General features: G+C 39.8%; 1 protein-coding gene and 1 long non-coding RNA gene across 5 annotated transcripts; one reads left to right on the forward strand and one right to left on the reverse strand.

Moving 5' to 3' along the window:
• Positions 1-23,202: 23,202 nt before the first annotated feature.
• Positions 23,203-25,422, reverse strand: Mid1ip1 (MID1 interacting protein 1). Of its 2 annotated transcripts, none has more exons than XM_087600501.1 (2): positions 25,388-25,422; positions 23,203-24,902 (listed from the first exon to the last, which is right to left on the reverse strand). In XM_087600501.1, the coding sequence occupies exon 2, from the start codon at positions 24,665-24,667 to the stop codon at positions 24,116-24,118; it is 552 nt and encodes a 183-aa protein (XP_087456627.1). In that variant the 5' UTR covers positions 24,668-24,902; positions 25,388-25,422; the 3' UTR covers positions 23,203-24,115.
• Positions 25,423-25,680: 258 nt separating this feature from the next.
• LOC120099251 (uncharacterized) lies at positions 25,681-110,952 on the forward strand. Of its 3 annotated transcripts, XR_015646474.1 has the most exons (6): positions 25,681-26,007; positions 36,763-36,828; positions 49,657-49,744; positions 90,801-90,904; positions 108,601-108,723; positions 110,041-110,952. It is a non-coding gene; the product is annotated as an uncharacterized LOC120099251 (long non-coding RNA). The 3 variants fall into 3 exon arrangements; XR_015646473.1 differs by lacking the exon at positions 49,657-49,744; XR_015646475.1 differs by lacking the exons at positions 36,763-36,828; positions 49,657-49,744.
• The last annotated feature ends 33,227 nt before the right edge of the window (positions 110,953-144,179 follow it).

Consider the following 144,179-nt stretch of genomic DNA (forward strand, 5'->3'; position numbering starts at 1 on the left):
TGAATGAATGAATGAATGAATGAATGAATGAGTAAATAGAGTCAAATTTAAAGAAATTATTTGTCACATCAAACTTCTAGGAAGGTCACAATTCCCTTTTCTTCATCTTCAAGCCATTCTTCAAATAATGTGGAAGGCGTTTAGGCTCACTGCACACCCATCCGCAGCAATTAGGCTTCAACTATTTTTCCCAAACTTCCTCTTGTTCCTCCTCGCCAGCAAGAAGCTAAGACAAAAGCGTGATTAATAGCATAGAAAAAAGAGCTCTCAGGGGAGGAGGGTCAAGATAGTAAAAACCCCAGCACTGATCCTTAATCACAGACTTGACCTGTGAAAGCCAGGAAGCCTTCCTGATCTTCTCATTTCAGAACTGGATTTGGGAGCCAAATTTCTCTACCCTGTGGTAGACTGGCTACTGAGGCTAGAGCCTCCACCTTTCCAGAGCCATCACATCCAAACAAATGGTTTGATTGTTTATTATGGACTAGAGATGAAAAAGCTCACTCCAGTGGAAATACCACCCATGTCAAAATCTTCTTGCTTTTTTCAACCTATCCCAGTTGATTCCTAATAAACTCCACTCTGTCAGGGCAATCTTCACCAAATTTCTGATTCTCAATAATTCTTTATCTTTCCTTCTCCTCTTTAAGATATGATCAAAGTAAGAAGCTCAGCTTTTTCTCATCAGGGCATATTTTGAGTACCAGGTTTTATAAATCCCAGAATCATGGTAATGATGTGTGGGGGAAAAAAGTGTGAAACACCATGGTTGTCAATGACATATCAAATGGCTGCAAATGTAGCTCTGTGGGCAGAACATACTTAGAACACACTGGACTTTGGATTCAAACCTATGCAGTACAAAATATACATGTGAAAGGATCGAATAATTATGAGCCAGCCACTGCTTCCTCCTGTAAGACATCTTTGTAAAGAGTATCAATTAATAGCCTGCTGTTTGTATTATCTTCCCTCCCTTTCTTCCTCTCTCCTCTCCTCCCCCTCTTCTTTCCTCTTGTTTTTGGTGTATTTTTTTTTAATTTTTTTTTCCAGAGCTGGGGACCAAACCCAGGGCCTTGTGCTTCCTCGGCAAGCGCTCTACCACTGAGCTAAATCCCCAACCTCTCTTCTTTCCTCTTGTATACTGAAGAACTGAGTTTTGTTAGTTCATTTGCACCCACCTGGCTTGTCTGCCCTATTTTATTTAATTTGCATTTCTTTCCTGTGTGAGGGTAGGGTGGAGTGCAGGTGAGGCACATGAGTGGGGAAGGCAAGGCAAAGGAAGACTTGCTAAAGTTGGTTCTCTCCTTATATCTAGGAATCGGAGTGATCTTGGTAGGCTTGGAAGCAAATGGCAGCTTTTACCTGACAGACCATTTGTAGGGCCTTTTTTTGCCTTCTTAATCCCCATTTCTACCCATCACCTCTTCTTTCAGTTTATCTTATGAAGGTAAAATAGCTCCAGAGCAAAAGAACCCTAAAGAGAAATTTGGTCCAAAGCCACCATTATGTTAAACAACTCAATGAAATTACTGTAAGCTGTTGGGCCATCCTACACATACCATTAAACCTAAGAAGACACTTGTCACCTACACCACCCACTGCACTCTTCCATGTCACTCAACTCCACAGATGCCACAGCTACCACATCCTCGTGCTAAATTAAGGTGATTTGTAATCTGGGCTTCATCTGTAGAGTGGGTGTGGAGACAGGTGGCTACCACAAGATGCCTACAGTTAGGTTGCCAAATTTAGGGCAGAGTTATCCATCTAAGAATTCAAAGAAGAACTCTAGGTTTACATCAACCCTATCGCCTTACAGTTACTAAAACAATTTAGTGTGCTTTATTTTCTTCAGAGACACCTGGGTACTCCAATATTATTAGTCAGTTTTCATCTCTGCTTTGTTCCTTTTGCAGCAATTCCATCCACTCATCTTTGTTTCAGTTATGAATATGACATTTAAATTCATCCCATGAAGTCGGGTGTGGTGGCACATCCCTGTAAAGCCATAATTTGGGAGATAGCTGCAGATAGATCTCTGAGGTCTAGGTCAGCCTGATCAACAAAGTTCCAAAACAGTCAGGGCTACACAGAGAGAATCTGTCTCCAAAATACAAAACAGAACCATTTATACTATGGTGGTTCATTGACCCAGGATGTGTTACATATCATCCCCAACACTGAAGCATATATCCTAAATGAAGATGTTGCCAAAGGGGCCTTCAGATTAGCCACTTTCATGAGCAGAATATTCAAAATGATTAATATTATGCCAAGATAACTCCTTGGTGCCTAGTAAGAGAAGCACTGTCAATAAACTGATGTGTTAACGGATCTTGAGTCATATTTATCATCACCTGTATGTGTTCCCAAAATATCTTAGTACAGATGTAACATCTACTGATGGTGTATGTTGGCTGATGGGCAGACAGTTCACAAAAGTAGACAAGCATATGAAAAACACCAAAAGTTACTAGATAATCGCATAAATTCATATTTCAATAGGACATCAATATTTACTTATAACATTAGCCAAAGTACTGAAATTAAGACAATGTGTCCAGGGGCTGAAGAGACGGCTCAGAGCTTTACAGCACATGCTGTTCTTGAGAAGATCTGAGTTCAATTCCCATTACCTAAATGAGGCGGTTGACAAGCACCTGTAAATCTAGCTTTTGGGGATCGGACTCCTCTGGTGTCCAGGAGAACCTCTACTATTGTACACAGGTATATACACATGATTCAAAATAATTAAAATGAAAATGAAAAAAATTGGCTTTCAAACGTAGAGCTAGTTGACCACAGTCACAAACCATTGATGCCTGTTAAGATTCAAAAGTCCAGGGGTTGGGGATGTAGCTCAGTGGTAGAGCGCTTGCCTAGCAAGCACAAGGCCCTGGGTTCGGTCCCCAGCTCTGAAAAAAAGAAAAAAAAAGATTCAAAAGTCCAGAAAGACGTTTGAGCCAAGCCTTAAAAATTGGTCATGCCTTATGTTTCACTGTGAGGAATTTCTCCTAAGAAAACAATTCTAAATATATGTAAACCTACATTGCAATGGGAATCTTAGGAACAAACTCCACTTCCAAGAGTTGGCCGATGATGATGGATCAGCTAACCTATGTTCTTTCACATCTGCCACCTACAGAAACTACACAAGAGAACTTTAGATCTCATTTAATTCTTCCACACACTATAGGATACAGCCAATAATACAGCCATTTTGTAGAAAATGAAATTGACATCTCTTGCCCTTTCACAGACATGGAAACTGGAGGAATAAGGTCAGCATTGCAATCATTTTGACTCCAAGGTACTTAGCCCACGCAGTACCTCTATTCTAGAGAACATTTCACTTCAAAATTAACTTTCAACAACAGTGTAAAATTTTAATGAATCAAGATAGCTTAGAAAATTGTACATAATTGATCAAAATTGTGTAATGCCCACATATTAGGGGGAAAAGAGTTTCCATGAAATATACCAAATACTAAAAGTGTTTGTTTTGGAGCCATTGCTTATGGAAACCATTATCTCCTACTTTATAAATTAGACATTTTTACTAAAGAGAAAGCCAGAAATTTTGAGAGGGAGAAAAGATAATAGAGAAAAGATAATTAGGGTTCCTTTGCTCTAGAAATAGATAGTATAAAATAGATAATATAAAAGGACTAAAGGAAAGGACCTTTGAGAGGTCCTTTAGGACCTGTTCCTAAAGAGACAGCCATGCATGGAGACATTTGGAATTGGGCTTTGCTTGCTGTTGGACCCACCCTCAGAGTGCCACTGGACTTCATTTGCTAAATTCCAAAGCCAAGTATGTTTGTTTTCATTTCTGTAGCAACATCTACAAGCCCAGCATCACCCAGATGAATCAGGGTGGTTTTGTTGTTTCGTTGTTGTTTAATGTATAAATAACCCTACCTCTGCTGCACAAATCACAAGGGGAAGCTGAAAGCCTCCTTCGTTCGTTCTAATAAGTGTTACACACCTTCCGGTACACATAGCTTATAAAGTGCTGCTTGGTCTTCTATTGTCTCACGTTAGAGATCCGTGATGCTGACCTTGACAAGAGGGTCAAATCAAGCTCAGCCTGAATCACAGCAGGCGTGTCACGTGGGAAGTACTGTGACCTGCTCCCTGATACATCCTAAGCTAAAGAAATGTGGCCGAGTGTCAAAGCCAAGTTCACACTAATACATACAGATCATTTTTTTGTGATCGGTATTTTCTTGGTTGCTTCAGAGGCTTGACCTGATCGAGCCAGTGAAGGATAATTGTTAGGTAGAGGTGTGTGGCTTGGTTGTTACCCGCATTGTTATAGAAGCTTCTCCAGTTGAGTCATAAAGATAAGGCTTTAATTAAGCCATGACAGAGAAAACAGTCTCCACCAGTTGGAGACTGGGCAACACAAACAGAGGATTGAATGTATTTATTTATTCTTTTGCCATCTCTTCCGTGACTTGATCACACAGACACACTGAGCACTGTACCTAAACCATTCATTCAGATTTACACAGGATTTCTCTACAGATGTTAAAGCCATCAATTAAAGGTCTGTGACTGTGGCCTTAACAATTCACTACCCTTCCAGCTGCCAGTTGGCTACAATGGTATCACTTCTCATCCCTTCCCTAACACATGAATTGGGGTTACTTTTAATCTCTATTGCTACCCCCGCTCAGCCTTATTGTACTTATTTGATGCAAATGGAGTTAACTACATTTTTTACATATTTATGAGATATTCAAGTTGGATCAGCTTTGTGAAATTGTACGAAGAGAGAAGGAAACCAGAATGGGCTTCTATTACTGTAATATTATAATCCAAAGGAGTCAGCAAAAACAAGATGGCAGTGACTAAAACCCTCATGTTCTCATAAAAACAGGAGAGACAGTTGGATGAAGTCCATCAGGAATTACGCAGTTCAATTTTTTACCTATAGGACAAGAAACAAAATTCCTTCAGAGGAGACCATTATAAATACACCTCTCCATATTCTTCTGAAATTGTGACACACTCAATGTTCAGAAAGCCATCCTTGGGCTCTCTGGACTGAGCAGACTAAGAAGTCTTTATATCTATGAGGTTATGCTTTGCATCATCAAAGTCTTTTCTTTCCTGTCTCCCCACAAGCACAGAGCAACACTTTTCAAGTGGTCCACCACCTCTTGCTGTTTTGCTTTTGCTTGTTTTTAATTCTGCTGACTGCAAACATGGCAAAGACATTTATTGTCATTGTCATTCACCCCTATTATTTTGAGCTCATAAACGACCTTAAGATCAGATCTGAATGAATTGACTCCGAGTCATTAAAAGGAACGATCTTAGATTTGCAGCTAAATTGAAAAGATGGTGGAGAAACGACAGTGCATTGTCATATCCAACGTACAGATTCTGTCACCTTACTAACTGCTTTTGCCTATGTGGCATGTGTGTCACAGTTTATGAACAGAAGTGCTTTATTAATATTTTCTATTTCTTTGGCTTTTAACCTAATGTTCCTTTTCTGCTCGAGGATCGATCCCATCCAGGATACCTCATTATAAATAGTCATCACGTCTGCTTAAGCTCTTCTTGACTTTGACAGTTTCTCTCATATTGGCCCTGTCTTCAATGACCTTGACCATCTGGAAGAACATTGGTCCTGCATTTTGCAAACCAACTCTCTATTGCATGCTATCTGCTTTATTCAAGATGAGACTCAGACTGTGTGCTTTGGGGAGGAAGATCCCAGAGGTAAGGTATCACCGCATCACTTCAAGAGCATATACAGTACTTTAATAGGACTCTTGTTGATATAGGCCTTGGTAACCTGGCAGATGTAGGACTTGTTCATTTTTTCCTTTGTAAAGTTAGTCTTTTGTTTACCTTATAGGACTCAGGGTTTTTTTTTATTTGATTCATTTAAATATCATTTGCATACAGTAAAATGAGGGTTCCCAATTTAAGTGTACACTTTGGCAAGGGTCAATGCCCAGCAGTTCTTAACTAGAGCTGATTCTCACCAAGCATTCCAAGGACATTTGACTCTTTTTTGGGTAGAAAGAAGAGGGAATATACAAGTCTCATCTATCTAATAAGTAAATATAGTAGATAAATATATAGCATGTAAGTAAATATAGTAATTAAATCCCGTATGCAATACTTAGGACCAGAAAGAGCTATCTAAGCTATCACGCTAACTGAGCCAAGTTTGAACAACTCCAACATGCCAACGGCATCTCAAACATCTATTTCCTGAAATCCATTTTATCAGCATTTATCCCCTAAGCAACACTATTCTGAAATTTTGTTTTGTCTTGTTTTTTAACTAGAGGGTCGTTTTTCCACTTCTTAAATGTTATAAAAAATGGAGTAATACTTGAGTCTTTCGCTGGTTCGTTTTAGTCAGCAAAGTGCTGAGATTCATTCATGTTATCCTACTTAACAATAATGTGTGTTTCCTTTTGCTAACTCCTAGTCTATTCTTTATTCCTGACCGGTTTAGGTTGGTTCCAGCTTCAGACATTTAGATATAAAATAAAAACCATGTAGAAGTGTTTAGGTAGGTATGGGTTTTTAATTTTCTCCAATGACTATTTAGAAATGGAATTGCTGAGTCAAACAGTAAATAAACATCTAATTCAATGCATTTATAATTTTAAAATGAGAAAGACAAAATAATGGTAATTCATTTTATTTCGAGGTTATGTTGATTCTCTTACTATTTCTACTTCTCAGCTGGGAGATGAGTTTTGAATTAAATGAGAAAGCGATGTTGGAGACATCTCCTTCCATTCTTTCCATCCCCAGGCAGAACTCCTTGCAGTCGGTGATCAGACTTCATCAATTCCTCCCTGACTTACACTTTGCCAAGAAAAAGTTGATGTCTCTGAAGATCAGAATCAGAAACTGCTGTATCTTTGGGTTCTTTGGGTAATGTGTGTTTGATTTTTTTTTTTTTTTGAGAAGATGTTTCTAGAAAATGGCCTGCAGTATTGGCAGTTGTGAGAACAGATCTAACTTCTGCTTGAAACTGCTATAAATTTTTAAAACAAACCAAACCCTAGCATCACAATATGGCTATGTAAGGTACCTCCAAGCCAAATCCATTAGATGGGGAATGAAATATTTATTATGATCTGAATGAGACAACAACAAACCAAGGACTTTGCATTTTCTTTAAAGTTGTCTTACTCAGACTTTGAATGTTGACATTCTTACAATGAGCTTGGTAGTATAAGCTTGCATTAGATAAAGGCCCACAATGGCCATCAAGGTAGAAAAAGATAAATCCTCCTAAGAGAAAAACTAAACTCTTCTTTTAAGATAAAGAGAATCAGTCTATTCTGAGAGAAAACTTAACAATTATTTATTTGTATTGTCAAATTATCCTTTACCGTACAAAGTAGTAATGTTGCAAATGTCTACGGATTCGTTGCCAAGGATAAAAGCCTGCGAGAAGCATGGGGGATAGTGCTCATGGGAAGGTAACATTAAACCATCTAAATAGGGAGATCAAGGAACTGAGAGCAATGAAAGGAACAAAGATCCAGAAGCTGAAAAAATAAATAGATGAATAGACAAATAAATAAATAAGCCCTAAACTCTAGTCTTGTTTCTGTCACAAACAAGTTGATAAAAAAAAGCTAGGGTTGGGGATTTAGTTCAGTGGTAGAGTGCTTGCCTAGGAAGCGCAAGGCCCTGGGTTCGGTCCCCAGCTCCGAAAAAAAAAAAAAAGAACCAAAAAACAAAAAAAAAAAATTTAAAAAAAAGCTATTCTGTCCAAGCATGGAGGCTCCCACCCTTCCTCCTAGCACCCAGGACCAGAGGTGGGCCTATCAGGTCAGGTTGAAGCCAACCTGGTCAACAGAGTTCTGGCCTAGTCTAAGTTACATACTTAGACCCTGTCCCCAAACCAAAATAATAAACAAAGTACATTATAGCATCAACAAAAAGTATATGTACCCCCCCACACATACACCATTGAATCCTTTGAGTCCATTTCAGCTCAAACCTTTTTTCAAATTATCTGCTTTTTCAAGCATAAGCACAAATAATAATACACTACATTCATAGAAGCAGCCACTTTATCAGAATTATTTTTAATTAGCTTTAAAGTGATTCTGGAAAGGAAAAGCATTAGATTAGACAGAAATATTCAATTACATTTTTCTGTACAGTTCATGCCTCAACTTATAAGAATTTTAATACTAGTTTGTTGCTGCTCCTGCTGCTGCTGCTACGACTACTACTACTACTACTACTTAAGCTACAGCCTGGTGAGGACTTAGCAGACTCCTAACATTTTCTTTCCAGGCAGATTTATCTTGCACTATTGTAAGGTTAGACACTCATATGACACTTCCACGTTTACTGAGTGTTGAAGCATCATATGCAAGCTATGTCTCACAGGAGACTTTTAAAAGTCAGCCTAGGTTATTTAAATGGCTAGAAATTGCTTTGGGGAAAATTGTGTACAAATGGAGTTAGCTTTGTAAGAAATAATTTCCACCTTAATCTGAAGCCCTTGGAGAAACTAAAGAAAGGTACAACTATTGTCAGCTTCCAGCAGGTCACCTTGATTCTTTTTCTAAGGCTAAATAAGGACGTCTCTTGGGTCACTCTGTTTCATAGTCAAGAGTCCCTATTTTTGCCTCATCTCATATCACGTTTCTCTTTTTGCATCTGGGTCTTCAGTATTTGGAACATCTCTTCCCACACAATATCCATTATCCAAATAACAATTTTAAAGTCATAAACTCATCTGCTTTGTAGTTGGAGAAAACCCACCACTGGAAATAACATGGCTGATGTGAACCTAGTAGTACAGGTCTCAGCATCTCCTTTAGTTGGAAGAACTTTATTCAAGCTCTCATTCACCCAAGGAACAGATGGAAATAAACAAGGCCATCTAAAAAATCAATGTGCCTAAAAAACTGGAAGCTTGACTTGCTTGATTTACGTAGTTGAAGTTTTCACTTTGTAGAACCCAGTGGCTTATTTTTTCTCCATTTTAACGTCCATGACCTCAAAATGGAAGACACTGTTCTTTCCTATGAAGTAGAATGTAGATGTAATAGCTACAAATACATGGGCATGAGTTATATAACCATGGTTTCCAGAATAAAGAAACAATTATGTTAATAAAATAACCAAAATAAATGAATTGCCTTGTTACTGACATAAAGGTCTTACTTAGCATTACTACATTGACTCAGATCAAAGGGCTTCTTTATGATATGACAAATATCTATGCTATGGCCCATTTCTTTATGGTGTCACAACTCATTCATAAAATGCATGCTATCATAGGCTCATTTGGAAAAAGACACTTCAAGAATAAATAAGAATTTAACCGGATCTGGTGGCACATGCCTCTGAGCCCCAGAGTTCAGGAGGTTGAGGAAAGATAATCAGAACTTCAAGACAAGCCTCATATAAATAGTGAGACCCTTCTCGGAAAGAAATACAAATTTATAAACTTTAGACCAAAAAAAATTTTTTCTCTATAACAAGAATAAATGCATTCCTTAGACAAGATGCTTTGACTTAACAACTGTGAAAGTTCTTTTTCCTTGAAATAATCACCAGAGCCCTATCTCCAGCAGAAAGGTATTGTTATAAAATTGACGTTTATCAAGAGAAAGCTACAACTCCTATCAAGCATCAGGTCATAGGATTAGGCTGTGACTAGAAAATTGGAAGCATATATTTACCAAAAATTAAAAAAAAAACTGTTTGCTGAGGTAAGGATGTGCATGATCTAAAAAAACCAGAACAGCCTTATGCCTTCTTTTGAAAGTAGTCTCTTCCTGAGAGATATGTAAGCTAACTCTCCTCCCCTCCCCTGCCCTCCTTTGCTCTCCCCTCCCCTCCCTTCCCGTCCCCTCCCATCCCCTCTCCTCTCTTCTCCACTCCTCTCCTCACTTCTCAAAGACTTTGAATCTGACTTCATTATCAGCTACCCATCCTCTGCTTTTCTCCTTTGCTAACTACTTGACATAATTTACAGATTTAGGAAAGTGTCCACATAACTCTGGGCTTAAACATTTAGAACAGACTTCATCTCCTAGAAATCCACAATTAAAAGATCCCTATCTTCCCCCCCCCCAGTCTTCCTCCAAATGGGAACCCGCAAGACAAATCTTGATAAGAGTCAGAAATGGTAGAATAAATCGTTTGTGTTGGCTGAGGACTGACTCTTGTACCCTGGGGTTCTTAAAGGAGCAAACACAATGGCCTCCTGCTAAGTCATTATCCCTGCAGCAGAATGGGAAAGTATTCAACTACACTCCTCCTCCCCCAAAGGAATTTTGGATTATGCCAAGTCAGAAGAGTTTCTTGGTAACTCAGGAGTTGGCCTAAGCAGAAAGTCCGCACCTCCAACACATGTGTCACAGTGCCAAAGGCCAGAAATGATTCCCAACGTCGTCCTCTGAAAATGAAGCAAGAATGTGAAATAGGAGAAAGTACTAACAAGGATATAGCTCACACCCAGGCTCTACAGGGCCACTAAGTCTTGTCCTGCCAATTCACACAGAGACCACCCTAGGTGTTTACGATCCCCAGGAAGAAATGGAAATATCAACAGCTCATCAAAATTCTCATTACTTTTGCAGTCATCAAAGACAGAGCTTTGACCCCTGTATGAATTTTCTTTCCCTATCCTACAATTCCGAGAGTGCCACACCATCTGTCCTAGCTGGCCCTTCCTTTCTTCTGCCTTATCAGTGCTGCTCAAGAAAAAATATCTAAGTGCTGCACTATCCATCTCCCACACAAATGCGAGCCATGTGGGACCAGACCAGCCTCTGATTTTGCTGGCAGAGAATAAGGGGAATGCTTAGATCAGAAGCATTAGAAACAAGAGGATGTCAGCAAAGTCAGAGAGCTATAGATGGCTGGTATCCATGCCTCTGTTTCCCTTAGTAACAGAACTCAATTGTAGCCAAGCGTGTTGCCACTGGAAAGAAACAGCTGCATTTTCCAACCTTTCTACCTACTAAATGTGGTCTGCTAATGTCAAAGGTAAAGTCTTTCCAAGGGCCTTCAAGTTGTAGGTTGTGAATAATTTGTAACTGAATCATACACACAGACTTGTTTCTAGAAGGGATGTGATTACTGAGCACAATAAAAATGACTCCGTTGAAGGCAAGTATTTAATACTCCTGGGTTCCTTTCTATTCACCTGCATATTGGAAACTTTAAAAAGGTGATTTCTTTATTTCTATTTTATGTTAATTTGTGTTTTGCCTGCTTGTATGTCATGTGTGAGGTTGTCAGACCGCTGGAACTGGCGATGCAGTGGTGATCTGTGGAAGTGGAGTTACAGATATGAGCTGCTATGTGAGTGCTGGGAATTGAACCATTGAAGAATTGGCCCTGCGGAAGAGCAGTCAGTGCTCTTAACCTCTGAACCATCTGTCCAGACGCTACATGCTGGAAATGTAAACATAAACTTGATATCTGAAATTCTGGCATTCAGCTTATACCATGGATAAGGTATTCATAAGGAGCTATGGTGAGGCTATGACCGCAAACTATCTAAGTCCAGGGCATGATGGGACCATAGTATTTTTTGGACATCTTTCACACTTCCTTTTTCCAAAAGGAAGTAATGATTCTATTTTGTTTAAGCTTTTTGCTAAGGTGGGACTTCAACAGAGTCCTTTAATACCAGTACTCGAGAGGCAGAGGCAAGAGGATCTCTGTGAGTTTGAGGCCAGCCTAGTCTACAGTTCCAGGACAGCCAAGGTTACATAGAGAAACCATGTCTCAATAATAATGATAATAATAATAATAATAATGTGTTTTATAGCAGAAGAGATATATACATATGTATGCATAATATGAGAGCAAAACAGGAACAAGAGCAATATACCTTGCAATACAGACAGACAGACAGAATAATTTCTGTTCTAGGATCTCACTTTGTATTCCGTTTTTTGTTTCTAAGTCTGTGCTTAAAGCAGTTCACTTGTCATTATCATTCATGACCTTAACTAACCTTGGTAAAGCACAGACCAAGCAGTGGGTAGAATTTCCTACAATTTGTATCTGTTTTTCCTCACAATTAAATCTGGGTTTTACGCCGGGACAGGAATATCACAGAAGTGGTGTATCCTCAACACCTCCTACACATACTTCACAATGTTCACCTGCTTCACCATCACCTCTTCCTATTTTTTTCTTTTTTTCCCTTTTATTGGATATTTTTTAATTTACATTTTAAATGTTATCTCCTTTCATTTCCCCTCCAGAAACCCACTATCTCATCCCCTTGCGTCTATGAGGGTGATTCCCCCACCCACATACCCACTCCCTGCCCTGACATTCCCCTACACTTGGACATTTATCCTTGAGAGGACCAAGGACTTCCCCTCCCATTGATGCCTGACAAGGCCAAGGCCATCCTCTGCTACATATGGGACTGGAACCATAGATCCCTCCCTGTGTACTCTTGGCAGATGTTAGCATTTTCTCTGAGCTCTGCCGCACAGTTATCTGGCCAGAGCCAGGTGTGCCTAACACTGTAAAAGAGACTGCTTGCCCCTCCTCTCTCTCGCTTACTCTCTTGCTTTTGCTCTTGCCTTCCTGCCCCTGCCCCCCCTCCCCTTCCCTTCCCCCTCTCTCTCCACATGCAACTCCCCTCGCCACGCTCTGAACAAAATCCATTCTATACTATACCTTGTGGCTGTCCCTCAGGGGGAAGGGATGCCTCAGCATGAGCCCACCGAGGCACCCCCTTCCCCCATACCTGACTACACCTCCATAAAACACATTCACACCTCTTTATCTTTTTATAAACACATCAATGTCAACGTGCCCTTCATAGTGTTGTTACTTGTTGAGGCTGAACCCCGACCTTAGTAGCCCTAGAGAACTAGGTTTGACCTTCCCGTTCTCAATATGTCAATAAATGTGACAAGAAAATGAGAAGTTGAGAAACAGGACTTATTCAGTGTGGCTGTATTAGAAAGAGGAACAAATAGAGTTTTAGTGATCTCCCCATCCCCATCCCCATCCCCATCCAAGTCCACATTCAGCATCTAACTTGAGGTGTAGTTCTTGTCAAGGTAGCCTGTCCATCACTGACTCGTTGTCTGCCTCCCATCTCCAGTCTCTCCTGCAAGTATTCTGGCAAATTGTTACAGCTGTGTGAAAGCTTTTCTTGGGAGACTAGCTCATCCTCCTGTGGGGGCCAGCATTCAGCATTTTCCTTTTCCCAGAATGAGAGTCCTCTAAAAATTCCAGTTTCTAGGGAGTCTGTTGTCTCAAGAGTCTGATGGGGGGGGGGAGTACGAGTTCCTCTCTTCAGAACAGATTCACTCCTGCCTGCATCATTGCTGCTATCTTAGCTTGCCCTTATTTCTCCCCCTCTATGCCTTTATTGTAAGTTTGGTTTTCTTTTGTTTTGAGATAGGGTCTCTCAATGTCTCTCTCTCTCTGTGTCTCTCTCTGTGTCTCTCTCTCTCTGTCTCTCTCTCTCTGTCTCTCTCTCTCTCTCTCTCTCTTTCTCTCTGTCTGTCTGTCTGTCCAATTCTGGATGCCCTACAACTCCCTGAGTAGACAACAATGGCCTTAAAATCCACCTGTTCCTGCCTCTTGAGTGCTGGGATTAAAGGTGTGTGCTACCATGCCCTGTCCCTCTTATTCCTCCGCGCATTCTTGTCCAAAAACTTTCAGACATGGTCCCAGAACAGTCATCCCAGCCCACAGTTACCTGGCTAATTCAACTCCCTAAAATGTCACGGTGGTCATCTAGTCTACTAGAGAATTCTTTAATTGCTAGGCCGGATTTAGGTCTCCTCAGCCATCATTGTGCTTCTTGGTATTAGAGCAGTAGCCTTTTCTCACTCCTTTCTCTGGACTTTTGGGGATAGGAATTATTCCACAGTCACATTTAGCATTATCACAGAGCACAGTGCTTGCTGTACTGTAGGTGCCAATAAATACTTGTTGGACGAAACCATTCCCAGTTGACCTCTATACATTTTCTGCTTGCCCCTTGGGCCACGTCTGTCTGACTACATAGTCTTTTCAGATGCTTTGTCTACACTTGGGCTCTGCTGGGTTCGGAATGTTGCTAGGTTCATATATGATACCAATGTTAACACAATTGCAGGGAGGGAAGGAGGAAGGGAGGGAAGGAAAAGAGAAGCCAGGAGGTGACTAGGCCTTAGTGTTAGAACTTAGTGACTTGGGAGTCTGTGTTCAGCAGGTGAGAGACTGATTTGGAATGTGTACTCCTCCCCCTCATACTCCATTTCCTGTTTATTCTGCTTCCAAAACCACAATAGGGAGAGGTGGAGGGGACGGGAAACAATCCAGTCAGTTCTTTCTGGAGCCTTCCTGCTCTCTGCAGGCCTGTAGGAATTGGAGTTTCAGCCCTTTAGAAGTCTTTACTTTGCAAAAGAGAAAAGCGGTGCTAAGAATGTGATTAACTCTCTCAGGAAGCAAAAAGAAGAGGGGAATCTGTCTGGCCTCCATTCCTCTCTCTGGGAACGCCTGGATTCTCTCACTGCTGAGTGCCACCTTTCCTTCTACTTCCTTGTGCCACAGCCACCTCCTTTATTGTGACCTTTGTATTCCTGATAACCTCATCATGAGCTTTTAGTTATGCTCCATGGAAAGCTTTTATTTGTGCTGCATGCAAGTACTAAGCATTGATAGGTTATTTCTCCACCGGTGAAATGAGCCAATTCAAGCCAGATTAGATTATATTAAAGGTAGGTTAATTGAGAAATTGCCCTCCAGCAGGAGAGTTCACTGGCCCCAAAGAAGGAGACCAAGGAAGTTGCCAAGGGAATCGAGGAGAGTGAGAAAAAGGGCGAGCACACTTGGGAGAGAGGTGGGGGAGGGAGGGGTGGGGGAGGGCAGGCCAGTCTCTGGTCTGGAAAATTTGGGGTTGGGAGCAGGGTAGCCTTGTAGGGACTGAGGAATGTTGGGAGAACCTGGAGGCCAGGTCTGCTTTGGTATGTAAAATATGCACCTCAGTCCCTTGTCCTGGGGTCCAAAACCAAACAACCATTGCCATTCAGTGAGAGCAAATCAAAAGAGGGCTAGAGAATGGGGATCTCTCATTCCCTGCTGGTGAGAGGGTTAACCGTATAACCACTGTGGAAAACACTTTGGCAACTTTTGGTGAATAAGTATCCACTCCATGTACTGGCAATTCCATTCCCCTGTATTTATTATTTTTAAAAAGATTTGAACTAGATTGTCTTTTTATTCATATATAATTTAAAATCAAGAAATCATCAAGTAACTTCAGTGCTCATCAGAAAGAGACTAGATAGACAAATCATGGACATTTATACAGTGGCTTACCAGTGATCGACTAAAAGGAACAATGGGGCCCACAAGACTACTCAGTGGGTAAAACTGTTTGGCGAGCCTGAGTTCCATTCCTAGGACCCACGGGGTAATGGGAAGAACTAACTTTGGAAAGTTTCACAGATACATACATACATACATACATACATACATACATACATACATACGTACAGAGAGAGAGAGAGAGAGAGAGAGAGAGAGAGAGAGAGAGAGAGAGAGAGAAGCACATTTTCTATGATTCGTTTTCTACAAAGGTCAAGAATGGGTAAAACTAATTGGTTAGGGATAGAGATTAAAATTTGGATGCCTGCGGGAGAGGTCTCAGAGAAAGTCAGAGACTGAGAGAGGTAAGGTGTGATGACTTTCTAAGGTGATGGTTATGCTCTGTAACTTGCTGGAGATGTTGTGCTTATTAAAACTTTTTAGCTGAATGCTTAATGTCTGTGCATTTCATTACATGAAATTATACGGCAGTGAAAGTAGTGAAACTAAGTGGAACCCCTCTCCCAAAATATCACAAGATGTTTTGGAAAAGGAAAACTTGGAAATGGAGCAAAAGAAAAGACAGGTTGAATTTAAGTTTTTAACCACAAATGCAAACAAATAATGCTGCTACATTTAATGCAAGCCTCGTGTAAGTAATGCAAAGGCGTTGTGGTAAACAAGGAATGTTCCAAGCAAGTCCATTCACAGCTTTCTGACCAAATGCTAGAAGTCCAATATTTTCAGTTCCTAGTGCTTCCAGACAAAATCCCCACAAATTCAGTGGTTTTAAATAATACAGAGGGGCTAAAGAGATGGCTCAGTAATTAAGAGCTCTTTCAGAGATCATGGGTTCAATTCCCAGCACCCACACAGCAGCTCATAACTGCCTGTAACTCCTGTTCCAGGGGATCTGACACCGTCACACAGATATACATGCTGACAAAACATGAATGCATATCAAATTAAAAACAAACAAACAAACAAACAAACCACCGAACTATCCTCTTAAAGTTGTAGCGATCAGAGGTCCAAAATTGGTCTTGGTGGGCTAAGGCCAAGGTATTATCAGAGCTTTCTGAAAGCTCTTGGAGCATTCTGTTTCCATGCTTTCCCCAGATTAGAAAAGAGCCCTGACTTTTTTGTCTGGTAAAATGTAACAGTCTCAGGAGTCTTGGTGGGGTTCATTTTCTATGCCAGTTAAAGATACGTCTAACTTCTAGACAGCCCCCCCGTACCCCCTTCATCTTTATAGCTTTGTGATGGCGTTAAGTCCACCTGTATAATCCAAGTCGACTAACCAATCTGAATATCAGGTGATTCTTAATTCATCTCCAGCCTTATTAGCCTTGCTTCCCCAAATCTCCCCATCCCTCACTATACAAATATATATTTTATGGGGTTTAGTAAATTTGGCAGAGGAATCTGTGGGGCAAGGATATTAGTACGTGTGCCCACCTAAGAGTTCATAGAACTACAGTCAATGTGAGGCAGATATTTCAAATGTTTCTGGTCTATTCTAAGCTGTTTCTCAGGTATATGTGGTAAAAACCAATTCTGTCCCAAGAATTCTATTCTAATTCTCAATTGTTTTCATTAGTTTAAATTTGAAAAAAAAAAGAGGCCTCTGTTCCATTTATCCATTATTGTATAACAAACCACTTAATGTCATGAAAAAAACATAAAATATTTTGCGCACAATTCTGAAATGTGGGCAAGGCTCAATGAGGACAGCTTGTCTGCACCCTACTTGGCATCAGTTGGCAGATGTAAAGACTGGGTGGAAGATGGTTGGAATCATCTTGATGATGCCTCGCTTATGTGTCTGGTGATTGATCCTGCTGGGTGGAATGTCAGAAGTACTAAGGGCTGGGACCTATTGGGCGGCTCTCTGTGTGGCTTGGGCTTCCTATGAGCATGGCAGTTGCATTGCAAACATCTGCGGAAATGGCCGTGTATGTCATGCTAAAAGATCTTCTTTCTATGTCCTGGTCTTGAGAGTAAAAGTACCGTGCACTTAATGTCGTAACAATGCCCTGCCTGCATTCAAGGGGAGGAGCCAGAGATCCTCCCTCTTGATAGGAGATGGAAAGATTGTAGCACAGGATATATGACCAGAAAGAATTTCATAGGCATTTGTAGTGCCACACCTGTAATACTAGTGCTCGGGGTGCGAATGTTGGAGAATCCCTGGAACTCTCTGGCTAGCTGCTCTGGCCAAATTGCTGAGCTCTGGGTTCAGCGAGAGACCTTGTCTCAAAACAAAACAAAGCACACACAAAAAAAAAAAACACAAAAAACAAAACAAACAAACGGAAAAGTGCAGAGTGATAAAGGAAGATACTGAATATTGAGTTCAGGCCTCCGGGTGTGTGTGTGTGTGTGTGTGCGTGTGTGTGTGTGTGTGTGTGTGTGTGTGTGTGTGTGTGTGTGCGCGTGTGTGTGTGTGTGTATGCGTGTGTGTGTGTGTATGTGTGTGTGTGTGTGTGCGCGCGCGCGCGCGCACCTGTACACCCACAAGCTTGTCCCCCTATACTCTCATCTACACATTCATACACACACTATCAACAAATGAGTAAGACAACAACAACAAAAAGAAATTAGGTATTCTTTTCTTGATGCCTCCTATATTCCACATGGGACCAACTTGAGAGCAGACATTTCTTGTGCTCTTAAATTCACTAGCAAAAGAGCTGCTGGGTCTAAGAATTCCTCCTAGACCTCAGCACTGGAGTAAACCATTTAAATGTTTGGCACTTGTCTTTCAGCCATTTAAGACATGAAGAAATTATCAACTACTTAACACACACACACACACACACACACACACACACTCCCAAAGCATCTATAAATTGCAGTTTGCAATTCTAATTAGATACCATGAAGAACTACACCTTCTTTTGAATGATTAATCTATACTAACTTCACTTCTTACATTCTATTCATACTTTGACTCCTCTGAAAAACACACGTGTTCTTTCACAATGTATTTCTGATTTTTAAAAAACAAGAGTTAAACTAGTAATTCATGTGAACACTTGGAAAGCACTTAAATATCTTGGTTAGAACCAGTACTGTAGCTCTTTCATTTGCTCCTTTCCTTAACTACCAACCAGGAAATCTCCTCAATTAGATGTCTGCTAAGGAAAAGAAAAAAGGCCATTATCCAAGGACATAGCAAGTTCTGTGAGGATTTCAACATGGTGGAAGTGTAGTCAGGGTTTAATTGGCCCTATTGAGCTCGCCCACAAACTACCACATTCTTTACCTCAGCACTGTGGTATTCAAAGGGGTGGGGGAGGGACTACGAAGTTATTTTTGCTTTTGAAAATTTCAAATGAACCACATCCAGTTCATACTGCTAGCCGAGGGCTCCTTGATAGATGTGCTCATACCGACACTAGAAAAATGAATATTGAAAAGTAAGCTACAATACAGAAAATGTCCCACCCTCAACATTGTTTAGCTTGTGAGAATGAAGAAGCGAGCTGGGCCTTATGATTCAAGCCTACAGTTCTAGCTATTCTAGTGACTGGAGGTAGAGCAATCGCATGCTTACAGTCTGCCTCGGCTACAGACCTAGTTTAAGGTCAACCTGGACTAAGTGAGACCCTACTTCAAAGCAAAATGTACAAAAAGGCCTTGGGTTCAACCTTCAATACTAAACAAACAAACAAAACTGGCCTTTTCGTTTTGCTAGTATTTTCTCAGCTTTTCCTATCTACAGTGTTAGAAAAAAAAAAAACACTTTTCCTTGACAATTCAAGACCAGAAAGTTACCATGTACTAAGATGTTTATAACAACAACAAAAGATGTTTATAAGGCAATAGTGGTGGTGCAAGCCTTTAGTCCCAGCACTAAGGCCAGCCTGGATTACAGAGTGAGTTCTGGAGCAGCCAGCGCTGTTAAACAGAGAAACCTTGTCTCGAAAAACAAAACAGACAAACAAAAAGATGTTCATAAGTGGTAGGATGATTTTCTAATATTATTTTTTTCACCAGTTTCAAGTTAGACACTGTGATAGATATGTTGAAATTGCTAGGCAAGGCATGCAAAAGAAAAAAGGAAGCAATAAAATGTTAAAACCAAAACAAAGCACGAAAACATACAAAAGAATGAATGAATGCTCTTTAAAAATAGAGAATACCAAGCCAGGAGAGGCTGAAGAGATAGTTGTGACTTTAGTGAACCTCATTTAGACCTATGCACAACTTTTCTGCTTTAACAGGAGGGAGATCTTTGACATCGAAATGAAAACATCTAGTTCAATATAAAAGGATAGAAGACCTAGAGAAGTGAAATCTTCAGTTTCATGGAAGAAATGTCTGAGTCATAAGAAAATTGCTTTGCTGTATTGACCAGCATCGGAGCTGTGTATTCTGTGTACACAGGTGAGTTTTCTTTGCCTTATCTGTTTTTCTCTAAACTTAGCATCTTTCTTCAATGGAGCAAGGAGATTACTAAGTAATGGGGGAAATAGGGAGAAAAGTCGTGAACTCTTCATTTGTTGAAACTGCAGAAGCCTGGAAGCTCACTCTGCTTCCGTCTCCTTTCCTTTCTGGTGCTTTCACTCCTTTTCCTGAAGGTCAGGAGGAAGGCAGATCAAGGGACCAGATGGGACCTCTAATTTTCTATCTCTTTATCTTCCTATTCAAGAACTGCCTTGAAATGAAGGGAACCTTAGATAGAAAGCTATGGAAAGCCCTGTATATGCATCCAAGTCCTTTCTACATAGCCCTGCCAAGTCTCAGCCCTGGGTGCAAATACATACAGCCCAAGCACACTGGGAAGGAAAACCCAAGTTTGGTGTTTAGGAAGACCCTGCAATGAGCTTAGGGTCATATCCACAGAGAATGCTGGTAGTCTAAGCATCCAGATTGTGGTCCAGAAGTAAGGTCATAAATTCTGAGCATTCCATTGATCCTAAGGACTCCATGCTCCACAGAGAGTGGCAAGAGATAGTGTCAAGTCCCTCTACAGTGGTGGCTCAAGGGCAGGAGAAATGATTGTATGAGGCAAGGGGAGGTCTTGGCTTCCAGTTAAAGAAGCAGTTGTTGGTGAACTGAGCAAAGATAACAACAACAAACATGCCAAAGTGGTCAGGAAAGAGCCCAGGAGGCCTCAAGCCAGCATATAGAACTTGAGAAAACAGGAAGTTGGGGCAGGAGAGGTGACACTCTTCCCTAAAGTGCACATCAATTGGTTGTCCAGTACTAGTCAGCTCTGAAATCATAATACAAGTACTATTATATGGACTCAACAGGTTATATTTAGGGATATATATGGATATAAAAATACATATATATATATATCCAATAATAGTTAATTTAAAAAGAGGCCATGAATTTTAAAGAAAGCAGGGGTATATGGGAGGGTTTGGAGGGAGAAAAGGGAGAAAAATTAAAATTAAATTACAGTCTCAAAAAAATTATCATGAAACCCAGGATAAGAGGAACAGTAGTTGGCAATAAACTATCTGCCTCTCTCAGTGTGTCCTACATAACTCCACATGACCTAGAGGCCCAGGTCATTCATTTGGACTAATAAAGAACAACCTTTGAGCTATTTTTACAGTGGACATGATCTTTAAAAAATAAATTTTAGCACAAATAATCTCAGTAAATACAGCATTTTATTCTTGATTGAAAACTAAACTTTACAACAGAAAGAAACCCCTTGCATTTTATTTGAAAAGACCAACCCATCAGGCTATGCATTGACTAGTTGAGAGCAAAAATCTTCACCTCCAAAATTTTAAAGTGCTCTTTTCATTATTTTATTTAAAATGTTTTCAAAACAAATCATTCAAGGGTATTCCGGTGGGTAAAATTTACTAAATAACCCATAAAAATTGTTTATAAAGGCTTATGGTACAAGATTTGAGCCCTCAATGAACTGGAGCTGTGTATAAACATTTAAGAAAATGTTGGGGATATTAAAATAAAACAGGGAGAGACGGAGATGTGAAAGGGAGAAAGGACAAAACAAAAAGCTCACTAGTTAAGAGTGATTTTTGTTCAAAACTAAAAGGAAAACAATGAGACATATGCGAATTGGCCAAACTTTCACTTTTTTAAAACCTGCCAACTGCAGATGTTTCCAGATTGGTCAGAGAAGGCTGATTCCAATTGCTGTGACATGTTCTCTGACACTAGGAATAGGAACACGTTAGGTAGATTGTGAAGGAAGAGATACATGTAAAATGGGAAAGTCCACAGGAGCAACGCTGGAAACTGGGGGGCAAAGGGACTTTCTCAAAAGATGTAGTGTGACATCTTATGTAGAAAATTGTTTTCAAATGTTTTTAAACTCATTAGCATATGCACACACACATCTATGAAAATATTTAAAAATTAAAAAAAAAGTTAGTACTTTTTGCTAGTTGCACGCACTTTACTGTGCTCTACTATTATGCCAGACTTTTCTGAACACACATTTCAGTTAGCATCTCATAAAGGTCTTGCCTTCGCTTTCTCACTTGATTGTAATCAGACTCTCCCTTATGAGTTTGGGGAAAATGGATGAATCAGTTTTGTACGTTACTTAAAATAATACTTTCCTTCCAGCAGTAGACATCTGTCCAAAGCCTTGTATTTTCACAAAGAATACAGAGCAGGAAAGGAAATGGAGGCACAAAATGTTTATAGAGTAAGAGAGAAACCTAAAAGCGATTTTTAAAAGTGCCTAAGGAATCTTCCAAGTAACAAGCATTCTAGCTATCGTCTCGTCCAATCCCCACTGCAAGCATTTTAAGTCTTATGCTGGACTTCAAGTGTGGTACCGGAATTAAATTTATCTACAATACGGAGAGACAGGAAATTTATACACACAGTTTTCTAGCGTCACAGTCTGTTTTCTACCCTCATTGCTTCTGGAGTTGCCTTTAAATTTGTTTGCACTTTGATATTTCAAAGGGAAGAGAAAACAAGTGTGGGTATAGCTGGCATTTGGTGCTGGCTAGCTTATCTTCATATATTAACGATTAACTTTTGCTGGCAACAGGCAGGCATCCCAGTCTGGAGACCTCCCCACCCCCACCCCCGCGCCACATTTTTTTTCCCCTCTGCTGCGAAATACTGATAATGGGCTTGAACTGACCTGGCCTGTAATGTGTATGCACATGAGTGCATGCATACACAATTATTAGTTTTTTTAAAAACTGCAAAGTTATGTGTATTTTAAAAGCAGGTCCTATGAGCTTAGTGAATGCCCCCATGACTTGTGGTGAAAACTGAGGTTGACCTGGCATGGATCCAACCCAATGAAATAAAGAAAATGAAAACTGTTGTTTCCCCTGTTCCACCATCTCGGGGGAGGGGGGGATGCTATCTTAAAAAGCATTCCTAAGAGACTTAAGGAAGCCTTGATCAGATTTGCTATCCAGAAGTGCTGAATGGGTCACTGAAAGGCTGGACAGTGCTTGGGGACTACTGACTAAGGGCACTGCTTCCGCTATAATCTTTTAAAATGTCACCCACGATTTTCATACATTTTTAAATAAAGACCTGCAAGATGAGTGCATTGCTATTAGCTGGGATTTTTTTTTTTTGATGTTGCTAATTTTTCACTTCAAGTAAAATTTAAAGTCTTTTGGCTTCAGAACACTTTCACTAAGTACTGCGATAATCTAGCCAAATTGGCTGAAAGACACTATACGTAATTTCACAGATACTTTGAATATTTATGAACTTCTCGGGATATTTGGTCCCATCTTGGAACTGACTTGGAGCAAAGCTTCTCCAGGAGCTACTTGTCAAAACTAAATCGTTGTAGAGATGACTAGACACCACCTGGAAATATCAGAGAAAATAATACTTAATGTCAGGGAAATAAAGGAAGTTTCTTTTTAATGATTTGCCACTCATTGGTGGATTAAAGAGCGACACACACTTGTCCGGTTTGGTTAACACATCTGAGCTTTTATTTTTTAGAATATAGTCTACATCTGGATTAAAAAAAAGTTTTAAATAAACAAGACATATAACAACAGTGGAGCCCTTCATCATTCTACGTACAACACAGATAGAATGTCAGTTGGTTCCACTTTAGATAAATCCACTTTCTCACAATAATGTTATTATTTTCGCTGGCCGAGTGGCAAGCTTCATCCTAGCTGGCACGTCACCAGTTTACACACACGGGGTGGGGGAGGGGTGGCGTGAAAGGGATGGGGTGCCATAGGACTACTGTACAGTGTAACAGAAAATCATTAATAAAGTAGTACCGGTTACCAACAGTGCTGCTTGTGCGCTTATCACAATGGAATCGACGAAGTTTCAAAGCAAAAAGATCTGAAATACTTAAGACAGGGTCACTGTTACAAAAAGAAATAGTGCAAACAGGAAAACTGACGCAATCCTAGCAACGCCAAGGCCTCCTCTTGCAGCTCAAAGCAGGGCGGGCAGGAGGCTGTGCCCCGCCTCCCCCGAGCACCCAGCTAGAAGCTGCCCTCCCAAGTGTGGCAACCCAGCGCTGTGCCCTGGCATGGCCCTTTCTCAGGCCCTTCTCTTCCGGAAAGAAAAAGAGAAAAGAAACCCCAAGAAAGGCACAGGCTGAATGAAGGACATCGGCCCAGTTCCATTCCCACCAACAGAGTAGGCCCCCTCCGGGGGTCTTTGAACCCCCCTCTCTGGCGACTACTTTCCTCTGCTCTCTGCTCTGTTTTCTCCACACAAACCCCACCAAGTACACAGCCCAACTTTACAGCGTGCCCTTCGCGCCCCACAACCAGGAAGAAAATAGTTTGGAGGAAAGAGAGGGGGGTGGTAGAGCCGACCCGAGAGGGTGCTGGGCAGCGGGGACAACCCCGCCTCAGTGGCCCCAATTACTGAAGCCGATCTCCTGCTTGTATCTGTTGGTAAGGATGTTGGCTTTGCGGGTGAGTTTGGAGAGCACGGTGTGCAGCCCGCGCAGGTGGTAGTGGAACTGCTGCTCCAGATCTTCCTCGCCCGCATCCGTGCTCTCCAAGTGGCTCAGGCCCACCAGGATGTCCTTGGGCTTCCAGGTGCCCTCCTCACTCCCAGCCGGCGGGGACGAAGGCTGGTGCAGGACTCCCCACTCAATATCGTTGCGGATGGACTTGAGCAGCACGTAGTGGCTGTACATGTCCCGGGAGGGCGCGAAAAAGCTTCCATTGGCGCTGCCCGGGCTTGGGGCCGGGGTCGTGCGCTCCTCCAGGCAGCTGCCACTGCCGCCTACCTCCACGCTGACCTCGTTGTCTAGATCCGGCTCGGACAGGGGTACATCGCGCAGCAGACTGGGCACCATCACCGTCTGGTCCATGTTGTTCACCGCGCCAATGAAGCGATTCATGGCGTTAAAGAGCGAGTGCTTCTGGTTGTATGTGTCGCAGATTTGCATCATGGTGGCCGAGCGGGCGCGGAAACACAGGGACACTGGTACACCGAGATAGACCTCTGGCGATGCCCGCCTTCAAACGCTAATGCCGGGAGCCTGCTTGAAGCCGGTGTGACTGGATTCCCAGATCCTTCTCCGCCCTCTCTAACTCTTCCTTCTGTCTCAGTTCAGCCCTTCCTGATGCGCGGCTGCTCTAAGCTTTGGCTCACGAGGATGGTAGGTGGTTGGGTCTAGCCTTGATCTGCTCGGGAGACAGAGACGAAAAGAACAAATTACCCACCCGGTTCGTGTGTCCAGCACCCCTTTCCTCGCGATGCTCCCACCCTGACCACTGCTGGTCGGAGAGGACACCAGGGTGGCTCCCCGGGACCAGCCGGTATCACCTCCTCCAATGCTAGCAGAAGACCTTTGAGAGAAAAGGAGAAAGAATCCCCCCTAGCCCAGACTCTGGTTTCTCCCTTCTAAAACCTAAGCGAAAGCAACCATATTAGCCCGGGCTGCCAAAGGGCGGGGACACCCACCTCTTGCACTGCGAAATCCCCTGGTTCTCAGTGCTCGAGTTGCGGACGGTGGCTGCCCAAGGGCGCTGCTGCGGTCACTGATCGGACTGTGAGTATGGGTGATGGTGGCTGCTTCGGCCCCCTGCCCATCCCAGGTGCTCAATTTATAGTCCAGGATAGGTGTCCCAGGCGCCCCAGGACCACCCCTGATGTCTCCTCCTCCTACCTCCTCCAGCAGCACAGATAAAAGGTCCCAGCCCTGACCGCGAGTAACACTCGCCCAGCCCTTTCTACCGCGGGGGCGGGGCACGCCGGGTGGCTCCGCCTCTCGCCTGATACCCGGGCCAAGGCTGGGCGGCCCAACCGGGCAAGGCAGGGTAGGGCTGGGAGGATGGAGCGGCCGCGCCCCAGCACCAAACCCAGAGCAAACTGGCTGGGGGAGGGAGGGTGAGGCACTGAGCCCAAGGAGCCGCCGTCCAAACCGGAGGGCGGACTGGCGCGCGCGGGCTGGGCTGGCTTGGCGCGCACTCCCCGGGTGGGATGACCGGAATGCATGTGTGTCCGGGTTGCAAAAGAGCCCCTCAATCCCGAACCTAGAGTGGCTGCCGTCCGGAAATTTAGCCTCGATTTATTATTAGACGTCGGGTAAGAGGGATTCACAGCTGCCCTGACTCCATACTGGGAATCTTATGTAAGAAGAGTTAGCCGGACATGCCGGATGCACGTGGACACGCGGTGCTCCCTCCACGGTCCAGGTCGTGGTCAGCTGCTGGGGGATGGGAACACTGAGGCATTTGCTCCCCTCCTGGCAGGGTCTTTCCCAGTCTTTCCTACTACTGCTGCCAGGTATGAAGAGCACCCTGGTCATCTGATCTACAGATTTGTTCCCCCACCCAGAGATCAGAGCATGGCGTTGGAGTGTGAACTTGGGCCTTGTGGCTTTTTGACTATCAAAGACTAGGAGAAGGTGCCAGAAGTTGGGACTGGTGCTGGGTATATCTTATCATTCAAAGAAAAAAATTGGGAGTGTACCCAATAACTTTCTGGAGCGTGTGTTGGGTGCTCCTTTCAAAAGATAGTTCTTAAGCAAGGGTTACTTAATAAGGCCTAAGCTGTGCACCATAGCCCTGGATGTACCTTTCAAGTTTTACACTTTACACTTCTCTTTAGAATTCCCACCCCTGAGCCCAGACTCTTTTTTTCCCCCATCTCATTTCCTTTGCCTCATCCCTCAACCTCCAGTCAACTCTTACATTCCTCCAGATAATGACTCAGGCTTCTAATTTTAAGTGTCTTTCCACTAAAGTGTTTGGGGGAAGTTTGAGTATGGCATTCCCTTGCAAGACAAAATGTGCCCCAAACAAGGAGAAACACTTATGCATGTGTTACTTGAAGGACAGGTCTCTACCAAAAACCATGTCTATTGCCAATATTGAAGAAACGGCTGAATCTGGGTAAAAAGGTCTAATAACAGACAGAAAAGCCATTGGTAACCCTAGAACCTAGTCTGGCAAATCCCCTTCTGGTTTACTAGTTCTAGATCATAACCCATGCTTTCTTTTTAATTGATTTATTTTTGTTTTGAGACATGGTCCCCTCCAGCCAGCCTGATTTGGAACGGCAGCTACTCGTCCTTCTGATTCAGTGTCCCATGTTCTTTTAGACATGAAATAATGTTCTATGCCCAGCGGAGTTAAGGAGACCAGTGGGAAGAATGCAGATGGGAAAGATGCATTGTGTAAACCTAACACAACGAGAATCTCACCCTTTCTCTTCTTGTGCACAGGCTTGAAAACTTTCCCACCCTTTGTCAACCAAATGGAGTGTCTCCCATGGGAGAAAACTTTCCAGTGTTTCTTTAGCAATAAAAAGGAGCTTCTTCTTGGGCCATGACACAGGGTTCTATTAGGGTTCAATGAGATAACAGCGGTAAAACTCTTCACCATGTACATTGTAAAGTACTTAGGGCTTTCTCATAGTCTAGAGGCATTTTATGTGAAGAGTTTGGAAATAGAGGGTTGGGGATTTATCTCAGTGGTAGAGAGCTTGTTTAGCAAGCCAAGGCCCTTGGGTTCGGTCCTCAGCTCCAGAAAACAAAAAGGAGGGGAGGGGGTAAAAATAGGGAAATAGGCTAAGATGAACCAAGAGGACCCCACCCCCACCTTTACCACTTCTTCTGCACAGGGAAGTATAAAACAGTCCAGACTTGTTTTAATTCTTATGCCAGATGAGATCCAAGGAGGAGAGCTTTGGAAAAACCTATTACCTGGTTTCCAGTAGTTGATGTTTCTCATAACTTAAATGTAGTTTGATCCCTTCTCAGACCCAGACCCTCTGAATATTTCAAGTATGCACCCTAATGAAAACTTGGAATTGCTTTGCGCTATTAATGCTGGAATCCTGCCTTCTTTTCTATAACGGCTCACAGAAAACGAAACTCCTAACTGCCTAGCAAAGGCATCCCACTTTGAAAATTAGCCCAGCCTGGGAGAAAGCCCCTAGCTCCTTCCTTTTGGCCTTCATCCTTCATCTGGATCAGTTTCCTTCCTTCTGTTTGGATCTTCTAGTGTCTTGACTCTCACTTGCTGTTCTTACACATTTCTTAAACTCTGTCTTACACATTTCTTAAAACTAATGCACCTGCCGGCGAAACTTCCCAAACCGGGCCTCCCAGCTCCCCCTTGCCCACACAATAACTCACACCCATCGGGTAACTCCAGAACGAAAAGGTCCTCAGGCCAGAGCTCCGGGCCCTTGGAATCACCCCACCGCCACCCCTCTTGTCCCAGCCAATCGGAAAGCTTCTGAGAGAGTTATGCAAATGAACTTTTGGCCCTAGCCAGTCAGAAGCCACAAAACCCTCCCCCCAAGTGTCCTCTTTCACCCCAGCCCCGAAGAGCTAATGGCAGGCGTCCCTGGCAACCGGCCTGCAGCCAGTTTTCTCTTAATGCAAGGCTGTAAAAAAAAAAAAAAGATTCCCGGGGGGTCACATGGGTACTAAACGGGTTGGGCCAGGCCCAGTAAAAAACCAGCAACTTCTCTGGTTGCTTCAGGCACCTTGCACCTTCCCTATCTCTATCTGGAAATGACCGAAAGCTCCCAGCAACCTTGTCCAGGACTCATTTTGCCTAATGAGAACCCTAGTAATCATCAGTTGAGTAAATGGCTTGAGTACTGGCTTAAGGCAAGGCGCCTTGGTCTCTATTTTTCTAACCAGTGTGCTAGATTCCTGTAAGAAGCCTGATCTGAGATTCTGCACCCCCTCTACTTTTTTCTAAGCTCTAACTGAGAAGCTCTTAAATGCTGAATGTTAGAATTCCTTCTTTAATCAGTAACCAGGAAATGATGCTTGGCTGGCTCGTCATCCTCCTGTAGCCCTCCCCCAGTCAATTCACAAATTACCCTTCCCGTTGCGTATCTTGGCGGCTTAGGAGAACAAGGCATCTTAAAGGCGAACAGAAATTGCTAAGCAAAGTTGTGAGCAAAAGTGAACTGGTGGAAGAAAGAGGAATGGAGAAATAAAAAGGTCTGGCTTGGGGCTGGACGGAAAGTGAGAATTTAAGGCTAGAAATCACTCCCAAGCCAAGACAAAGGAGAGTCTTGATAACACTGATACAGAACTTAGAAGCAATAGCTTCATGTAAACCGTTCTGGAAATATGACAATTGCACTCTCCCTTTAAAGGCCATGTAGTCCAACCTTGTGATTGTACTGAAATTGCTCACAACATCTCCACCAAGTGGTCACCCTTGCCTACGTTTTGTGCTTTCCATCCTCCAGTATCAGGCCAATGGTTTTAGAGCCCTTCAGAAAGCCTTGAAGCACACAGAGGCTGGCAGTTTGAGTATCGCAGTGGTCTCCCGAGTCCACTATATCACAAGTCAGTTATCTTCAGTTCTTGTAGCCATTCATGCTTTTGCTTGAGTTGCTCACTCATACCGGTCACTGTCTTTGGAAATTGTTTGGGTGTGTCTACAAGTTTCACACCTGGACTTCATTCCAAGCACCACTTTTCCTGGGACAAAAAGGGGTGGTGAAGCCACCTATTTTATTGTGAATGGTAACCTTTCCAGATCTAATTCTCCAGGCCAGATCCAATGCTCTCTTACTACCCAACAAATATAAACTTCTTAGAATGCTGCTGGACATTTAACAGGCTTATTTTAATGGTTACATTCATATGTTGCTATATATGCAACAAAACTTATGTATCCTATTACTAAGCAGAAGATATCTTTGTGGACCAAAATCTAAAACTTTCTATTACTTTTACCTAAGTAGATTTTGGATCATTACTTCAGCATGTTTCAGTAGTTTGGACCCTGAGTTTGTGCTCTAATGCACTTGGATATTTTCTACACCTTTGATAACTATTCACTGGATTCATCTAAGCCACTGGTAATGGGGACCAGTGAGTACTGCACAAATGGCAAAGTGGTATTAAACATCTGGAGAGCTCAAGCGATATCAATTCATTAATTGGTACTTTTGGCATATGATTTTTTTTAGCAAGCTACGAATCATATTAGTTGTATCAACATCCAGAAGACAGAATAAAATGAGTGAACTTGTTAAGTGTTTTACTGAGCACTCAAGGTGATGACCATCTTCCTTCCTATAGAGTAAGAGAATGTTTTTGTAGTGTTCTATACTACAAAATGCCTTGTTCTCTTAAGCGACCAAAGAGACACAACAGGAAGGGTAATTTGTGACTTGAGTGGGGGAGGGGTACAGGGGGGATGATGAACCAGTCAATGACTGTTCCACAATATATGAAGTAGAAATAGGGGCTGGAGAGATGGCTCTGTGATTAAGAACATTTACTACTTTTCCAAAACACCCAAGTTCTGATCCTAGCATCCATATCAGGTGATTCACAATTACCTGTGACTTCTGCTCAAGAGGGATCCAATACACTCGTCTGTCCTAGGTGGACATAAAATAAAGCAGAAATAGTATCATGGTTGAAATTCTGAGTTTAGGGAGAATTCTTCTTAGAAAATGATGCATTCAATTTGAATATAACAAGTGAAAAGAAGGGCAAAACCCGTTGTAAGTTTTTTGAAAATACCAAATAGGAACTTGTACACACACACACACACACACACACACACACACACACACACACACACATATGCACACACTAGCAATAACTTATGAAAAAAGAGCCCATGAATTCAAAAGGGAACAAAGATATGAGTGGGCTTTGAGAGAGGAAGGAAGGACAGAAATAAAGAAATATTATACCTCTCAAAAATAAAAGAAATAAAAATTATAAAACAAAATAAAATTAATTATTGGGTTTCTTCAAATGCCAAAATCCACTAAAAAAAACAAAAACAAAACAAAACAAAACAAAACAAAAAACAGGACAAAGGATGGACCAGAATGGGGCAGCATTTGGGGTTTAAATAAATAAATAAATAAAATGAGAATGTACATCTCTGAAATCAAATTCATAGCTTAAAAGTATGTAACATGAACTTAACATAGGAAGAAAAAAAAAGAAATTATCCGCATGTTATGTTCAAACTCTAGCATATATATTTTTTGCATTTTATTGAGATTATATTGTCATAAATGTATTGCCCAATGGACACATTCAAATGTCCTGTCAGTAAGTATCTTATAAATAATTTATTTTTCTGACTCAAATAATGAAAGAAACCAAACCTAGATACTGTAGTCTAGAGACTTCACCCATATTTTATTAGACTGTCCAGATAAAATGTATAAGCTAATCTCATAATCATGTGTAAGAAGCAGAAGTAGTATACAAAATTAAGAGGCTGAAACTGATAGTGAGTAAATTATGTAATTCTTACAGAAGTGTGACTCAAAGGACGAAATAACTATAGAAGATTTTTATAAGAATAGGAAAATAAGAAATCCTTAGGAAGACTAATAAAATGAAATTGTCAAGTTAAAGAAGCAAACTTGAATCAAAATATTCCTAGAAAGCTAAAACTAAGTAGAATCAACAAAGAACAAAGCAGGTATGGCAGGCCATTTGTTATGGTAGCGTGAAGGGTATAGACACCATAGAAGACAGAGGAGTTCATGGAAATGCATGGGTGAGTAAACAAGAAGAGGCAAAGAAAACAGTAAGGGAAGATGGAAGGCAAAGAGCATAATTTAAAGAGAAGGGGTGTCCCTGGAGAAGGGCCTCAGCAAGTGAAGTAGAAAATATAAATGGGGGGCTTGGGAGATGACTTAGCAGTTATGAGTAAGTACTATTCTTGCAGAGTCCCAGCACCCACATTGAGGGACTCACAATTGTCTGTAACTCTAGCTTCAGGCCGTCCACTGCCCTTTTCTGGACTCTGCAGGTGTCTGTATTCACAACCAATCACACACACACACACACACACACACACACACACACACACACACACAGAGAGAGAGAGAGAGAGGGAGGGAGAGAGACAGAGACAGAGACAGAGACAGAGAGACAGAGAGAGAATAAATCTAAAAAGAAAAAAGTGAATGTAACAATTCTTACCTTGGAAAATGCCATTCATGTGCATGTTTAATAGACATATTGAGTATTAAATAAAAGCATTCAGAACAGTTGAAAAATGAGTTGTCTTTTTCAACTTTAAAAGAAAATAAAAACTTTGTTGTTGTTGTTTGAGTCAGAAAAATAAATTATTTATAAGATACTTACTGACAGGACATTTGAATGTGTCCATTGGGCAATACATTTATGACAATATAATCTCAATAAAATGCAAAAAATATATATGCTAGAGTTTGAACATAACATGCGGATAATTTCTTTTTTTTCTTCCTATGTTAAGTTCATGTTACATACTTTTAAGCTATGAATTTGATTTCAGAGATGTACAAATATCCAGGCAGTAAACTAAGTCAACAGAAAGGTGGTAGGGTGGGGAGACTCATTCTGTGCACAAGACACACAATAGAGCTGTAAGAAAGAATATGATTTGAGACTACATGTCACTCCAGTACAATTGATATAGTCCAAATGAACTCAGAACTCTTTACTGATAAACTCTTGCTAGCACAGCAACACCAACAGCTGAAGGAATAGAGAAGAGTTCTCATGAACACGATCATTGTAGATAGCAACCACTTGATATAAGAATAAGATTCATCATTATGGCTACTGCGGTTACAGACCAAAAGGAAATGTTATAAACCTTAACAAAATCGAGTAATACAAACAACAGAGTTGGAAGATGGAGGAATAGCAGCAGAACTAATTGAATTTTACTGTCGTCAGCCATGTCTAAAACCCAATTGAGCCAGTTTCACAAGGAAGATACTAAGATCTCAAAATTTTGAATTTTTTTTTCTCAGCTTACAAGGACCTATGGGGCTTGATGTTTTCTATAGGGAAGAATTTCTTTTCTTGAGTTCATGATTCCTTTTAGTACCACTTCACTTACTACCAAAAAAAATCAACTAAATTGCTTTTAACATTTTAAAAAATAGTATGAATGAGCCAAGCTTGGTGATACATTTCTTTAACCCCAGAACTCAAGAAGCAGAGGCAGGAGGCAGGAGAGGCAGGTGGATGTCTCTGAGTTCAAGCCCATCCTTGTTCACATTGAGAGCTTCAGGCCACTCCATTTACATGGTGGGATCTTATCTCACAATGAAAGCAACAATAACAAAACAACAACAACAAAAACACAATGGTGTTTCTTCAGCAGGGTGTTAGGTGCTTGTCAAATGAATATGTTCAATTTGTGAAAATGTGTCAAGCTGACACATTTGATTGATTATTTTCTGCATATATGTTATGCACGATGGTGGAAAGCCCTTCATGCCACTTCAAGGAATTTGGCAAGAATTTGACATTGGCTGGGGAGAAGAAAGTAGGCACAATTAAATAAAGCCAAGGAATGTATGATATTCCTTTTATCTTGGTCATCCTGATAAACCCCTAGATATGTAGAAGTAAAAAAATACTAAGCTTTTTGAACTGTGGAACCTTAGGGTGAGCCATCCTTCCTTTTGGGGTGGAGGTTCAAGACAGGGTTTCTCTGTGTATCCCTGGCTGTCCCGGAACTCACTCTGAAGACTAGACTGGCCTAGAACTCAGAGATCTATCTGCCTCTGACTTCCCAGTGTTGGGAGTAAAGGCTGGGCTACTGTGCTAGCATGAAGTTCAGTGGTAGAGCACCTAACTGATTTGTATAAGATTGTATGTTCAATCTTCATTACCATAGAGAGAAAATGCTGATTTTTTATTGGCTTTTGGACCTTACTGTTAAAGAGATGATATCCTTGGAGGTGATCCTCTTAAAGGAATGCTTTTCTATAACTCCCTGAAAGCTATTCTAAGTATTCATTTGGATAGCACATTTATGTACGGACCTTCATTCACCTTTGTCATTCTGTTGATTGCTTGTGATTGGAAATACTTATAAGTATCTGATATTGGGTATCCTTCCTGTGATTTCTCCCCTTCTGAACCAAAAACTAAAAAAGAGTATATTGGTGGAGTTGTGACTCTTCCTGTGCCTTCATATCTCCCTTAAGTCTGATCAGAGGCCTATGTTGTCTATGTAAGTTTTTAGTTAGGTTGTACTGCCCAGATTTTCTTAGCCAATTTAGCTTACAAACATTGCACTTTATGTTAGCATTAGTCTTGAGCAGTCCACAATCCAACTGGAACACACGATCAATTTCTTTGTCACCTAAATGATTCCACAATTACTAGAAATTTGGAAATGTATGAGTATGCCATTAATGGGTACCTTTACTTTGCTCTAATTATCATTTTGTTCCTGGAAAATATTAAACAAGGAGACACATTTTCCATTTTAAAAACTCTGAGTGCCTTGTGTAATTTAATTTGGTGCAAAGTGAGCGATTATCTTGGCCAGAATTATAAAAACGCTTATGTGTGGCATAATTTGTTCACCATTATTTGTTGTAAATATTTATCTAGTAATACATGGTACCCATAGAAATGACCCCTTGATTTCTCCTGAATGGACTCAAATGTCTTCCCAATTCTGATTTAAACTAGGTGCAAATCTAAGCGGATTGCCGAAATGATTTATGTAGTAATTGGATCTAAGTTTTAGAAAGAGCAACCTTGATTAGCTTAGCAAAAATAACTGTTAACTAAGAGGGGAAAAAATAGAATACTGTGGCCACATATTAAAGCACATCACTCTTATTTAGTCTCCTCTTTTACCAGAAGGAGGTTATCTGAATCATAGCATTTAGGACGAGGAATCTAGAATATTCCAAATTGAAGATTCTTGGGACTCTGTGATATGTTTTAAATTAAGAAATTCGAAGCCAAGGTTTAGTGTTCGTTCATTCCATTCTCAGGGTTTTTTTTTTTTTTTCATTTAATTCCAGGCAACGCATTCTGCTTCATTATATCAAAGTTGAAGCAAATTTGCTGCCGTTCTAACAGCCAGTTCAGCTGCTTTTATAATGTTGTTCTTGACCTACTGCTGGGACCATAACTTCCATACATTCAACCAATTGGTTCAAGTGTTTCACATTTCTTTGGACCATTTGTGCAATGCTTCCCTGGCTAGAAAATAGAGTGTTTGAATCATTACTGCTTAAAGCCATGTTTAGTCAAAATTTTATTTTTTGTTTGTTTAAGTATAGGGCATTTACTTGACTCTCTTCTAAAACACCTCTATGAGTTGTATCTTCCAGACCATGAACAGTGCATTTCCCCTCCCCTTCTCTCTCCCATCCTCCATTGCTCCCTTTCTATCTTCTCTTCTCCCTTTTCTTTTTTAAAATGATTTTTTTTTCGGAGCTGAGAACTGAACCCAGGGCCTTGCACTTGCTAGGCAAACCCTCTACCACTGAGTTAAATCCCCAACCCCCTCTTCTCCCTTTTCTTTACTTCCCTTTTCTTATTATCTATTTTCTTTCCTTGTGGGGCCAGAAATTAAAATGGAGCAAATCCTTATTTTAAAAGTGTTCTCTCTTTTTAAAAAAAATATTTATTTGTTTTATATATAAGTACACTGTCACAGCCTTCAGACACACCAGAAGAGGGCGTCAGATCCCATTACAGATGGTTGTGAGCCACCATGTGGTTGCTGGTAATTGAACTCAGGATCTCTGGAAGAGCAGTCAGTGCTCTTAACCACTGAGCCACCTCTCCAGCCCAATGGAGTAATACCTAGTGGAAATATAATGTACTTTTGAGTTTCTAGTTATTTTGGAATGCTCCTCAATAGACTAAAAAAAAAACCCAAGAAGTACAAGGAAGTCATGTTCACCTATGATATAATAAATTAAGAGAACTAAAAAAGGAGCCACTATACAAAAGATCAATTCTACATTCTTTTTAAAAAAAAGATTTTATTTATCTATATGAGTGCTCTATTTGCATGTATGCCTGCATGACAGAGAGGTTATTAGATCCCATTGTAGATGGTTGTGAACTGCCACATAGGTGCTGGGAATTGAAGTAAGGACTTCTGGGAGAGTAGCCACCAAGCAACCTCTCCAGCCCCAATCATGCATTCTTTTAAAGACCACTGTTGTATTTATTGTGCTTATCCATTTATTGGTTTCAAAATCATTTTAATAAAGTTTCGTTATGATACTCCCACAAAAAAGACCATAGAAACATCTGAGTAATTTTATGTATCAAAGTTAAGTAGAAATCCACTTCTCTAATGAATTTTCTATTTGCTTGAGGGGATGGAAGTTTCACACCCAATGTAATAAAAAAGGGTAACAAGTCTGGAGTCATAACTGTCATCCTGCCCTAGACCTCTGCAAACTATCTTTTTTGTTTGTTTGATTTTGCTTGTGTTCTCAGAAGCCAGATGTACCATTTGTAAGTGTTAATTCCCTCACCTGATAGGGTTAATGAAAGTGTGCTGGTTTGAGTAAGAATGGCCCCCATAGGCTCATGTATGTGAATGCTTAGTTCTCAGGGACTGGGACTACATAGAAGGATTAGGAGGTATGGCCTTACTGGAAGAAGTGTGTGGGCCCTGGGGTTTCAGAAGCTCAAAGCAGGCCCAGTGGCTCTGTGGCCTTGGATGCCAGATGGCAGAACTCTCAGCTACTTCTCTAGTACCGTGTCAGTCTGCACACTGTCATGTCCCAAACCCACTGCCATGGTGATAATGGACTAAACTTCTGAAACTGTAAGCAAGTCCCAATTAAATGCTTTCTTTTATATAAGAGTTGCCGGGGTTGGGGATTTAGCTCAGTGGTAGAGCGCTTGCCTAGGAAGCACAAGGCCCTGGGTTCGGTCCCCAGCTCCGAAAAAGAGAAAAGAAAAAAAAAAGAGTTGCCATGGTTGTGTCCCTTCACTGCATTAGAACCCTGACTAAGACAGTGAGACATATTTCCTATAGAATACAAAGATAATGGTAGGTAGTAAATATAAGGGGGTTGCTGGCTGTGATTGTGTGTTGTGCTAATATATACTATGATATACTGTATATAGGAACTGTAACAGAAAAGAAATACTTTTATTTTTGTAGCTTATTTATGTTTTGTAGTGTAAGACATTCCTTGGGACTTTGCATTTTTTCTAACTTGGAACTTTTGGGTGTGTGTGTGTGTCTAAATTAAATTACTTAACTTTCCTAATCTTTTTCTGATAAACCACCTTTTTCTATCCAGGCTCTGCCTTCTACAGAACCTCCAAAAACAGTGCTACCAGCTGGGACAAGAGTTCAAATTAGATCAGTGAGTGTTAACACTATACTCCTTCTTTCCTTTTCTTTCACTTTCTTTTTTATTGTTTTTTCTTCTTTTTTGATTTTTTTGTTTATTGGATATTTTTTATTTATATTTCAAATGTTGTTCCCTTTCCTGGTTTCCCATCCATAACCCCACTATGAATGGCTTTCCCATTCTTCAGTGAGGGTGTTTACCCACCCAACCACCCACCCCTTCTGGCTTCCCTGCCATGATATTCTCCTACATTGGGGGATCAAGACTTGGCAGGACCAAGGGCTTTTCCTCCCATTAGTGACAGCAAGGCCATCCTCTGCTACATATGCAGCTGGAGCCATAGGTCTGTCCATGTATACTCTTTGGGTGATGGTTTAGTGCCTGGGAGCTCTGGTTGGTTGGTATTGTTGTTCTTTGTGGGGTTGCAAGCCCCTTCAGCAATTTCAATCCTTTCTCTAACTCCTCCAATGGGGGACCCCATTCTCAGTTCAGTGGTTTGCTGCTAGCATTCACCTCTGTATTTGTCATGCTCTGGCAGAGCCTCTTTCCCCTTTCATTCCTTCCTTCCTTTCTTACTTTCTATCTTTCTTACTCTCATTAAGTCTTTTTACTGGGCCTTCAATGCAAACCCATATTCTTTATTATTGTTGTTGTTATATTTTTATTATTTTAAACAATTTTTAAATTTAAATATATTTGATTGTATTCTTCCCTTTCCCCAAGTCCTCCTCTCTCCTTCCCAAACCACCTTTAACTTTCTTCTGAATAAACAAATTAAAATCCCAATACAACAACAAAATTTCCTGTAATCAAGAAAATATATTATGATTCTCCCCCCCCCAAAACAAACCCAAAACATCAAACTGTAACCAAATAAAAACGATGAGTGTGGGATCCATATGTTGGCCAACTACTCTTGAACATGAGGCCTACCCTGGAGTGGTTGATATGCCCAGTGCCACTTCATTAGAGAAAACTCTCAATATTCTTAATTCATAAATCCTAAGTATACATAATATGAATGTCTATAGCAGTAAATTTTAAATCCCTCAAACTATGTTGGCTGCAGGAAAGTGGAATTTGCAGAACAAGTAATTTAGGACTTAGAAAAGGAAGTAGGGGAAGTATGTTATGCAGACATAGCGGAATAGGGCAGGGGACAGGAAAGGCACAGGAAGTGGCCAGTGCAAGGCCCCTGAAGCAAAAGTAAGCTTGGGGGAGCAAAGCAACTCAAACGGCTGGAACAGAGACTGGAGGTAGCGTTTAGGAGATGAGTTCAGATAGGCCGCTCGATAATTCCCATTGGAATTTTTAAGCTGTCTTAAAAGATTGTCATCTCACTGGGGAAAGGAAGTAGCATGTATGGAGGAAAGGCAGAGTGAAGGGAAAAGTTAGGCCAACAGTTAGGATGCAATTGCAAAAAGAACGAATCAAGTGGCTTAAAGTTGCAAGTGGCGGCCACTAGCCTTGTTCTGTGTATGTTCTGAAAGTGGGGACAATATAATTGATGGCATTTTATTTCGATGCAAGAATGCATAAAGTCAAATTTTCAAAAGAAGACAGAGTTAACGCTCAGGTGTTTTAGAGAGGTGAGGATTTTCTTTGGACCAAGTTTATTTTGAGATTTTTATTACACATCAAGAAGGGACACTATGGAGGTAATAAGATATGGCAGTCTGAACCACAGTAAAATAGTAAAGTTTGTAGGAAAATCGTTGTTTTAAAGAATTGCCCCAAACTCTAGTTTTTGTAAGATAGAATTAATTAAAAGGGTCTTGAGTATAAAAAGTGTACTGCATCATTAACAATAAATTGCCTTGGTTACCTCCCCAGGTACCAAATCTCTGTCTGTTCCTTTGAAGTCCCACAGTTTTTTCTACTTTCTGATCATCTCTCAGTTGTCTACATCAGGCTTAACACCGTCACCTGCAAAAACTGGTCTTCCTAACGTTATTGGCCACTTTCTGTTGCAAATCCACTTTTCAGTTCTCATAATGATTCACGTGGTTAGCATTTAACACTGTTTAACCAGAAATGGACTCTTTCCTTAGTTTTCGTTTCCCCATTTTTCTATTTCTTATTTGTGCTTGATGCAAAAATATGTGTCTTGCTAAACTTCACAGTGGATACCTGCAATCCCATCACTCGGGAAACTGAGGCAAAAGAATCACAAGTCCAAAGCTAGCCTGGACTACATTTAAAAAAAATACAACTGAAAGAGACAGGGCTCAGTTTTATTTCCAGTACTCAAGAGGAAGAGGCTGATGGAATTCTCTGAGTTCAAAGCCAGCTTCCTCTACACAGAGAGTTCTGAGACAGCCAGGGCTATGGAGTGAGACTGTCTCAAAACTAAAACTGAAACTAAACTAATATAAAATAAATAAGGAAGGCAGCAGGCAGGCAGGCAGGCCAGAAGAAGGGAAGGAAGGAAGGAAGGGAGGAAGGAAGGAAGGGAGGAAGGAAGGGAGGGAGGAAGGAAGGGAGGGAGGGAGGAAGGAAGGAAGGAAGGAAGGAGGGAAGGAGGGAAGGAGGGAAGGAGGGAAGGAGGGAAGGAAGGAAGGAAGGCAGAGACATAGAAATCATCTGACATGACTTTCTTCTTCATGCTTCATATCTAGGACTTGTCTCAATCTATCACCTTCAACTCCTGTGTCATTGTCTGGTATTCTGTTAATGTTATATGTAAGGCTGCTTCATTCCTTATCTTTAGATTACAGTCTTTTTTATTATTTCTTTCTTTGTCTCCTCTTTGTTTGTTTGTTTGTTTGTTTGTTTCTTTCTTTCTTTCTTCCTGGTTTTGTTTGTTTGTTTGTTTGTTTGTTTGTTTGCTCTTGGCAGGGTTTCTCTGTAACCTTGGCTGTCGTGGATGCTCACCTGCCTCTGCCTCCCTGGTGCTGGGATTCAATGCTTATACTACCACCATGCAGAGGACTTTTTAAACCATCCTATCTAAACCAAATCTCCATTAACATATTGAGGATCCCATTATCCTCTTGATAGTCCTTGCAGTATTAATCACAGTGTGTATTATCTTCACCAGTCTGTGAAATTGTTGGTTGTCCTTCCTCAAGTAGAATGTTGAAAAACAGGCACCTTGTCTTTTCTATTAATTATTCCCTACCCAATACCTTCTATATGGTCTAATACATGAGGGACTTAATAAATATCAACTAGATCAGTAGTTGCCAACCTTGCTAATGCTGAGATCCTTTAATAAGCTCCTCACGTTGTAGTGACCCCCAAGCATAAAATTTATTTTTGTTGCTACTTCATAACTGTAATTTTGCTACTGTTATGAATTTCAATGTAAATGTCTGATATATAGAATATGAGATATATGATCCCTGAACTAGATGCATGAGCTATTTCTGTATCAAGTATAGCTTGATGCTGATAAACAAATATATCATATATCAAGAATTATTTCACTCCGATGTCTCCATAGCAACTATGAGATGATTTTGTAGTTTTTTCTCTTGTAATCAGTTGGAATGGAAAATTATATTAATAGGCTTTGTAGTATTCAACTACTCCTAATATGTAGAGGAAAAATTGTTTGTTAGGGATTGTGCCTTTAATACATTGGCAGACTCTCTTTTTCGAACATGTGATATGGATGCAAAAGCCTCATAGAAAGGCTCTAAGACACACTGCACACTGATGAATATTGATTTGAACATCATATATATATTTCCACCAACACATTAAAACTTCAACTCTTTGACCATAAAAAAAAAACCAACAACATAGGAATTCTGGGAATTTGCAAATTTTGGTTTGCAGCCTCATTTTAGGGTGGGCTTCTAACCACATGTTGTTAATAGTAAGAGAAACTGGAGGAAAATTGACCTGAGAGTTCAGGCAAGATAGGCATCTTTTACATTTTCTTCTGTTCCTGTCCTATTTCTATAGCAGCAACAGGTCACTCTAGCAGCAGACTGTGAGACCAGTCTACACTTTTTTTTTTCTTACTCTCAGAACCAGCGTCATGGTGTCTACTAAGATGTAGCAGCTAGGACTGGAGAGATGGCTCAGCGGTTAAGAGCACCGACTGCTCTTCCAGAGGTCCTGAGTTCAAATCCCAGCAACCACATGGTGGCTCACACCCATCTGTAATGGGATCCGATGCCCTCTTCTGGTGTGTCTGAAGACAGCTACAGTGTACTCATATATAATAAATAAATAAATCTTTTTAAAAAAAAAGATGTAGCAGCTACAGTAGTGACTTTCTGCGGAAGTCTGAGAGTTGGAAAAGGCATGCCTGTGACTAAAATGTGAGCATTAGGTTTGTGAGGCCTCTGGTGTAGGCTCTTAGGTTTTGCTAACACCAACCTCTTCCTTTTTGCTTCCCTGATGGGGAGTGCTGTCTGCTTCATATACCTATTATGCCCACATTATTCCCAACAGCCCCCTCTTTATTAATTCAGCACCTCAGTTCTAGACATTAAATTTTTCTGTGAGAAGTTTTTCTCTCTGAGACGGACGCTTAGTGATACACTAATCTTCGTTATTACGCTAATAATTGGTTTTAAAAAACGTTTTCTTCCAAAAGAGAAAATTCATTTTGTCCATAGAGCTAGGTCATTTTTTAAAATGTTCTAATATTTACTTCTAATTCTTTAAAGTTCTCTGTATGTTGAGCATTCTTAATCTCATATAGATATTGGTTCTTGTTAACCCCTTTTCTTGCTTTCTACACTGTACTTTGGTCTGTTTTTCTAAGGAAGAAACTAAATTGATTTCCATGAATTCTGTATTACTATGATTTTATCTATATAATAAATTGATTCTTCCTTTCTGTTTTCTTTGCTGATTTTTGACTCCATGGGCAAGTTATCTATTTGTTCCCATCTTCATATTTAGCCAAGAAGGATGTTTAAAGATATACCATTTTCTCTGATGATTGCTTTAGCTGTTTTAATAATTCTTCACTACACAGATTGTATTCATTACTTTTTATATATTCTTTGGGTTAACAGTTCCTTTGGTGTTTTAGAAGTCTTATAGTCTTCTGTTGGCCACAGTTTTGTTCTCCAAACGTTCAGTCAACTGCTTTAGTCAGCTATGGATGGAAAACATGCTAATTGAAAACATTTCCACCATATTAATGTATGCCATTCTGATCAGCTTCATGAAACCTTATGCCTTCCTGTCCATTCCTCCTGGGCTGGGATGCATCCGTTATCCATACTGTGACTAACCTCTCTTTTATTCACTAATTAATCAGCTATCTTAGTTATCAGATGAAAGGGTGTTTCAGTTCCTGTATTTAGCAATGAGCCAGTCTGCAAGTTAGTGAGTACTCATGCTTGCGGCAACTTGATTGCAGTATGCTGTTCTATTTTATTATTTCTTGTTGCAGTTAATCTTATTGCACTAATTTATAAATTAAAGTTTATCCTAGTTGCATATGCATAGAAAAATGCAGTATATAGAGAGTTCAGAAAAATGAAGTATATTGAGGTTTTAGGCATCCACTGTGGGTCTTAGAACACTTTTCCCAGATGAAAGGTGTGGTTGTAATAAAAGTAGACTCAATTTGTTTGTTATTAACAGGTTTTTTATCATATTGCAGTCATAAAATATATACTTCATGTTTTTTTCATTTATTAACATTTTCTTTGCTTATGTTTTATCCCTCATTTCTAATTCCATATTCATTTGACTGAACCTAAGACATATTGTAATGTCTCTGGAATGGGCCATAATATGAATAATTAGTGACATCTCACAGTTAAAATTGGCAACACTTTCACTTTCGTATTGCAACGTAAGTTTATTTAGATCCTACAATCTGATGGCAGCTGAATTGGTAAGTGTGTTGTATGTAAATATTCCAAGCACACAATGTACCTCACTGTTTCTATTGAAATAATGGGAGAGAGTGCTGGCATTGCTGTACGTCTCCCACTAGATTATTAATACTATACATTGAAGTGTAGACGATATGCTGGCCTTGAAGACACACTTCCAAAAAACTTCTTTAAGACTTTTTCTCATAAGGCCACCAGGCTCATCCTGTGAGCTCATGATTTAATTAAATACCAAAGGTACCATTGCCAAAACTATCACTTTAGCTATTATGATTTCAGCACAGGCAATTTGATGGGAGAGAACACAATGACTCAGCTCATATCAATGGAGATTCATATTTTTTAAAGATTTATTCATTTATTATATATAAGTACACTGTAGCTGTCTTCAGACACACCAGAAGAGGGCATCAGATCTCATTACAGATGGTTGTGAGCCACCATGTGGTTGCTGGGATTTGAACTCAGGACCTCTGGAAGAGCAGTCAGGTGCTCTTAACCGCTGAGCCATCTCTCCAGCCTGGAGATTCATGTTTTATCATTTAAAACACTCTTTACCATCTTTTTTTTCCATGTGGAGAGGTTTAATGAGAGAAGGAGAGGAGAGGAGAGGAAAGGCGGCCAGCCATGGGCACGTGGGCAGGGGGCAAGAACAGAGAAGAACAAAGAGTAAGAGGGGGGTAAGAGACTCTTTACCATCTTAATGGTTTTGTGTTTTGTTTTGTTTTAACCTAGGATTAGCAGATTTTAATCTTGATGACCTTTTGCCACTTTATTTCCATTCCTCTGTAATGCTTTGGATCATTAATTTAAATTTACACTTTATTTTTTGGCAATTGGCTTTTGTCAGATCCCACATTCCCGGAGTCTGTTACTTTATGCTATCACCTGGTCTTCCTATTCAGCTGAATCCTTTCATCAGATGAGTTTTCCTAGTTCAAATATATGTGTGTATATACATATACATATGTATGTATAAATAAGTGTATGTATGTGTATGTGTATATGTAGAAGTAAAAACTCACCTGTCTCTGCTTCCCAAGTGCTGGGATTAATGGTGTGCCCCAACACATCCCATTGTTCTTTTATATTTGAACTGAGAACGGGACCCCCGTTGAAGGAATCAGAGAAGGTACTGAAAGAGCTTGAAGGGGCTTGAGACCCCATATGAACAACAATGCCAACCAACCAGAGCTTCCAGGGACTAAGCCACTACCCAAAGACTATACGCGGGTGACCCTGAGCTCCAACTGCATAGGTAGCAATGAATAGCCTAGTAAGAGCACCAGTGGAAGGGGAAGCCCTTGGTCCTGCCAAGACTGAACCCCCAGTGAATGTGATTGTTGGGGGGAGGGTGGTAATGGGGGGCAGGATGGGGAGGGGAACACCCATATAGAAGGGGAGTGGGAAGGGTTAGGGGGATGTTGGTCTGGAAACCGGAAAAGGGAATAACAATTGAAATGTAAATAAGAAACATCCAATTTAATAAGGATGGAGAAAAACAAACAAACAAAAAACACTTTTTAAAGGAAATACAGACAACATCTCAGCTGGCTGTAACATAGCAGGTCCCACTTTCCTTGCGAAGTCTGAAAGTATAGCATGTACACTGGTCATGTGTTCTGCAGTGCAGCCCAGAGGCTCCCAGAATTGCTCCAGGTTTGTTTCGTGGCTGTCTCTAAGGTTGAATGAAGTCACTAAGGTTGAGTAACTTCAGTGGTAGGTTATGTTTCCCAAGTTTCCTCAGCTTTCCCCTTGAACTGGCATACCTTTGAAAGCCACAGATTCATGTGCTCCTCTATTCCAAAGAGTTTCCTTTAACTGAGTCACTGAATGTTTTCTACTTTAGGCATTTTTTTTCTCCTCAGTTCACTAACATTCCTCTATCTCTCTTCTCTTTCCTTTTTATGTTCTTTGTTTGCTCAATCAATAGTACACACTTCCCAAATCATTTCCAGAGTTCTTGCTTCTTTTTTAAATTTACATTTCAGGGACCGAACCCAGGGCCTTGCGCTTCCTAGGCAAGCGCTCTACCACTGAGCTAAATCCCCAACCCCTTAAATTTACATTTCAAATGTTAACCCCTTTCCCAGTTTCTCCTCTGCAAAGCCCCTATCCATCCCCCTTTACCCTGCTTTTATGAGGACGCTCCCCCACCCACCCACCCACTCCCATCTCACCACCCTGGCATTTCCCTACACTGGAGGGTCAAGCCTTCACAGGACCAAGGGCCTCTCTTCCCATTGATGCCAGATAAGGTCTCTTTAGCTCCTTCAGTCCTTCCCCTAACTCCTCCATTGGGACCCTGTGATCAGGAGCAATTCTGGTTAAAATTTTGGAGATGGGTGGGTGGCCCCACCCCTCAGTGGAGGGGAGTGCACACCTAACCTCTGGATATGGTCTCTACAGGTTCTTCCTCCCCTTTGTGGGGTATTTCAGCTAATGTCATCCCCGTGGGGTCCTGGGAGTCTCTTGCTTTCCTGGCATCTGGGACTTTTTGGTTGGTCCCCCCAGTTCTCCATCCCCCAATGCTACACACATTTATTCAACTTCCTGACCCTCTGTAATCTTCTCCATCTCCTCTCATACCTGATTCTACCCCTATTCTTCCCTACCCCTACCCGCTTCCTCTCAAGTCCCTTTCACCCTCTACTTCCTTTGATTATTTTGTTCCTCCTTCTAAGTAGGATTGAACCATCCACTCTTTGATCTTCCTTCCTCTTGAGCTTCATGTGATCCATGAGTTGTATCTTGGGTACTCCAAGCTCTATGCCTAATATCCACTTATCAGTGAGTGCATACCATGTGTGTTCCTTTGTGACTAGGTTACCTCACTCAGGATCATATTTTCTAGACTCATCCATTTGCCTGCGAATTTCATGAAGTCATCGTTTTTGATAGCTAGTAGTACTCCATTGTGTAGATGTACCACATTTTCTGTATCCATTCCTCTGTTGAAGGGCATCTGGGTTCTTTCTAGCTTCTGGCTGGAAATAAATAAGGTTGCTATGAACATAGTGGAGCATGTGTCCTTATTACATGTTGGAGCATCTTTTGGGTATATGCCCAGGAGAGGTATAGCTGGGTCCTCAGGTCGTGCAATGTCCAATTTTCTGAGGAACCTCCAGACTGATTTCCAGAATGGTTGTACCAGCTTGCAATCCCACCAACAATGGAAGAGTATTTCTTTTTCTCCACATCCTTTCCAGCATCTGCTGTCACCGAGTTCTTGCGTTTAATGTAGGAATATCTATTGTAGTTTTTGTTTTTCAACTCAGCAGTGTTTTAAATTCTTCTCGACTTCTCTGTCTTTCTGTGTCTCTCACTGTTGCTCTCTCTGACTGTCATTGTCTCTGTCTGTCTCTGTCTGTCTCTGTCTGTCTGTCTGTCTGTCTGTCTGTCTGTCTGTCTCTCTCTCTCTCTCTGTGTCTGTGTGTGTGTGTGTGTGTGTTCTGTCTTCATGTGTAACTATCATATTGCCCGAGGACGTCTAAAGAGGGCTTCAGATCCTCCCAGAACTGGAGAATAACAAGTCCTTCTAACTGCTGAGCCATTTCTCCAGCTCACAAGAATAATTAACACTTTTTTTTCCTGAAACATCCCTGGCTGGCCTGAAATTCACTAGACCAGGGTGCCTTCGAACTCAGCTTCAGTTTTTAACACTCCAAAATACTTTTTTTAAAAAGTTTTTTTTTAAATCATGGAAAAGATGTCAACATTTGCTAAAATGTATATGTGGACATATACAGCCACCAAACTAGATAAGATGGATGAAGCAAAGAAGTGCAGGCTGACAGGAACCGGATGTAGATCTCGCCTGAGACACAGCCAGAATATCGCAAATACATAGGCGAATGCCAGCAGCAAACCACTGAACTGAGAACGGGACCCCCGTTGAAGGAATCAGAGAAAGAACTGAAAGAGCTTGAAGGGGTTCGAGACCCCATATGAACAACAATGCCAACCAACCAGAGCTTCCAGGGACTAAGTCACTACCTAAAGACTATACATGGACTGACCCTGGACTCTGACCCCATAGGTAGCAATGAATAGCCTAGTAAGGACACCAGTGGAAGGGGAAGCCCTTGGTCCTGCCAAGACTGAACCCCCAGTGAACAGGATTGTTGGGGGGAGGGTGGTAATGGGGGGAGGATGGGGAGGGGAAGCCCATACAGAAGGGGAGTGGGTGGGGTTAGGTGGATGTTGGCCCGGAAACCGGGAAGGGGAATAACAATCGAAATGTAAATAAGAAATACTCAAGTTAATAAAGATGAAACAAAATGTATATGTGGGTACTTAGGTAGTTTTATCATCATTTTGTTTTGTTTCATTTGTTGGTGGTTCCTTTTGTGTTTCTTTTCTTTGTTTCCTTCTGCTTTCTTTTTCAAGGCAGGGTCTCACTGTGTATCCCTGGCTGTCCTGGAACTCACTATGTAGATCAGGCTGGCCTCGAACTCAGAGACGTGGGTGCCTCTCTGTCTCCAGTGCTGGGATTAAAGGTTTGCATCACCACCACAAGGTGAAGTTCTGTGTGCTTTAAAGTAGACTTCATTTTTCCAAGCAATGTCAGAGTCTTAGCACTACTGGGTAAGAAGTACAGTTTCCAGACAAAACTGTGTCCCCATACTCTGCACCTTTTCTCTTGCTAGAAACATTTCTGATTGTTGTGGCACATCTGTTACAATCACTGGATTTACAGTGACAATCATTACAACCCAGTCTACTGTGAACATTGCAAGTATGGTTTGGATTTCTCTGTTTGTTTTTGTTATTAGCCATATTTCCTGAATTCTGCAAGAACACCTTCATCTCTTTCTTGCATCTTATCGGCACTATCTTTCTTGAAGTCCTTTTTGATTCCATTTTGCAATCTTTCCATGTGATTTATTTATATTGTGTATTTCTTTTTAATTGAGGCCAGCTGCATTTTCCATTTGTTCATTAATGGCGCCTATCTGCCCTAATTTTTCATCTAACTCATTGTGAAACTTCACTGGCTCAAATCTCAAACTCTTTTTTTTCCTCCATCTTTATTAAATCGGATATTTCTTATTTACATTACAATTATTATTTCCTTTCCCGGTTTCCAGACCAACATCCCCCTAACCCCTCTCCCTCCCCTTCTATATGGGTATTCCCCTCCCCATCCTGCCCCCCCATTACCACCCTCCCCCAACAATCCTGTTCACTGGGAGTTCAGTCTTGGCAGGACCAAGGGCTTCCCCTTCCACTGGTGCTCTCACTAGGCTATTCATTGCTACCTATGAGGTTGGAGCCAGGGTCAGGGTCAGTCCATGTATAGTCTTTGGGTAGTGGCTTAGTCCCTGGAAGCTCTGGTTGGTTGGCATTGTTGTTCATATGGGGTCTCGAGCCCCTTCAAGCTCTTCCAGTCCTTTCTCTGATTCCTTCAATGGGGGTCCCGTTCACAGTTCAGTGGTTTGCTGCTGGCATTCGCCTCTGTATTTCCTGTATTCTGGTTGTATCTCTCAGGAGAGATCTACATCCGGTTCCTTTCATTCTGCACTTCTTTGTTTCATCCATCTTGTCTAATTGGGTGGCTGTATATGTATGGACCACATGTGGGGCAGGCTCTGAATGGGTGTTCCTTCAGTCTCCATTCTAAACTTTGCCTCCCTATCCCCTCCCAAGGGTATTCTTGTTCCCCTTTTAAAGAAGGAGTGAAACATTTGCATTTTGGTCATCCTTCTTGAGTTTCATGTCTTCTGTACATTTAAGGTAATTCGAGCATTTGGGCTAATATCCACTTACTAATGAGTACATACCATGTGTGTTTTTCTGTGATTGGGTTACCTCACTCAGGATGATACTTTCCAGTTCCATCCATTTGCCTATGAATTTCATAAAGTCATTGTTTTGATAACTGAGTAATATTCCATTGTGTAGATGTACCACATTTTCTGTATCCATTCCTCTGTTGAAGGGCATCTTTCCAGCTTCTGGCTATTATAAATAAGTCTGCTATGAACATAGTGGAGCATGTGTCTTTGTTATATGTTGGGGCATCTTTTGGGTATATGCTCAAGAGAGGGATAGCTGGGGTCTCAGGTATTTCAATATCCAATTTTCTGCGGAACCGGGAGACCAATTTCCAGAATGGTTGTACCAGTCTGCAATCCCACCAACAATGGAGGAGTGTTCCTCTTTCTCTACATCCTCGCCAGCATCTGCTGTCACCTGAGTTTTTGATCTTAGCCATTCTGACTGTTGTTAGGTGGAATCTCAGGGTTGTTTTGATTTGCATTTCCTTTATGACAACAGATGTTGAACATTTCTTTAGGTGCTTCTCAGCCATTACGAATTCCTAAGCTGTGAATTCTTTGTTCAACTCTGTACCCCATTTTTAATAGGGTTATTTGCCTCCCTGCAGTCAAACTTTGTGGGTTCTTTGTATATTTTGGATATGAGCCTTCTACCAGTTGTAGGATTGGTAAAGATCTCTTCCCAATCTGTTGGTTGCCGTTTTGTCCCAACAACAGTGTCCTTTGCCTTACAGAAGCTTTGCAGTTTTATGAGATCCCATTTGTGAATTCTTGATCTTAGAGCATAAGCCATTGGTGTTTTGTTCAGGAAATTTTCTCCAGTGTACATGTGTTCGAGATTCTTCCCCACTTTTTCTTCTATTAGTTTGAGTGTATCTGGTTTGATGTGGAGGTCCTTGATACTTTTGGACTTAAGGTTTGCACACGGTGATAAGAATGGATCTATCTGCATTCTTCTACATGCTGACCTCCAGTTGAACCAGCACCATTTATTGAAAATGCTATCTTTTTTCCATTGGATGGTTTTGGCTCCTTTGTCAAAAATCAAGTGACCATAGGTGTGTGGGTTCATTTCTGGGTCTTCAATTCTATTCCACTGGTCTATCTGCCTGTCTCTGTACCAATATCATACAGTTTTTATCACTATTGCTCTGTAATACTGCTTGAGTTCAGGGGTAGTGATTCCCCCGGAAGTCCTTTTATTGTTGAGGATATTTTTAGTTATCCTGGGTTTTTTGTTATTCCAGATGAATTTGGAAATTTTTCTGTCTAACTCTATGAAGAATTGGATTGGAATTTTGATACGTATTGCATTGAATCTGTAGATCGCTTTTGGTAAGATGGCCATTTTTACTATATTAATCCTGCCAATCTATGAGCATGGGAGGTTTTCCCATCTTCTGAGATCTTCTTCAATTTCTTTCTTCAGAGGCTTAAAGTTCTTATACAGATCTTTCACTTGCTTGGTTAAAGTCACACCAACGTATTATATATTATTTGGGACTATTATGAAGGGTGTCATTTCCCTACTTTCTTCTCGGCCTGTTTCTCTTTTGTGTAGAGGAAGGCTACTGATTTATTTTAGTTAATTTTATACCCAGCCACTTCTCTGAGGGTGTTTATCAGGTTTAATAGTTCTCTGGTAGAATTTTTGGGATCACTTAAAAATACTATCATATCATCTGCAAATAGTGATATTTTGACTTTTTCCTTTCCAATCTGTATATCTTTGATCTCCTTTTGTTGTCTGATTGCTCTGGCTAGGACTTTGAGAACTATATTGAATAAGTAAGGAGAGAGTGGGCAGCCTTGTCTAATCGCTGATTTTAGTGGGATTGCTTCAAGTTTCTCTCCATTTAGTTTGATATTAGCTACTGGTTTGCTGTATATGGCTTTTACTATGTTTAGGTATGGGCCTTGAATTCCTGTACTTTCCAGGACTTTTATCATGAAGGGGTGTTGAATTTTGTCCAATGCTTTCTCAGCATCTAATGAAATAATCATGTGGTTTTTATCATTCAGTTTGTTTATATAGTGGATCACGTTGATGGTTTTCTGTACATTAAACCATCCCTGCATCCCTGGGATGAAGCCTACTTGATAATGATGGATGATTATTTTGATGTGCTCTTGGATTCGGTTTGCCAGAATTTTATTGAGTATTGTTGTGTCGATATTCATAAGGGAAATTGATATGAAGTTCTCTTTCTTTGTTGGGTCTTTGTGTGGTTTAGGTATAAGAGTAATTGTGGCTTCATGGAAGGAATTCAGTAGTGCTCCCTCTGTTTCAATTTTGTGGACTAGTTTGGACAGTATTGGTATGAGGTCTTCTATGAAGGTCTGATAGAATTCTGCACTGAACCTGTCTGGACCTGAGCTCTTTTTGGTTGGGAGACTTTTAATGACTGCTTCTATTTCTTTAGGAGTTATGGGGTTGTTTAAATGGTTTATCTCTTCCTGATTTAACTTTGGTACCTGGTATCTGTCTAGGAAATTGTCCATTTCCTCCAGATTTTCAATTTTTGTTGAATATAGGCTTTTGTAGTAGGATCTGATGATTTTTGAATTTCCTCTGATTCTGTTGTTATGTCTCCCTTTTCATTTCTGATTTTGTTAATTTGGACACACTCTCTGTGTCCTCTGGTTAGTCTGGCTAAGGGTTTATCTATCTTGTTGATTTTCTCAAAGAACCAGCTTTTGTTTCTGTTGATTCTTTGTATAGTTCTTTTTGTTTCTACTTGGTTGATTTCAGCTCTGAGTTTGATTTTTTCCTGCCTTCTACTCCTCCTGGGTATATTTGCTTCTTTTTGTTCCAGAGCTTTTAGATGTGCTGTCAAGCTGCTGATATATGCTCTCTCCTATTTCTTTCTGCAGGCACTCAGAGCTATGGATTTTCCTCTTACCACAGCTTTCATTGTGTCCCATAAGTTTGGGTATATTGTACCTTTATTTTCATTAAATTATTTTTTTTCTTTTTTTGGAGCTGGGGACCGAAGCCAGGGACTTGCGCTTGCTAGGCAAGCTCTCTACCACTGAGCTAAATCCCCAACCCTATTTTCATTAAGTTCTAAGAAGTCTTTAATTTCTTTCTTCATTTCTTCCTTAACCAACTTATCATTGAGTAGAGCATTGTTCAACTTCCATGGATATGTGGGCGTTCTTTCCTTATTTCTATTGAAGACCAGCTTTAGCCCGTGGTGGTATGATAGGATGCATGGGATTATTTCTCTCTTCCTGTATCTCTTGAGTCCTGTTTTATGACTGATTCTATGGTCAATTTTGGAGAATGTACCATGAGGTGGTGAGAAGAAGGTTTTAGGATAGAATATTCTATAAATAGCTGTTAAGTCCATTTGGTTCATAACTTCTTTTAGTCTGTCTATGTCTCTGTTTAATTTCTGTTTCCATGATCTGTCCATTGATGAGTGTGTGGTATTGAAATCTCCTACTATTATTGTGTGAGGTGCAATGTGTGCTTTGAGCTTTAGTAAGGTTTCTTTTATGTATGTAGGTGCCCTTGTATTTGGAGCATAGATATTTAGGATTAAGAGTTCATCTTGGTGGATTTTTCCTTTGATGAATATGAAGTGTCCTTCCTTATATTTTTTTGATGACTTTTGGTTAAAAATCTATTTTATTCAATATTAGAATGGCTACTCCAGCTTGCTTCTTCAGACCATTTGCTTGGAAAGTTGTTTTCCAGCCTTTAATTCTGAGATAGTTTCGGTCTTTATCTCTGAGGTGTGTTACCTGTAGGCAGCAAAATGCTGGATCCTCATTGTGTATCCAGCTTGTTAATCTGTGTCTTTTTATTGGGGAATTGAATCCATTGATGTTGAGAGATATTAAGGAACAGTGATTGTTGTTTCCTGTTATTTTCATATTTGGAGGTGAGATTATGTTTGTGTGCTTGTCTTCTCTTTGTTTTGTTGCAAAACGATTAGTTTCTTGCTTTGTCTAGGGTATAGCTTGCCTCCTTGTGTTGGGCTTTACCATTTATTATCCTTTGCAGGGCTGGATTTGTAAAAAGATATTGTGTAAATTTGGTTTTGTTATGGAATATTTTGGTTTCTCCCTCGATCTTAATTGAGAGTTTTGCTGGATACAGTAACCTGTGCTGGAATTTGTGTTCTCTTGGGGTCTGTATGACTTCTGTCCAGGATCTTCTGGCTTTCATATTCTCTGGTGAGAAGTCTGGTGTAATTCTGATAGGTCTGCCTTTATATGTTACTTGACCTTTTTCCCTTACTGCTTTTAATATTCTTTCTTTGTTTTGTGCATTTGGTGTTTTGACTATTATGTGACAGGAGGAGCTTCTTTTCTGGTCCAATCTATTTGGAGTTCTGTAGGCTTCTTATATGCTTATGGGTATCTCTTTCTTTAGGTTAGGGAAGTTTTCTTCTATGATTTTGTTGAAGATATTTACTGGTCCTTTGAGCTGGGAGTCTTCACTCTCTTCTATACCTATTTATCCTTAGGTTTGATCTTCTCATTGAGTCCTGGATTTCCTGTATGTTTTGGACCAGTAGCTTTTTCTGCTTTACATTATCTTTGACAGTTGAGTCGATGATTTCTATGGAATCTTCTGTTCCTGAGATTCTCTCTTCCATCTCTTGTATTCTGTTGGTGATGCTTGTATCTACGGCTCCTTGTCTCTCCCTTTGGTTTTTGATATCCAGGGTTGTCTCCCTTTGTGCGTTCTTTACTGCTTCTATTTCCATTTTTAATTTGTACACCTGTTTGTGTTTTCTTGTAATTCTTTCAGGGATTTTTGTGTTTCCTCTCTATAGGCTTCTGTTCATTTATTTGTATTTTCGTGCATTTCTCTAAGGGATTTCTTTATGTCTTTCTTGATGTCCTCCATCATCATGATCAATTGTGATTTTAAATCTAGGTCTCCCTTCTCTGGTGTGTTTGGATATTCAGTGTTTGGTTTGATGGGACAATTGGGCTCCGATGATGCCATGCTGTCTTGGTCTCTGTTGCTTGGTTTCTTGTGCTTGCCTCCCGCCATCAGGTTGTCTCTGGTGTTACCTTGTTCTGCTATTTCTGACAGTGGCTAGACTGTCCTATAGGCCTGTGTGTCAGGAGTGCTGTAGAACTCTTTTCCTGTTTTCTTTCAGCCAGTTATGGGGACAGAGTGTTCTGCTTTTAGCTGAGTAGTCACTCCTGTCTACTGGTCTTCAGCTCTTCCTGTGGGAGTGTGTCCTGAGTCCACCAGGCAGGTCACTTGGAGCAGATAAGTTGTTCTTTGGGCTGCGTTTCAGCTCTCCATGAGCGCAGCAACCAGAAGGGCCTGTGCCGCCTCCTCCGGGGTCCCTATGCCCCAAATCTCAAACTCTTAAGTCACAGACATGGCTCAGTGAGTAAATCTACCTGCCACCAAGCCAAATGACCTGAGTTCAATCGCTAGGACCCACATGGTGGAAAGAGAGAACTGACTCCAAGATGCTGTTCACTGACCTCTGTCTACATGCATACCATGGTATGTGTGTGTACACATGCCCAGACACATGTGGCACACATATACAATACAAAACAAATAAAAATGTAACACCAATTTAAACACAATGCAACACATTTTATGTTACTTTGCTGCATGTGGATATCATGTCTGACCAATGAGATGAAAAAAAAAAGAAAGTTCTCTGTGGCTTTCTAGGGGAAAACTTGTGAAATATATCTTTTGCTGTTGTTTCATTGTACTGTCAATAAATCAGCTGCATAGTTCAGGTGCAAGCCCATTTATTATCAAAAGCAAAACAGCCACACATATGGAAAATAAAGCATGAATGTCCCAGAAATCTGCGTGTAAATGACATCTATGTGTTACCATGTCAGCCAAGAACTGTCTACATGTATCTGTCATCTTATATTAGAGAATTTTATCTCTATTTATTTAAACTCCTATGCTTAATTTTCTGAGACATACAGCAGAACAACATACTGACTGATGAATATCATATATATATACATATATATGTACATATATGTATATACATACATATACATAAACGTATATACATGAGTTCCTTAGGGTTGTCATAACAAAGCACAGAAGATTGCTGGTTTAAAACAACAGAGACTTCTTCCCTTATGTTGTTCAAATTCAAGTTTTCACATTTTTCCCCTGGGAGGATCTAAAGGAGAATTTATTTTGTCTTCCCCTTTCTGGGTTCTGGTGGCTTATGTATGCATTACCCTTACACTATTTCTGTTGTTACATGGCCTTGCCCTCTGTCTCTGTGTCCTTGCTTTTGTGTCTTGTAGGGAGCTAGCAATCAGATTCGGGGTCCATGCTAATCTGGGATAACCTTATATGAAGATCATTGTCTTAATTAGGTCTGTAAAGATCTTTATTCCACATGAGCTCATATCAAGTGAGTGGATACATATGAGGGTGTGTCCTTTTGGAGGATGTTATTCAATCCATTACACAGTATGTGCTTTTCAGTATATAGAGATGGGGTTTTACTCACACATAGCTTTATTTCTGAGACGTCCTCCTTGTGAACTGATTTATCCAGCTTTCACTAGGGCCAAGCAAGGCTCTACTTTCATCTTTCCAACCTTCATAGCATCCCCATAATCCAGGCTGACTCACTATGTAAGCTTTCCTTTTGTTCATTTCTGTCTACACCTACAAAGACAGAATGCACATATACAGATGACTGCATGCACACATACACACTTACACACACACACACACACACACACACACTCTCTCTCTCTCACACACACACACAGAGTGAGAGAACAAAAGAATCAACTAAAATTTGCATAACACACTACTCTCAAACTGAGTGGGTTAATATGGAAATTGTTTACTACTAAAATTCATAAATCACACAATTTGGTCACTCTCAGATGGTCACTTTCAGGATAGTTCTGGACTTTTTCTAGGTTTCATCTATGTACTTGCAGAGGCTCAGCTTTACATTGTTTCTTGATCCTAAAGTCACTAAGCTAAGCAGAATGCAAGTTAAATCATGCAAGCACTTTCTCTGCTCATGTCACTTCGCTCACATCCTATTGTCTAAATACATAATCGATTGGTGCGAAAGTATAGTCAGTCTTTTGATAGAAGCTCTTGTGAGGTTCCATGGCAAAGTAATAGAAATAGTAAAGGGTATAAAATTGAAACCGTTAATGTGCTATATCTCATAAGTAAGATAAACAAATGTGTTATTTCACTTGATTAGTATCTGCTTTATAAAAATGTAACTTGCTTATATCTTCCTTCTTATAACAATTTACAGACATATTCCTAAGTCATCTTATGCATCTCTTCATAAATTTTTTGACTGGCTGAATGTTATTATATGTTGGAAATTTTCTGTCATTATTTAGCCACCTGTCTACCTACCCTCTTGATGTATGTTTAATTCTTTATGTTTCTGTTTTTCTGCCTTTCTGTCTGTCCCTGTCTCCATTCTATGCCTTTCCCATTGTTTTTATTTTGGACAATACAGAAATAAATGTCTTTAAATATAGGAATATTAATTCTTTTAAATAATCTTACAAACAAATTTTCTAGGTAAAAGGTACATACCGTATATTGTTAACAGAAATAACCAGGATAATTTTGAAATAAGGTCATCAAGTTTCAGTTGTACCAAAAATTAATGATAATCTTACTTCTTTAAATATTTATTGAATTAGATATCGTAACACATTCCTGTAATTCCCCAATTCAGGAGGCAGAGGCAGGTGGATCTCTGTGAGTTCAAGGCCAGCCTGGTCTATAAAGCAAGTGCCAGGGCAGCCAGGACTTTTAAACAGAGAAACCTCGTCTTACAAAACAAAACAAAAAATGAAATCAAAATTTTTATTGAATTAAATGATTCTAGAAACATTACTACTGCAACGAACCCCAAGTAATCAGGATGTTGAGTCCAGGAGGGAGACCTTTGACTTTTCCTGGACTTACCTCCAAACTCCTCATTCATGTAAAGGAGAATACATGTAGTTTATGTAATAGAGCATTTCAGTCTCAACAAAACTGAAAAGAGAGAAGGGGGTAGAGAGTATCACAGGGTCAGCTCTTGGGTTAATCAGGCCTGGTAGAGCTGTGTCCAAGCAATACATATATTTCCTAGGGTTGTGATAATAAAATGTTATAGACTCAGTTATTTGTAACAAAAGAAATTTTCTATCTCAGTTCTAGAAGCCAGAGGTCCAAAGTCAGCTACTGGAGGAGTGCTAACATGGCTTCCTGACGGTGATTTGTTCCGTGCTTCTTTCTCAGCTTCATGTGTTGCCTAGCCTCAAATATTACTCTGATCTCCACTTCCATCACTCCATACTCTCCTTTCTTGTTTGTTCTCCGATGGTGTTCATTCTATTTAAGGTGCAACATGAACCCATTATGATCACATCTTAAGTAATCAAATTCTCAAATTCTCAAATTTGACTTTCAAGTAGGTTCACACTCTGGGGCCTCGGTGGACATGAACTTTGCCACATGACTATTCAAGCATAACATTATTCAGAAGGATGAATTATGCTTGCCCCTTTCCCCAAGTTCACATCCATGCCTCAATCAAAATACAGCACGCACTGTCTTCACCCATTCCAACACTGAATCCAATATCTCAACTATTGGAGAATTTCACATATGCATACAGTGAAATATGACTATATACAGCCCTGATTTTCTTCCTCCAACTCTCCCCATATCATTGTTGTGTTCCTGTCCCAGTTTCACCCCCTCTTCTTACTCTTCTTTAAAAAAAGTCTTTAGTGCTGCATGGGGGTGGGCGCTGTCCTATAGAGCATGGGCAATCAACCAGTGGCTACACATCTGAAGAAGAATCATTCTTCTTCCCTTCATCAGTACCTTACACATGCCAACAGTTTCACAGTTCTTAGACGTGGGGCCGTGGGAGCTACTTCCCCATCCACGATGAAATTTTGGTGGCTTGCCTTATTTAGGTCTTATGCAGGCATCTACGGCTGCTGTGAGTTCATTAGTACAACAGCTATGTCATTATCAGAAGAGAGGATTTCACAACACTCCTCCCCATCCTCTGGCTCTCTTATTTTCTTCCATCTTTATTAACTTGAGTATTTCTTATCTACATTTCAAATGTTATTCCCCTTCCCGGTTTCCGGGCCAACATATCCCTAGCTCCTCCCCCTCCCCTTCTATATGGGTGCTCCCCTCCCCATCCTCCCCCCATTGCCGCCCTTCCCCCAAGAATCACGTTCACTGGGGGTTCAGTCTTAGCAGGACCCAGGGCTTCCCCTTCCACTGGTGATCTTACTAGGATATTCATTGCTACCTATGAGGTCAGAGTCCAGGGTCAGTCCATGTATAGTCTTTAGGTAGTGGCTTAGTCCCTGGAAGCTCTGGTTGCTTGGCATTGTTGTACATATGGGGTCTCGAGCCCCTTCAAGCTCTTCCAGTTCTTTCTCTGATTCCTTCAACGGGGGTCCTGTTCTCAGTTCAGTGGTTTGCTGCTGGCATTCGCCTCTGTATTTGCTGTATTCTGGCTGTGTCTCTCAGGAGAGAGCTACATCCGGTTCCTGTCGGCCTGCACTTCTTTGCTTCATCCATCTTGTCTAATTGGGTGGCTGTATATGTATGGGCCACATGTGGGGCAGGCTCTGAATGGGTGTTCCTTCTGTGTCTGTTTTAATCTTTGCCTCTCTATTCCCTGCAAAGGGTATTCTTGTTCCCCTTTTAAAGAAGGAGTGAAACATTCACATTTTGATCATCCGTCTTGAGTTTCATGTGTTCTAGGCATCTAGGGTAATTCAAGCATTTAGGCTAATAGCCACTTATCAATGAGTGCATACCATGTATGTCTTTCTGTGATTGGGTTAGCTCACTCAGGATGATATTTTCCAGTTCCAACCATTTGCCTACGAATTTCATAAAGTCATTGTTTTTGATAGCTGAGTAATATTCCATTGTGTAGATATACCACATTTTCTGTATCCATTCCTCTGTTGAAGGGCATCTGGGTTCTTTCCAGCTTCTGGCTATTATAAATAAGGCTGCTATGAACATAGTGGAGCACGTGTCTTTTTTATATGTTAGGGCATCTTTTGGGTATATGCCCAAGAGAGGTATAGCTGGGTCCTCAGGCAGTTCAATGTCCAATTTTCTGAGGAACCTCCAGACTGATTTCTAGAATGGTTTTACCAGTCTGCAATCCCACCAACAATGGAGGAGTGTTCCTCTTTCTCCGCATCCTCGCCAGCATCTGCTGTCACCTGAGTTTTTGATCTTAGCCATTCTCACTGGTGTGAGGTGAAATCTCAGGGTTGTTTTGATTTGCATTTCCCTTATGACTAAAGATGTTGAACATTTCTTTAGGTGTTTCTCAGCCATTCGGCATTCCTCAGCTGTGAATTCTTTGTTTAGCTCTGAACCCCATTTTTAATAGGGTTATTTGTCTCCCTGCGGTCTAACTTCTTGAGTTCTTTGTATATTTTGGATATAAGCCCTCTATCAGTTGCAGGATTGGTAAAGATCTTTTTCCAATCTGTTGGTTGCCGTTTTGTCCTAACCACAGTGTCCTTTGCCTTACAGAAGCTTTGCAGTTTTATGAGATCCCATTTGTCGATTCTTGATCTTAGAGCATAAGCTATTGGTTTTTTGTTCAGGAAATTTTCCCCAGTGTCCATGTGTTCAAGATGCTGCCCCACTTTTTCTTCTATTAGTTTGAGTGCATCCGGTTTGATGTGGAGGCATCCTCCCGCTCTTACATACTTCCTGCTTCCTCTTCCTTGAGTGATGTTTCTTGCACCTTGGGCTAGGACAAGGGAGGATTGAGGGATTAATAACGATCTCATTAAGGAATGAGCACACAGTCACTTATTCTCAGTGTCTTGACTACTTATGAATCTCTGTGTTAGCTGCTGCTCATTGCACGAGGAAATTTCTATGACCAAGTTAGGGAGCTGCTCATGTCACAACATAACTATTTAGCAAAATGGCAATAATAGGTTCCACACTTAGGCCTATAACCTCCCCAGTTGTGGAGTCTTAAAACATTTTTAAAAGATTTATGTGCATGAATGCATTGTTTTATATACAGGCACCACATGCATGTCAGGTGCACATGGAGGTCGGAAGAAGGCCGTGAAGTTTTGAACACAAGTAGAGTTTCAGGCATAAATTCCCTCCAATGTTATAGGTCTCAAATCAAAACAGAAAGAGATTAGTTATCCTAAGAACAGTCATGTGACTGTTGCACTAGAAGGTACATCTTCCCTTTAAGGTTGATATTCTACAATTCAGGAACAAATGCTAGATATGACCATTGATTTCTTTTCTCTCTCAACAGCCTACATAGCACAGTATAGAACTATGGAAGCTAGCCAGTAGGGAGGAAGTTTCCTTGTCAATTTCATATTAATTTCTCTATGTAGTGTACTCAAAGTGTGTGTATGCTCAGCAACAGGATCTTATGATCCAGTTATGGCAGGTAAAACTCTCTTAGTCAATGTTCTGTTGCTCTGAAGAGACAGTATAACCATGCAACTCTTATAAAGGAAAACATTTCATTGATGCCTACTTACACTTTTCTAGGTTTATTCCATTATAGACGTAGGGGGAAACATGGCAGTACACACACAGACATGGTGCTGGAGAGGTAACTCCAGCATTTGGTTCAACAGATGAGAGAGAGAAAGGGAGAGAGGGAGGGAAAGGGAGAAGGAGATGGAGGGGGAGAGGGAGAGGGGAGGAGAGAGACAGAGAGAGACAGAGACACAGAGAGAGAGAGACGAGAGTGACAGAGACACACACAGAGAGAGACAGAGAGACAGAGACAGAAACAGAGACAGAGACAGAGAAAGAGAGTCAGTCTGGGCCCGGTTTGAGCATCTGAAACCTCAAAGCCCTCTCCCAGTGACACACTTTCTCCAACAAGACCAAAACCTACCCCAACAAGGCTACACCTCATAATACCACTTCCTAAGCATTCAAATGGATCTATAAGGGCCATTCTTATACAGACCTTCACAGTAACCAAAAGCAATGGTATTAGCCTGTGTTGTTTGGGAGATCTCCGAGTATGCCTTGATTAATAATTCATAGGACTGTATCCCATGCCTAGAGCTATTACTTTTATTTAATAATCCTTGTCTTCTAGGGGTAATATTTTCTACCCATGCATGGTACCACCATTTAAACTCACTTTAAAAGTAAGCTAATCTCAAAATCCATTTCTTGGTTTATTATTCTGAATGTCTAATTTTAAAAATGTTTTAAACTTTTTTCTTATGTGTGTGGGTATTTTGATTGCATATATGTGTCTTTGCAACATGTGTGTACAGTGTCTTCAGAGGTCAGAAGAGAGGATGTCAGATTTCCTGGGACTGCAGATACAGAACATTGTAAACCATTGTGTGCATGCTAGGAACTGAATCCTGGTTCTATGCATGAGCAACCAGCGTTTTAAATTACTGAGCTCTCCCTCTAGTACCTTACTGTTTTTATTTCCCCAAAGTCTATGTGGTCTCCACTTAGCAGTTAGCAGCTTAGACTAAAATGGGATAAAATTTAGAATTTAATTCTTTAGTCACAGAAGTCACATCTTGACTGCTTGACACTTACAAAGGGCAGAAGTATGGTTCTTCTGATGTATATTTTTCCTTTAATTAGTGTTAGATGTTTATTTTCATTTTTTCTTCTTGTAATAGGTAAGAGAAAGGTGGGGTTGCTAATGCCTATTTCTAAGTCATTCAGAGGTCTTCCTTCCTTTTCCTGTCTTTAAATGGTGGAAGTTTGGAAAGTTCACAGCTTAACATGAATACTTAGAGCCATGTTGTAACATATATATATATATATATATATATATATATATATATATATATATATAATTGTGGACTTACCTTCCCCTCATAAAATGGACAAAATCCATGAGACAACTGTTTTAGACATTAAAGCAAAAGGAATGGATGCTCCTTGAGAGGTAGGAAACACACACATAGAGACTTGCATTCACATCACCTTTTTGAACAAGGTGCTGGAATGTGGACATTCAACTGACTATACCAGGCTCACTGAGTAGAAGAGATCAGTTTTGGTGAGCTGATACTCAATCAAACGGGATCTACAGCAGCAGTTTTCAACCTGTGAGTCCTGATGCTTTTGGAGGTCAAATGAACCTTTCACAGGGGTTGCATATTAGATATAATGCACATCAGATATTTACATTACAATCTATAAAAGTAACAAAATTTTAGTTATTAAGTAGAAACAAAAACAGTCTTATGGTTAGGGGGTGATCACCATAACATGAGGAACTGTATTAAAAGTGTCGTTATTTGGAAGGTTGAAAACCACTGCCCTGCAACTGATATTGTCTTGCGACACAGACAACAACAAAGGCAGAAGACACACTGCCTGATTTCAAAGGTTACTTTAAAGTTATAAATATCAAAACATATAATAAGACACAGTGAAAAAGACAAATAAGTTGCTGAATATACAAACAAAGCTAGGGATGTCAATCAATTTTCAATAAAGAGGCCATGAGAATGTAGTGGAAGAAAGAGAAAGCTTCAAAACGCCCTGCTTGAGCAAGTGGTCATCCATATGCTAAAACTAAACTTACCTCATACCATATATAAGAATTGCTTTAGCTCAATTGTAGGTCTAAGCAAACAAGATCAAGATGTACATTTTGGGAATGAAATGTAGGGAAGGAACTATCGTTACTACTTTGGGATGGCACAGTGGAAACTAATCAACACCAAGTATAAACTGAACTTGGCACACTGGTGCAGCCCTGCTGTGCCAGCTGGGCTGGAGGCTGAGGTAGGAGAAGGACTTGAGTCCAGGAGTTCTGGACTGCAGTGTGCTATGCAGATCTACTACGTGTTGTCACTAAGTTTGGAATCAATATGGTAACCTTCCAGGAGTCAGGGACCACTAGGTTTTCTAAGATCAAAAGTATATATTGAGCTTTATCAAATTGAAAACTGCTCATTCACTATCAATTAAGAAAATAGGAAGACAAAGCAGTCTGGGAGAAGAAGATATTCACAATATACTTGCCTCACAGGGGACTTACACCCAGAATTCATAAACGATGCTTTCAATAATAAAATGAAAAACAGTCCAATTTAAATCTGCATAAAAAATTGAAAAGAATGGTTGTTAGCTGGGGGTTGGGGACTGGGGAAAATTCATCAAAGACATATAAAATTTTAGTTAGGAAGAATAAGTTCAAGAGATTTATTGTACAGCATGATGAAGATAGCTAACAATATATTATACCCTTGGAAAAATCTAAAATTACATATAAACTGTTCTCACTACAGAATGATAGCTTCGAGAGGTAATGAATATGTTAATTAGCTAGACCAGTCATTCTACAATGTGTATATACTTCAAAGCAGTATGTGTACATAGTAAATACATACAACTTAGTTAAAAATTAAAGTGAACACATAAGTTAATAAAGTATACGAAAAGACCCCCATGAAAGAAAAATATATGAAGACTAATAAGCACGTGAAAATGTGTCCAATACCAAATGCAATTTAAAACTACAATATCATGCCACTCCATAATCATCACTAAAATAGATTAAATTAAGTCCAATAGTATTACATGTTCGTGAGGATATAGTTGGACTAAAGTTCCAACTTTCTTGCCTTAGTGTAGAATTGTATAAGTATTTTGGAAAAATGTCATTTTCTCATAAAGTGAGACTTAATAACTATGATATAACCACTGATTCCACTCCAATTTATTTCACAAACAGACTTGTCAAGAATGGTTAAAAGCACTGTATTCATAATAATCTCAAATGAAAACAACCAAATATCTATTAACAGATGATTGGGTGACCGTCCCTAGGAAACATCGATGAAAAGGAGGCAGAAAGAATATAGGAATCAGAGGATCGGGAGGAGTGCTGTGAGATGCTGTCTTCTGAACATGACGTAGACAGCTTTGCATTCATGACCTCGGGGCAGCTATGGTTTGCAGAGACCCTGCCCAAGATCAAGGAAGCCAAGGTTCTGGCACAGCTGCGGTAGATTATCTCCAGGTCCCACGCATTACTGTGAAGCTACTGGTTTGGCACCACACCCTTGTACACATGGGCAGCACTCACTATTCTTACAGGACTATCAAAAGAAATCAACAACACAAAGTTGGAAGGGAACACATTGGGGAGGGCATCTTAGGGGGAAGGCATGGGGACAGATATGATCATATTTCATTGCATCCATGTATAAAATGTTCTAGAATATAGGAAAGATTGAATAAATATGTTGCAGCATATTTACAAAGTGGAATAAAAAACAAATGAAGTGATTATACATTGTGCTGACTAATGTCACCTTGAAATAAGCTAGGATCATCTGAGCAAAGGGAACCTCAATTGCGAAAATGACTTCATAAGATATGGTTGTAGGCAAGCTTGTAGGGTATTTTCTTAATTAGTGATGAAAGGGGGTGGGGGGAAGCCCATTGTGGTTGATGTCATTCTTGGGCTGGTGGTCCTGGGTTGTATAATAAAACAGGCTGAGCAAGCCATGGGGAACAAGCCAGTAAGCAGCATCCCTCCACAGCCTCTGCAGCAGCTTGTGCCCCCATGTTCTTACATTTCTGCTTTGCCTTACTTCAATGGGCTGACGATATGTCAGCCAAATTAGCCTTTTCCTCCTTAAGTTTCTTTGGGGCATGGTGTTTCTTTCATCATAACAGTAGAAAAGTAACTAAGATGTATATAAACATCACATAGAAATAAAAAAAATTAAAATAATCTGATAATTTGTTTCCTTGATATTCAGTTAACAGTTTTTTTTAAAAAAAACACTGTGGTAGTTTTAAAATTATGTGTATGTGAGTGGTTAGGTGCACACGATTGTGGGTGTACACGGAGGCCAGAGGAAGGCATTGGATCCCTTGGGTCTGGAGTTACAAACATTTGTGATATGCCTGACGTGGGTGCTGGGAATCAAACTCTGGTTCTCTGCGAGGACACAAGGCACTCTTAACCACTGAGCAATCCTTCCTGTACCTGTATACTCATTACCTCTTACCAGGCACATGGTTTGTGAATATTTTCTCCTATACCGTAGGCTATTGTTCTTTCTGTCAGTTTATTCTTTGATGGGTAGCTGACTCTGACTTTGTCATAGTCCCATTTGTTTATTGCTTCCTTTCTTGCTGCATGTTTGAGGTCATAGTCAAGAAATTGGTCCAGAACAATGTCAAGGAGCTTATCCTATGTTTTCTTAGGTTTGACACTTTCAGATCTTACATTGGAATCTTTCATTCATTCCAGGCTTATTTCTGTATCTGGTGTCAGATGAGGCTCAAATTTCCTTTACATATGATCATCCAGTTTCTTCCCCACCACAGAAACACAACTGGTTTTTCTATGCTGGTTTTGTGAATACAAGTACAACTTTGCTTGCTGGTTCTAACAGTATTTGGTGGTTTCTCTAGGGTTTTCTGTAACATCATGTCACCATCAAATAGAAGGTTTTACTTCCTCTTTTCCACTTTGTATGGCCTTTGCTCATTGCTCTTATAAGGACTTGCTGTACTATGAGAAATGGAAATAGAAGTGGCAAGAGTGAGTGCTTTTGTGTTCTTATCTTAGAAGAAAGGCTTTTAACTTCTTCCCATTAAGTACGATGTTAGTTGTGGATTGGTCATCCATGGCTTTTATTACATTGAAGCTCCTAACTTCTGTATGTGTATTTCTGAGATTTTTTTCACCACTGAAAGGCAATTCTCTACTGAAAAGGCAAAAATATGATTATTAAAATATTAACAGGCATCTAAATAGTTGTCTCCCTGCCCTCACCCCAAAAGATATGCAAGTGACCAGCAGGTATATGAAAAAGGAGTTAACATCAGGAGTATACAAATCAAAATCACGAGATATCTGATATGTGTTAGAATGGCTATTATCAAAAAGTTAAGAGATAGTAGTGGTAAGGATGTAGAGAAAGCATAACTCATATGCTGTTCACAGGGCTGTAAATGGGTATTTATGAAAAATGGTATAGGAATTCTTCAAATATTATGTTAGAATTACCACTTGTTCTTTTGTTTGCCAATTTGACACACACTGAAGTCATCTAGGAAGAGAAATCTTTATTGAGGCACCTACTCCACCAGATTGCCTGTAAACACATATGGGGGTATTTTCTTGATTAATGGTTGATGTAGGAGGGCCTAGCCTTCTGTGGGTGTTTCCACCTATCTTGGTTACTTTTCTGTTGCTCTGAAGAGACACCATGGCCAAAGCAACTTATAAAAGAAAGTGTATAAGATGAAATTCACAGGTCCAGAGGGTTACTGTCCATAACCATCATGGGAGGAGATAGGAGCAGAAAGCAGGTATGGATGGTGCTGAGCCTGCAGCTGAGAGCTTACGTCTTGATCCATAAGAATGAGGCAGAGGGAGCTAACTGGTAATAGCTTGGGCTTTTGAAATGTCAAAGCCCACCCCTAGTGACACACTTCTTCCAACAAAGCCACACCTTCTAACCAGTCCCAAAATGTTCCATCAACTAGAGACCAAGCATTCTAATATATGAGTTTATGGGGCCATTAGCATTCATATCATGACATGATCCTAGGTAGTCTAAGAAAGCAGGCTGAGCAAGCTATGGGAAGTAAGCAACAACCAAATAATCCTCTATAGTGTCTGCTTCATTCTTTTCCTGCCTTGACTTCTCACCCTGATTTCAGTCAGTGGTGGACTGTGGTAGGGATGTGTAAGCTAAGGAACCTTTTTCCTTCTGAAGTTAGTTGTTGTCAATGTATTATCATAGCAACTGAAAAACTCAGTTGGACATATACAATCTGGGAATTCTAGCTCTGCTATATATTCAAACAAATATCACTAAGAGAGATCTCTATTCACATGCCCTTGCATCGTTATTCAGTGTAGCCAAGACTTGGAAAATGACCAAAGGGTCTTCTGATACTTTACATGGGAAAATGTGTTATATGTGATTGAATATTATATAGTAGTTAAAAAGAAAGAAATCCTGGTAATGATGAAATGGAATAAATCAGAAGACATTATGCTAAGTGGAATAATCCAAAATTAGACAAGAAATATTACATAGATTTGTTTATACACATAATCTAAACACTGTCAAAGTTTTAGAAATAGATGGCAGAACAGTGGTTCTAGTAGCAGGAAGATGGAGAAAAGGGGGAGATGTTGGGCAAAGGATATGCTTTTGAAGTTTATAGCATGACCAAGCAGAGGGGAGCTAACGTACAGCATGGATGCTGGTAGCCATGCTCATTTCAAGTAGTAAGCACAACATTTGCATTTGCTTATCAAAGTATGCATGTTGTCTCATGTTGCTGTTTTCCCGGATCTTATTTTGTTATGAATGAAGATTAATAAGCACTTACTAACGCTAAACCCAATGCTATTGAGCTAAGCCTTTTGTATGCATTTTTCTCATTTAATCTTTACAGCCACCCATCATGTAGGCATTTCAATGTTCTCATCTCAAAAATAAGGACGTTTGGGCTGGAGAGATGGCTCAGTGGTTAAGCACACTGACTGCTCTTCTAGCTGTCCCAGGTTCAATTCCTAGCACCCATATGGCAGTTCACAACTGTCTGTAACTCCAGCTCCAAGGAACCCAACACCCTCACACAGGTATGCATGCAAGCAAAACACCAATGCATGTTAATTCAAAAAAAACCTTTCTTTTTTAAAAAAATAAGGAAGTTAAGGAAAAGAAAGCCTAAATAACTTATTCTCAACTTGGGACCTGAATCCAGCTCATTCTTGTGCTCATGTTACTACAGTATTGTTAAAGACTTACCAACTAATGACTAGAGATTGTAAGTGTGATTTACTTGAGATTCAGAAAAACCATGATTTAGTCAATTAAAATATCCAGCATACATGTTTTTTTTATTTCTCCTCACCATCTTTATTGCTTCTTCCTTCCTTTTTTTTTATCAAAATTTTTTTATTAACTTGAGTATTTCTTATTTACATTTCAAATGTTATTCCCTTTCCCGGTTTCCAGGCCAACATCCCCCTAATCCCTCCCCCTCCCCTTCTTTATGGGTGTTCCCCTCCCCATCCTCCCCCCATTACCGCCTTGCCCCCAACAATCACTCACTGGGGGTTCAGTCTTAGCAGGACCAAGGGCTTCCCCTTCCACTGGTGCTCTTACTAGGATATTCATTGCTACCTATGAGGTCAGAGTCCAGGGTCAGTCCATGTATAGTCTTTAGGTAGTGGCTTAGTCCCTGGAAGCTCTGGTTGCTTGTCATTGTTGTTCATATGGGGTCTCGAGCCCCTTCAAGCTCTTCCAGTCCTTTCTCTGATTCCTTCAACGGGGGTCCTATTCTCAGTTCAGTGGTTTGCTGCTGGCATTCGCCTCTGTATTTGCTGTATTCTGGCTGTGTCTCTCAGGAGCGATCTACATCCGGCTCCTGTCGGCCTGCACTAAATTTGCTTCATCCATCTTGTCTAATTGGATGGCTGTATATGTATGGGCCACATGTGGGGCAGGCTCTGAATGGGTGTTCCTTCTGTGTCTGTTTTAATCTTTGCCTCTCTCTTCCCTGCCAAGGGTATTCTTGTTCCCCTTTTAAAGAAGGAGTGAAGCATTCATATTTTGATCATCCTTCTTGAGTTTCATTTGTTCTAGGCATCTAGGGTAATTCAAGCATTTGGGCTAATAGCCACTTATCAATGAGGGCATACCATGTGTGTTTTTCTGTGATTGAGTTACCTCACTCAGGATGATATTTTCCAGTTCCAACCATTTGCCTATGAATTTCATAAAGTCATTGTTTTTGATAGCTGAGTAATATTCCATTGTGTAGATGTACCACATTTTCTGTATCCATTCCTCTGTTGAAGGGCATCTGGGTTCTTTACAGCTTCTGGCTATTATAAATAAGGCTGCTATGAACATAGTGGAGCATGTGTCTTTTTTATATGTTGGGGCATCTTTTGGGTATATGCCCAAGAGAGGTATAGCTGGATCCTCAGGTAGTGTAGTGCAATGTCCAATTTTCTGAGGAACCTCCAGACTGATTTCCAGAGTGGTTGTAGCAGTCTGCAATCCCACCAACAATGGAGGAGTGTTCCTCTTTCTCCACATCTTCGCCAGGATTTGCTGTCACCTGAGTTTTTGATCTTAGCCATTCTCACTGTTGTGAGGTGAAATCTCAGGGTTGTTTTGATTTGCATTTCCCTTATGACTAAAGATGTTGAACATTTCTTTAGGTGTTTCTCAGCCATTCGGCATTCCTCAGCTGTGAATTCTTTGTTTAGCTCTGAACCCCATTTTTTGAACCCCATTTTTAATAGGGTTATTTGTCTCCTTGCGGTCTAACTTCTTGAGTTCTTTGTATATTTTGGATATAAGGCCTCTATCTGTTGTAGGATTGGTAAAGATCTTTTCCCAATCTGTGGGTTGCCGTTTTGTCCTAACCACAATGTCCTTTGCCTTACAGAAGCTTTGCAGTTTTATGAGATCCCATTTGTCGATTCTTGATCTTAGAGCATAAGCCATTGGTGTTTTGTTCAGGAAATTTTTTCTCCAGCATACATGTTAAAGACATCCCCACCAACACACACACACACACACACACACACACACACACACACACACACACTTGTCTGTGACAGATCCTCAAAATGGACCCTATAGACATTGCCAAAAGCTTACAATTATCCATCCAATGTAAAAAAAGCAAAGACTCTTCTAAAATGCATGGCAGTAGACATGGGCGCTGGAGAGCTTGCATAAGCTGAGAGCTCTAAGCAGAGTCTCTCTCTCTCTCTCTCTCTCTCTCTCTCTCTCTCTCTCTCTCTGTGTGTGTGTGTGTGTGTGTGTGTGTGTGTGTGTGTGTATGAGTGTTCGTGTGCTTTTTGGGTGAACTCTTTCCCAGACTCAGGACACTGCAGCGTTGAAAGAGTCTGTTGAAAGCAGAACTAAGTCACTTTAAGGAAGGAGCCAAAGCAGCTTCAGGAGCAGTATCATCACAAGGGATAGTGACTGAAGAAGAAATAGGGATCAGGCCTTGTTGCCAGTTCAGCTCGTTCTGAGTTCTACTCACCAACACAGTAAAGACCATGACATTTTCCTAACTGTGCTCATGGTGGTAGTAGGAAGATGAAGAGCTTATTAGAATTGATCAGCTTTTAGTCATTTTGTGGGGAATGAAGGGACCTGAAGGCTTCAGGAATCCTGTGTGGTTTGAAGGCTGAGCATCAAAGGAACCTGTGTGACCACAGTGCTATTTAGACACACTTTTCATTGGCCATGCTCCAGGCGAGGGAGGGTTAGCAAGGTAGGAATAACTAATAGTGAAAAAATTGCAACATTTACATCCTAGACTAAATAACACCACCATAGAGATTCAACTAATAGTGTGTATATGTACATGTATGATTTATCTATCTATCTATCTATCTATCTATCTATCTATCTATCTATCTATCTATCTATCTATTGTATATGAGTGTTATGTCTACATTTAAGCGTATTCCAGAGATGGTCAGAAGAAGGGATCACATTCTCTGGAACTGGAGTTGTAAGTTGGTCGTGTGTCACCATGTGGGTACCAAGTAATCAAACCTGGTTTGTCTGCAAGAGCAACAAGTGCTCTGACCCATAAAGCTCTCTCTTCAGCCCCTCAACTGTACTTTGGAATATCCCCAGGAATAAAGACTGCCCTTAGCCAGACAGGCACTTGCAAATAAACACAGAAAACCACTTTGGGACCCCTAGGTTATAACAGATCCCTTTGGTCTCTTGCTTTCAGTCTTTCTGCTATATTTGTCACCATTTAAAAAATGTTCTTAGTTTAAATAGTTATATTTAAAAGCTTATATAATTTATAATAGTTATATATAGTTCCTCTTGTAGAGGAACCAGGCTGAATTTCCTGGTACCCACATGGTGACATATATATATATATATATATATATATATATATATATATATATATATATATTATAAGTTATTATATTATTTCCAAAGTTAAATAATATAATGAGTCATGTTCTTTCACTTCAATTCCTGTTTCAATCAACCAACTTAATTTCTCTTCTCTCTAGGTAGATCTTGCTTTTATTTTATTTTATGTGGATAGGTGTTTTGCCTGCATGCGTGTCTGTGTGAGGCTGTTAGATCCTCTGGAACTGGAGCTACAGACAGTTGTGAGTTGCCATGTGGTTGCTGGAAACTGAACCCAGATCTTCTGGAAGAGTAGCCTGTGCTAGTGCTCCTAACAGTTAAGCCATCTCTCCAACTCCAGCAGATTTGGTTGCAAATCAAGTTTTCATTTTTTCACTCTTCTTCAATTTAGTTTTAATAAACACAAGCACCCATTTTTGTAACATTTTTCTTGGTACTTGATTTACTTAAAAATGGTTGTCCTATTTATTGTTTCATACACAATCCCCTTTCATTATTCTCTCTTATCCTTTTTTCCATTCTAGTCAAAACCCTTCTTTTCAATAAGTCTCCCTCTCACTTTTATGTGTCTTTGGCAGTGACATGCTAACTTTAATTATAGTTTTGTACATAAGAATGGTAGGGAGCAGCATTTGCTTGCACAAGAACTAGGAACTACACCTTGCAACTCCCCCCCCATGCCTCCAGGAGCCAATAACTGCTGTTCTTTACAAAGGAGTTAAACTTTGTTTTGCAGCAGATGAGAGTGAGTGCAGACACTCAGAACTGATCAAAGTGCATGTGCCTGTTGAGTGCTCAGTCCCAAGTGAGACATCTAGATACACCCCCAGCCCCTGTCCTGCATAGGGAACATTGCAGAAGACAGTTGGAGAGAATGTAAGAGACAAAAGATGGGGAGGAGTGTGGTGAAATGTTTTCTGGACATGGCATGGTTTCTGCACACATGGACTCATAAGAGCAGTGGTTATTTGCACAAGCTCTGTAAAGAGTTCATAAATTCCTTTTAAATGTGTAAGATACCCCACTAAATACACAGCTTTGTATTTTTGGTTCTCAGTGACATCTCTTCAAAATGTATTTATGAATAGAAAGGATCCTTGTTTCTTTTCATGATGACTAATTGTACCACTATGGGAACATATTTCTTGTCCAAGCAATCTTCTGTATTAGATATATTAGTTGTTTACACTGTTTTTTATTTTTAAAGATTTTATTATTTTATATATGTGAGCACACTGTAGCTATCTTCAGACACACCAGAAGAGGGCATCAGATCCTATTATAGATGGTTGTGTGCTACTATGTGGTTTCTGGGAATTGAACTCAGAACCTCTGGAAGAGCAGTCAGTGCTCTTAACCACTGAGCCATCTCCCCAGCCCTTAAACTGTTTTATTGAATCCTAATATTATTTAAAAATATAACTCTTATATCCAGGTTAACCTCCGGTTCCAAAAATCTCTATGGAAAAACCTAAGTGCATCAAGAAATTTTGAAAGCCCATCAAATATACCATTTTACACTTGTTCCCTGCTACAGTCATGGGACACTCTGGGAATGACAAAAAACTTGCCATTTTAAAAAGTTATGCAATTTTATTACTTGAGTACGGGCTGTGGTTATGGATTTGTGTGTGGGCACACATGTGGCACAGTATGTTTTGTGGATGTCAAAGGACAATTTTCAAAAGTAGGTAGGTTCTCTTTTCCCATGTTCTAGGTCCCTGGGATTAAGCTCAGGTTCTGGGCGTGGTGGCAAGTGCTTTGACCTACTGACCCATCTCACAAGCCCCACCCTTTCCTTTACTCGAACTTGTCCAGTACATTCTTCATGCAATCACTCATACCATAATCTTCCCACCAGTTCTTTCCCCTGTAACCCCTGACCTCTCGGTTAGTTAAAATAGTTCCTGGATCATTAGGAAAAAGCCAAACTCTTCCAGGATGTTTTATGCTCCTGACCACCTGTCTTTTTTTATTTAATTAGATATTTTTTATTTATATTTCAAATGATATCCCCTTTCCCAGTTTCCTGTCCATAAACCCCCTATCCCATCTCCACCCCTACTTCTATGAGTGTGTTTGCCCACCCATCCACCTACCCTTTCCCGCCTACCCACCCTGACATTCCCCTACACTGGAGGGTCCAGCCTTGGCAGGACCAAGGGCTTCTCCTCCCATTGGTGCCCACCAAGGCCATCCTGTGCTACATATGCAACTGGAGCCATGGATCTGTCCATGTGTATACTTTGGATGATGGTTGGTTGGTACTGTTGTTGTTATGGGGTTGCAAACCCCTTCAGCTCCTTCAATCCTTTCTCTAACTCCTCCAATGGGAACCTCATTCTCATTTCAATTGTTTGCTGCTAGCATTCACCTCTGTATTTGTCATGCTCTGACTGAGTCTCTCAGGAGTCAGCTATATCAGGCTTCTGTCAGCAAGCACTTCTTGGATTCATCAATATTGTCTAGGTTTGGTGGCTGTATATAAATGGGCTGGATTCCCAGGTGGGGCAGACTCTGAATGGTCATTCCTTCAGTCTCTGATCCAACCCTTGTCTCCATATCTCCTTCTATGAATATTTTTATTCCCCCTTTTAAGAAGGACTGAAGCATCTGCACTTAGGTCATCCTTCTTGAGTTTTATGTGGTCTGTGGATTGTATCTTGGGTAATTTGAGCTTTTGGGCTAATATCCACTTATCAATGCGTGCATACCATGTGCTTTGTGTGTGTGTGTGTGTGTGTGTCTGTGAGAGAGAGAGAGAGAAGAGAGAGAAGAGAGAGAGCGAGAGAAGAGAGAGAGAGAGAGAGAGAGAGAGAGAGAGAGAGAGAGAGAGAGAGAGAGAGAGACTGGGTTACCTCACTCAGAATGATATTTTCTAGTTCCATTCCTTTGCATACGAATTTCATGAAGGCATTGTTTTTGATAGCTGAATAGTACTCCATTTTGTAGATGTACCACATTTTCTGTATCCATTCCTCTGTTGAAGGACATATGGGTTCTTTCTAGCTTCTGGTTATTATAAAAAGGCTACTATGAACACAGTGGAGCATGTGTCCTTGTTATATGTTGGAGCATCTTTTGGGTATATGCTTAGGAGTTCTATAGCTAGGCCATCAAGTAGTACTATGTCTGATTTTCTGAGGAAACCCCAGACTTATTTCCAGAATGGTTGTACCAGCTTGAAATCTCACCAAAAATAGAGGAGTGCTCCTCTTTCTCCACATCCTTGCCAAGAGCTGTTGTCACCTGAGTTTTTGATCTTAGCCATTCTGACTGTTGTAAGGTGAAATCTCAGGGTTATTTTGATCTGCATTTCCCTAATGATTAAGATGTTGAACATTTCTTTAGGTGCTTCTTAGCCTTCTGATATTTCTCAGCTGAAAATTCTTTGTTTAGCTCTATACCCCATTTTAGTAGGGTTATTGAATTCTCTGGAGTCTAACTTCTTGAGTTCTTTGCATATATTGGATATTAGCCCTCTATTTGATGTAGAGTGGTTAAGATCTTTTCCCAATCTGTTGGTTGCTGTTTGGTCCTAACAACAGTGTCCTTTGCCTTACGGAAGCTTTGCAAAAGTATGGAGTCCCATTTGTTGATTCTTGATCTTAGAGCATAAGCCATTGGTGTTCTGTTCAGAAAATTTCCTCACTGCACATGTGTTCGAGGCTCTTTCCCACTTTTTCTTCTACTAGTATGAGTGTATCTGGTTTGATGTGGAGGTCCATGATCCACATGGATTCGAGCTTTGTACAGGGTGATAAGAATGGATCGAGTTGCATTCTTCTACATGCTGATCTCCAGTTGAACCAGCACCATTTGTTGAAAATGTCTGTTCAACAAATGCTGTCGAGGATGTGGAGAAAGAGGAACACTCCTCCATTGTTGGTGGGATTGCAGACTGGTACAACCATTCTGGAAATCAGTCTGGAGGTTCCTCAGAAAATTGGACATTGAACTACCTGAGGACCCAGCTATACCTCTCTTGGGCATATACCCAAAAGATGCCCCAACATATAACAAAGACACATGCTCCACTATGTTCATAGTAGCCTTATTTATAATAAAGCTGGAAAGAACCCAGATGCCCTTCAACAGAGGAATGGATACGGAAAATGTGGTACATCTACACAGTGGAATATTACTCAGCTATCAAAAACAATGCCTTTATGAAATTCATAGGCAAATGGATGGAACTGGAAAATATCATCCTCAGTGAGGTAACCCAATCACAGAAAAACACACATGGTATGCCCTCATTGATAAGTGGCTATTAGCCCAAATGCTTGAATTACCCTAGATGCACAGAACACATGAAACTCAAGAAGGATGACCAAAATGCGAATGTTTCACTCCTTCTTTAAAAGGGGAACAAGAATACCCTTGGCAGGGAATAGGGAAGCAAAGTTTAGAACAGAGGCAGAAGGAACACCCATTCAGAGCCTGCCCCACATGTGGCCCATATATATACAGCCACCAAACTAGATAAGATGGATGAAGCAAAGATGTGCAGGCTGGCAGGAACCGGATGTAGATCTCTCCTGAGAGACACAGCCAGAATACAGCAAATACAGAGGCGAATGTCAGCAGCAAACCACTGAACTGAGAATGGGACCCCCGTTGAAGGAATCAGAGAAAGGACTGGAAGAGCTTGAATGGGCTCGAGACCCCATATAAACAACAATGCCAACCAACCAGAGCTTCCAGGGACTAAGCCACTACCTAAAGACTGTACATGGACTGACCCTGACCCTGGCTCCAACCTCATAGGTAGCAATGAATAGCCTAGTAAGAGCACCAGTGGAAGGGGAAGCCCTTGGTCTTGCCAAGACTGAACACCTAGTGAATGTGATTGTTGGGGGGAGGGTGGTAATGGGGGTTGGATGGGGAGGGGAAGCCCATATACAAGGAGAGGGGGAGGGGTTAGGGGGATGTTGGCCCGGAAACCGGGAAGGGGAATAACAATCGAAATGTAAATAAGAAATACTCAAGTTAATCAAGATTTAAAAAAAGAAAAGAAAAGAAAAGAAAATGCTGTCTGTTTTCCATTGGATACTTTTAGCTCCTCTGTCAAAGATCAAGTGACCATAGGTGCTTGGATAAATTTCTGAGTGTTCAAGTCTATTCCATTGATCTACTTGCTTGTCTCTGTACAGATTTTACCACTATTGCTCTGTAATACAGCTTGAGGTCAGGGATGGTGATTCCTCCCACAAGTTTCTTGAGTATAGTTTTCGATATCCTGGGTTCTTTGTTATTCCGAATGAATTTGCAAATTTCTCTAACTCTATGAAGAATTGAGTTGGAGTTTTGATAGGGATTGCATTGAATCTGTAAATGACCTTTTTTGCAATATTAATCCTGCCAATCCATGAGCATGGGATATCTTTCCATCATCTGAGATCTTCCTCAATTTCTTTCTTCAGAGACTTGAAGTTCTTATCATATACGGATCTTTCACTTGCTTGGTCACACCAAGGTATTTATATTATTTTTGACTATTATAAATGGTGTCGTTTCCATATTTTTTCTCAGTCTGTTTATCCTTTGAGTAAAGGAAGCTATTGATTTGTTTGCATTAATTTTATATCCAGCCATTTGACTGAAGTTGTTTATCAGACTTGGGAATTCTCTGGTGGAACTTTTGGGGTCACCTAAATATAGTATCATATCATCTGAAAATAGTGATATTTTGAATTCTCCCTTTCCAATTTATATCTCTTTGACTTCCTTTTCTTGTCTGATAACTTTGCCTAGGATTTAGAATACTATATTGAATAGGTAGGGAGAGAGTGGGCAGCCTTGTCTAGTCCCTGATTTTAGTGGGATTGCTTCAAGTTTCTCTCCATTTAGTTTGATGTTGGCTACTTGTTTGCTGTATATTGTTTTTACTATGTTTAGGTATGGGCCTTGAATTCCTGATCTTTTCAGGACTTTTATCATGAAGGGGTGTTGAATTTTGTCAAATGCTTTCTCAGCATCTAATGAAATGATCATGCTGTTTTTTCTTTCAGTTTGTTTATATAGTGGATTATTTTGATGGATTTCCACATATTGAACTATCCCTGCATCCCTGGGATGAAGCCTACTTGATCATGATGGATGATCGTTTTGAAATGCTCTTGGATTAGGTTTGTAAGAATTTTGTTGAGTATCTTTGGGTCAATATTCATAAGCGAAATTGGTCTGAGTTTCTCTTTCTTTGTTGGGTCTTTGTGTGGTTTAGTTATAAGCATAATTGAGGCTTCATAGAAGGAATTGGGTGGTGTTCCTTCTGTTTCTATTTTGTGGAATAGTTTGGACAGTATTGATATTAGGTCTTTTATGAAGGTCTGATAGAATTCTGCACTAAACCCATCTGGTGCTGGGATTTTTTTGGTTGCGAGACTTTTTAATACCTGCTTCAATTTCCTTAGTGGTTATAGGACTGGTCAGATGAATTTTCTGATCTTGATTTAAGTTTTGTACCTAGTATCTGTCTAGAAATTTGTTCATTTCATCCAGCTTTTCTAGTTTTATTGAGTATAGTTTTTTGTAGTAGGATCTGATCATTTTTTGAATTTCCTCAGTTTCTGTTGTTAATGTCTCCCTTTTAATTTCTGATTTTGTTATTTTGGATACTCTCTCTGTGACCTCTGGTTAGTTTGGCTAAGGGTCTTTATATCTTGTTGATTTTTTTTTCAAAGAACCAGCTCCTGGTTTTGTTGATCCTTTGTATAGTTCTTTTTGTTTCTACTTGGATGATTTCAGCCCTGAGTTTGATTATTTCTGTTGTCTACTACTTTTGGGTGTATTTCCTTCTTTTTGTTCTAGATCTTTTAGTTGTGCTGTCAGGCTGTTAGTGTATGTTCTCTCTGGGTTCTTTTTGGAGGCACTCAGAGCTATGAGTTTTCCTCTTAGCACTGCTTTCATTGGGTATCTTGTGCCTTCATTTTCATTAAATTCTAAAAAGCCTTTAATTTCTTTCTTTATTTCTCCCTTGACCAAGTTATCCTTGAGTAGAGTATTGTTCAGCTTCCTGGATGGTTTTGTTAATTCTTTCACCTGTTTGGTTGTGTTTTCTTGTAATTCTTTAAGTATTTTTTGTGTTTCCTCTTTAAGGGCATCTACTTGTTTACCTGTGTTGTCCTGTATTTCTTTAAGGGAGTTATTTATGTCTTTCTTAAAGTCCTTTATCATCATAATGTGATGTGATTTCAAATCCAAATCTTGCTTTTCCAGTATGTTGGGATATACAGTATTTGTTTTGGTGGGAGAACTGTTTTCTGATGATGCCAAGTAGTCTGGTTTCTGTTGCTTAGGTTCCTGCACTTGCCTCTAACCATCTGGTTATTTCTTGTGTTGGCTGGTCTTGCTGTCTCTGACAATGGCTTGATCCTCCTGTAAGCCTGTGTGTCAGCACTCCTGGAGACTGGCGTTCTCACAGCAGAATCTGGATACAGAGAGCTGTATCACAGAGTCAGGTGTGGTGGCAGGCAGAAAACAAAGGATCCTGTCCCAGATTGTTTCTGGGTTCCTGTGTCCTAAGGGCTCCATGCTTGTCCCTTGGAGCAGAAATGGTAGTCTTGCCTCTGCTCTCAGGTGTGTCAGCACTCCTAGAGACTGGCTTTTATCTCTGGGTGCAGGCAGAAACTCGAGGAATCCTGTCCCTGACTGCTCCTAGGTTCATCTGCCCAGAGGGCTCCTTGTGGGTTCCTCGTGGGCCAGGAATGTGAGCAGACATGGTGGTCTCCCCTGTGCTCTCTGGGTCATCTGTACTTCTGAGAATCCCAGTCTCTCCCATGACCATCTATCTTAGTTAGGGTTTTACTCCTGTGAACAGACACCATGACCAAGGGAACTCTTACAAGGACAACATTTAATTGGGGCTGGCTTACAAGTTTAGAGGTTCAGTCCATTATCATCAAGGTGGGAGCACGGCAGTGTCCAGGCAGGCAAGATGTGGGAAGAGCTGAGAGTTCTACACCCTCATCTGAAGGCTGCTAACAAAATACTGACTTCCAGGCAGCTCGGAATAGGGTTTTAAGCGAAGCCCACTGTGACATACCTACTCCAACAGAGCTACACTTTCTAATAGTGCCACTCCCTGGGCCAAGCGTAAACAAATATCACACCATCCCTACACATACCTTTCTCTAAGTCAAATTAATTCCTTTTACCCCAGTACTTCTACAGTGCATTAGTATTTTCACAAGTCATTTTTCCAATTTATACCATGAAGTATTTTTTGGTTATACAAACAGCCCTAGCATAGATTATGGAAAAGCAATACCAGTTCATGGCTTTTACACAATTAAATAACCAATGCATACTGTAACTTTAATTTTTTTCAATGCTGGCTAATGCTGGCTTTTAAACCCTTTTTAGCCTCCTTTTTAGCCCACCACCCACCAGAGTTAGTAGAAAAGAAAGGATAAAGGGGAAGTGGATCTGTTTAGAAAGGTTCCCTGGAGCAACTCCTGTCTGTGTTGTCTGGAAATAGGCAGTCCAGTTCACAGGTTAGCAGTGGCAGCTCAAACCACTGGCAAACACTTCATGAATGCACCAGCACTACAATTCATTAGAGTCTGCTTAGCAACAGAGGTGACAGGACCTAGCAGAGAGCCTGGCCTCCGCCTCAGCTTAAGTCAGCAGGAAGGACCGAGGAGGGACAGACACCACAAGAAATATTAGGCTGTGCCACTCTCAGAGAAAAGAAGATGAGTGAAGATGCAAAACCCACAAGTGTTGCACAGCTAGCTGTACCATCAAGCCAAGCCCTATCTCCGTCACTCTGTGGGGTCCTATTTATACTCTCCAAAGATCACATGTCTTCCACGTGCCTTGCCTAGCACAGGTCTTGGCTCAGCATGTGCATCCAAACAGCCTGAGTCCTTGGAATCAGCAAGAAACTTCAATATACCACCACAAGTATTTTGGTGCTTTTCTCTCTATAGAATCCTTACAAATAGAGCTCAGCTACCCAATGTAAGGTGGACCAATACTTGCATGTTTTTATGAAAGACTCCTTCATCACATGTCCTTTCACGTGCTTGCTTTAGCAGAGCATCCTCGCTCCTGTGTCTGCTTCAGTGAAATGTCCCTTAAGGAGTCTGCCTTAACCTTTCACACCTGTGTCCACTTTAACGAAATGTTCCTCCACATGTTTGCCCCAGCGTCCAACGAACTTTCCGAAGAACCCTTAAGTTTCCACTTCAGCATATCCCTTCAATTGTTTGTTTATATTAAATGGCTGTAAAAATAGAAAGCACAAAATCACCAGGGCCACCATGCATCCTGACTTTGGAATAACAAATGCATGCCATGCATCCCTTTACTTCCTTTGCTCGACTTGATGGGAGAGGGAGGGCCCAAAGCAATCCTGAAGAAATCAGAATTCTCTGAACTACTGAAGGTTGTTTCTAAAGGCACGTGTGTGTAGTTTTTAAATTACCATGCTTTGACACACTAACCTTTCTCTTAAGAGCTTTCTGCCAACTAAACAAAACTTCAAATTAAATTAGTTAAGATCTATCCAGAACTGTGGCCATATACTTGTAGAGTTCAAATAGCTTCTTGATTTCGAACTAATATTTTATAATTAATTAATTAATTTAGTGCATGCATACTCACATGTGCCGTAGCATACATGTAGAGGTCAGAGGATAATTTGTAGGAATCAGTTCTAGGGATCAATCTGAAATAGCCTGTCCTAGGAACGAGCACCCTCATCGGCAAGGTCATCTCACTGGCCCAAGACCAACATTTAAACTCAAGTCATGGTGCAATTCGCCAAGATGTATATATTAAATAGGTACATATTTTGTCTAACACTTACACCTTACACAATAAATCAAAGGGCATGGTTATTATTGCCCAATGAAAGTGATCTGGAAGTCATTTGGGGGTTTCCTTAACAGATATACAAATAAGTTCCATTAAAATGAAGGCTAGTCGTGGTGACATACAACTTTAATACAAACACTTAGGAGGCACAGGCAGATGGTTTTCTACATGTTCCAACTGGACTACATAGTCAGACTATGTCTTTAAACAGGAGAAAATCTTTAGAAAAGTTTCTGTATAAGAAAGTAACTTCTACTAGTTACCTAAGGAAAAGTTTAATAAACTCTTTTAAGGGAATTGTGTTATAAATTAGATATTTCCATAGAATATTTCTGATTTTTGGGTCAGTGTAACAGGTAAAAGGTAAAAGGTACTTGCTATGAAGTCTGTGACCTGAATTTAGTCCCCGGAACCTACATAGAATAAGGAGAGAATTGACTCCCACATATGACATTGTATACTCCTTATACAAATACATACTAAATAAGTGTAATAAAATATATCTGTCTTTTAAATAAAGTTTCTGATTCTCATGACTTCTTTCCAGACATTTTGGGGAAATCTCTGAGGTTACAACAACACTGAAGTGATTCTGACAAATTCTAATTGACGTGACTTATTTGGCTGGGCCAGCAACTATTAATCATGGTGGGTCATACGTATATCAGACTCATGTACCGGGCATGAGGTCTAGTCTTTCAAATTACATTTTAAAAAACATTAAAAACATAATACTTCTCAGTGGAAGAACTGTCCATTTATTTGTGGTCATTTCAACCTTAATTCAAGATGATGAGAACGTAATAAAGAGAGGCCAGGCTAGCCTAGATATAGAACTCCCATTCTTTTTTTTTTTTTTTAACTTGAGTATTTTTTATTTACATTTCGAGTGTTATTCCCTTTCCCGGTTTCTGGGCCAACATCCCCCTAACCCCTCCCCCTCACCTTCTTTATGGGTGTTCCCCTCCCCATCCTCCCCCCATTGCTGCCCTCCCCCCAACAGTCTAGTTCACTGGGGGTTCAGTCTTAGCAGGACCTAGGGCTTCCCCTTCCACTGGTGCTCTTACTAGGATATTCATTGCTACCTATGAGGTCAGAGTCCAGGGTCAGTCCATGTATAGTCTTTAGGTAGTGGCTTAGTCCCTGGAAGCTCTGGTTGCTTGGCATTGTTGTACATATGGGGTCTCGAGCCCATTCAAGATCTTCCAGTCCTTTCTCTGATTCCTTCAACGGGGGTCCTATTCTCAGTTCAGTGGTTTGCTGCTGGCATTCGCCTCTGTATTTGCTGTATTCTGGCTGTGTCTCTCAGGAGAGATCTACATCCGGCTCCTGTCGGTCTGCACTTCTTTGCTTCATCCATCTTGTCTAATTGGGTGGCTGTATATGTATGGGCCACATGTGGGGCAGGCTCTGAATGGGTGTTCCTTCTGTGTCTGTTTTAATCTTTGCCTCTCTATTACCTGCCAAGGGTATTCTTGTTCCCCTTTTAAAGAAGGAGTGAAACATTCACATTTTGATCATCCATCTTGAGTTTCATGTGTTCTAGGCATCTAGGGTAATTCAAGCATTTGGGCTAATAGCCACTTATCAATGAGGGCATACCATGTGTGTTTTTCTGTGATTGGGTTACCTCACTGAGGATGATATTTTCCAGTTCCATCCAGTTGCCTATGAATTTCATAAAGGCATTGTTTTTGATAGCTGAGTAATATTCCATTGTGTAGATGTACCACATTTTCTGTATCCATTCCTCTGTTGAAGGGCATCTGGGTTCTTTCCAGCTTCTGGCTATTATAAATAAGGCTGCTATGAACATAGTGGAGCACGTGTCTTTTTTATATGTTAGGGCATCTTTTGGGTATATGCCCAAGAGAGGTATAGCTGGGTCCTCAGGTAGTTCAATGTCCAATTTTCTGAGGAACCTCCAGACTGATTTCCAGAATGGTTGTAGCAGTCTGCAATCCCACCAACAATGGAGGAGTGTTCCTCTTTCTCCACATCCTCGCAGGCATTTGCTGTCACCTGAGTTTTTGATCTTAGCCATTCTCACTGTTGTGAGGTGAAATCTCAGGGTTGTTTTGATTTGCATTTCCCTTATGACTAAAGATGTTGAACATTTCTTTAGGTGTTTCTCAGCCATTCGGCATTCCTCAGCTGTGAATTCTTTGTTTAGCTCTGAACCCCATTTTTAATAGGGTTATTTGTCTCCCTGCGGTCTAACTTCTTGAGTTCTTTGTATTTTGGATATAAGGCCTCTATATGTTGTAGGATTGGTAAAGATCTTTTTCCAATCTGTTGGTTGCCATTTTGTCCTAACTACAGTGTCCTTTGCCTTACAGAAGCTTTGCAGTTTTATGAGATCCCATTTGTCGATTCTTGATCTTAGAGCATAAGCCATTGGTGTTTTGTTCAGGAAATTTTTTCCAGTGCCCATGTGTTCGAGATGCTGCCCTAGTTTTTCTTCTATTAGTTTGAGTGTATCTGGTTTGATGTGGAGGTCCTTGATCCACTTGGACTTAAGCTTTGTACAGGGTGATAAGCATGGATCGATCTGCATTCTTCTACATGTTGCCCTCCAGTTGAACCAGCACCATTTGCTGAAAATGCTATCTTTTTTCCATTGGATGGTTTTGGCTCCTTTGTCAAAAATCAAGTGCCCATAGGTGTGTGGGTTCATTTCTGGGTCTTCAATTCTGTTCCATTGCTCTATCTTTCTGTCTCTGTACCAATAACATACAGTTTTTATCACTATTGCTCTGTAATCCTGCTTGAGTTCAGGGATAGTGATTCCCCCTGAAGTCCTTTTATTGTTGAGGATAGTTTTAGCTATCCTTGGTTTTTTGTTATTCCAGATGAATTTGCAAATTGTTCTGTCTAACTCTTTGAAGAAATGGATTGGTATTTTGATGGGATTGCATTGAATCTGTAGATCGCTTTTGGTAAAATGGCCATTTTTACTATATTAATCCTGCCAATCCATGAGCATGGGAGATCTTTCCATCTTCTGAGGTCTTCTTCAATTTCTTTCTTCAGGGTCTTGAAGTTCTTATTTTACAGATCTTTTACTTGCTTGGTTAAAGTCACACCGAGGTACTTTATATTATTTGGGTCTATTATGAAGGGTGTCGTTTCCCTAATTTCTTTCTCGGCTTGTTTCTCTTTGTGTAGAGGAAGGCTACTGATTTATTCGAGTTAATTTTATACCCAGCTGCTTTGCTGAAGTTGTTTATCAGCTTTAGTAGTTCTCTGGTGGAACTTTTGGGATCACTTAAATATACTATCATATCATCTGCAAATAGTGATATTTTGACTTCTTTTCTGATCTGTATCCCCTTGACCTCCTTTCTGATTGCTCTGGCTAGAACTTCAAGAACTATATTGAATAAGTAGGGGGAGAGTGGGCAGCCTTGTCTAGTCCCTGATTTTAGTGGGATTGCTTCAAGTTTCTCTCCATTTAGTTTAATGTTAGCAACTGGTTTGCTGTATATGGCTTTTACTATGTTTAGGTATGGGCCTTGAATTCCTATTCTTTCCAGGACTTTTATCATGAAGGGGTGTTGAATTTTGTCAAATGCTTTCTCAGCATCTAATGAAATGATCATGTGGTTTTGTTCTTTCATAGAACTCCCATTCTTAGCATTGTTTTTATCTCTTGAAAAGTATTTGTTGAATTCCCAAGTAGGTACTAGGGATATTATGCTGGAACAAAGGCTACTGAATTTTATGCTTTGAATGTCCAGGAGACAACTGAGAGGGGAGAAAACAGCATGTGACAACATTGGGAACCCAGGCAGCTAGTGGTCCTGGCTAACTACAAGACTCATAGCAACTTTAAGGAAGAAACATTGTCTCTTTTGTGGGTTGCCTATCAGTCTTTGAAACTACCAAGGCAGTCTCCATAAACCACCTATTAAAATTGTTAAATGTGTTATGAGTGAGGAATATAGATGAAGATTTGGGGATCTGAATTCTAAGCAATGGTTAAAAAAAATGAAGCAAACAGTTCCACCCATAGCAGAAACTACAGCATGGACAATTTCTAACGGGGAGCAGCACTGCTAATGAACACTAGCGCAGGAACATTTTTGTTGACCTTATTAGAGCTGTTCTTCCATTAGAGGTAGAAGATGCTGTACAGAGATCAGTTGTAAAGATACCTCCCTTCTAAGAACCATTTGAACACCAGGATTGCAGAGGCTTCCAAGTCATCTGTTACATTTGTGATCAGATGAAATATGGTCAATGCAAAATTCATTCTCTGTTTAAAGTTTACATTTTCTGGTAACATTGATCTGGCTGCCTCTAAGGTGGTCAGAGCAGAAACTTCTTGTGAATCAGTGCTGCTGTGGGCTGAGTTTTATGGAGAACCTCTTCCAGTCTTGCATTTAAATCCCTCCCTGCCATCCTGCAGCACAAGCAGTAAAGTGCTTTGTAACCCTGTGACCTGGAGAAACGAGAGGCTCTGCTGAGACTGGAATCTCACTTTAACCAGGTCTCCAGCGAGGGCTGCTGAGTGGTAATACATCACACAGCTCTGTCCTCTCAGGCTCTCGGTGTCACCTCTATGGTGCTCTCTGTTGCAACTGCAAGATAGGAGAGTTTCCACTGAGTGTCACACTAAGATTTCCCATGTGGTAGCATGAACAGGCCTGGCCTGCAGCCTAATTATTAACATTGGAAAATCAGCTGCTAGGCAAATTCAGGAATAGTTTCTATGACATTTAAAAAATATGGATTTTTTTCTCCTGCTATTTATTGGACAGACGTATTGCATATTCCTCTCTGGATATACATGGGGCAGTGTGACTGGAGAAGCCATCTCCACTGTCAGTGTTGTAATTATTGATCACATTAAAGATGAGCATATTCTGCTGAGTATAGTCTGTGAAATATATCTGAGAGAATAAATAAAAGAAATATATTAACATTATATAATACTAATATTGTTATTAATTGCATTTATTTAAGCATTTAGATGTTAGAATCTGGGAAAAGCCAAGCATCACTAAAATCTTGTCTGTGTGGATAGTAGCCACAGGACATTTTGCATTCCGTTTAGATAAGGCAGACAGATATATTAGAACTACCTCTCACACATGCAATCAATAGACCATAATGATTCATAAATACAGAGAGTTCACTTAAAAGCCTGACCTTCCAGCCCCAGAAAAATATTTTTGCAGTTTCACAGAGTCACTAATGTGCATTTGAGAGAATAATTTAAGATGGACCTATCACTGAATGCTTAAGAATATGGGTTACCTTTCCAAACAAGGATTACTTCCACTCCCTGCTAGACAAATGAACCTCAAATGAACATGGCTCTGGGGAGAGAAAAGGGTGACTTTGCACTAGATTCAATATTTTCCTGCAGTCATGAACAGATTCTGAGATAAGTCCCATCTCGCAGATGGTTAGTACTGTCCTTTTGCCCATTCTCAAGGGAAGCCAAGGAGCAATGCTTCTACGGAGCACTCAGCAGATCATGGGAGGGATGTGCCAGGGAAACAGTTTGGAGCCTCTCCTCTCAGCCCAAGATTCACCATTCATCAAGCACTCAGTCTTCCTTGCCTGACCCTTCACTCATTGATTTGACATGCATTGTGTACTGGGATACAAGGGAAAAACAAACATGGTCAAAATGATTCACTTCATAATCTCATATCTCAGCCATTCGCCTTAAAAAAATAGTTAAAAAATACCTGGTACAAAAGGGCTGAAATCATTTAGAAAGGGATATTTGGGCAACGACAAAACAATAATACTTTATACATATAGAATATTTTAATTTCAGAAATACTTCATAAGTATCATAACTGCATAGGATATTGAAATCTCAGCACCAACTGAGAAAATGAAACTAGGACTTTAGAAATGATAAATAACCAATACTGGGAGCACATTAGTTTAAAAATCAACTTTAAAGATGACATGATTTTAAGGGAATGAAAATCATTTTTCCAATAATTTAATGTCAGCGCCAATATGCTAGAAAGATAGTTGGTTTGACCCTAGCTTTAAAGTTGTCCTCATTGTTAATTCCCAGAAAAACCTTAACATTGTCTAATTATAGGGTTCTGCATTCATTGATCTCATTAATACAACTGTCTTATCTGAGGGCCTCTCCTGGATTGATAATCTAAACTGGTAAACTCAGGAGGAATCTTGGCTATATTAGAACTACCTCTTCGGTAGTTGAATCTTTTGCACCCACATAGCACCATCTACTGTAACTTTGCATTATTGAATTTATTGTCTATTCCTCTAAACCCTGATTCGATGGTTTGACTCTTGCTTTGTGTCCTGGCCTGATTCAATCCACCAAAGGTGTGTAATGGTTTTGTTCCTGGCTAAACTGAGGAAAAGGAAGCAATCATGGTGGTAGAATATAAGGGCAGAGTTCGAGCTTCATAGCACTGATCAATTTTGTGAACAGGCAGTTCCTAAGATCACTGGGCTCATCTTGAAGTCTGCTGCTGCATAAGCTGGGCTCCCTCCAGAAGCCATTCTAGAAGGAACGAGGAACCACATAGGGAAAACCACATGAAACCTTCACAATTGCTTGGTCCAGCAAGAATGTGTGTTCCTGAGTCTCACAACTAAACGTTTTATCATGAATCTGCTTCCAGAACTGTTAGGACATAAAGGGAATAAAATCAATATTTTTTCTACTTGCCTAGCACAGATAGATTCTTCCCTGGGCTCAGGAGAGCTTTTTGAGAGTTCCATGGAATGTTCAAACGTACCTTTAGTCTAAGTAAGAAGCCAAAAGATGGAACAATGAAACATGTGACCATTGGAGCCATTGCTAAGGTCCTGACTTTTCTTTGTGGCCACCTTCTTTGAAGGTGCTTACTATGTTACTCCAACTAGGCAAAATAAACAGAACGAGAATTTATAGTAGGTCACCAGTGCACCAATGGTAGAGTTCATCATGAACCAGTTCCTCGCTCCTGTAGTCTAATGCTAAAAGCCAAAGAAGAAAAGAAAATACTATGTTGGTTTAAGTACTGCAAATTGAAAGATTTTCATCTAGGGAGCATTTACCAAATGAAGCCACAAAAATGATAGCTTCATGACTAGTTAGAGACTGCTTATCTAGTTTTTTTGGTCACCAAATATATTATTTTTCCCAGCATTGTGTCACAATATCTCAAAAGAATCGACTTCAAGGAAGAAGAAGATTGATTTTGAATCTCAGGTTGAAGGCACCGTCCATCATCACATGATTGACAGTCAGGAAGCAGAGAGGAATGAATGCTGGTGGTCAGTTCACCCTTTCCTCCTCTTCCTTCTCCTCCTGCTCCTTCTTCTCTTCCTCCTCCTCCCCGTCCATCCTCCTCCTCCTCTTTTTTTCAATATACCACCTCAGCCCATGTGATTCTACCACCAGGTTCATTTTCCCTTTGCACCTTACCTCTGGAATCCACCTCTAGGTGATTTCTTTCCTTTCTTTCATTTTCTCAGATTTATTGTCACGCATGTGTGTATGTGCATGTGCGTGTGCGTGTGTGTGTGTGTGTGCGCGCGCGTGTGTGTGTCTGTATGTGCCCACAACTGCACATACAGACCTAAACTCCAGTCTTCTGCAAGAGCAGCAAGCATGCTTAACTGCTAGAGCCTTTTCTCCAGCTGCCCACCCCAGGTGATTTTCAATCTAGTTAAGCTGATGATGAAAATGAACAATGACACCAAAGAACTTTTTCTGTCCCGAGTCTGTAAGCTATTCTATTTTTATGTGCAACTGCCGTGCTGATGGCACAAAATCATAGCCCTCCTCCCATCATGATCCTGATAAAAGAAAGGTCACTTCATGGTAGCCTCAAATTAGAAACACTCTACACCAGCAGAGATCAATATTGTTTATTCCTGTAGCAATGAAAGTGGGTGAAATGCAGCTTCCACAACAACATGGATGAAATTCACAAAAATTGTGAGAAGCTAGACAAAATAATCTAACACACAAACCCGACACTTCCACAACCTTTCTAAACCAATAAACTTAAGTGATGTTTGATAAATCCATGCTTTTTTATCATAAAGGTCAGGTGTGTAGTGACCTTTGAGAGTCTGATACAGGAAAACGGAGGACATTTGAGGAGGGAGCTTCTCGGGTGCTGGCAATAGTCTCATGTCTAAATGTGTTTGTGATAATTCTCTTAGCCAGACATCATGGTTGATTCAACCGTATGAATTTCTGTTATATTTCACCATTATAAAAATAGATTATAAACAAATCATAAAAGCCTTCTTACATGTCTTCATTGTTCCTCTACTCCTCCAACCTATCGACCTGAGCTCTCTATATCTGCTCTTAGCTATTGATCCTATTGGGCTCCATCATCTATACTGTGTTCCAACCACACTACATGCTTCAATAATTTTATACTTGCTTTCAAATTTTAGTTCCCAAATTCCCCTTCGAGGCACCCATGAGTTCTTTGTCCAAACATAATGCATATGTTACTTCTGAATTCTTGTTTTCATTTGGGCTTTTCTGATATTTTTCCCCTTGGTCTTGTAACAGTTGCTGTGTATTGTTCCCCTTCCTCATAAGCTACACAGTGTCGTGCATAGTCGATGCTGTGTAAGTGTAGGGAAAATTCAATCTTCCATGGAACAGTGAGAACGATCTGTTTGGCTATTTGAAATCTAAAGCGTATTTGCCAAGGCTTTCCCACAGAAAATGGGTCACTGTTGGCTATAAGAATGTTGAGAAATGCCACAACCATAAAGTACAATTTCATGGTACAGTTACTTGTATAATTCTGAGAGTAGACTTGTAGCTAACAATTAAGTGATATAGATAAGCACTGCTATGTTTACTATACATACTACGTACTATATAGGTAATTTATTGCTGGTTCTGGGATTAACACCCAAATCAGTTTTGTTATGCATATGTAGAAGGCTTTATAATTTACTGAATAATTTATAATGCAATTAAAAATACTGCAACTTTTCCTGGCTGAACACTTATAGAAAGTACATTTAAAGCCATGACTGTGAACATGTATACTAATGTACTTGTATGGGCGATATACATGTAGTTACTTTGTGAGCTTCCCTGTTAATCTACACCTCATAAATAGAAATTTCACTTTGTGGATTTTAGAACACCTGACTTGTCCTTCTCTCTTCCAAGACTGTGAATCAATCTGAGGAGAAATGAATACCGTGAGTTTAATGGTACTCTTAAGGCATTGCTGGAAAGACTTATGACTGGAAGCCTCTCAAGATATTCCCTGATAGCTAGGGCTATAACTGGTTAGTTATTCGCATGCTTAAGGAAATTCACAGGTTGGCTATTCCTGAGTCAAGAAATACCTCTGGGTGTGTGTGTGTGTGTGTGTGTGTGTGTGTGTGTGTGTGTGTGTGTGCGCGTGCGCGCACGTGTGCGTGGACACAAGCATACATGCATACTTGCACATTTATGTTTGTGCAGGCATATAACGATCTATATTTGGGAAACTTTTCATTAGCACCCCTATTTTGGTTGACATTACACAACTGTCTAAAAAATAGGTGTAATACTACTAGATTTTGAAGAAGGGATTATAACAATGGAAATATTAGCCTTGATGAGACTTGTAGCTAACCAGGGGAGAAGGAATGGATTATTTAGAGGAAATTCTCAAGAATTTTGCTTAAGAGATTTGGAAAGCCAGCAAGGGTATCTTGTAATACAAAGTTCTCTTAATCTGCATTGCTTAAGTAAGAACTAACTGTTCCGTCCTGAGGAAGTTACCATTAATGGGTACCACGCAGGACAATAAGTAAAGGCATAGGATCACAATCCAAAGAATTTTATTTTACACTGGAATTTAAATACATCTACACATATACAGTATTAGATGTAATGGCTAACAAATATTTAAAAATCAAAGCAATTCCAATAATGGAGAAATGAAAAGAGTCCATGTTATATTCATTACTCAAATGGCTTCCAATATATTTAATGTTTCCCAAATATTCCGAGAATTGCTAATTTTGATTTGTTGCAATTTTATGTCTAAAAATATTAGTGAGAATATACCATTAAAGTCATCAAAACAATATACGACAGAAGGATCTATGAAGAATACCATTTTAATCTATAAAGGAGCAGTTTTGAAATCAGAAGGACTAGAATGTTCACTTCATCTTTTGGTCCAGGATGTAAATGATGTATATAGTTCAGGAAATGAAGTCATGTGATTAGAAAATATCTCTAACATCCCTCAATCTTTGTAATGATCATTTTTAATTGTTTGGATGGTTCCTTTGTAAGTTCCTTATACAAACCCTACACTTGGAAACAATCTGTGGATTTTTTTTTTATACCATGCAGTGTAAGATAAGCTGCTGCCTGATTTTGACCCTGAATTTCCTAGTTTAAAAGCATTGATCACTAGGGATGGGGTGAGTCTCTTAAGAAGCATGGGATTTGGATTTTGAACAAGGTTGTTCTTTGTTTATTGTTGTCACCTTGCCGTTAGCAGTTCACAAGTATTTTTAAGTTGTGGATGCTTTGAAAATGAAATAAACTGTAATAAAAATAATTTTTGTCTAGCTGGTATAGAAATCAATTGAAGAAATACAGCTCTTTTGTGGTAAATAAAAAATGTGCATTACCTGGTATACTAAAATGTTATTATTCATCAAATGAATGTTATAGGTGTTTCAAGATTTGGATACATGGGGTAGAAGAACATTAAGGCAGAACACTGCGATGCTCCAATTTTTGATCTACTGTGACATTATTAGAAACAAATGTATGAGGTTTGTATTATATATATATTCCTAATAAATAATATATTAATATATAATATTAACATATACATATACTAATAAATATAAATCAGAGACAAAGATCATTTCAGGAGTACATGAGTATTTCCCATTGGGAAGATTTTTTAAATTTCTTTATAATTTATACTTTGTTTAATACTATGGAATATTACTATTAAATTCTAACTAAGTTAATTCAAAAATAAAATTACTGTAGATACCATAATTAGAAAGAACCTGATTACTAATATAGTCTGAAATAGGTCTGTCTAAATACTTATATGCACATACTTCTACATATTTAGATATATTTTTATTTGACTAATTACTCTAATATGTAAATTATTTTTCTTACTTGAAACAGAAATTTTATCTGTGCCCTTACTGCACTTGTGTACAAATTATGCTATTTTTCTTATTAACATTGTATTTTACAATTTTATGATCGTGCTATGTGTTTTGTTTCCCAGTCTAATTATAGCTTTAAAATGTTTGTAACCTTTCTTGCACTATTTCTGTGACATGAGACATTTAGGTAATTAGTGATTTCAAACAAAGGAATGAATTCATTCATGTGTTATTGTTTACTACTGAGCCATCTTGGTGGCTCACGGGGGTACTGTAAGGAATTGATGTAAGCATGTAAAAAAATTTACAATGCTATTGTCTGCCGGTTTCAATTAGAGTGATTTTTTTCATATTTCCTCATTTTTTTAGTGTTTCTAATTTTACACCAACTTTATAAAAAAGGTAGATGGAGCTTCTTTGTGAGTAGGAGAATGTAAAAATTTCTCATTATCTATATTTAACAAGCAAGAAGGCAGTACTCGAATTTGAATTTCTGAAATACTTCTCTTCCATTATTTCTATGCTCAAAGTATTTCCTGACTTATCTAGATTCCATATAGTATCCCAAAGTCTAACATCTAATAGGAACTTTTTGAGCGTGAAAAGTAGCTAGTTATTTTTCTTTTTACCACCCAAAATACAATGTATTTGTAGTGCATTTACTATGAGTTATAAGAATACTCTTTAAATGAGCTTAAAATGTTTAAGACTGAGAATGGAGGGTTGACTGGAACTGTTTCTTGATGCATTTTGCATAAGTTGCTTTTTCAGTGATAAATTAAGTCTCTAAGTTTCTTCTAACTCTCTCATCTTTCTCTGCAAACTACAAAGAAGAGGGCATAGAAATAAGAGTGCTAGAAATAAGATCTCGAGGCATTATGAACATTTGGAAAAATACCATGGACTAGACCATTCTGTTTGAATGAAGCTCTACAATGAAGTTCTTTCTCATGAGTGATTTAATATTAATATATGTGATATAGTTAACCATTTGATACAGGCCTTTAAAAATCCATCATTTAACCACATCAGTGAATATATAAAATAACCACACTCACAAAGTTATAGTTTAGTGCATTGGACTCTTGATTTAAATAGGTCAATATGTGAAGGTTCAAGTTTAAGCAATGTGCCACATCTACAGTTATACCTCTGTGAAAATGTCAGGTGGTCTAACATTAAACAGAGAGGGAGGAATTTGATTGACTTCTATACTCAAGAAAAATTCACTTGCTTCTGGATTTTAAATGGCAAAATCAACTGATAATTAGAATTTGTTGGTTGGATTGATAATTCTGTACCTAGTGTTTGTCTTCGAGCCAGGGAAAAAGAGCTGAGTCAATGAGTTAGTGTTTGGGTATGGCATTTTATTAAATAATTGAGTTTCGTCTAGAGCTCAACAATTTTTTGGGTCCTCATAAACTCATAATGTTGATTTGTGAAAGTATTTCATGCAATGTTAGTTCACGATTTGTGTGTATGTTTGTTTGAAAGAGAAATTGAAATATATATATATTATATGGAGAGAGAGGGAGAGGGAGAGGGAGAGGGAGAGGGAGAGGGAGAGGGAGAGGGAGAGGGAGGGAGAGGGAGAGGGAGGGAGAGGGAGAGAGAGAGAGAGAGAGAGAGAGAGAGAGAGAGAGAGAGAGAGAGAGAGAGAGAGAGATATTGTGCAGCTCAGGAAGGGTAACAGTGTCAAGGCTCCTAAACACACTCACTTTGGGGACTGGAAAAGGAGGTATGGTAAATGCTTCAAAGAACCGGTAGTTTTGTGGTGATTTAGGGCATTAAGTCTATCTGGCATTTCTAATATTCCCTGGTTAATGTTAGAAATCTTGTTGCATAATGTCAGTGGCCCACCAAGCCTCTGCCATCTTTGAAGGTGATGCCAATGTTTTGTAAGAATGGCACAATTCACATCCATGAACTACTCTTCTGTAATTAAGGGAGGTAACTGGAACCTGCCTAATTTCTCCTTAGTGAAATGTTATGGTTTTATTTTCTATTAATTAATCCACATTTGCCTTGACAACATTCACCTTCTCATCCTACTCAGCTACTCAGGTATAATAAGTTTCACGTATTTACTAGTTACTGCACAGACAGGTTCTTCGTGTTCCCTCTTTCCCTTTTATCCCCTTTGAGACAGGGCCTCACTATGTAGCCCTGGCTGTCCAGCAACTCACTATGTAGAACCTGCTACCTTGAACTTACAGAGATCTACCTGCCTCTGCCTCCTAAGTGCTGGGATTAAAGGTGTGTGCACATATACCCGGGTCATGTAGGGTTTTTGTTGTTGTTGGTGGTGTTGGTGTTCTGTTTGTTTATTTTCTAAAACTATTCCTCATATGTTTTAGTATGCACCATATAGTCTAGCTCACAATCATACTGCTCACAACTTTTCAGTGCCTTTGAAGTGTTTCAATCACACATTCTCCATTTTAAGAGAGAATCGTTGAATAGATGAATTAATGTTATGCTAATAAAGTTCTTTACATTTATGTCCAAATAAAGTATACTGTGTTTTTAAAGTGCAAAGTGTTAGGTTTTGGAATCTCCCAATTCTCTCACTATGCTAGTTTTGTAACAAAGACAGCGACTTGGTATGCAACCATTCCCAGCCAGAACACATACAGTCTTTCATAATTCACTCAGATATACCAGTCTAAGACTCAATATGTGATAAAAATTGATTATCCATTTAAAGTTGTTTCATGGTCCATGCATGTGTTTCCACTGGTGTTTTAAGTGGCTTTACGCAGAGTGAAATAGCATTACTTAAACAGTAAAGTATAAACATAATATGGCTCGTTTATTAAGGTCCCAGTGCTGCAGCTGGAAGGCATTCCAAGCAGTCTAGATACATAGACAACGCCAATATCCTTGATTTCATAGCAGCTGAGACAATGGAATACTTTCATGTGGACGATGACCCTTCTCTCCTTCCTCTTCAGTTGTAGGGATGAGTTGTTCTTTTTCCCCTCACCATACTCTGAGCCTGTTACATATTATCCTCATGAGTTGTTTCACAATACATTTTACCGCTAAAATTGAATAATGGACAGAAGTCCATTTCAGTGTAAAGGACTGGAGTTGCTATCCTCAATGATTGTTGTTGTCAAAAGAAGTGTGATTACTTGTGGGGGAAGTGGAGGAGCCTTGTGAAGGAAAAAGTGAGATGGAGATTGAGATGCCACAGGCTTCTGAGACTCCTGGAAGAGTCCCGATACATGACATTAGATTGAAGATGGCACCAGGAACAGTGGTGAGAAACATCAGAAAGGAATCGGGGCCAGGGCTGAGGCTACTTCCCTCTCTTCGCTGTGATGATGCTCCCCTGCCCTTGTGGCTTCTTCTAAGTAATGAAGCCTTCTTTATCAGGCAGGGCTTTCGTTGGAGCACTGTGATGGTGTCGTGAGATATGATTGGTCGAGGATTTAGGAACTTGGGAGTGGCTCAAACACTGTATATAAGCTTTTGTCACACACAATAAACTCAGATCTGCATCCTGATGCTGGCCTGCCTCTGGAGTCTGAGTCCCCAGGATTCATCACATGACCCAGTGGTCTCTCACCCATTCTCACCCCCCACCCCACAATTACTAAGACCACAAAGAAAAGAGTACATACAACTATTGAGGTTTTTGCACAAAGTCCTCATTAGAATGGCTGCGTCTGGTGTCCTCTGAGCCTCGGTTATATCCAAAGCAATAGGGATGTTGTTTTTGCAGACCCTGTTTTGCTCTGCCAGAATTGACTGCCAGCTAGCCAGTTAACCTTCCATTAATCACATCTGCACTATCTGTGAAAGTCTGGACTTTCTCTGGTTCAACTGCACATCATTCTGTCAATAGTCCCAAAGATTCAATGATGGAAGTTATCAAATATCTGAGTATACTTGCGAGATGTACAGTTTTGTACATTCTTTCCTGACCCAATGGTTTCCAATGAGATTGATCAAGTTCCTTAGAATGCCACCTTGCTTCTTGCCACCCACCACAGTGATTTTCTTTTTCTTCTTATTAGTTTTCTTGACATTACCTCCCCAGTACTCCTTGCCTTCTCATTCTTGTCTCTGGGTTTGCTTCTGGGAGAAATCAATTTTATGTTTTAAAAAATATGTTCTTTGGTCTAACCTCAGACTGAGTAAATGAGTATATAAAGGGAGAGAAGCCTAGAATATGAATACCCTCAGTGCTTTTAATTGTTTGCATCCAGACCTCAGTTAGGGGCAAACTAACTTTTTTTTTAAAGATTTATTCATTTATTGTATATAAGTGCACTGTAGCTGTCTTCAGACACACCAGAAGAGGGCATCGGATCCCATTACAGATGGTTTCGAGCCACCATGTGGTTGCTGGGAATTGAACTCAGGACCTTTGGAAGAGCAGTCGGGGTTCTTAACGACTGAGCCATCTCTCCAGCCCCCACAAACTGTCTTTCTCCCACATCTCTTTTACAGCAGATCCCAGTAGTGAGAAAGGCTGTGGTAATGACTTTCAAGATGAAGCTTTCATCAGTGAAGCAGTGCTCATGGGTGTCTTCCAGCATATTCTTACTGCTGAGATTCCCACAAACTCCAGAAAATTATAAAGTTTGGAGGAGAGCAAGCTGTCCTTATGATTTTAGACCTTCATGAGGTCATTGCATTTGCTAATTTGCCATCCAGACAACCTTTCCAATGTTGCCACACTTTAATGCTATGTTGTGGTGATCCCCAACTATAAAATTATTTTGTTGCTATCTCATAACTGTAATTTTGCTACTGTTACGTATTGTAATTCTGTTATGTATTGATATGAAGGATATCTGATATATCACCCCCAAAAAGGTTGCCACCCACAGGTTGAGAAGCACAGGTTAAGCAGAGGATTTTGAGGTGGCTACAGATGGAAATCATTGGAATGTGCTTTAAAACGGAAGTGCATATTTACAATATATTCTGGTTGATCCCAAAGGGGGAAAAGTTATCCTTCCATTGTGCTTTTCAAGACAGAATATCTCACAGCATAAACACTAAGAGGAGGAGGAGGACAAGGAGCAGGAATAATTAAGGGACAAGTATTTTATTATAAAATGATTGGACTACACAGAGATTTTATCTCAAAATGAGAACAAGAATGAAAACTATACCTATTAAAATCTTGGTAACTGAAAGGAAAATGCATGGAAAGGGAACCCCAAATCTGTATGAAACCAGGAATAGCAAAGCATTAATGGTTTAGAATTTATGGTGATCATGTTGGAATCCATAACTAACGTGTAAAGATAATTTTGAGATGTCAGAATAAAAATCACCTTGAAACCTAAACAGTGAAAATACATTTTCTGGAAAAAAAGCAAGGACAAGGGGCTTCTTTTATGTAATTAAGAAGGTACTGTTGATAGAGAATCAGAACAAATTGTCACAGAACCAGGTCAGAAAGAACAAAGCTTGATGTAAGTACAATTCAATCATTTATCTGTTTCAACTCTTGCCTTTGAGTTTCCACTATGGGAAAAGTGCTGTTCTGAGCACTGGAGTTAGAAAGGTGAGTGGAATGCCCTCCTGGCTTTTAAGAAACTTTCTGATACACAAAATAAACAACCAGTGGTTTTGGAATAGGAATGATAAAGCAGTAGGTGTCTGTAATGATCAGGGAGTGGACGATTAGCATAATATGGGTGAAAAAAGATGTTTCCGTGCATTTAAAGCTAAAAAAAGAGCCATTATATAAATGTCATTTTTAAAAGAACATGCTGTCAGTGGGTAGAGAGAGGTGAGGGATATGGTCAAAAATTATGGAGAAAGAGTGGCATTTAACAAGAGTCTTGAAAACTATTAGTAGGATGTGCTCCAGCATGGTGGGGAAGCAGGTAGGAAGCAGGCAGATCCTTACCCCTCCCTATATTCCTCCAAATGCACTCTGCTAGTCTCAGTGCCAGCTCTATAGCAGCTAAGTGTTGTGAACTTCCCAACCTTCTCCAGCCTTACGCCCCCACCACTCCCTGTTTATTCAGCTATCCAACCCCCCTCCTGCTCCCTTCACCGACTTCAGCAGGATTTCTCAGAGAACCTTCTCTGCTGGCCTGACAGAGAAGCAAGTAGGCCAACTAGCAGTTAGGCAAGCTTCAGATCTTCACTCTTCCTTCTCTCCTTCATAACCAATCCCTAAATCTCATCTGCAGCTCAATAGCAGACTACCAGCAAGAGCCTCTCCTTATTCTGAGATTATTCCCAGAAGACTAAGTAGATTCTGGTGGAAAATCTTGCTTTCCTCCCTCCTGTGGATGTCCTCATTCCCTATCCTAGCCCATCCCCTTTCCTAACTATTAGCTCCTAATAACTAGGACTCATTTTTTTTCTCAGAAATCCCACTGGCACACTTATCAGGATTCCAGGAAAATTCCCTACCAGGCAACATGCAGTTCCCACTCTATCCAAGGAACTAGAGGACAAGAAACCCACTTTGTGAGAAGTGAAGAGAATCTGAAAACTAGAAACAAGGCACCTGCCCAACAAAAATAGTACCAGATCTCAGTATCAACAAATATAATCAACTCAGATACCTAGACACCAGTATAAAACAAAACAAAACAAAACAAAACAAAAAAAAAACAACCAGGATAAATGTCTCCACCAAAGCCCAGCAACCCTACCTGAGTATTTCAACTTAGGTAAATCATAAGGACAATCCCTTAAAATGGCTTTTATAGATATAGAGGTCTTTCAGGAAGAAATTAATAAATCCATGAAAGAAATTTATGAAAACACAAACGATGAAAGGAAATGAATAAAACAGTTCAAGACCTGAAAGTGGAAATAAGAGTCAATGAATAAAAGCCAATCTGAAAAATAATCTTGAAATGAAAAACGTAGGAACTCAAACAGGAACCTCAGAGGCAAGCTTTACCATCAGAATACATGAGATGGAAGAGAGTCTCAGGCATTGACGACACCATCAAAGAAATAGATATCTCAGTCAAAGAAACTGTTAAATCTAAAAAGAAATATCTTGGCCCAAACATCCAGGAAATCTGGGACACTAAGTAAAGACCAAATCTAAGAATAATAGGAATGAAGGAAGGAGAAGAAACCCAGGTCAAAGGCCCAGAACCTATTTTCAACAAAATTATAAAAGAAAAATATCCTAACTTAAAGAAAGAAATGTCTCTATAAAGGTAAAAAAAGTATACAGAGCACCAAATAGATTGGACGAGAAAAGAGAGTGTCTGTATCACATAATAATCAAAACACTAAACATAGAGAACAAGGAAAGAACATCAAAAGCTGCAAGGGAGAAAGACTGAGTAACATATGTAGGTCTATTAGACTTACACCAGACTTCTCGGTGGACACTCTAAAAGCCAAAAGAGCCTAGACAGATGTGCTACAGACTCCAAGAAACTACAAATGCTAGTCCAGACTACCATACACAGCAAAACTTTCAATCACAACAGATGGAGAAAATGACATTCCATGAAAAAACTGAATTTAAGTACTATCTATCTGCAACTCCGGCCCTATAGAAGGTACTAGAAGGAAAACTCCAACCTAACAATGTAAACCATACACAAGGAAATGGAAGGAAACATTATTCTCAAAACAATGAACCACAAAGGGGTAAACACACAACAACAACTAAGCCAGTTCAGTTAGTCAACAGGGTCTCAAGGGAGGGAGTGAGGATTAAAGAAAGAAAAGACAGTTAGACAACACTATAACAAGACTCCATCCAGTTCTGAAGCTGAAGCTGAAGAGAATTTCTTTCCCAGTCTGCTTTTATATCATTCTAAGTACATACAAAAAATATGATCAGTCCTAAGGCATAGACAAAGTAGTCATGGAACAAACAAGGCATAAACAGAGTAGTTAAGGAACAAACAAAGCATAAACAATGGTTCCATGGTTACTGTATTCAGGGTCTTAACAGACCCATCAAGATTCAAAGAACACATTCTTCCACTGTATTCATCTTGAACCTACTACCATGTCCTAGCCCAGTGCCAAATACCTGCAACCAGAGCTCTCCACAAAAAATACGAACAAAATAAAAGGGATCAACAATGACTGCTCATTGGTATCTCTTAACATAATCAATAGTCACAATTACCCAATAAAAAGACACAGACTAACAGAATGGATGCTAAAACTGGATTCATCCTTCTGAGATATGTTAGGAGTATACTCTAACAACAAGAATAAATATCAGTTTCAGGAAAAAAGATATCTCAAGCAAATTGCTCTAAGAAGCAAACTGGTATATCCATTTTACTATCAGACAAAATAGACTTAAAACCAAAACTAATCAGAAGAGATAGGGAAGGACACTACATACTCAAAAGAAAAATCCCCCAAGAGCACTTTGCCTCTTAACATCTGGTCCCCAAACACAAGGGCACACAAGTTCATAAAGCAAACACTACTACAGCTTAAATCGCATATGTACCCTCAGACTCTGATAGTGGGAGACTTCAATACCCCATTCTTGACAATAGACAGGTCATATAGAAAACAAAACAAAAAAGAAAAAAGAAAACAAAAACCAAACTAAACAGAGACATGCTGGAGCTAAGTCAAGTTAAAAACCAAATGGACCTAACATATATTTCCAGAACATTTCACTCAAACTAAAGAATATATAGCCTCTTCTCAGCACCTAATGGAACTTTGTCAAAAACTGATCAAACACTAAGAAACAAAACTAGTCTCAACAGATATAAGTAAGTTGAAATAACAACATGGATCCTATATGACCAGCATGGATTAAAGCTGGATATCAAGAACAACATAAACAACAGAAAGCCTACCAACTTATGCTAACTGAACAAATCACTACTGAATGAGAAGGACAGAATTAAGAAATGAAAGACTTTCGAGAATTGAATGAAAATGAATACACAACATACCTAAACTAATGGGATATAATGAAAGCAGTTCTAAGAAGCAAGTTCATAGCATTTCATGCCTACATAATAAAATGGAGAAATCTCATACTAATAATTTAACAGCACACCTTAAAGCTCTAGAATAAAAGGAAATCACATCCAAGATGAGTAGATGGCAAGAAATAATCAAACCCACAGCTAGAATCAATGAAATAGAAACAACAACAAAAATAATACAAAGAATCAATGAAATGAGTTGATTCTTTAGGAAGATCAATAAGATTGACAATCTCTTATCCAAATTAACTAAAAGACGCAGATCAACATTAATAAAATTAGAAATAAAAAGGGAGGCATAACAACAGACACCAACATAATCCACAGTACCATAAGGATATATTTGAAAAACCTGTGCTCGATCAAATTAAAAAATCTAAAAGAAATGTATAATTTTCTCAATATATATCATTTTATCAAAGTAATATCAAGATCATATGAGCAACTCAAACTGACCTATAAACCCTAGTGAAATGGAAACAGTTACTGTAAGTGTTCCTACCAAGAAAAGCCTAGGACCAGATAGTTTTAGTGCAAAATTCTATCAGACCTTCAACGAAGACCTAATACTAATACTTTTCAAACTATTTCACAAAATAGAAACAGAAAGATTATTACCCAATTCATTTTATGAAGCTACAGTTACCCTTATACCAAAAAAAAAAAAAAACACAAAAAACTCAACCAAAAAAGAGAATTACAGACCAATTTCTCTAAGGAACAAAGATGTAAAAATTCTCAATAAAACACTTATAAACTGAATTCAAGAACATATCAAAAAGGTCATCCACCATTATCTAATAGGCTTCATGCCAGAGATGCTGGGATGGTTATATATATATATATATATATACATATATATATATATATATATATATATATTTCTAAATGTAATCTACCATATTAAAAAAAAAACTAAAAGACACAACTCACATCATCGAATTAGATGCAGAAAAGACCTTTGATAAAATCAAACACACTTTCATGATAAAAGCCCTGAAGAAATTAGGGATACAGTGAACATACTTCAACATAATAAAGGCAGTTTACAGCAAGCCTATAGTAAACATATCTAAAATGGAGAAATACTCAAAGCAGTTCTACTAAAATCAAGAACAAGTTAAGTTTGGCCATTTCCTTTATACCCATTCAATATAGTACTTGAAGTCTTAGTTAAAGGAATAAAACAACTGAAGAAGATCAAGGAGATACAATCAGAAAGTAAGAAGTCAAAGAATCTGCATTTGCAGATGATAAGATAGTATTAAATGACCCTAAACATTCTACCGGAAACTCCTACATCTGATAAAATGCTTTCAGCAAAGTAGCTGGATATACAATTAATTCACAAAAGTTACCTGCCTATATACAAATGATAAACAGAATGAGGAGGAAATCAGGGAAACAACACCCTCAAATAAACTATCTTGGGGGTAAGTCTAACCAAGCAAGTGACTTGTATGATAAAAATTTTCAGAAATTGAAGAAAGATGAAGAGGATATCAGAAGATGGAAAGATCTCTTATGCTCATGGATCTGTATTATTAATATAGTAAAAATAGCCATCCTACCAAAGCAATCTACAGATTCAATTAATCACCATCAAAATTCCAACACAGCTCTTCACTTGTCTTGAAAGGACAATTTTTCAGCTTCATATGGAAACAGACAAACAGATAACTAAACAAACAAATACCCACTGGAGAAAACACATTGTGCTGGTCAAACTGGATGGCTGCATGTAGAAGAATTTGAATAGATTTGTACTTAACCCTGACAAAATTCAACTCCAGACAGATCAAAGACCTCAAAATAAAACCAGATTTGGTGAACCTGCTAGAGGAGCAATTAAGGAATAGCCTGAAACTAATCGGCTCCAGAAAAGACTTTCTGAACAGAACATTATTAGCATAGGCACTAAGATCAACAATTAGTAAACGGGATCTCATGAAAAAGAAAAGGTTTTGTAAGGCAAAGGACACCATAATTTAGACAAAGCTGCAACTTAAGGAATGGGAAATTTTTTTGTGTTAACTACATAATAGGTACAGGACTAGTATCCAAAATATATAAAGAACTGAAAATTATTAGATATCAAGAAAACAAACCCGATTAAAAATGGAGTACAGATCTAAACAGAGATCTAAAGAGAGGAAACTCAAATGACTGAGAAGCATTTAAAGAAATGTTCAACATCCTCAGTCATCAGAGAAATGCAAATAAAACTACTTGGAGATTTCATTTTAAACCTGTCAGAATGGCAAAGGTAATTAACACATGTTGGGGAGGATTTGGTGTAAGTGGAACACTCATCCATTGCTTGTGGGAGTGCAAACTTGTACAGTCAATATGGAAATCAGTGTGGCATTTCCTCAGGAAGATGGGAATTGAGCTACATCAAGATCTACCTATGTGACTCTTCTGCATATACCTAAAGATCACTTCATTGTACAACAGAGATACTTGTTTAACCATGCTCATTGCTGTTCTACTATTAATAGCCAGAAATCAGAAACAGCCAAGATGTCTTTCAAGAGATGAACGGATAAAGAAAATGTGGTACATTAAGATGTGGGAATATTGTCCAGCCATTAAATGAAATCATGAATTTACATGTAAATGGATAGAGATGAAAAAAAATCATCCCAAGTGAGGTAACCTAGACTCTAAAGCCAATTATGGCATGTATTTTTTATATGTGCCTATATAATAATATATATTATTATTATACTAAGTCAATAATAACTAAGACAGAATCTGTAGAACCACAGAGGTTAGGTATAGAGCAAGGGACTGGAGCATGGGAGCTGCAGATAGATATCCCTAGCAATAGGAAATAGAATAGTTGTGGATTGGTGTGGATGGGAGCAACCTAGAACAGGAGGGTGGAGTGGAGAAGCAGAGAGAAGAGAGGGTTAAAGGAGGGAATACAGAGAAGAGACAGTGAAAATATAGAGCTATTTGAGGGGTAGTATGGAAACCTAATACAGTAGAAGTCTCTGCAAATATGTAGATATATGAGAGTGATCTAAATGAAATTGACAAATAATCAGGGGGAAGGGGACAGTTTCCCAACTAGTCAACTTTTGTCACTAAATAAAGATTCCTTACTGGGATTGTGTTACATTTAATTGCATTATTGGCCTAAGGGGAACCCCAAACAACTCATACTGTTGCCAAGACTATAGGTTTCTCTCCCCAAACTGATCGCAAGCCCCCACTGCTGAAGGCAACACCTATACAACTCAGTTAAACATGGAGACACTAAGCTGATACCTACAAAGAGCCTTTAGTCCTAGGTATACCAAGAGGTATGGGTACTCTGTACACTACTAAAGGAGAAATGTAAACAACAACTCAGCCACAGCCCCTTTGTTCTGCAGTGGTGTTCTACCTGCAAGACACTCTAATACAATGATGACACGATATTGGAATTACCAACCACTATCTAATTTGACTTAAGGCCTATTCTACGAGGTGGAACCCATATCCAACTCTGCATGAGTGACCAAGAGCTTGAGACTGGGTAGCCTAGGTACCTAGGGTAAAACCAAATATTACTGGTCTGAAGAAAACTGGAGATATGATGACTCCTAATGATATTCTGCTAGACTCATAGATGGATGCCTTACTCAGCCATCATCAGGGAGCATTTCTCCTGCAGCAGATGGGAACATTACAGAAACCCACGGGCAGACATTACACACAGAGACCTTGGAATACATTGATCTAAATGGGATGTCTCCATCAAACTCTTCTCCTCAGAACTAGCAGAAAGAGCTAGAGGGGATGGAGGACATCAAGAAAAGAAGGTCCTTTAAATTAATATGAGCGGTGATCACATATACTCAGGAAGATTGAGACAACTTACACATGGTCTGCACAGATCTGCACTACTTAGGGTCCGAAAACTAAAAGTAGAAGTGGTACAGGCTACATCTGTAAACCTAGAAGCTATCTCCAATTTATAACCACTTGCAAATGAAAATCTAGTTTCCTCCAAGGGAATCTCACCGGGGAAACAAACTACTTTTAAGGGTAGACTGTATGCCCAGCAGTAGACGGTCAACAGAAATTCAACTTAACAACATCTTTGGGGGTTCCTTGTCTCATAATCTTGTGTCAGGGCTAGTTTCCTCCCTTTTTAATTTTATCTCATTTTTATGTTCCTTATATATGTTTTTTCTCATTTTACTCTACAGGTCGATTGTGTATATCTTAGGACTTTCTTTTTAGTATTTTAATGGGATTCCTAAATGAGTAAATGAGTGGGTCTCTGTTTCTTGAGACTTATCTTGGACTCTTTCCTCTCTGTTTGTTTTGTCAAATCCCTGTGTTAGTTTTTGTTTTATTTTATTTTTATTGCAAAGAAGTGTGTTTCTTTTTTTTCCAATGAGAAATAGAACTGGGTTGGATCTGGATGGGAGAGGAGGTATGGAGGAGTTAGGAGGACTAGAAATGGAGGGGCAACCCTAATGAGGATATATTATGTAAGGAAAAAACAATTTTCAATAAAAAGAAAAAGGAAAAGAAAACAAAAAGGCTTTCAACAAATGAGAAGAGAAGGCAAAACAGTCCAGATAATGGAGTTAGCAGGGTAGAGCATGAAAGCTTGTTCAAGGAACTCTTTCTGACTCTCTACCCATCCATGCACTGTTGTTCTAAACATTCCTCAGTCTCCCAGAAGCCACCCAAATCCTTCCTGCCCCCATTTGTCTTTATTTTATTATGTGTGCAAATGTTTTGCCTGTATATGTGTTCATGTGCCACGTGTGTGCCTGGTACCTATGGAAGTCAGAAGAGGGCTTTGGATTCCTGGGAATTAAAGTTCTGAATGGTTCTGAGCCACCAATGGGTACTGGGAATTGAATCCTAGTTTTCTGCAACAGCAACACATGGTCTTAACCCATGACATATCTATCTAGTACATTTGCGTTTCTTTATTACCACTTACGTCCCTTTCCCTCAGCTTTAACCGCTTGCTTTTTTTTCCCACTTTCTAATTTTAGTGCTGGCATGTTCAGCGAGTACCAACACAGCACATGCACTGACATCTTTGTGCCAAATAGTCTACTCCTCGATGAGCCTTTTCTTCTACATGCATGATCTTAGTTACTCTGTTTGTGACTCTTAGGCCCTTCCTTGACTCTTCCTTGTTATTTTCACTCTTCTTAAACTGTTAATATTTCCTTCTATGTCTTTAATCACATATTCATATTTTCACTGCTTTTAGAGACAAGTAATAACGGTGTCCTCTTTACCGTGTTTTTCTGAAATGCTACTAGTCTATCTCCTTTTCCAACTTCCTCATGTTTCTAGAAAGCTCAATATATACCTGCCCCTACCCACCTCTAATACCCATTCTGTCTGCTAGTTTCTTGTAATCTAATTCCTCTTTCTCATAATCAGTCTTTTTCTCACACTGCCTGGCTGGCTGTATGTGCTTCAAGGCCTTACCAGGGACCATCTACACGTTTGCCATTCCTGTACCAATTGGCTGTACAAATGCTTCTACTTGTCTCTGATCCATTTTTCTCCCATAGTAGTAAGGGGCTATATTCAGTCCATTCCCTAAACATCTGTTGCTACCCCTGCTTTGCTTGATGTCCGTGCTAAGAAAATACAAATAATGTCTATTTCTCTCTTTAAAGCATTTAGCCATAGGTACAAATGCATATGTTGATGTGTTAGTGTCAGAGTAAAACATGTGCCATGGACTCCTGGGAAGATGAATAGGACATGAGCAATTGAATGTGGGGGTTGATGGGTCTTTAGTGATGACCCTGTTTGTGTTTTGTGTAAAATGGTTGCTCAGACACTCAGTGAGTTGAGTCAGCTAGCCTGGTAAAGTAGGAAGATGAGTGAGATGATCAGTCAAGAGGCCATGGTGGGAGGGACCTAGAGCTAGTGAGCAGAAAGTAAACATGAAGGTAAAAGAGAAGAAAGTCCTGAGAGAAGCCAATTGTTTCCTTCTAGCTCCTGCTCCACACCATCACAAGAAGGAGGGCTTTGAGTAAAGGTCTATTCTGGTCACCCTGCTGTTTAGAAGCTCTCAGTTGCTCTAAGAGTGCCTGCAGGATAAAACAGAAAACAATCTGAGCACGAGGCTCTGCCAGGTCTAACTGTCATACCTCCTTGTTCGTCACACCTGCCAGGCAGGCAGCATCACTCTAAGCCAGTCACTGGTTCTTGACCTTGAACTTGGGAAATGCACAGAGGCCTGGCTAACACAGAGATGGCAGGGCCCCAGCCTAGAAGTTTCACCTTTCCTCAGTTTGTGGTAGGACCAGAAAATTTTAAATGCCTAACAAATTTCTGGGGATGTTGATGATAAATACTGGGCCCACCATCAATGAAAATATAGTAGCTTCTTAAATTGGGGGTAATGACCCTACATGGGAGCATATAACTGAATATGGGAATCGTGAAAAAAAGGCAACATTAGAAAGCTTCTGAACATGTGATCACCAAAAATTAATTCAAAGTCAAATGTGTAACAAGTGTGGGGTATTCCTAGCAATGCTGCTCTTGTTGGCTCATGCACCTTTACTGCAGCCTTGGTTCTAAACACACCAGAAGCACACTTTGCCTTGTGCATGCCTGCATGCCTGGCAGTGCCAATGAAAACTGTCAGAAACACCTCGGCTCACATTCAAGACTATTACGTTATGAATTGTAGTGTTTGTCATGTATATACAAGAATTTCTTCTATTATGGAAACATAATGGTTTAATTACAGAAAACAGATTTTTAATATTTTCTACTGTCATTCCTCTACACATAAGTAGCAAATGAGTATATTTTTAAATTGCATTGTGTTAGAATGTTTGAATGTAAAAATTGCTATTTGACTTGATGACTTAAAGTTTCACACAAGATTGTATGATGACTTTTGGCAGAATTTTGAACGATTTCTGAAATGGCCTCAAACAGAGTTGTACTAATTTATTCTATGTATAATTTACTTTACATAAGTATGTGAAATATAGTCCTTGGCACTAATGGTTATAAAATCAAAATATTGGTCAACTTTGAAACATCTATGTCCCAGGTATTCAAATATTGAAATATTTGATTCTTTGCATAAAAACAAACATATCTATCTCATTAATATAAAAGTTTGCTTTTGTCATTAATAAGTGGTCAAACCATGTATATGTTAAAGGACTGTTTTTTAAACAAAATTCTTTATGGTTTATTAGTATTAAATGTTTCATTAGTGTGCCTATATTAACAGCTGTGTCCTCAGTATCAACTCTCCCCTCCCTGATTGTGCCTCTGCTAGTAAGATTTCATCATGTTTGGAGGGAAGTTCTAGAATACTTCTAGACCAATTTTCCTCAGTAGCTCCACACCCAAATTCAGTCTCTTTGCTAGCAGTTATTGGGCACCTCCAATAAAAAACATACACTAGACTAAATTTGATTTGACAAGACAATCCAGAGACCAGTAAAAAAAAGTTCAGTGCTGAACCCCTGACACCAGTGTGTGTGTGTGTGTGTGTGTGTGTGTGTGTGTGTGTCCTGTATTAATATGCTGATGTGCTGCCCACACTGGGGAGGACCCTGAGTGGTCTCAAGGCTCCCAGAGAAGGAGAATCCAGAGAGGCAGGAACCTGCAGTTCTAGTCACACGTCTGAAGAGGAGGACCAATGGTTAATAGCGTTGATGCATGAGTCTTTCCTCTACCTACATCACGCATTTCTTAAATGCCACAGTAGAACTCTTTAAAAAAAACTCTGGGCTGCCTCCAGCAAATAAGACACGCTTGTTTCTGGATGAATGAAATGAGTGCCAGTGTGTCCAATATGTTTTTTTGCTCCCAAGTTTATTAAAACAGAAAAGGCCATGACAGATAACATCTGCGCCATATACATTTGTCACATTTAGGCCCCGTTTCTGTTAACGCGCAGCTTTTGGAAGCACATTCCGTAGTTGTCCATCATCTTCTGTTATCCTCCCATTTTTATCTGATCAATTAGGAGGTATATTTTGAGCAGCCAGCCATTAGGCAGCGAGCCCTGTATTTACCTACTCGACAGAGCCTGAACCTGGGCATTTCTAAACAGTGATTTTAAAATCTAAAATATTAACTTTATGTGGACATCAATTTCCCTAAAATAAACTTTAAAATTAAAAAGGAAAAAAGAAACCATAAAATCAGAATAATAGAGACTTAAAAAAAAAAACCAACTTCCACTTTGCTCTTTTCCACTTGCAGCAGCAATAGCTAGCGCCACTTTGCCATCTAGTGTTGTGGGTCAGTATTACCTGTGGCAGAAGCAATGAGCACTTGTCTCGCTCCTTTGAGTCTACTGATGCTCACAAAGTACAACGCTGCAGTGCTGAACTGTACTTCCAGTACCCAAGATCCTATCTGAAAGAATAATCAGTCTTCCTATTCTTCTCTTCTCAGTGTCTAATAAACAGCCAAGTCCTCCTGAATTCAGATTGCTTCTGGGTTGGTGCCCTTAGAACGGAACCCTGCCATGTGTTATTAAAGTGCCTGCCGTCCGAATGCTCAAGAGACTGAAGAATGGTGAGTTTGAGGCTAGCCCAAAGTACATAAAACAGTGATACACTGCTACACAAAAGCACCACAAGGGCCTCTTCTTGGATGGAGCTCAATGGTACATCCTTGCTTAAAATGTGCAAGGACCACAGCAAACACACACACACACACACACACACACACACACACACACACACACACACACACACACGGGAGAGAGGCACCTCTCGTTCCCATCTGCTGGGAGACTCCTTCTAAGATGAAGGAGACTGTGAAGAGCTGAAAGAACAGCTGGAAACGATCTTTGTCTCAGCTACAATTGTCAGGAGCCTAAGTATGGCCTTTGAAGAGGACCCGCTGCTGCTGAGGACCCAGCCTGCCTGTAGGTTACACGCTCAGTGAGTGGAACATTCCCACCAGGGTTCAGGACCTTCATCTTCACTCTGCTAGCTGTAGGAACTTGAGACTTTCTGCACTTCAATTCCATTGTTGGCATCAACTGGGATGATAACACTAACCTATGCTGCCTACTCTGCCTTCAAATTCCTGGCCTTAAGGGGCTGGGGATTTAGCTCAGTGGTAGAGCGCTTGCCTAGGAAACACAAGGCCCTGGGTTCGGTCCCCAGCTCCGAAAAAAAGAACCAAAAAAAAAAAAACCAAAAAAAAAACCCAAAAAAACAAATTCCTGGCCTTAAGGGAGCCTCTTGAATAGCTAGGTCAACAGTCATGTACCACTGTGCCAGTCAAGACCATTGCTCGACTCTTTCACTCATGGCTCAGTATTTGCAGGATTTCAAAGCACATTTCTTAATCTCCCTTTTGCCTCGATTTCAATATGTGTTTGTTTATAAATATCCAATACCTAGTCTGTTGGGCACACAGAGAAGATCATTTTAGCACATTCTCCTGCTACATAACAAAATCCAGTAATAATCATGAAATGAAACTAATAACGGTAGTGACCCAAAAGAAACACACATCATGAAAATATTTTGTTTTATGGAACATGTATGCCAGTCAAAAGCAAAAGAAAAGCAACTATTACCATGAAAAGGAGAAGAAATTGGATTAATATTTTTACTTGTATGGATATATTTCTAAAGAGAAATAGCCTATATAAGTTGAAATTGTCCAACTAAAGGAACATTACAGAGTTCTGGGGTTGACTTGCACATAGAAGGGCACATCTAAGCATCTCAGGTTCTGTTTCTTCCTTCTATAGTAATTGTATTCAATACTGTCCTGTGAGTTCTCTCCTTCTCAGTCCCTCTTCTGCCCACCCAGAGCTTGTCCCCCATCCTCTAATAACTATGTATTTATGAACACATGATTTTGAATCTTCAGGTGAGGAATGATCGGCTGCTAACTGGCAACTTTGATGTTTTACATCATTTTAAGAGAAATAATCAGCAACTTGGACCTTCATTCAGAAACATGGCTGCTCTCCGGAATCCCTCTCGAAACGTTTTGCAGCATCAAAAGGAAGAATTGTTCTGAGCTGCGCCTGCGCATGACTATGGGGGTGCCCCCTGGGAGTTGTTTGGCAAAACTGTTACTTGCTTCTTGGTTCTCAGATCTGTTCCTTGTCCTTAATGTCCTCCACTGTGTATCACAAAACACGCCATTTACCTGGCCTCTGGCAGGTTAGACCAATGAAGGGCGGACCAAAAGAGTGGCAGGAGAGTGGAGGGAAGAGGCCTGGCTATCTCTCTCCCCACTCGCTGCCTCAGGCAGCTGCTCCACAGAGACAGATTTCCTGAAAAGTTAATGAAGCCGAGGCTCCAGGGCCTCTCACTTGCATAGGCCTCTGCCAATGTCCTTTGTGCATACTTTTGAACAGCTTTATTGAAATATAATTTACGTGCCATAAAATTCACCCATTGTGCATATATGGTTCAATGGTTTTTACTAAATTTATCGAGTTGTACAACCATTGCCACCATCCATTTTTAAAATATTTCCATCACCACCACCACCACCCACTAAATTCCCCTGTGTCTGTTTTCAGTTATTCCTGGCTCCCAACCCCAGGCTTTAGTAACCACTAATTTGCTTTCTGTCTCTATGGATTTGCTTATTGTAAACATTCACATCAATGACATTGTAGTATGTGGTCTTTTGTAACTAGTTTCCTTCACTGTGCCAAGTATTTTTTAAGGTTCATCCATGTAGGAGTGGACATAAGTGTAAAATTGCCCAATACTGTTTCATTTACTAGATATTTATTTTATTAATATAGTCACCAATTGAAAGACATATGTTTGACTTTGCACTTATAAATGTGTGTCTTTTCTAAAGAACATTCCCAAGATCCTCTAAGCTTCAGGTCTCTAAATCCAGAAGCTTCCCCCATCTCTGTGTCACTAGCCCTGTGGCCAGTAACCTCAATGAAAAGCTCTTGTGATCCTGCTTCCATTGGGATCCTCTGGTGGTCCACTGTCCTTCAACATGGGGTAGACTTAGAGTCTTCACCCTACCAAAGACAATGTGCCTCAAAATTTGGGATCTTTAGCAGGGCATCATAGCTCATGCCTTTGATATCAGTGCTCTGGAGACAGAGCCAAACAGATCTCTGTGAGTTCAAGGCCAGCCTGGTCTACAAAGTGAGTTCCAGGATAGCCTGGGCTACATCGAGAAGCCCTGTCTCAAAACAACAAAACAAACAAACAAACATACTGCTGAGCTTGCAGATAACACAGCAACAGTTCTGACAGGTGATGACAGAATGGCTGAGCAGTCTTGCCATCCTTGTCTACCAAGAGCATTTTGGAGCAGAGATAGATATGTCCGCAACAATATGTACTCTCCAATGGCAGCAGCCATCCTTGGTATTCCCCTTTGATGCAGCAAAAACAGGCAATGCTGGTGTGTGGAGAAGGCAGGGTAGGTGATCATATGAGGCCAAACCGTACTTCTGTGGGGCTCAAGTAGCTTCACTGGGGAATTCATGCTACACATACCCTGGCTTGCCTGCTTTGGAAACGGATTTAAGGCCCCATTAGGATACACTGCCAGTTTGTATAGAGTAGGTCTGTAGAGGTAGACTGCTATAGTAGGAAATCCAGTGCCTCCTTGTCCCTTCTGCTTGATAATGAACCTGCTCTAGGAAAGGACCAGTCTTGGAAAGCAGAAAAGAAGCCCTTGGCATTGGCTTCTCATCTTTCTAGCCCTGTCCTGGTGGGTAGGAGGGGCCAGTGCCTTTCATTGGAAATTGTTTTTGCTTTCAGCCCCAGCACTATTATTGTTTCTGCTGGGTGGAGGCCCAAGAGGAAACAGACCATTAAGAAGGCCTCTGGTATCATTTGGTCCCTTTTGGGCTGAGTGGTCCCTGCCAACAGCAATCATTCTTCACTCACACCCTGTGGTCCTTTGCTTCAAGCAGCTTCTCCCCTTTTCCTGCATGATTTCATGGATCAGCATCTTCGTTCCCATCCCCCAGCTCTGACAGAGGCATTGGCAGCTTCCTTGGACACAAGTGGGCTCAGAAGCTCTCCCTGAGTTGCAGAGGTGATGGATTGCCTTGGAGTTATCTTGCCTTTCTCCTAGCAGCAGACACCCAGCTGACAGAGGGACAGACAGAATGTTGGCAATAGGTGAGCCTGATGTCAGAAACCCTGTATGCAGTTTGTTTCTGAGAGCCCGTCTAAATAGTGAAGAAGGGCATACAAAGAAGGAAATTGGGAATCAAATGGCTGGGAGGATTACAAGATTGATTTCATTCTTGCTGCAACTGTCAGCTGCTTGGGGAATCTGAGCCCAGGCCTCAGCTAGAGCTGAGGAGAAGCTAAAGACAATGGCTAATAAGAAAAATGCTTCCCCCAACCCCGCCTTCTAAGGCCCACTGCAGTTTGCTCTTGCTGGAATAGATTTCACTAAGCAACTCTGTATTGAGTCTCATCATTTACATCTTCATTAAATATTAATCTGCTCTCCTGCACTGGATTGTGTGGAACTTTGCTGAGTGTTCACCTCTGCTTTGGGCCCTCTGATCTTATTGAGATGTCACCATCAAACTTAGTCTAATGCACGGGACAAGCACAAAAGTACAGGAGTCACTAGTGGTTGTTACTGATATGATAACAGGACATTATGTAGTTTCTCAAGGGCTTTGCCAGTGAATTATCTATCACTTAGACCTTTGCCCATGAACATGCAAAGCACATGTGGAAAAGTTCTCAGCACCCATGTGATGAATTACAACAGTCTATAACTCCAGTTATAGAAACCCTAATGCCTTCTTCTGATGTCACTGGACTTCTGCATACATATAGTTGCATACATACACTTGGGCACACACCAAATAGGCAGACAGACAGACAGACAGACAGACAGACAGACAGACAGACATCAAAATATTCTGCAGTGTTTTTAATTTGGGGACCACAGATCAGTTAGGTTTATAGCCATTATAAATACTTAATGAGTTGAAAGCCAGAAATTACCCCCATTTTATGGATGTGGAAGAATATCACAAGGTAAGCAATGGCTTGAAAATTGGCATCTTCCCCCAAGTGACAGCTGATCACACATTTTGTGGGGGCACAATAACAGCAAATTGAGTTTGGGTTTTGTTGAAATATTTGAAAATGAGAGTATTCACTTGCTGTACTAATTTTAGTCTTTTTTGTATGCATTTAGCTAAACTCCTAACTAAAACAGCTCCAGCATTAGGGATACTTCTGATGTAATACAGCAAGTATCCTGAGATCAGTGGTTTCAGGGTCGGTTTGGTGACTCCATGCTAGCATGAGGGAATTAGGCTTTCTCAGTCCTCTTACTCTGTCTGCTCTGTTGAGTATTCACTAGGTAAGTAGGCTTGTCCCACCATGCTTGCAAAATGGCTTCCAGAATTCCAGGAATGGAATGTAAATACAACCAATGTCCAGCAGAAGAAAGGAACCTTCTCTATCCAGGAAACTTTTTTTTTTTAAAAAAAGAAACTTTCTCAAAATTCTCATTTGTCAGACCACATTGTCCAAGATTGAGTCAGATACTCATGCTTGGACTGTAGGAGGGGCAGGAGGTTGATATTTCAACTGTCTAAGATTGTTCTCTCCCATCTACTGTGGAAGAGGAAAAAGGCTTTGTCCCTCTAACAGTGTCTATCACACTTAGATTTAACTTTTACAATGAAGGTCTTATCTGTAGCGGTCTTTTCTACTTAACAAATTGTAACCATCAGAAACCAACCACCAAGCACCAACCCACCCCACCTATCAGTGGCCGAAGCATTTATATACCCTCTGAAAAGTCACCAGAATTCCCAACCTCACACAATTACAGAAAGTATCTACAGATGGCAAAATCATGCCCCTATTAGAGCATGAGGCAAATCACAGTCAGCTGCTGTTGACGACCTGAAGCTGTCCCATATCCTATACCTGGAATTACAATGAAAACATATTCTTATAACATTTCTTTGATTTGTAAGAAACCAAAACTCCAAAATTTTCATTACATTAATCCTCTAGAAGGCAACTTCACATGAAATTACATTAATTAAGCTAGAATAAAGTTTCAATGATCAACAGGTTCATGGAAGCTACTTGTTCATCCATGTATCTTTATAGTGTCAGAAATGTTTATTTTGGAAAATAAGAATATTGTCTAATAATATCTTTCTTATCCATAAGAATTGCATTTTTAATCTCAATGAATGCCTGAAGCTGTAAATTATATCAAACCTTAATATACTATGAATTTTTCTATTCATACAGAGCTATGATAAAATTTATTTCATAATTTGGGATGGTGAACAATTAATAATTAGTAATAAAATAGAATTATAATATATCATATTAAAAGAATATTACAACAGTATTATAATATATGGTGATAAAATCAGCATCTATTCTCTCTCTCAAAATGTAATTTTCCACTTAATACTTTGGATCATGGTGATCAAAGCTGCAGAGACCAAACCATACGTACAGGGAGTCACTGTAACACTAATAATCATGTGAACTAGAGCTCAACATTAAAAGAACAAATGAAAACTGCTATTAACATGGGGTCAAATAATCTGGATTATTGGTGTTTGTTTTGTTGTTGCTAAGCACAAACTTGAATATACAATCCCCACAAACTAGAATATCTTTCTCCTTGCAATTTAACGTTGGATGAGATGCGACATTGTCTATAGATATAGGATCATCACAAGGAGCAGTTCAGAAAAAAGAAGACCCAATACTGCCCCCCCCCATATTAGCTTAGGTTGACCCCACTCGCTGAGCTTGTTCATTTATGCCCAGTGAGAATAAATTATCATTCACCTATGTTTTGCATTGGAGTTTCTGTCAACAAGTAATCAAGTCTCTCCAGATGTTTCATTTACTATAACAAAGCCACTGTCATGAACAATAACGCACAGATGTTCCCTTTGAAAAACAGATTAAAAATGTTTTTGTTAATGTTTTCAAATTATCAAATGAATTGGGAAGAATATGGGTACAAAATTGGTTTCAGGACTATCTATTTGAAACTTGATTTTAAAAAAATTAATTAACTGTAACCTCTTTGGATAAGATTAATCAAACTTCAACAAATAAAGCAGAGAAATAAACAGTGGGTTTTGTTGTCAAGTGAGATTCTGAAATTTGCTTTTTACAGAAGTATTTTCTTTCTGTCGGCTTCATTTTGTTCCCACACCCTTTATTTTCCTCACCATGCTTTGATGTGGGGTCTGTGTGCTATTGTGTTTGAGTCTTTGTTTCTGGAACTTTTTCCCCTTTATTTTCTAATTCTTTTCTGAGATCTGAAAGCCCCATTCACACTTCCTTGTTAGCCATAGAACTTGAAAACTCTGCCATTCCTAGTCTGAAGAACTCTTATAATGGTATGGTTTTCTTAGTTTCTTTTTAACCTCATTTTTTTGCATTGTTACATAATAGGTTTCATTTGTCTTAGTTTTCTGTGGTGCCTTTGTTATCTGTGGATACACTGTTTGATTCATTTCCTCTTTTCACAGATGTTTCTGCAAGAGTTTGGATCATGAACATTTTATTGTTCACATTTCAAAGAGATACATCTTCCTCTACTTTTAGGATAAGGACTTTTGGATAAGGAGCAAGCAAGAGGGGCTGTTGTGGACAGAAAGTTTGTGATCTGCCCTCCCCCAGCTTATGTCTTGAAATCCTCCTCAATGTAATGTTATGGCAGTAAAAGGAAGGGTCTATAGGAAGTTAATGGGATTAGTGTCCCTGTACAAGAAAACCACTAGTGCAACCCTATTCGTGACCTAGAAGGAGTTTCTCCTTAGAACCCAACTGTGATAACACCTTGATCTTAGACTTCTTGGCTTTTAAAATTCTGAACAATAAGTGCCTCTGGTTTATAGGCTTCCTGAACTACAGTATGTAGTACATAGTTCCTAGTACCTAGCACCTGATACCTAATGTGTAATAGAGAGTATATAGTTCACCTATATAAAATTCAGCCCAAATTGGGTAACATAGCTCTTTCCCTGCTTCTCTGTTTGAAGGCTCCTGTCTGCTTTCACTAGGAAGTAGGTTTGGCCTCATGGGCACAGGGCTTGTGCAATCATATGGGGTCCTCCCTGGTTTGCATTTCATGCTCTGTTGATGCAGTCATGAAAATCTTAATAGAGTTTTGAACAAGGAGCTCTGGACTTTCATTTTGTACTGTGCTCTGTAAATTATGTAACTAGTTCTACTAAGGAATATTTAAAACCCTGGCCTTTTGAGGGAAGAAGGAAGAGCTAATACTGCTGCTTAGCTGAAGTGACATAACATCAAACTGCTTTCTAAATATGTGTGCTTCTACCATAGACAAAGCCCATTCTCTGTCTTGCAGAGAAGCCTCTTGAAGTGAATGGAAGTGAATGGAAGTGAATGCAGAGATCCCTGGATGTACAAGATACTGAAAATAAAGAATGTCTGAAGGATCAGCCCTAAACAAAACATTTATACCAACCTTTTAAAGCTCAGAGAACGTTGCAATGTGCAGAAAGGATTTGAAATGCCTTTTGGGGAGGGGTTGTATTGTTTGTTTTATGGTTTTGCACGACAGGGTTTCTCGTGTCACTCTCTCTGTCATGGAACTCACTACATAGACCAGGCTGGCCTCCACCTCAGAGACCTACCTGTCTCTGCCTCCCAAGTGCTGGGATTAAAGGCGTGAGCCACCACTACCTGGCAAAATGCCATCTTTTAAGAATGACATGGGCATGGTAATCATGAAGTGTCGGCCCTAGATAAACCTTTTGGCACACAAAACAAGACAAAGAGACTTGAATTTGAGAAGAATTCGTTCACAAGAAGAGAAAGCCACAACAGTAGAAGGGAATTAAGAAAGGGTGTAGGGAAGAGTAACCATCCTGAATCATATTGAGAATAACAGAAGTTATTAATAAAGTAAAAATACAAAACAAGAACAAACAAAAAACAACCCCATCAGGGTTTTATTGCTGTTCACCATGGCTATGTTAACTCTTATAAGGGCAAACATTTAATTGAGACTGGCTTACAGTTTCAGAGATTTAGTCTATTATCCTCATGGCAGGAAGAATGGCAGCATCCAGGCCGTCATGGTGCTAGAGAAGGAGCCGAGAGTTCTATATCTTTATCCAAAGGCAGTCAGGAAAGACTAGAGACTGTCTTCTGAAGGCAGACCTGAGGAGGATCTCTTCCACACTGGGTGGAGCTTGAGCACTAAGAGTGCTCAAAATGCACTTACACAGTGGCACATGTCCTCTAACAAGGCCACGCCTATTCCAAGAAGACCACACCTCCTAATAGTGCCATTCCCATGGGTGAAGCATATTCAAATCACCACAAGCCCTGTTCTCTCCATGAAGCTGCTTGCACATTTTTGATGTTAGTGTCCTTCTGAAAGCTCTGACCAACATGTGGACAGCCTGTCTCTGTCTTTCTCCCTCCCTTTCCATCTATCACTACTTCTCTCTCTCCCTCTGCTCCTCTCCCTCTCTCTGTATTTCAATTTCAAACAGACTTTGTGGTTCTCAGTTCTGAATGGGAGAGATTAATTTGAAGTTTTTTGGCCCTTGTGTGCTTAATCCATTTCTGGGTCTCGGAACCTTCCTCTGGTCTCTTAGAGGGTCTTCATGACCCTTTCTGGACTTGCCTACAGGTAGGAAAGTCTGAAGTTGGTTCTCATTCAATATGGCATATCCTTCTTTTGGAAGTTAGTATTTACTGGCAAGTTCTGGGTCCTCGGGTTTGTAGGGTGATCAGTTGTCTTTTACTCTTCCTCTGTGAAGTCTGTATGACACCTAGACCCACGCAGTGCTCCTGCAGCTGAGGGTTGACCCACCACCCACATTACAGCGGAGTTAGATGGGGATTTGAAAATACTTTAAAAAGGCGTTGCCATCGTGATCTTGCTCCAAACATAAGCTAAGAATTTTTGGATTTTCTGTAATTACTACAGAATCATTAACCTTTAACTATGTATGAAAGAAAATTTTTCCTTTTAAAACTAATGATATTTTTAATTGACCAATTTCAATCCTATGCATCTAAGGTAGAAAGGAATATTTTGAAATAGGCCAACAATGAAGAAAGATACATCCGGTTGTCAGACTGCTCTCTGTAAAAAACCATACCCAGACATATATTCCCCAACAGGCTGAAATAGAAAGTAGAAAGATGTATGGTGAGTCTAAGTGTCAGGACATGTACAATCTCACTTAACTGCTCAACATTAAAGTCATCAGTGCTTTGGAACAACCGACACCACTGCCTAAACCACCATTAACAAAAGACACATGTTTTGTTTACAAAAACCCCACCTATATTGTAAATAAAATGAAGCAGTGATATGTAATTGTCACTCCACAAATATGGTATTGTTTATTTTGGTAGAGCCAAGTTATAGGAGCAGAGCACACATCAAAAAAATTTAGACCCCAAGTCCATGATGTCCCAGTAAACTTTTTCTTCAACCAAGGGTCAGCTGCCATCCATCCTGTGTTTATTTGATAGATGTGAAATTGCTCATGTACAAGTGATGTTTAAATGATGGAAACCACACTGCTGGCTTCATAGGTTTTCCAGGAAAGGTGAGGGCTATTCAGTTAAGGATCAGAAAAGGGAAGCCCGAGTTAGTATGGAACATTAAAAAGGACTCCATCTAGTTTCTTTCTGCTGTTTTCGAAAGCCGAGCTATCTTGCTAGTCGAGCTAATGCAGTCTTCTTGAATTTTAGCAGTTCCAGTCTTCAGTTGTGTCTCGTCTCACTAATGCCACTTAATTGTCATGTTAGCTTTTCTTTGATTTTCGAAGTTCATCACATGCTGTTTTTTTACTTGTCTACATATAATTTTAAAATCATTATTGTGGAATGAACCCGTTGTTTTGTCTTTCTATTTTTGGTGTGACTGTGTGCGTGCGTGTGTGCGTGCATGCGTGTGTGTGTGTGTGTGTGTGTGTGTGTGTGTGTATGTGTTTACTGTGCAAAAGATGAGCTACATTATAACAATTTCATCTACTCTGTCTCTAGTTCTCCATATCCTCTCCCATAATGCTTTTTTATTTATATATTGCTTTTCTCCAGTTAGACTACAAGGTTTTCTCTGATGGATATATCTTTTGTATGTGTGTATGTGTGTGTGGGGGGATGCATGCACAGGTATTATAATGTATGTACGGAGGGCAGGACAACTTGGATGAGTTCTCTGTCCACCATGTTGGTCCTGGGGATCAAAGTCACATTATTGGCTTTGATGACCTACGCTTGTACCCATTGAACCACCTTGCCAATGCTACACATTTTATCTTTGTTTCCTGTCTTTTCTGATTTCTAATGTGATGGAGGCACAAAATAAATATTTCATAAATGCTTACAAGAGAAGAGAACAAATGAGTAAGTGAAGTTGTAGGATTCAGTTGGTATACATTAGAGCATAAGATGTGTTTTCTTATGATGTTTTGTTGTATGAAGTGTGGCAGGACTGGCTATGCATACATTAAAATAGTGGAGAGCAGGGGTTGGGGATTTAGCTCAGTGGTAGAGCTCTTGCCTAGCAAGTACAAGGCCCTGGGTTCGGTCCCCAGCTCCGAAAAAAAAAAAAAAAAGAAAGAAAGAAAGTAAGAAAAAAATAGTGGAGAGCAATGCTACTTCTGAATGTTACACTATGCAAATATAAATGGATTTTGTTTTTAAGGTAGATGAGGGTCCTGGTACTTTTGAGAAATTCACCTTCCTGTGGATTAAATAATTACTTCAAAGTATGTAGTTGCAGAACATGTAGAAGAATAATGTGTTTTGGTAGAACACAAAAGATAACCAGATCCAAATGCTATCATACTACACACGAGTCAGTAGATCCTAGAAATCAGTGAGTAGTGTTGAGTCAGGCTCATCTCTAACAAATCAGGATGATTGTAGCTACTGCACTAGATTATCCAGAGCCCTTGATAAAGCAACATCTTCAAAAAAACTGGGTCAGAGAAAGCACACAGTAATCAGACGATGTGTACTATTCTCTTTCTTCTCATTTCATACTATGCAAGAGCCAATATTTTCCCAAGACTGAGAATAAAATTAAAATGTAATTGATGTTGAAGGCCACCAATCATATCTTTTGTTTTGATGATTCAGAAGCCACCTTGAGATTCTGCAATGCACAGTCATTGTATTAACTCAAGTAATCTACTTGGACCCTGAAATCATTGTCAAACAATTTTTATTAATTTTCTGCCTCTGCCTGTATAGCTATTTGTTTATTTGTGTACCTGCCTATTTTCCTATTTACATATTTATCCATGTATCGAGATGGTTTAATAAGTAAGCTGAAATATATAAATATGAGATTGGCCAAGTCGCCTACATAAGATTTCATGTACAATTATGGATCTTTAATCATCATAATAATTCAATCCAGCATAATGTAGAAGGTTTACAAATTCTAACATCTTGTGTCATTTGGCACTGTAAGCATTATATTTATGTCTTTAACTCTACTAGATACATCAGATCTTTCATCCATGGTGTCTATCAGAATACTATTTAGGAAAGGGAACAGCTGCATCTCTTTAAGGAGGAGGCCTAACTCTTAAATTCATCATATATGCAAGGCAGTAAACATACTCTTGAAAAAGATAGAATTTGGGACTGATTTTTGTCTTTTAAAGAAAGAACAAGAGCAACAACAAAAAACTCTCTACAAAATCAGTGGAGTACCTCAGTCACTATTGGTTTGACATCATTTAGCAACAAATGTTGTTGTATGCTGTCAAGTTCACAGGAAGAAGATCACAGGAATGCTTAGCAAAGAATGAGTTTCTATTTTGCCTATTTTCTTATAAAACAATGAAGCTAATAAGAATGCTTAAATAAGTTATAAAATGTGAAGACAGTTTAAAGAAATCCCATTTTGTCAACTACCCTATAATTCATCCTTGCCACCAAAATCTCAAATAGATGTCAAACTGGAATATTTTATTTCTACATTTGTGAAATAAATATTCTTGGTAATTAAGTAATTTCCAGTGGACAGCTCAGTAACATTGAAAATAGTGATACATGCACAGTGAAGTTGTAGCTGATGGTATTTCCAGTGAATAGGTAAATTAACCTTTTCTAACATCCAATATATTTTATTTTATCTTTATAAAAACCATCACTTTTTTCTTTGTCCTCCCAGATAGTCATATGTGACATGGGAACACAAACACTAACAAGCATTAAGCCCAGTGATAGATGAAAGAAATCAATGTCATCATTTCTGCAGTTATTTTGCTCAGTACTAAGATATTATTAGTTATTTTAGAGATATTTTAAATCGAATACATGGTCAATGTTTTCCTTTCTTTATTCTTAGCTGTTCTTGAGAAAAATATCTGTTCGTTTCCATTCACGGACTAGATTACAGTCGTGTGACGCTTCTCAATAAAGGTACATTTTGAGAGATGTTCGTTAGCTGGTTTCAGCAGTGCATAAAGATCATTCATAAGCTAAGATGGCTCGGATGTTACCATACAGTGGAATTTCATTGGCTCACCATCATATATACAGTCTTCCACTAGCCAAAATCTCACATTGTGAGTGAGTGCATATGCACGCCCTTTACATAAAGCTTATTATGTTTGAATCACAATAGCCTCATCGAATTCCTCCTCCTTCATCTATATGTGTATAAGTAAGACGTGTTTGACGTTGCCACTATGGCAGTTTTTAGTTTTCCTGTGCAGTGCTGTGGTTTTGCTTTACGTGCCTTGAAGATGGGTTGTTATATTATTATTTGTTATTTTTTCTTCTTGTGAATGGGTTTAACTACTTAATCTCAAATAATGCCTTTTTTTGCCTCCAAGTGTGTTTAACTTGACATAAACACTGCTGTATCTGATTTCTTTTTGCCGTTCTCTAGCAGGTCATTCCTGTTCATCTTACTTTCAGTGCTTCTGTGTCACTACATTTAAGAAGATTTCTGGATTTAAAATATAAAGTGAAAAATCATGATGGACCATTTGGATTTAAATCCCATGTATTACTCTATTACCGTGTGTTATTAATATTCTCATCTGTAAGATATCACTATGCATTTTCTTTGTATCATGCCTTTTCTTGGCTTCTGTTCTCTTGAATTGATCCTTCCCCACTGCTTCCCCCTTCCTTTTTGGTAGTTATCCTTAAAAACTGCTCATGTATTTGATAATGAAAGGTAGAATCTCTCCTTTTCTCTTGAAAACTTTGGCAGTCCTCTGACCTTCTGTGTTCTTGCTTAGTAAAGTACCTAGCCACTGTATTAAACATCCAATTATTATATTTTTTATTGTTCTTGGAGTGGATCACTTTTTCAAACTGTATCTCCACATTGAGCAATGCATTAACTCATATCGCTTCTGGTTTTTGCATTCTGAATTTACTCTTCTTTTTAAAGCATATCCTTTCAATTTTTCAGCAAATATCTATGAATACTCAATATTCTCCCTCCCCAATTACACCAAAGAGCATTTATTTTGCCTCAGTCTTGAATGTGAATCTAGTTGAGACTAGAATTAAAGTTGACAGTTGATAAAGATGCTCCATTGTCTTCTAGTGTCATTGTCGCTGATGAGTCTGCTCTCACTGTTTTGTTCTTTTCCGCTAGTTGTATTACGAAGTTTTCTTGCATTCTCATTTTGCTTCCTCTGTATGAAAATTGATTCTTCTTTAGGATTTTTGGAGCTAATTAACATCTTACTTCAATTATGAAAAAACCGCCATCACTTCTTCAAATATTATTTTACCCCATTTCATCTACTCTTTCCTTCTGGGACTGATTAGATGTGCCTTAGAACTCATTTTTACCTCTACATTTCTTGATTTCTGCCACATTTGCCAGTGTTCTTTTCTCTTTGCTGAACTATAAGTGATTTTCCTTTCAGGTTTATTATCAACTATATGCAACCTAGCCACCGAGTTTTTAATTTCAATTGCTAAACCTTTTGTTTTCTGTTTTCAAATTGTTCCCTCTTTTCAGAATGACTACACTACAGGTTTGATGCTTTCTTTTAGGTTTGGATACATCATTTTAAACATTCATATTTATGTAACATAAACATAAAAACAATGTATTTCTGCTTCTACCTGTCATTTTATTTATTAGTTTCTGGTGTGCCTTTCTAGTAAAAGGATTTTTAATGTTTTCTTATCCTCATCTTTTTTCTTCTTCAGAGAATGTCAAATGTTATAAAATTGGGATTTGTGTCCTACATTTTGTACATAAACTCATGACCTTATTTTATTCCATTGTATCAATATGCCAGTTAATTTAACCAGTAATCTATTACTAGACAGAGGTTGTCCCATCTTTTTCTTTCACTAGATGTTACTGCAGTGAATGTCTTGTATATGTCTCATTTCATGTATGTTCAGGCTTATCTGTAGGGGAGTTGTCGAGTGAGATTAAGGTCAAGGGCACTTACATTTGGAGTTTTCATTGTTACATTCCACTGGCTCTCTGTAGACAGCAGAACACTTTACAGCTCTTACCAACAGTGCATGGACCTGTAGCTGATTCTCCACAATCCCATAAAAACCTTATTTTTAAAAAAAAGATTTATTCATTTATTATATATAAGTACACTGTAGCTGTCTTCAGACACACCAGAAGAGGGCATCGGATCTCTTCACAGATGGTTGTGAGCCACCATGTAGTTGTTGGGATTTGAACTCAGGACCTCTGGGAGAGCAGTCGGGTGCTCTTAACTGCTGAGCCATCTCTCCAGCCCAACCTTATTCTTTTTAACATATATCATGCAATGCCTTTCTGTTTCTGTCCAATGACCATGCCCTTTCTATAGATATCATCCACAGACTCTTACTTTATTGAGAATCATTTTCTCATGTTTCTAATATATGTTAGTCAGTATCCCTTTAACCAGCCTTTTCATTCTCCTTGTTGTAGCTTTCTTTTGCTTAAAATGAACTCACCCTAAATGCGGGGTTATTACATATTGCTTCTGATGTGGGCCAGAACGTCAGAAAACACTTGACAGAGTTCCTTCTCATTGTCGTGGTCAAGAAGCCAGCTGGTCCTGTAGTGATCCAAATGCATTGCTATGTTAGGTGGCCAGGTTGGCTCACTCACAGGACTGTCACTTACTCCCCTGACACTGTAGGTGGGAGCATATCTACATGGCTCTTTAACATGGTACTGTCAGAATGGTGATATTTCTTTCCCTGTGTACTTATGGATTCTTCCTGTGTATTTTGCGAAACACGGTAGTAGGCTCAAGACCTTGTAAAGATTGAACCTTAGATTTTGTGACATCAATTCTGCTGTGCTCTGCTCTGATTTATGTAGAGAAGGTGTAAATGTGCCACCCTGTGGAATATCAGGAGTTTAGGTCCATACTTTCCAGACTACAACTGCAACATCCCATGTATCCTTCAGTATAGAAAGATCTCTACATGGTGCCTCTCCCTGCCCCTCTGTCTGTCTGTCTGTCTGTCTGTCTGTCTCTCTCATGTGTGTGCACGTGCACACATGCGTGTGCATGCAAGCGTGTGCACGCAAGCACACACACACACACACACACACACACACACACACAGAGGTAAAGACAGTAAGACAATTCATACTCCACATCCATTTGTGGCACAAAACTAGGAACTTCATTTTCTTACACGAAACCTAGAAAAATTGACCCAGGGGCATAACTATTCTTTCAGAGGCCCTGAGTTGTGTTCTCAGTATTCCCTACTGAGCAACTCATGATTACCTGTAACTCCAGTTCCATCTCTAGGTGATCCAACACTCTCTCCTGGCTTCCAACAAACACTAACACGAATGTTTGCAGATTCAAAACACACACACACACACACACACACACACACACACACACACACACACACACACAGAGAGAGAGAGAGAGAGAGAGAGAGAGAGAGAGAGAGAGAGAGAGAGAGAGATCTATTTAAAAAGCTGTTGATGTGGACAAATAAAACGCCTGTATAGATACTTAGACCAAATGAGTGAAGGTTTTCTGGACTACTTTTGCTGAGTAACTAAAGCCTCTGGAGCCCTAGGCTCTATGAACATATTAATAAATTCAAGTTTGGTGCTTTTATGGACTCTAGGTCATATCTTCTGCCATCGTCTGGGCATTAAAACCTAAGCTTGGTTATGAAAACTTACATGTTAATGCTGAACCCTATCCTTAATTTAGGGGACTTGATTTTGATTTCTTTTTTGATCTGTATTTGAAGGGACAGTTTTCTTTGGAACTATACTGCATATTTAAATATAATTTTCAGGACTGAGAATGTAGCTCAATAGCAGAACATTTACCTAGCATAAACAAGGCCATGGGTTTTATCCCCAGCGCTATACAAAGAACAGATTGTTAATATATGTCATCCAGTATACCATGTGTTTGTAGCAAGAAAATAATTGATATGTCAATCTTTTGCAGTCCTAGATTGAGTTCTCAAACAAATTTTGAGGCTAAAAGAAGAGGTTTAGTGAATGACTAAATAGAAGTTATATTTCAAGTCATCATTACTGAGAAAGAATGACTGTTTTCCCTCTGTTGGCATGTGCTTCTATAAGGGCATCTCCTTCATATATTCTGGTCTAGATTAGTAGACAGATGACATTTCAGCCACCCCTAAATGGTGGCTGAAGCATGTGTAGTCGTTGTCTTTTTGCCATCCAGCAGAGATATTGTTCTTGTTGTAGATTTGGCAGGCTAATCAATAGGACCCAAATGGCAATCAATTTCACGTGATTGCTCATGGTTTACCATCGATTTCAGTGCTGACTGTATGGCAGAATAATGAGGAAAATCTGATGCCAATCATGGGCTGCGAATGCCACTGCACATCTTTCTAGATGATTGCATAACACATGAGAGAGAAAGAGAGACAGAGAGAGAGCCAGAGCCAGAGAAAGACAGAACCAGAGCCAGACAGACAGAGACAGAGACAGAGAGAGACAGAGACAGACAGAGAGAGACAGACACACACAGAGAGAGAGACAGACACAGAGAGAGAGAGAGACAGACACATACACACACACACACACACACACACACACACACAGAGAGAGAGAGAGAGAGAGAGAGAGAGGAACCCTGTTGCTGGGGATGGAGAAAACACGTTAATTGGGTTGTTGAGGAAAGCTGAATTATGACATGCCTACAATCTAGAAAGCCACAGAAAAAAACGTTGGTTGGTACACTGTAGGCTAAAATCAGTCTCAGGGTCACACAGCTGAACATGATTACAAGGTAAGCTTTCCATAACAATCATATTTAATAACTTAATCTTAATGAGGAAATCTTGGCTGTAAGCCCCCCAGTAGGAACTGATAGGTCTAATTACTCGTCATCAAATGCCATTTTCTTGACCCCAAGATTCCCATTTTCATTACTTACAAAACACTCAAACATTTTTCTACATATGGATATTCAATGGATAACTGATGAGAATGTATGCCGTTCCTATTGTCTTGGTTTTTTTTCTAATTTGTGGCTCTAACAAAGGAACACTTGAACTCTCCAGACTTTTCCTATTAAGGATGACATAGCTGTTTGACATATGGTAGAGCTGTCATAGGAAATGAAGACTAACAGTAGATCTTAATAAGAAGGCATAATTCACAACACAGTGACACACTTAGATTATTTTTAAGTACAAGCTTTGCTTAATCCCCGAATATATCTTTGATAAAAAATTTCAATAAGTTTGTTATGTAAATTCTTATTTATATTTTTAGCAAAAGACACATATTCGCAACTGTGAAGGGATAAAGTGGTAAGAAAAGAGTATTAAACTCTGGATGGAGCCCTCCCGCTTCTTGCTCCTTTTAACTAAAACACATAATAATTTACTATGTTTCAGTGTTTCCCTGAGCAAATGGAAGCAGATAAAATTATTCATAAGTGTTTTGCTTCGCACACCAAAGAATTATATACTATATGGCAGTTACAACAGAGCATCGTCATGCAGTTTTAGCAGCCTCATTGTCTTCTATTGCATGTTCATGGCATAGTTTATGGAATCTGTTTCCTGAACAATCAGGTTGTGTCTAGCTTCCTTTTCCAAAAATATTTATTTTTAAATTATGTGTATATGTGTGTGGGTATATACACACGTGTTCAGGTGAGAGCTGAGGAAAGTGTTAGGTCTCCTGAAGCTACAGTTGCATGTGTTTGCGAGCCACATGGTAAGGGTGCTGGGGAAGCCAAGTTCAACCCTTGACAAGAGCGGTGCCTGCTCTTAACCATTGAGCAATTTCTCTACTTTGTCTCCTATTCGTTTGCTTGATTTTGATATTTAGATAATGGCACAGGAAAAATATAACCATGTGTCACACATGGTAGAAGCAGGTACATCTATATAATAATTTCCTTTTCAAAAGGGAAATTTCTATTTTCAGTTCTGAGAAACATCTATTTGCCCTCAATAGGACACTTGCCTTTCTACCTGTAATACGGCAGTAGCTGCTGCCCGAGCCTTACCAGGAGAATGTGTATGGTGGTTTGAATGAAAATGGCCCAGATAGGCTCAGAAGGAGAGCACTATTAAGAATTGTGGCCTTCACCAAAACTAGATAATATTGATGAAGCCAAGAAATGCAAGGCAAACTCCAAACTCTGCATCTCCATGTGTGATGTCAAAGGGCTCTTTAGCTCTCTGACTTTTATCGGCTGTGTTGACTACAATACCCTTCTTTCTCTTGGTCTGGTTCCATTCCCTGTTAGCAATTCTCCTCGACAGGCACCTCATGCCTCTGACAGACTCTAGATTACAGATTGATATTCTTCTCCTCAGAAACCTCTCGAGCTAGGCTGCCATCTTTTAAATCGCCATCGTCTTCCATATACTCTTACCAGTATGGTCCATTAAGCCCTGCTTAAATCATTCAATTGCTTTCCTAAGTCAAAGTGAAAGGAAAGCATGGTTGAGTCTATCACAGCAAAACCAACTTCTGTTTGAAAGGTTTATTGCTTTGATGAGATAATATGATCTGAAGAGCCCTTTGACATCACACATGGAGATGTAGAGTTTGGAGTTTGTCTTGCTGGTTTGGGATTTGCTTTTGGTCCAGTAGTTCCTTATTGTGTTTTCTTCCCTGTGTTTTGGACTGATAATATATACCTTTTGCTATTGCCTATTGGAAGTATGTGATCTGCTTTTCTTTTTTTTTTTTTTTTTTTTTTTTTATTAACTTGAGTATTTCTTATATACATTTCGAGTGTTATTCCCTTTCCCGGTTTCCGGGCAAACATCCCCCTCCCCCCTCCCCTTCCTTATGGGTGTTCCCCTCCCAACCCTCCCACCATTGCCGCCCTCCCCCCATAGACTAGTTCACTGGGGGTTCAGTCTTAGCAGGACCCAGGGCTTCCCCTTCCACTGGTGCTCTTACTAGGATATTCATTGCTACCTATGGGGTCAGAGTCCAGGGTCAGTCCATGTATAGTCTTTAGGTAGTGGCTTAGTCCCTGGAAGCTCTGGTTGCTTGGCATTGTTGTACTTTTGGGGTCTCGAGCCCCTTCAAGCTCTTCCAGTTCTTTCTCTGATTCCTTCAATAGGGGACCTATTCTCAGTTCAGTGGTTTGCTGCTGGCATTCGCCTCTGTATTTGCTGTATTCTGGCTGTGTCTCTCAGGAGCGATCTACATCCGGCTCCTGTCGGTCTGCACTTCTTTGCTTCATCCATCTAGTCCAATTGGGTGGCTGTATATGTATGGGCCAAATGTGGGACAGGCTCTGAATGGGTGTTCCTTCAGTCTCTGTTTTAATCTTTGCCTCTCCCTTCCCTGCCAAGGGTATTCTTTTTCCTCATTTAAAGAAGGAGTGAAGCATTCACATTTTGATCATCCGTCTTGAGTTTCGTTTGTTCTAGGGATCTAGGGTAATTCAAGCATTTGGGCTAATAGCCACTTATCAATGAGTGCATACCATGTATGTCTTTCTGTGATTGGGTTAGTTCACTCAGGATGATATTTTCCAGTTCCAACCATTTGCCTACGAATTTCATAAACTCGTTGTTTTTGATAGCTGAGTAGTATTCCATTGTGTAGATGTACCACATTTTCTGTATCCATTCCTCTGTTGAAGGGCATCTGGGTTCTTTCCAGCTTCTGGCTATTATAAATAAGGCTGCGATGAACATAGTGGAGCACGTGTCTCTTTTATATGTTGAGGCATCTTTTGGGTATATGCCCAAGAGAGGTATAGCTGGATCCTCAGGCAGTTCAATGTCCAATTTTCTGAGGAACCTCCAGACTGATTTCCAGAATGGTTTTACCAGTCTGCAATCCCACCAACAATGGAGGAGTGTTCCTCTTTCTCCACAACCTCGCCAGCATCTGCTGTCACCTGAGTTTTTGATCTTAGCCAATCGCACTGGTGTGAGGTGAAATCTCAGGGTTGTTTTGATTTGCATTTCCCTTATGACTAAAGATGTTGAACATTTCTTTAGGTGTTTCTCAGCCATTCGGCATTCCTCAGCTGTGAATTCTTTGTTTAGCTCTGAACCCCATTTTTTAATAGGGTTATTTGTTTCCCTGCGGTCTAACTTCTTGAGTTCTTTGTATATTTTGGATATAAGGCCTCTATCTGTTGTAGGGTTGGTAAAGATCTTTTCCCAATCTGTTGGTTGCCGTTTTGTCCTAACCACAGTGTCCTTTGCCTTACAGAAGCTTTGCAGTTTTATGAGATCCCATTTGTCAATTCTTGATCTTAGAGCATAAGCCATTGGTGTTTTGTTCAGGAAATTTTTTCCAGTGCCCATGTGTTCCAGATGCTTCCCTAGTTTTTCTTCTATTAGTTTGAGTGTGTCTGGTTTGATGTGGAGGTCCTTGATCCACTTCGACTTAAGCTTTGTACAGGGTGATAAGCATGGATCGATCTGCATTCTTCTACATGTTGACCTCCAGTTGAACCAGCACCATTTGCTGAAAATGCTATCTTTTTTCCATTGGATGGTTTTGGCTCCTTTGTCAAAAATCAAGTGTCCATAGGTGTGTGGGTTCATTTCTGGGTCTTCAATTCTATTCCATTGGTCTATCTGTCTGTCTCTGTACCAATACCATGCAGTTTTTATCACTATTGCTCTGTAATACTGCTTGAGTTCAGGGATAGTGATTCCCCCTGAAGTCCTTTTATTGTTGAGGATAGCTTTAGCTATCCTGGGTTTTTTGTTATTCCAGATGAATTTGCAAATTGTTCTGTCTAACTCTTTGAAGAATTGGATTGGTATTTTGATGGGGATTGCATTGAATCTGTAGATTGCTTTTGGTAAAATGGCCATTTTTACTATATTAATCCTGCCAATCCATGAGCATGGGAGATCTTTCCATCTTCTGAGGTCTTCTTCAATTTCTTTCTTCAGTGTCTTGAAGTTCTTATTGTACAGATCTTTTACTTGCTTGGTTAAAGTCACACCGAGGTACTTTATATTATTTGGGTCTATTATGAAGGGTGTCGTTTCCCTAATTTCTTTCTCGGCTTGTTTCTCTTTTGTATAGAGGAAGGCAACTGATTTATTTGAGTTAATTTTATACCCAGCCACTTTGCTGAAGTTGTTTATCAGCTTTAGTAGTTCTCTGGTGGAACTTTTGGGATCACTTAAATATACTATCATATCATCTGCAAATAGTGATATTTTGACCTCTTCTTTTCCGATCTGTATCCCTTTGATCTCCTTTTGTTGTCTGATTGCTCTGGCTAGAACTTCAAGAACTATATTGAATAAGTAGGGAGAGAGTGGGCAGCCTTGTCTAGTCCCTGATTTTAGTGGGATTGCTTCAAGTTTCTCTCCATTTAGTTTAATGTTAGCAACTGGTTTGCTGTATATGGCTTTTACTATGTTTAGGTATGGGCCTTGAATTCCTATTCTTTCCAGGACTTTTATCATGAAGGGGTGTTGAATTTTGTCAAATGCTTTCTCAGCATCTAATGAAATGATCATGTGGTTCTGTTCTTTCAGTTTGTTTATATAATGGATCACGTTGATGGTTTTCCGTATATTAAACCATCCCTGCATGCCTGGGATGAAGCCTACTTGATCATGGTGGATGATTGTTTTGATGTGCTCTTGAATTCGGTTTGCCAGAATTTTATTGAGTATTTTTGCGTCGATATTCATAAGGGAAATTGGTCTGAAGTTCTCTTTCTTTGTTGTGTCTTTGTGTGGTTTAGGTATAAGAGTAATTGTAGATTCGTAGAAGGAATTCGGTAGGGCTCCATCTGTTTCAATTTTGTGGAATAGTTTGGATAATATTGGTATGAGGTCTTCTATGAAGGTTTGATAGAATTCTGCACTAAACCCATCTGGACCTGGGCTCTTTTTGGTTGGGAGACCTTTAATGACTGCTTCTATTTCCTTAGGAGTTATGGGGTTGTTTAACTGGTTTATCTGTTCCTGATTTAACTTTGATACCTGGTATCTGTCTAGGAAATAGTCCATTTCCTGAAGATTTTCAAATTTTGTTGAATATAGGTTTTTATAGTAAGATCTGATGATTTTTTGAATTTCCTCTGAATCTGTAGTTATGTCTCCCTTTTCATTTCTGATTTTGTTAATTTGGACGCACTCTCTGTGTCCTCTCGTTAGTCTGGCTAAGGGTTTATTTATCTTGTTGATTTTCTCAAAGAACCAACTTTTGGTCCTGTTGATTCTTTCTATGGTCCTTTTTGTTTCTACTTGGTTGATTTCAGCTCTGAGTTTGATTATTTCCTGCCTTCTACTCCTCCTGGGTGTATTTGCTTCTTTTTGTTCTAGAGCTTTTAGGTGTGCTGTCAAGCTGCTGACATATGCTCTTTCCTGTTTCTTTCTGCAGGCACTCAGCGCTATGAGTTTTCCTCTTAGCACAGCTTTCATTGTGTCCCATAAGTTTGAGTATGTTGTATCTTCATTTTCATTAAATTCTAAAAAGTTTTTAATTTCTTTCTTTATTTCTTCCTTGACCAGGTTATCATTGAGTAGAGCATTGTTCAATTTCCACGTATATGTGGGCATTCTTCCCTTATTGTTATTGAAGACCAGTTTTAGGCCGTGGTGGTCCGATAGCACGCATGGGATTATTTCTATCTTTCTGTACCTGTTGAGGCCCGTTTTTTGACCAATTATATGGTCAATTTTGGAGAAAGTACCATGAGGAGCTGAGAAGAAGGTATATCCTTTTGCTTTAGGATAGAATGTTCTATAAATATCCGTTAAGTCCATTTGGCTCATGACTTCTCTTAGTCTGTCGACATCACTGTTTAATTTCTGTTTCCATGATCTGTCCATTGATGAGAGTGGGGTGTTGAAATCTCCCACTATTATTGTGTGAGGTGCAATGTGTGTTTTGAGCTTTAGTAAGGTTTCTTTTACGTATGTAGGTGCCCTTGTATTTGGGGCATAGATATTTAGGATTGAGAGTTCATCTTGGTGGATTTTTCCTTTGATGAATATGAAGTGTCCTTCCTTATCTTTTTTGATGACTTTTAGTTGGAAATTGATTTTATTTGATATTAGAATGGCTACTCCAGCTTGCTTCTTCTGACCATTTGCTTGGAAAGTTGTTTTCCAGCCTTTCACTCTGAGGTAGTGTCTGTCTTTGTCTGTGAGGTGTGTTTCCTGTAGGCAGCAGAATGCAGGGTCCTCGTTGCGTATCCAGTTTGTTAATCTATGTCTTTTTATTGGGGAGTTGAGGCCATTGATATTGAGAGATATTAAGGAATAGTGATTATTGTTTCCCTTTATATTCATATTTGGATGTGAGGTTATGTTTGTGTGCTTTCATTCTCTTTGTTTTGTTGCCAAGACGATTAGTTTCTTGCTTCTTCTAGGGTATAGCTTGCCTCCTTATGTTGGGCTTTACCATTTATTATCCTTTGTAGTGCTGGATTTGTAGAAAGATATTGTGTAAATTTGGTTTTGTCATGGAATATCTTGGTTTCTCCATCAATGTTAATTGAGAGTTTTGCTGGATACAGTAACCTGGGCTGGCATTTTGTTCTCTTAGGGTCTGTATGACATCAGTCCAGGATCTTCTGGCCTTCATAGTTTCTGGCGAGAAGTCTGGTGTGATTCTGATAGGTCTCCCTTTATATGTTACTTGACCTTTTTCCCTTACTGCTTTTAATATTCTTTCTTTATTTTGTGCGTTTGGTGTTTTGACAATTATGTGACGGGAGGTGTTTCTTTTCTGGTCCAATCTATTTGGAGTTCTGTAGGCTTCTTGTATGCCTATGGGTATCTCTTTTTTTAGGTTAGGGAAGTTTTCTTCTATGATTTTGTTGAAGATATTTACTGGTCCTTTGAGCTGGGAGTCTTCACTCTCTTCTATACCTATTATCCTTAGGTTTGATCTTCTCATTGAGTCCTGGATTTCCTGTATGTTTTGGACCAGTAGCTTTTTCCGCTTTACATTATCTTTGACAGTTGAGTCAATGATTTCTATGGAATCTTCTGCTCCTGAGATTCTCTCTTCCATCTCTTGTATTCTGTTGGTGAAGCTTGTATCTACAGCTCCTTGTCTCTTCTTTTGGTTTTCTATATCCAGGGTTGTTTCCATGTGTTCTTTCTTGATTGCTTCTATTTCCATTTTTAATTCCTTCATCTGTTTGATTGTGTTTTCCTGGAATTCTTTCAGGGATTTTTGCCATTCCTCTCTGTAGGCCTCTACTTGTTTATTAATGATTTCCTGTGTTTCCCTAAGTGTGTTCATGTCTTTCTTGAAGTCCTCCAGCATCATGATCAAATATGATTTTGAAACTAGATCTTGCTTTTCTGGTGTGTTTGGATATTCCATGTTTGTTTTGGCGGGAGAATTGGGCTCCGATGATGGCATGCAGTCTTGGTTTCTGTTGCTTGGGTTCCTGCGCTTGCCTCTCGCCATCAGATTATCTCTAGTGTTACTTTGTTCTGCTATTTCTGACAGTGGCTAGACTGACCTATAAGCCTGTGTGTCAGGAGTGCTGTAGACCTGTTTTCCTCTCTTTCAGTCAGTTATGGGGACAGTGTGTTCTGCTTTCCGGCGTGTAGTTTTTCCTCTCTACAGGTCTTCAGCTGTTCTTGTGGGCCTGTGTCTTGAGTTCACCAGGCAGCTTTCTTGCAGCAGAAAATTTGGTCTTACCTGTGGTCCCGAGGCTCAGGTTCGCTCGTGGGGTGCTGCCCAGGGGCTCTCTGCAGCGGCAGCAACCAGGAAGACCTGTGCCGCCCCTTCCGGGAGCTTCAGTGCACCAGGGTTCCAGATGGTCTTTGGCTTTTTCCTCTGGCGTCCGAGATGTGTGTGCAGGGAGCAGTCTCTTCTGGTTTCCCAGGCTTGTCTGCCTCTCTGAAGGTTTAGCTCTCCCTCCCACGGGATTTGGGTGCAGAGAACTGTTTATCCGGTCTGTTTCTTTCAGGTTCCGGCGGTGTCTCAGGCGCAGAAGTCCTGCCGCTCCTGGGCCCTCCCCCACGGGAGCCCAGAGGCCTTATACAGTTTCCTCTTGGGCCAGGGATGTGGGCAGGGGTGAGCAGTGTTGGTGGTCTCTTCCGCTCTGCAGCCTCAGGAGTGCCCACCTGACCAGGCGGTTGGGTCTCTCTCTCACCGGGTCTGGGAGCAGAGAGCTGCTCCTGCTTTTCTTTTTAAAAATTGATTCTATTATGGTTATATTTATGTGACTGTCACAAGTCTCAAAAGAGACTTGGGACCTTGAACTTTTAAACATGTTGGAGATTGTGATAGACTACCCATGGGGACATTTGAAGTTGGACTAAATGCATTTCTGCACCATGACATAGCTACAAGCCTATGGGTGCGGCAGAGAGTGGAATGTGGTGGTTTGAATAAAAATGGGCCCCAAAGGCTCATAGGGAGTGGCACTACTAGGAGATATGGCCTTGTTGAAGGAAATGTGCCACCAGGGGAGAGCTCTGAGATTTCAGAAGATCAATCAAGGCCCATTGTCTCACATCCTCTTCCTGTTGTCTTCAAATCCAGAAGTTGTTCTCTCGGCTCCTTTTCCAGCAGCATGTCTGCTTGTATGGTACCCTGCTTCCCACCATAATAATAGTGGCTGAAACCTCTGAAACTCTAAGCCAATCCCAATTAAATGTCTTTCCTCATAAGCGTTGCTGTGATCATGGTGTCTCTTCACAGCAATAGAGAGCCTTAGACATATGCTCCTGCATGTTTGGATTTTGGTCAAATTCAAGATGCAAGACATACTATCTCATAATTTGTATTTGTACCTGTAGAATTATAATTGAGATTAGGTATATTTCTTCTCTGCTTTATAAGTTATTTATAAAAGTTTTCTTATGAATCATCTTTTTATCCTTCTTACCAATTGACCAAGTATGTTAATTTATTTTCTATAACAAATAATAAAATCCTACAGACTTGGTAAGTTATAATAAAACTGTTTTTTTCATGGTTTATACTTATAACTCAGGCATGAGGGATTGTATAGGGGGTGGTTTTCTTGCTGACAGGGTCTTGAGGAGTACAGAGTATCAAATAGCAATAGTGTGTGCATGTATGTCTTTCTTGCCTTGCTTCCTCTTGTAAAGTCAGCAGGATTCAGCCATAGGAAGTTCCCCTTACTGAACTTATCTAGTCATAATCACATTCTAAATGCCCTATATCTATTTAGCATGATCAGAATAAGTTCTCATGCTCTTAATATCTTACAATGATGATTAAATCTTACTAGAAGAAGACTTGTGAGACACTCAAATACCATCCATACCATGGCACCCATGTTTCCTGGAAGGTTCTTGTAATTTCCTTTTTTATTTTTTGCCATTTTTTAAATTTAACTCTCTGCTGAACTTAGGGCTTGTACTAGTGTATAGCTATGCAGGGTGAAGTATGGAGTGAACCACACAGTAGTTCACGTCATACCCTAGTAATCTAAAATCCTAAGCCTACTGATTAGAATGACATTTTATCATGAACAGCCATTTTCATCAAGTAGGAACATGTACATGGTTCAATTTCTGGATGTTTGCTCTGTGACCTTGGTTCCCTTTATCGCTTCCAATTATTGATATTTTGTTTTAATTTTTGTAGTCCTTTTGGCCTTGTGTTGTTTGAATTTTTCAGAATACCATAGGCTGCTCTTGCCTGCTTTTGTAATGAATGTCCCTTATAGCTCTCATTGTGGACATTTAGCCCTGGGTGTGAGGATATAAAGGAAGAAACAAACTCTAAATATCTTATGGGAACTTTATTCTATAGATGACTTTCCTCCCTTCATTCGAAAAAAAAATAAAATCGAAACATTATGAATGTACTTGTATTTCAAGGAAGAGTTTTCTTGTGATGTAAAACTAATTATGCGGTAGGAACCAGACCTCAGCAAAAAACATGTTGTGGTAAATTAAAGTAAAATAGAGGATCCTCAAAAAGCCAGAGCTTTGTCTTCTCAAGTCCTAACATAGTCTAAGCCAATGAGAGCTAAGCTCCAGCATTGTGTTGTAAGATCTTTAAGGGAACCAGTCCAGAAAGAGCTGTTTAGCTTTGATAGGGAAAAATCTCAGAAAGGCACCATGGCGTTTGTGACTAAGTCTTGTAACTAGATAGGGACAAGTGTTCATGAGTCCCATACCCTACATTAGGGTACTCCATTCTCAGAGAAGAAATTGGTAACCCAAGCCTCCAGGCATGACTCACGAGGAGCCTTTTGAGCCCTATGCAGTCTATTTCTGAGAAATCACATCCGGGCAGATCTTTCTGGGGAAGAACCAGAAATTTGAAGAGGCCACTAAAGATAGTTGATGATAGGAGGGTGCACACAGGCTTGATATTAAAGGTTGAGAGGAAGTCTTGAGAGATGAATTTGGAAAGGTAATTGCAGAGAGAGGAAAGAGCCCAAAGGCAAAGAGGCTCAGTGATGCATAGTACATTTTGGGAAATACGAGTTTGCATTAGAGTGCGTGCTGGATAGTTTTATGCCAACTTGACACAGACTAGAGCTATCTGAAAGGAAGGAACATCTACTGAGAAAATGAAGAGCACTTTCTTAGTTAGTGATTGATATAGGAGGGCCCAGTTGATCCCAAGTAGTAACATCCCTGGCCTGGTGGTCCTGGCTTCTAAAAAAAAAACGGGCTGAGCAAGATCTAGATAGCAAGCCAGTAAGCAGCACCCCTCCATGGCCTCTACATCAGCTCCTACCTCTAAGTTCCTGCCCTGACTGAGTTCCTGTCCTGACTTCCTTCGATGATGAACAATAATATGGACATGTAATCCAAATAAATTCTTTCCTCCACAACTTGCTTTTTGGTTATGGTGTTTCATCCCAGGAATCAAAACAAAGACAAGATTTGTAATTCAGCACAGAGGGGCCTGTATAGGACCTACGTAGGTAAACAGACCTTGGGGTGCTCCACACACCAGCCAAGAATTATAGTTTCTAACCTCTCTCTCTGTCTGAACTTTACAATATCACTAACCACTGAAGAATTCTTGACTTTGCCTGTTTGTGTCATTTAAAAATATTTATTATTTTTCATTTATATGTATGTGTGTGCATCTGTGTGAATTTATCTGCATCATGTACATGCAGGTACCCAGGGAGACAAGACAGTATTAGATCCCTTTAGGCTGGAGTTACAGGCAGTTATGAATCATCAGATGTGGGTGTTGGGAACTGAACCCCAGACCTCTGGAAGAGCATCAAATGATCTTAACCACTGAGCCATGTCTCTAATGACTTGTTTTGTGGCAATAAAAAATTTTGCTTCTACCTAGTGGAAAGTTAAGTAATATCTGTATCTCCCGCTTCCCCGATTCGCTCTCCCCACAAAGATATCGTTATAGCTTCTTGTGTGCCTTTTCAGAATTTCCCCCAGAAACATGTGTTTATTATGTGTACCTGTTCTCTTAAAAAAGGAGATTGTACTATGTTGCAATGTAACTTGCCATATTAGTTTTCCAGTTAATTACTAATCTTCGCTATAGCTGTTTTTGAAAAGGCTTGCCATTTGGGGGAAGGACTCCTTTAAAAATTGGCTCTGATGGCTTTTTCTCTGCAAAATATGCTAAATATGCATTGACACTGAGCTTTCAGAGCAAGATGTATGTGCTAATTTACTCAAATAATGATGTCTATTCAAACGTTAGGATGCAGAACTAATTTGAGGTGTGCACTAAGCCTAGATGAAAGTAACCATTTTGCTTCTCATATGCAGGCCAAGCAAGATCCAAGGAACGGCAGCATAACATCTGTAGTCTGTATAACATGCTTTATTTTCATACAATCCAACGCACACATGTTAAACTTTACTCCCCCCGCCCCACAATGTTCTTTCAGGCCGAACATTTGTTTTTAAGTATTGTTTCAGGGCAAGGTAGGCAAGAGCCCATATAAAGGTGAAGAAATACTCAAGAAGCAGAATTCACCTTTTAAGGAGCTACTAACTCTCTGCTCCTTGGGGCAACAACAATGAGCTTTATTTTTTGTACACACTTGCAAATTGATTTTTATTACTTATATGAACTTGCTTTCACAGTTCAATTGATTTATTATTCTATTTGCAAAACGTTTGGGGGTATTTGGGGTTGGGTTACAGTGCAATACAATATTCCCCAGTTAAATTAATTTACTCAGGTTTTCACGAAACAGCTTTTTGCATAGATTTTTTTCAAAGAGAAGCCCCACGTGTCTAAGGAAAGGTATATAGGGCTCTCTAAGGTTGTGCATTGTGGAAAAGATCATGGCAGCACCTGACCATTTACATGATTCTGCTCCTGACTTTGCAGTGTTAAGTGTATGTAGCTCCCCCAATGACTCTTGCTACTCATCTCTAACCCCAGGGGGCAGTTTTCGTTTTCCAAATAAGAGAACGGGAAAATCCACACCAGAAACTACAGTCCCAGATATCCTCAGACACACATAAGATGCTTGTGCAAGATTATCTGTGGGAGAAATTTCTGGAAGTAGAATGGCTAGGTCAAATAATTCCGACATCTGCAGTGTAAAAGGCAATGCTGAATTGTCCTTCCCAGAGGGACACACCAATTTACACTCCCATTAACATTGGACAAGAATCCCTATGCCTACACCAACAGTGGATGATCGCAAACATTTTCAGATGGGAAAAGCAGCCATTCATCTGCTTTATATGCATTTCCTTAAATGTTAGTGAGGCATAAGAATGGGAGAGAGCATTTTTCATGTGCTGATACCCATATGCAATTCTTTCACTTAAAAATGCCTCTTTGTGCCCTTTTGCCCATTTTTCCATTAACTTGCTAGCCCTTCTTTTATTGAATTGTAAGACCGAAGGATTTTAAATAAGGGAGGAATTCAATCGCATTTTCTTCTGCTTTATCGCCTCACATTGATATTACAGTTTATCATCCGCTTGGCTAATGTGCTCATATTTCTGAGGAGTCTGGACATAGGTTTCTCAGAGCCTCAGTGAAGGAGAAAAGCTACGATAAAATATCAAGTTTATAGATTCTCATGAGTCAGGTCTCACTTGAGGTAGTGTTTTATTCTTTGAAGTCTGAGAGTTAGGCTGAAAATAACAGTATCTTGGAGATTTGGCAAGAAAGAAAGGTCAGAAAACTTGTACTTCCTGAAAATGAAATAAAAACTTAATAACGAAGACTGTTTCAAAGGGGGAAAATAACAGATATATCCATTGTCTTAATTTCTCTGAAAGAGTGCTTTGATTTCTCTTTGAAATTGAGGGCTATTTCTTCTCAGTACTTTTCCAAGAAAACATGCTCACCTCTTCTTGATGAAGACAATCCGTTTTCTACACAGAACTTTCCACTTGCCTTCATACAGGATCCAAAGTCAGGAGGTGAGCAGCACTGCTTCGAGCCATCATCCCAGAATCTCTGTGTGTATTTTCTAATGTGAAGCGACTATAGTAGATGATGCTATGTTGCTTACATCTCAGCCTGTGTGCCCGGTCCCCTTCCCTATTGAGTTCTCTACCTGTGACACATTTGGCCCGCCAGATCAGGTGAGTCCTGTCTCTCCTTGAAATCTTGGTTCCCTCAGTTCCAACAGAGTACAGGGGACCTTTCCCTTACTCACCATTTGGCTGATCCTTAAAGCTTCCCTTAACATCTTTGAGGACCATGCTTTGTCCCTACACTGTGTTATTCGGCTTTCAAGGTAGGGGATCCTGTTCTAGCTGTACTGGCATCTCATCTACGGTCAAGGGAAGTCTCCCAGTGCTATTTACTAACCTATTTACACCAGTGTGACATAAGTAGGACTTCTAAATGTTCTTAATCAGCCATCTGAAGTCCTTTTCAAACCTTCCTAAAGAGCATTGAGAAATCCTGCTCTTGTCTACTTCCTGATTGTGGCCATCATGTGACCAACTGTTGACTCACTCTCCTATCACCATGACCTCTATCCCATGATGCAATGAATCCTTAAGCTGAGAGCCAAAATAATCTCTTTCCCTTCTTAAACTGCTTTTGTAAGATATTTTCTCACAGCCATGAGAAAAATCCTAATACATTTTATAGTCTTTCTCCATGGTGAATCTGACTTGACACTGATTGGGTGCTCCATAAAAATGGAGTACACATGTTTTTAAATATATAAAAAGTATTTAGTTTGTTGAATGAAAAACCATTAATTTTGTTCCTCAGAACACATGTGTACATGTGCAAGTGCACACACATGCACAACACACACAATAATGACATACAGAAGAGGTGGATTATTGCATAATATGGCTTGTGTTCATAATACTTTGTAAAAAACACATTGTTGTACATTGTCATAGGTGTATTTAGAATAAAATTTCAGAAATTGCTACTAATTTATGTCTTATTCTTGTCATTGAGTCTTATCTTTTTAAATTTTTATGTTTTTATCATTTGTGAATATCATAGATCCGTACGATGTGTTTTGATCAAATCTACCACCCATTGCTTTCCCTGAAATTTCCCTCTTATTCTCTCAACCACTTTTCCCTTCCAACTTCTTGTGCTTTTCTAGATCCCCACAGAATCCACTTAGTGTTGTTTCTATGGGCACAGGCATAAGACCACCTACTGGAGCATAGGTAGCTTCTCAGGGGCTTCATCCCTGTAGAATTTTTTTCCCAGCAGCCTTCAATTGCCAATCAGCTACCTAGAAATGGAATTTTGTGAGCCTTCCCCCGCCCATGTTGTAGTCACTGCTGCTGTGAATCCATGTGTTCAATGGCTCTGTTGTGCCCAGTAAGTACTGTTTCACAGAAGATGGCCACAACCTTTGGCTCTTCTACTCTCTCTGCCCCACCTTCTTTATGATGAGCTTTGACAGGAGAGGACATGATATGGATATCCCATCTGGAACTAGGTACACCGCAGTCCCTTTTGCACCTTGATCAGATGTGGGTCACTTTATTAATCACCATTTTCTGCAAAAAGAAGCATCTCTGTTGAGGGAAGAGAGATGCACTGATCTATGGGTGTAAAAATAAGAACTCATGGTGCAATTTATCACTATGTTCATTGGGCAGAATAATAGGAGTAAGTTCTTCTCTAGGGCCTATGGTCTAGCAGGCCACAGAATTTGACCCTACTAAACATGACTTCCATCCTGTGGAACAGACCTTAAGTCCAATCAGAAGGTGCTTCAACATGTTCATAACATTTGTCCAACTATCGCACCAATGGGCAAGTTTTGTCAGGTCTGTCATTGCCATCACTCAATGGATTTACAGATGGCAGAGATGTCGGTTACTCTTCTTCCCAGTAGTGTGCATAGACTCTCCCAGCTCCGTCTCAGCTAGCTTACTGAAGCACGCTTTCAGACCTGTACCAGCTTAATTTCTCCATGCCCATGACTCAAGTATGTGATATCTTCAGCAACAGAGTTGTACTGTCAAGTTATGGAGGAGAATAGCCAAGAGCACTGGAAATAACAGCCTGTGATATCTCTGGGTCCCCCAGACCCACTAACCATCAACGCTAAAAGAGGTAACCTATTCCTAGTACTGGGATTTTTATTTAATAGACAATAAAGTCTAGAAGAGGAACTGTCCCCCTCCCTTATTATGAAATACTTTCATATAAATGTTTAGAAATATGTTTATAAGTATATATACATATATGTAAATATGTATATGTACACATATGTATATTTCTATGTAGAAATATATAAATATATGTATGCAAATGTTTATATGTGTATGTATGTACACACACATGCACACACATACATACACACACACATGCACACACATACATACACACACACACACACACACATGTCTCTACAGTAGGTTTCCATACAGCATTTAAAAGGTTTGTAGTATTAGTTATCCCTCCTTTTACTCTCTCCTTTACTCTGCCTTCCTATCCCCTGTCACATTTAACCCTTCTGGGTTTATTATTCCCCCTTTTCTCCCTACACTACCTGTGTTCTATCCCCCTTCCATTTAAATCCCTACCCTGTCCCCTTACTAGTTTCCTGACTCCTACGTGTACTCCTATATAAACATATATATCTAAAGTTTCAAATGTAACCTCTACATATGAGTGAGGGCCTGAAATGTCTGCTTTTCTATGCCTGGGTAACCTCACTCAGTATAATATTTCCTAGTTTTATCTGTTAACTTGTGAATTACATGATTCCATTTATCTTTCCAGCAGAAAAAATATTCTGGTTGTGTAAATGTATCCTATTTTTATTGTTTATTCCTCGGCTGGTAGACATCTCAGCTACTTGTGTTTGCTGACTAGAGTGAACAGAGCAGCAATATGAGCAGATATCTCTGTGCTGATGTACGGAAGCCCTTTGGAAATCTATCCAGGAGTGGTATAGATCATATGGCGAACTGTTTCTATTTTATTTCCTTGAGGGACTTTCACACTGATTTTCACGGTGGCTGTATCAACTTATACTTCCACTATCAGTGAATAGTGTTCCCCTTTCTCAACATCTACACCAGCATTCATCGTCATTTTTTTTTAAATCGTAGTCATTCTTAGTTAGCTAAGACAAATAATTCAAAGACTTGATCTTTTGTAACCTTTCTTAGCTGAATGTTAGTATGCCCTAGAGTAGGAGAGCTGGACTCTATACTTGTCAAGGAATGACCATGATAGAGGTGGAATGTGTCAATGGGCTCCCTTAGAAAGTAAGGTTCACTTGCATATTACTTCTGCAATCAGATCCAAAGTCTCTCAGTGACACAGGGAGCTAAAAGAGTAAGCCAACAATGACTGTCTTTGATAAGATGGTAGCATTACAATCAGGATGAAGAGTATAAAATTGGAGGTGGGAGGAACGGAAGGTAAGCCAGGATTATCCATGTCTTCACATTACAACTGCTGAGGCTCTTGGGTGAATATCTCCTGCCAATGGTTAATTAAGCATACTATCAGATACTAGAAATTGATCAATTATAACTTGACTCCTGGGTTTTTTCATTGTGTGTGTGTGTGTGTGTGTGTGTGTGTGTGTGTGTGTGCATGCTTGTTCGTATGTGTGAGTATAGATATGCAAGTGTCAGAGTGCATGTGTGGTCACAGGACTCCATTAGCAACAGTCACTATTCATCTTGTTTGAGACAGGCTCACATGTTGTTTGTCCCTGCAGACACCAGGGTAGCTGGCCTGCAAACTTCTGGGGACTTTCCTGTCTCTGCCCCATAGCTCACTGAAGCAGTAGTAGAATTGTAGGTGTGTTCTTTAATGCCCAGTTTACGCGGGTCTGGGGATTTGAATTCATGCTCGTCCACTACGCATTTTACTTACTGACCTCTCTCCACCCCCACCCCAAAGCTGGATCCTTTTTTTTCCCTCCGGAGGAAATAAGATACAAAGTCTATTTGAATTATAAGATACAATGTCTATTTGAATTCTGTGGCGACAATCACAGAAGTCAGTCTGAAGCCACTAATTATGAATGGATTTTCCCAGTAACCTGGTAGGCAGGTTTGTTTCTGCCCCCTAGCGGTTTCTTTGGAGTGGTTGCCATGTAACTTGTGCTTTGAATGTTTTCTTGCCTTTTGTTCAGGAAAAATAAAGCTAATTTTCCTTAGAAAATAAAAAAAAAGTTTTTGCGTCCGGATTTTTTTTTTGGCATTTTGAAACAGGAATTTAAGGAATACGATCCATTT

The sequence above is a fragment of the Rattus norvegicus genome, chromosome X (assembly GCF_021556685.1).
Source record: "Rattus norvegicus strain SHRSP/BbbUtx chromosome X, alternate assembly SHRSP_T2T, whole genome shotgun sequence".
NCBI lineage: Eukaryota > Metazoa > Chordata > Mammalia > Rodentia > Muridae > Rattus > Rattus norvegicus.

Bases quoted from the DNA above. Each gene is read 5' to 3' on its own strand.
- Mid1ip1 (XM_087600501.1), bottom strand. From the start codon at position 24,667: ATGATGCAAATCTGCGACACATACAACCAGAAGCACTCGCTCTTTAAC.